Raw genomic sequence first — 144,179 nt, 5'->3', positions numbered from 1 at the left:
ATAGCTGGAAGGAGTACTGTACCGCGCAAACAGGCGAAAGGCTGCTTCTTCCCGGACGACAGGCTGGAGGATGACACTCCCGTACATTCTGCAATAAGGAGGGGAGCGGACCGTCCACTGTGCGAGTTAGCCTGTGCAGCGGATGATCCATGAAGCCCTTCACCATTGCGGAACTCAGAGAGGTGGTTCATGACTTCAGTGCTCGCAAAGCTCCTGGATCGGACGCGTTTACGGCAGATATCAGTGCTTAAAGCATTGAGGCAGACGAGCGGCTCTTCCTAGAGATAGCTAACAGGTGCCTCGCTGTGGGGTATTTCCCGAGGCCCTGGAAGCGGGCGGCAGTGGTGACACTTCCCAAACCGGGAAAATCCGACTACCATCATCCAAAGTCTTACTGTCCGATTGGACTTCTGTCAGTCCACGGTAAGACTTTGGAAAAGATGATGGTACGCCGGATAAAGTGGCATGTACTGCCGACGATTAACCCGGGCCAATTCGGCTTTATGCCACAGCGGAGCACTGAAGATGCCCTCTTTGCCTTGATCGAGCACATCAGAGCTGAGGTCAGGGCAAAGAGAGTAGTATTGATGGTGTCTCTAGACATAGAGGGGGCATTCGATAGCGCCTTAACACCAGTTGGCCGCCAGGAAGTGCCCCGGAAATCTGTACAACACCGTGTGCAGCTACCTCAATGACCGTCAGGTCGTTATTCGTTACGCGGGCGCTGAGGGCGTGAGGCCCACGACCAAGGGGTGCGTTCAGGGATCGATTGGGGGGCCCATATTCTGGAACCGATTGATCCGTTGCTGGGTGCCCTCGAGGAAGAGGGCCTACGCGTGCAAGCCTTCGCCGACGACGTAGTGCTCGTCTTCTCGGGCTCCTCTCCGGAGACTATCGCGCGGACCGCTAACTCCGTCCTCCGGCGGGTCTATGACTGGGGCTTGGACAACAAGCTGCGATTTGCTCCACACGTGACCAACGCCATGGTGATTACCAAGAAACTAAAAGTAACGCCTATTCAGATCACCATGGGCGGCGAAAGTATAAAGATGGTCACAGAAACCAAGATCCTGGGTCTTATTATTGACCACAGGTTGTCTTTTATGCTGCACGTCGCTGACGTTTGCCGAAAGGCAACGGCCATTTATGGCCAATTGTCAAGGGCGCTTAAGACAACCTGGGGTCTGAACCCAGAGGTGGTGAGGACCATCTGCATCGCCGCTGTGGAGCCAATCGTACTTTACGCTTCAAGCATCTGGGTCCCAGCCGTAGATCAAGGCGGAGTGCGGAAGTTGCTGGACGCAGTTCAGCGAGGGTTCGCGCGGAAGATCAGCCGGGCCTACAAAACAGCCAGTTTGAGTGCAGCGCTGATCCTGTCAGGTATCTTGCCACTCGACCTGAGGATCCGAGAGGCGGCAGAATTGTACCGATATAAAAGGGGTGAGAACATTGATGGTATGGCAGACAGGAAGGCTGAACAGCGGGTTAGCTTCCTGGATGCTCCCCATCCATCCCTCGCTCCTGAGGTAAGTAAGGTTCTGTAATACATAATATATCTATATTACAGCAGCTCAAAAACAGTTCAATTTCTAATTCCTTACCTGAGATACCTTGTATATTCTGGTGAACAATATTTATGAGCTTTATATTATGATTATCTATAGCAGTAACATTAATATTTGGTGAATGTAATTAATTGAAGAAAAATCTTTATTGTTATATTTTTGTACATTAGTACTGTTGCGTAGCAACCCTTCGATGTATATGACGAGAGTTGTCAAACTTCAAGACATTGTTAATTTCAACAGCTCCGTCAGCAATACTCGTAGCTCAGCGGAAAAGTGTTTACTTTAGATGCTGTAGACCCGGGTTCGATACACCTACCAGTGTATGGATTTTTTTGGGTTTGTAAAGTTAAAGGAAATTTCTAGTAAGTTCAGGATCAAATCGAACAGAAAAAAAGGGATGGAAAATGTGTAAGTAGGATAAAAATAGATAAAAGAATTTTCTAGTACAATTTAAATTTAAAGATGGAATGGGAGAATCATTTTGAAAATAGAACGGTTCCGTGGTATATAAGCCGTACTAAGCGTGGCCTACGGCAGTTCTAGTTCTGACTCGAAAGTGTAAAGAAAAAGAAGAAGAAAAGAAGAAGTAGTGAAAAGTGGAAGTGTCCTAAGAAGAAGAAGACAGAAGAGAAGTAGTGTTCGGTGCAGTGTGACGCGTTGAAGGTACCGCCGCCCACAAGAGGAACAGCGGCAGACCGGCGAAGTGCAAGTTCAGAAAAAGTGAACGCAAATAAAGACTCGTTCCTATAACCGGAGTATTATTTGCAATCCCTGACCCACTCTCGTGTCAATTGGTGTGAGAAGTGGGATTGGAAAGTTGCCATTAGTGCCCAGGAACGAGAAGGGAGTGACCACGCGAGCGGGAGCAGATGCAGCGGCAGAGGACGAGTCAGAAATATCCGGCTCTGGACTCAGTGCGACCGTGTCCTTACCGCAGGCTCCTGCCGTAGACATCAGCGCGCTCATGCAGCAGATGGCCGCCATGATGCAAGAGCAAGCACGCCGACAGGAGGAGCAGCTGCGGGCCTTGCAAGAGGAACAAGCGCGCCGACAGGAGGAGCAAGCGCGCCGACAAGAGGAGCAGCTGCGGGGCTTGAAAGAGGAGCAAGCGCGCCAACATGAGGAACAAGCACGCCGACAGGAGGAGCAGCTGCGAGGCCTGCATGAAGGCCTCTCCAAAGACATTTTATCCGTTGTGCAGAAAAACTCCACCCGTATTGACGCTGTGGAAAAAGAGATCGCCCGGATTGATAGTGTGGAAAAGAAGATGGACAAAGTTGAAGAGAACTTTCAACGGAAGATGGGAGAGATGGAAGTTACCATTAATCAGCTCAGTGGGAGGGTCGTGTGTCCTCCAGCCTACACAGGAGTTTCCTGCGGAACCACATCGAGCAGAAATTTAAAAGTACCTCCCTAGGACGGCAAGTCTTCCTGGGCTGCCTTTAAGCTACAATTGGAGACGGTCAGAAGAGCCTGCGGTTGGAGTGACCAAGAAGCGCACTCTGCCTTCACACTAGCGCTCAGTGGCGAAGCACTCTCCGTATTGGAAGCACTCGGCGCTGGGAAGGAGGAAGTGACCTACACAGACCTTATTGACGCGTTGGAGGCACGCTATGGTGATAAACACCTCGAATATGTGTACCGGCCGCAACTTAAGGACCGCAGTCAAAGGGCCAGCAAAACTCTACAGCAGTGGTCCGTGGAAGCCGAGAAACTAGTGCGTAAAGCATATCAGTCGTCGCCAGCTGCAATAGAAGAAATGTTGCTCCAAGTTTTCATCGATGGAATACGGGACGCCTTAGTTAGAGCAGCCGTACGATTGAGTCATCATACCAGCTTGAAGAAAGCGGTGACGCATGCGTTGGAAGTGGAAGCGGTTCGCCACGATTCTCGGGCGTTGAGACTCCGCAGTATTGTACCAGCAGATTCCAGCCGAAGGCAAGCATATAACCCAGTATGCTATGGTTGTGGGGAGCGAGGACACATTAGGAGCACTTGCCCCAGGCGTGAGTGCATAACGCAACGTAGGAAGGATGCGGCGGTCTCAACATCACCGCTGGAGCAGCAGGAAAACTAGAAAAGGCCAGGGCAGTGGGGTGGGCGCTGGCCGGTAGAAGCAAAGCCCCAAGGATCTTCGTTAAGCAGACATGTGACGGAAACACTTTAGTTATATAAGGAATGATAATTGGAAAATCTTGCCGTTTCACTTTGGATACGGGAGCCTCACGTACAGTCGTTAGCCAAAGAAGACTAGAGAGCATCGGAAGACGACATATGCGAGAAAATGTAATCTTAATACTCACAACAGCTACCGGTCAGCGCATACCAGTCCAGGGAGAAAAGGTCGTGGCCATGAAAATCGGAGATACGTTGTACTGGCAAAAAGTGGTAATCGCGGATATCACAGATGACTGCATCATTGGGTTGGATTTTCTTCGAAATCATCAGTGTACCATTGACATGAAACATGGTGTATTGAAGCATGGAGGTGAAGAAATACCAATAAAAGGCGGAACTGTTGAGAAAGTTGTGTACTTAAGAGACACTACTTTAAATCCGAGATCGCAGACCCTAGTCCCGGTAGTCCTGCCAAGGGATGACAGAGGAAGCGATTGCGAATACTCATTGTGACAACACCTGTATTTCATAGTTTGTCATTACCAACCTTTGGCTCAATCGCCTAACTAGCTTCATGAAGTGTTCCGTATGTCAAGTGCAATTCAACGATGGAGTGCAGTGTAGTGTGTGCAAGAAACAATTGGATTTCGGGTGTGCCCAAATCACTGAAGTTGGATGGAGAAAGTTGGGATTAGAAAGACGTGCCGTACATCTTCAGCGTCCTCACCAATTGCAACTCCGGAACCGGTAACATTAGAGTCTCTAATGGATGAGATAAGAGAAATGAAGTCACAACTCGCTGGGCTGCCACAACTAATCAATGAATTCAGCCAAGTTAAAAGCGACTTAACTGACTTGAAATCTTCAATTGAATTCACTGATGCGAGAATACTAGACATTGACACCAGGATCAATCATATTGACGAAAGACTGAATGGAATGGAGCAATCTAAGGTAATGATTTGTACAAAATGATATTGCAACATTTAAGCGTCAGTTGTCTGAATATGACCAGCGGTCCCGGCTGAATAATATAGAAATCAAAGGCGGTCCAACACGTAACACAGAGAATTTATTCAGCATTGTCGAGTCCATTAGTAAAAAGATCGATCATAGCTTTGTAAAAAATCAGATAAATTATCTGTATAGAGTGCCGATATACAATTCGAAGGAGAAACTAATCATAGTAAGCTTTATGAATAGGTACGTAAAGGAGGATTTTCTAGCTGCAGCACGTAAATATAAATCACTGACGGCGGCTGACATTGGATTTACAGGCTGCGATAAAAGAATATATCTGAATGATCACCTTAACGCCCAATCCAAGGCAATGCTAACAAAAGCAAAACAACTGGCGGCGGAAAGGAAGTATTCATATGTTTGGGTGAAATTTGGCAAAATCCATATCAGAAAAAATGATACATCTCCAGTTAAGATTATCTCCTGTGAAGCAGATCTACAGAAATATTTTTTTTCCTAATATCGTCATTAATTATTCGTAATGATATTCAATATAGTGTTAAATACATATCGTGCCAAATGTTGCTATCCCCTGGCTCTGCCGGCTTAGCCGGCACCCGGCCGTCTCGCCATTGTCTTTGTTACCGGTTTGCTATTCATTACATTCGCATTTCGAGCGCACTTTACAAACATATGCCTGCCTTTGTCACACCGCTTGATCTATCCGATGCATCTACTAGCTATTGCCTGCTCTGTTTCACTTGCCCGCTAAGCGACCTTTTATTTGCTAACAGCTCACTGATGCATTTTTTATCGGTTGTCGCAACATTACGTAGATTTTGCGATGTAATTTCGCCAAATGTAACGTATTATCGGATGTCTAGTGATATAACTAATAATTATATATTTGTTTCTTATTGTTATTAATGTCGGTTTTTACTTATATAATGCATTTTTACTTGTTATATTTTTGTTATTTTGTTATAGATACTTCTGTTACACGCTATAATTACAAATTAATGATACGAAATCATTTATAATATACCACCAAAATGTACGTGGTCTTAAGTCAAAAACGACAACATTTTTTAGAAATCTTAGTTACAGCGCATATGACATTATAATGCTTACTGAAACGTGGCTAGTGGATGGTATAATGAACTCTGAACTATTTGATGAACGTTACATCGTATGGCGGCGCGACCGTGATTTTAATTTGACTAATCAATCTAAGGGGGGTGGGGTGCTTATAGCTATACGTAAGGACATAGCTACTATTGCTCAACCTCAATTTAATTCTTCAGCTGAAGACCTTTGGATTACGATCTCGTTAAAACAAGGCAAGACTGTAGTTAAAGTACATTTGTGTGTTATATATTTATGCAAACAGAATTTAGGTTACTCATTCTCTGATCAATTACGGAACTTTTTTACGAAACTCGATGATCTCGTATTACAATATCCTTTGGACAAGTTTTTATTAATAGGCGACTTTAACATGAGCTCAATATTGTGGTCTTCTGACGACCGCCTACCATTCATGCTACCATCCAACTGTAATAGCGGTTCTGATGAACAGTTTTTATTAGAAGAAATGAGCTTTCATGAACTTTGCCAATATAATGGAATTCGTAACAATTTTGACAGGATTCTTGACTTAGTTTTATCGAATGATAATGTCAAAGTTTTGGCTTGTAATGATCCACTGGTACCTATAGACCCACATCATAAAGCATTGTTAATAATGGTTAGTTATATCGATATTGTTTCCCTTAAGCCGCAATCGTTCTCAAAATTTTTATATAATATAGGAAATTATGCAATTATAAATAATAATATTCACGAAATAAACTGGCAATATGAATTTAACTCGCGTAGCTTATCGGAAGCTGTTAACTTTTTCTATTCAACACTGAACCATCTAAAAAAGAATTACATACCTTACAAAACTATCACAAGTGGAACATTTCCGAAATGGTATTCGTCATCGTTAAAGAAAGTACTAAAAGAGAAATATAAAGCTTTGCGTAAATATTAAACTTATAACAATGCGTCAGATGAGCTTTGCTATACTACGTTAAGAGATAGGGCTAAATTACTAGAAAGAAAATCCTATTACGAGTACATAGAAAGAGTAGAAAAATCACTGGTTAAAAATCCTAAAACGTTCTGGTCTTTTATAAAATCACGTAAAAATTCGAATAGTATACCTAACAATATTAAATATCTTGATAATATATATAACACCGGAGATGACATATGTGAGGCTTTTTCTAATTATTTTTATTCGACATTTCTTTCTACTAGTCCTCCCAGCGGATCTTTACAAGCTAACACTTTTCAGTCCGTGTTTAACTTTAATGCTTTATTTACTCAAAATGTAACTAGATGGCGCCACAGGCCATTTAAAATCGCGCTAACGTTGTTTTTTGTAATATTCCTATAGGTTAAGCTTCCTGATGTCACCTTGAGTGTTCTTACTAGTGTCAAATATAAGTGTATAAGTTAGTGTGAGTGTTTAATTAAACAAATGGTCTTCGAGCTCGGATAACTGTGAGTAAAGTGCTAAAAGTATTGTGATTGTTAAAAGAACATAGAAAATTTCAGTGTTAAAAAGACTTAGCCGATTTCGTGAGTAAAAAGAACTTAGAATATTTCGTGTCAAAAATAACTTAGAAAATTTCGTTTTAGAAAAGACTTAGAAAATTTGCGAGTAAAAAAGACTTAGAAAAATTTCATCAACTTTTAACTTAGTTTCTGGAAGTGATTTTGGACTTGTATTATTTTTCAAAACTGAACTTTTACTTTTATGGTGATAAAAACTGTAACAATTCATTAGTAGTTCTGAATATCATTAATTTTGCTTTCTATCTGCAATCATTTTGTGAACTTTATATACCATGGCGGATAAAAAGACCAAACTAAATATCACACAGATGATTCAGAACTCAACTAAAATTGAAAAATTACTCACAAATTCAAAAAAATGCGCTACTGATAAACGAACAAGAGGTTTTTTGGATTCACGGATGGAGATTTTACAAGATTATTGGTCTAGTTATTCCAAGTCTTTTGAGACTCTTTCTGTATCGATAGATGCTGAAACGTTACAAACAGACTACAATCTTGTCTTAGAGGAAAACTTTGAACGCACTGAAGAATATTACCTGGAGCTAATGACATGGCTTAAAGATAAATTGTATGAGCTAAAAGAGGAGAAATATGAAGGTTTAAACTCTGAGACTTCGTTGGAAGTTTCAAAGATGAGACCAAAACTTCCACCAATCTCCATACCACAATTTTCTGGCGATTACAGTCAGTGGATGAGTTTTAGAGATTTGTTTCGCTCTCTAATACATAATGATGATCGTTTGACTAAAATTGAGAAACATCATTATCTGAAGTCAAGTTTATCTGGAGAAGCTGAACAACTACTAAAAAATTACTCACTAACGGAAGCTAACTATGATGACGCCTGGAAAAAATTAAATGAGAGATATGAAAATAAGAGAATGATAGTCAACAATATCCTCAGTCGTTTCTTAAGTCAAAAGGCATTAACAACTGAATCTGCAAAGGGTATAAAAGATCTTCTAGACACCTCTAGCCAATGTCTCACTTCCTTAACAAATTTGAAGGTCGATTCCTGGAATTCTATAGTCGTGCACATCCTTGTCTCAAAGTTGGACATTGAATCTCACAAACTTTGGGAACAATCATTAGAAAATTCCACAAGCATTCCTACCTATGAGGACCTTATAAGTTTTCTAGAGAAACGTTTCCGAACTATGGAAATGGTCAACATTTCACAACCTCCACAACGACATACTCCAAAAACTGTTCAACAATCACCGAGAGCAACAACTGCCAAAAGTTTTGCTACTGAAGTTGAAAACACTTGTACTTTTTGCTCACAGAACCACTATATTTGCCACTGCAAAGGTTTTGCCTCACTCCCCGTTCCTGAACGTCAAGATTTTGTTAAGAAAAACAACATATGCTTTAACTGCCTCGTGAAAGGTCACTCAGTATTCAACTGTAGACAAAGCACAGTCTGCAAAAAGTGTGGTCGTCGTCATCATACGTTAATTCACTTCACCTCTCCTAAGGATGACAACGCTGGTGATACTGCTAAAGAGAGAGATAGCCCAAAAGGAAATAGCACTGCTGGACCCAAGACTTCTTGCAACGTCAGTGTGAACCTGAAAGCTGAAACAAATGATGATCTGGTTATTTTAGCTACTGCTGTAGTTTATGTAGATTCAAAGAACAGTGGTACTTACGCATTGAGAGCTCTTGTTGATCAGGGTTCACAGGGTTCTTTCATTTCCGAAGGAGCTGCGCAGTTGTTAAAGCTTAATCGTATTCCAGTTAATGGCAAAATCTCTGGAATATCTAATTCATCGGTGGTAACTACAAAGTCCATGGTCTCACTTACAGTCCACTCCACAAAAGATAATGCATCCACTTTCAAAGTCAATGCATATGTTTTAAGAAAACTCACATCATTGTTGCCTTCACGAGAATTTCCACAAGATACCTGGCCTTTATCTATGCAGTTGGATCTGGCTGATCCAAACTTTCACAAGCCAGGGTCTATTGATATCTTGCTCGGTGCTGACGTGCATGCTTACATACTTCTGGAAGGCTTACACAAGTCAAATTCTCTTATTGCACTCAACTCTCGCCTTGGTTGGTTAATATCAGGCAGAGTTTCACAAACTGATTCAGTAGCGTATGAACCCAATATGGTCGTTATGCAAACGAAGGTTGAGACAGATCAGTTACTCAGACGATTCTGGGAGATAGAAGAGAATTTACCACACAAGAAACCAATGACCGATTTAGAAATACGATGTGAAGAACACTTAAAAAACTCTCACACTCGCAATGACGTCGGTCGTTACATAGTACTCTTACCATTCAAAGAAGATCCACCCACAAACCTTGGTGATGCTAAACCTCTTGCTATCAGCCGCTTACAACAGATGGAGAAACGTTTTACACGCAAGCCTGAATTCAAGGAAGAATATCACACATTTTTGAAGCAGTATGAATCACAAGGTCATATGATGATGGTACCTGAAAAGGAAACAGAAACACAGAAAGTATATTACTTACCTCATCACGCTGTTCTTAGGTCGACGAGTCTAAGCACGAAGCTACGTGTAGTTTTCGACGGAAGTGCTGCACCTGAAAAAGGAAAATCATTAAACGATGAACTTCTAATTGGTTGTTCTCTTCAACAAGATATTAGAGATTTAATAACTAGATGGAGACAACACAAAATTTGCTTAGTTGCAGATATTCGTCAGATGTATCGTCGGATTCTCGTAAATAATGATGACGTTGACTACCAGAGAATCGTATGGCGAGAATCTCCAACACAACCTATAAAAGAATATAGACTATTTACCGTTACGTATGGTACATCTTGTTCTCCATTTTTAGCCATTCGTACACTTCATCAACTGGCTGAAGATGAAAAGAATGATTTCCCCACTGAAGCTGAAATCCTGAAAAACGACGTATACATGGATGATTTGATGACGGGCGCATCCACAGTAGGAGACGTTGTGAAGTTACAAAAGGGCCTGACGGAGCTGTTGGCTCGTGGCGGATTCCCTTTACATAAGTGGTCATCAAACAGTAAAGTGGTGCTATCACAAATCCCAAATGTTGACAAAGACTCTGAAAGTGCCATAAATATTAAAGTTGAAGATACGATCAAAACATTAGGTATTACTTGGAACTCTGACGCAGATAATTTTGAACTTAATGTAAATTTAAATTATTGTTCTACTAATTCAATTACCAAAAGATATGTATTGTCCACAATTGCAAAATCTTTCGATCCACTAGGTTGGCTAACACCTGCAATTATCATACTTAAAATATTCATGCAAAAGCTGTGGTTAGCTGGCTTAGACTGGGATGAAGAATTACCTACTGATCTTAAAGTAGAATGGAATACTTACCTCGATCGTTTCACGCATACTGAAAACATTCAGTTCCCACGATGGTTTGGAGTTTCAGATGACACCACTAAGCGGGAGCTGCATGGATTTAGCGATGCTTCGTGTACTGCTTATGCTGCAGTAGTGTACCTTAGAGTTTTAGGGAATGAGGGTGAAGTAAAAGTTTACCTTGTTATTGCAAAATCTAAAGTTGCCCCAGTAAAACAAATTTCTGTTCCACGTCTTGAACTCTGTGGTGCAGTGCTATTGGCAAAATTGATCCAACATGTTAAAACTATTTTAAATATACCCGACGATGATGTATTCACCTGGACGGACTCTACCATCGTTTTGGCATGGCTGCGTAAGACACCAAACACATGGACTACATTTGTTGCGAATCGTACATCAGAAATTTTGACTCTCACTAATAGTAATCAATGGCACCATGTTTGTTCTGCGAACAATCCCGCTGATTTAGCATCGCGTGGAACCTTCCCAAATGATCTGCAGCAGTCAAATCTATGGTGGAGTGGTCCTCAATTTTTACATGACACGGATGGATTTGAACTTTCCCCCGTTGATATTCCCTCGACAGATTTAGAAATGAAAGCTACTACCAAAATATTGTGTAATGTTAATTTTATCGAAAAGGATGATGCAATTTCTTATCTAAAACGATTCTCAACACTGTCAAAATTAATTCGGGTTACTGCCTATTGTTGTCGTTATTTTAATCTACTCAAAGTTAAGATTACTAAGAATCCATTTACTAAAGCTATTTATTTGAGTGCTGATGAACTTGCTAATGCAGAAATTTCAAAGGATATGAAAAATCCTATTATTTTAAGTGGTAATTGTTTTCTATCTAAACTTATCGTTTCAAACGCACATTTGAAATCTCTGCATGGAGGTCACCAATTAACTTTAAATGTCATACGACAAAAATTTTGGATTCTACGAGTAAAGAATTTGGTTAAATCGACAATCCAAAAATGTATACCTTGTTACAAGCAAAAGGCTACTCCCAATGTTCCATTTATGGCAAACTTACCTAAATTTCGTGTTAAACCTAGTCGCCCTTTTCTAACAAGTGGAGTAGACTTTTGTGGACCTTTTACAATGAAACTGTATCCTGGTAGATGCAAAAGAACCTGTAAATCTTATGTTTGTTTATTTGTGTGTACCGTAACAAAAGCCATTCATCTAGAGTTGGTAACGGACCTTACTTCTGCTGCTTTTATTGCTGCATTTCGGCGTTTTACTGCTCGACGTGGTCACTGTAAAGAGATTTGGAGTGATCATGGAACGAACTTTGTAGGCGCGTCCCGTGAACTTGATCTGGCGTTCAAGGATTCACAATCTCTGACGGTTACTGAAGTTTCTGAACTTCTTGCTAATGATCGCACACAATGGAAGTTTATACCACCTCGTGCCCCACATTTTGGAGGTATTTGGGAGTCCGGAGTGAAAAGTATTAAAGGGCATTTAAAACGGGTTATAGGCCAAACTTTTCTCACATACGAGGAGCTAACTACTCTCTTATCTCAAGTTGAGGCTTGTGTCAATTCTCGTCCACTCACACTTATGAATTCCACTCTTGACGAACCTCCTTTGACACCTGGTCACTTTCTCATCGGAGAACCCTTAATCGGTGTTCCTGAGCCGTCTCTTCTCGATGTTAAACTCAGTCCGTTAAATCGATGGCATATAATTCAACGAATGGTGCAAAGCTTATGGAGTCGTTGGCGAAATGAATATCTCACGACCCTGCAACATCGTTACAAATGGAACACTAACCAAACTGATCTCCCTATTGGAACTGTTGTTTTAGTCAAAGATGACATGCTCCCACCAGGAAAATGGCTTTTGGGACGTATTATTCAGAAACACCCAGGAACAGATGGCATAACAAGAGTTGTTACATTAAAATATAAGGATAGTGTTTTTAAGAGACCAATCGCAAAATTGTGCCCTCTGCCTCTGGATGAGCCTGACTCCCTGTAATTTGAGACTGATGTTTTTTCTTAGTTTGTTTTATTTTCTTAAATTTTGTTTTAAGGACTTTAGTCGTCCTTGGCTGGCGGAATGTTTAACTTTAATGCTTTATTTACTCAAAATGTAACTAGATGGCGCCACAGGCCATTTAAAATCGCGCTAACGTTGTTTTTTGTAATATTCCTATAGGTTAAGCTTCCTGATGTCACCTTGAGTGTTCTTACTAGTGTCAAATATAAGTGTATAAGTTAGTGTGAGTGTTTAATTAAACAGTCCGCCTCCTCAGATTTATCTCATATTTCCGAGATTAACATTGATGTTAGTGCTATTAAAAATCTTTTAAAGTAGTTAGATCCTACCAAAGCAGCTGGTCCTGACCATATTAGCCCTATATATTTAATTAATTGTGCCGAAACTCTAGCCATACCTATTGCACTATTATTCAAAAAATCACTTAGTAGTGCCATAATGCCGCCAATTTGGAAATCGGCATTTATCACGCCAGTGCATAAAAAAGGATCTAGGATGGAGGTCAATAATTATCGACCTATCTCGAAATTATGCATTATCGCGAAAATATTTGAAAGAGTGATATATAATCAAGTATATACCGCTCTTAGGAACTCATTTCATTACACCCAGCATGGCTTTCTGCGTGGTCGATCTACTGTGTCCAATTTACTGCTACTAAATGAATTCATCTCGGAATCTATGGACTCGGGGGGCCAAGTAGACGTAATTTATACGGACTACACGAAAGCCTTCGATAAAATTGACCATACAATCCTATTAACAAAGTTGTACAACATAGGAATAAGGGGAGACTTGCACCGATAGTTTTCGTCGTACATTGAGCGAAGGTCACAGGCTGTAGTTATTAGTAATTACACATCCAGTTGGATTCTGGTTCCTAGTGGGGTTCCCCAAGGATCTCTTCTTGGTCCGTTGCTTTTTGCAATTTTTGTCAACGATATAGCGTCCTGTTTCCTTTACTCTCGCTTGCTTTGCTTCGCTGATGACATGAAGATTTTTACATGCATTAAAAGTGCCACCGATGCATTAAAGCTTCAATCTGACTTAGCACGCCTAGACAGTTACTGTCTTATGAACAAACTTGACCTAAATCCAGACAAATGTTTTGTTGTTTCGTTTTCTAGGAAACCAAAACAAATATCTGTAGACTACTACCTGAAGAATCAGTGTTTAAATAAATGTTTAAAAATTAGTGATCTAGGTGTAATACATGATTATAAGCTATCATTTAATGATCACATAGATAACATTGTGTCAAAGGCTTCGAAGTCATTAGGGTTCGTCTTAAGAAGCTCTGCTGAGTTTAAGCATGCCAAAACTTATAAGTTGCTTTACTGTTCTTTTGTCCGCAGTATATTGGAATACGCATCACAAGTCTGGAATCCGCGATATAATATCAATATTGATAGAATTGAAAAAATCCAGGTGAAATTCATTAAATACTTATGTTTCCATTTGCGCATTCCCTATAGTTCTGAAGAGTACCGCAACTTATGCCAGCGCATGCACATACTTCCACTCTCTGCTAGACGGGATATCGCGGACATTACATATTTGTTGCAAATAGCTTCCAATAGGGTGGACTGTCCTGAACTATTAGAAAAACTTAAACTAAATGTACCCAAACCTATTAGACTTAATCCTCTAATAAATATACCGCAAGTGAGAGCAAACTATAGGCAAAATGCATTTTTAGTAAGGGCAGGCAATAAGTTCAATGAAACCTCTAAGTACATAAACATTGATCTATTCAACACAAGTGTGGCAACGGCGAGACGGCTACTGAACAGGGATATTTTTGATTAGGTAGTATTGGATAATGTTATACAAGTTAGTTGATAATTTATAGTAATGGTATAGGAGTTGTAATTGGTATGCATATTATGTTCACATATATTGTGCTAATTGTATTATAGTGTATCTAGTTTATATATAATATTGGCTGTAGGTATGTTGGATTATGGGCTGGTGTATCGCACACATATGTAACTATCCAATTATATACACGTGGGATTCTATAAATGGCTAGCTATGACTATTAAGATTGTTTTGTAATGTTATGAAAGCTGTTGAATCTCCTAATATATAATAAAAAAAAAAGACCTTGTAAATGCGCTATAATAGAAAGAGAGACATCGGACACGACATGGATCCCAGCCAGGACTGTTGTGGGTAACTCCCAGATTGCAATGGTTCCCGTGTTTAATTCTCATGAGGACAAGCAAATCATTAGGAAGGGAACAGTGATCGGAGCTTGTGAGGAGATAGCTTGGTTAAGAAAGTGTGAAGAAGGGAGGAAGACCGAAGCTGCAAACCAGGATGTGAACATACAGAAACTTATGGATGGCTGTAAGGACAATCTTACTAAGCTACAGTTAATAAAAGCGAGAAATTTCCTGCTACGCTACTCCGGGATTTTCTCAAAGAACGACGGGGACATCGGAAGAACTGGTTTGGTGAAACACAAGATCAACACAGGAGACATATTCAAGACGCAATATACACAAGACGTATTCCGTTTGCACGCGAACAAGAAGTGGAAGACATGATTCGGGATATGAAAGAAAATGGTGTGATAGAACCGTCGTCGAGTCCATGGTGTTCTCCAGTGGTTCTGGTGAAGAAGAAGGATGGATCAACTAGATTTTGTGTGGACTACCGGCGTTTGAATGATGTTACTAAGAAGGACAGTTATCCATTGCCAAGAATCGATGACACCTTAGATTCACTTTGTGGCATGACGTGGTTCTCTACTCTGGATTTGAAAAGTGGCTACTGGCAAGTTGATCTGGACCCTAAAGACAAGGAGAAGACGGCTTTTTCAACCGGAAAAGGATTATGGCAGTTCAAAACAATGCCCTTCGGATTATGCAACGCCCCAGCTACTTTCGAAAGGTTGATGGAGTATGTGCTGGCAGGTATGTTGGAAGAAACCTGCCTTGTCTACTTGGATGACATAATCATTATGGGACGAAGTTTTGAAGATCATCTTAAGGAGCTCGAAAAAGTCTTTGCAAAACTGCATGGTGCCAACTTGAAGTTGAGTCCAAAGAAATGTTCCTTCTTTCAACGTCAGGTGAATTACTTGGGGCACGTTATCTCGGAGCAAGGCGTTGCGACGGATCCTGCCAAGATAAGTGCTGTCAAGGACTGGCCGACGCCGACAGAAAAGACACATGTGAGAGCATTTCTAGGACTATGTTCTTATTATCGACGCTTTGTGAAAGGGTTTTCCGATGTTGCTAAGCCCTTACATCGACTGACTGAGGAGAAAAGAGCCTTTTCCTGGGATGAAGACTGCGAACAAGCTTTCTTAGAGTTGAAGAAACGACTATGTGAACTACCTATCCTCGGATACCCTGACACGGAGGGAAGATTTATAGTAGATACTGATGCTAGCAATTCTGGAATTGGTGGAGTGTTATCTCAGAAGAGGGGAGATCAAGAAGTTGTAATTGCATACTTTAGCAAATCTTTATCGAAGCCGGAGAGAAACTACTGTGTAAATCGTAGGGAGTTACTTGCCGTGGTGAAGACATTACAACATTTTAAAAAGTACTTGTTGGGTCGAAAATTCCTCGTAAGGACTGATCATGCCGTCTTGAAGTGGTTACTAGAACTCAAGAATCCGGAAGGACAAGTGGCCAGATGGATTGAGCAACTTCAAGAGTATGACTTTGAAATCGAACATCGAGGAGGAAAAACTCATGGAAACGCAGATGCTTTATCTAGAAGACCTTGTCCGACGGAATGCAAACATTGCATTCGTCAGGAGGAGAAAGAAAATCCAATAATCCGACTGATCAGAACAGATTCGATCGATGGGAACTGGAGCAACGATGCAATGAGGAGAGCTCAGGAAAATGATAAGGATCTTCAACCACTTTTACATTGGCTAGCAAGTGGATCACTTAAACCAAAATGGTCTGAAGTGGCTAGACACAGTACGGCTACCAAGATTCTATGGGCACAATGGAATAGTTTGGTGATGCATGACGGGTTGCTCTGCCGGAAATGGGAAACCCCGCAAGGAAAGGATTGCCATCTGCAACTGATCGTTCCCAGGGAAAAGGTGAACGAGATCCTGAGATGATCACGATGGTTCTTCAGGTGGACATTTGGGAATAAGAAGAACTCTCATAAAAATTAAAGAACGATTTTACTGGTTGCATTGCCGTGATGATGTGGAAGACTGGTGCCGTAAATGCAAGAGTTGTGCAGCTGTCAAAGGACCTCAAACCCGGAGCAGAGGAGCTATGAAGTTGTATAATGTTGGGGCTCCGTGGGAGAGAGTAGCTCTGGATATAGCCGGACCGTTACCAGTCACCAAAGCTGGAAGCCGTTATATAATGGTGGTGATGGATTATTTCACGAAGTGGCCGGAAGCATTTGCTCTACCGAATTTGGAGTTGCACAGTGACCAAGGGCGGAACTTCGAGTCACAAGTATTTCAAGAAGTTTGCAAGATCTTGGGAATTCATAAGACCAGAAAGAACTACGCCATATCATCCACAGTCGGATGGATGGTGGAGAGGTTTAACCAAACATTGGAGCGACATCTGGCAAAAGTAGTGGACAGTCATCAGGATAACTGGGATGAGTACATTCCACTGTTTCTTATGTCGTATAGAAGCGCAATACACGAGACAACAACGGTGACTCCTGCGTACGCCAATTTTGGAAGGGAATTGAAATTGCCAGCTGAACAGAGACTCGAATACTTTTGACAAAGTTGACAGAATCGAGATCGGCCTGTAATTAGTAATATTCTCACGACCACCCTTTTTATAGATTGGGACAATTCTAGATTGTTTCCATTAGTCTGGGAAAATACCAGTATGCAATGATTTGTTGTAGATCATGCAGATTGGTACTGAAAGGGGGACGGCGCATTTATTGATCAGTAACGGAGGTATTGCATCAGGCCCAGCTCCCTTCTTCGTGTCAAGTCTTTTTAATTTCAGGATGACTTCCTCGAGCGTGACATAAACACGGCACAGAAAGTTATTAGATTTAGGTTGAACATAAATATTGACGTTTGGGAGATCTATAGTATCGTATACTGATGCAAAAAAAGTTGCAAACAAATTGCATACACTTGGACCATCAGTAACTACCCTGTCATTATAGACCATTTTAGATGGATATGTGTTTGGTGATTGTCTTAAATTTTTTAGATGAGTCCAAAAATATTTTGGATTATTTGCCAAATTATTTTCAATTGATTCAATATAATTATTATAGCATTCTTTAATTAGGCTATTACTGATAGTTCTTAAGGTTTCGAATTTAAGTTTGTGTAATGGATTGTTGTAAATTTTTGCTTTTATCCTTATCTTATTCTTGAGTTTTAATATCGAAATAAGTTTATTGCTGTACCATATAGGATAATTTTTATCTCTAGCTTTAGCCTTAGGAACGTGTTTTTCAATTATTGAGTTAAGTCTATCATAAAAAATATCAAGCATATCATTTACATTGTCACAGCAAGCAAAGATGGTGTATTTTCTAGATCTTTAAAAATAGCGTCATAGTTGGCCTTATAAAAGTTATATTTTTCAACATGCTTATCTTTAATGTTGCCTACCACATCTGATTTGAGGCTTATTGATAACGGTGGATGATGATCGTCAACTATACTGATGGGGTTGGCAACATTGTTAACATTTATTTGGATAGTATTTGACAGGACCAGATCGAGTACTCCTTCGTTGGTGTTGAGTATGGAATTCAATTGCTTGAGCTCGTGTTCTTCAATGAAGTCTACAATGATAGAATCCAGACTGCAACAACACGATGGATATAAGTAGTTTAACTCGGGCAGTTTTGAAAATGTTAGACTACCCATATTAAAGTCTCCTACAACAAGAACCTGTTCGTTTTTGTAGATTGCTTTGGAAGTGTTTGTCAAGAAATCATTAAGTGTATCTCTTTTGATCGGTGGCGGTAGATAAACAGCGCAGATAGCCAAATGGCTTGGTTTATTTTTTATCAGCAAGTCTACTGTCACCCACAGATCTTTGCAGCTGCTCTCCCATTGCGGTATTCGACTAGATTTAAATTGATTTTTAACCGCAAATAGGACTCCTCCTCCATTTTTTGTTTTGTTTATATTTGTTTGTTTCCTATCTCTACGATATACTATGTAGCGACTATCAATGAACTCTGCATCAAATACACCGTTATTGAGCCATGTCTCAGTGAATATGAGGACATCGAAATCATTAGATAAGATTAATATCTTATCTAATGATGTAGTAAAATACGGGATGTAAAACTTAATAGTTTTACATCCCGTATTTTACTCTTTATCCCTCTTACGTTCTGATAGTATATATTAAGATTGGCGAACTTTAAGCGAATTAAAATAAGAGATTAGACGAAACAAATATTATTAAGATGTTAATTGTTCTAACTGTTCAATATTCCTCGCAACAATAAGTTCAGCCATGTCCGATTTCCTCAGAAACCCACGTCCATTCTTTACCCATACATACTTATATTTTAACCTCTTAGCTGTTATCCTAGCAAAAGCGTGTATTTTCTTTAGTTCCGGGGTCAAGTGATCTACAACGTAGATTGGCTTCTTGTCGCCTCTTATTCCGACATGACTTGTGTTGAGTTTATCGTCCTTATTTTTTTTATTAAATTTAATATTTCCGGCTAAAAAATTATCACGAATGCGTGGACTTGAGAATTTCATAATAACAGAGCGTGGGCGCGCATTTCCTGGATTTAGTTTTGCTATCCTGGTGCACTTATGGATATCTGCGTCTTCAATCGTACTGCCAGTAACTTATCAGATTTGAACATTGTATGCAGTCAAATATGGACAAAACCCGTCGGAACCTGAACTTACAGACGAAAATTTGAATTCAGAAGATGAAGTAGACATTGAAGAAGAGTTAGTACCAGAAGAAAACATTAATCAACAAAGTAATAAAGTATATCACCGACGGAAAACTCCAAGTATCATACGCTATCGACATAACGATATGGCAAATCAAATGTTAGACTACAAACGTGAAATGGTTACTTTGTATATTCCATTTCGTAATGAAGAAAGGTACATTTTAGCTGAAATGCAATTCAACCAAATTTATGAAGAAAACGAACAAGTGATTTTAGCTCGTCGTGAAGAGTTCGAAGCAAATTTAGATATTGACAAAATTATTGAAGCATACAGAAAATTATGTTACCCTGATGAAAATGAGGAAGACCTTGAAATTTTGCCGCTTATACAACATAATGCAAATCCATTTATTGAATTTTACAACAATCCAGATTCAGGTACTGTTTTGATTTAGAGTATAGCATTAATATGTAAAATACTAACATAATGATTTTTGTTTCAGGATTCAATGAAGATCTTTTTGTGGCGAGCATGCATTTACTTGGACCCATTGCTCGGAAGAAAAATTTGATAGATAATACGGTGTTTTATGAGCTAATGCAACGAGCAAACACTCGTCAAATATCTTTGCTCAATCATACGATTGATCATCTGCATACGCCCAATCGTCCACCAATGCAAGTATTTTTAACTGGGCCTGCCGGTAGTGGGAAAAGTTATACCGTTTTAATGGTCGAAGAAATTTACAATCGTTTTACAGATAACTGTGGAACTCTTAATGCATATATTGTTGCAGCATCAACTGGTAAATCTGCAGTTGCAATCGATGGAACTACAATTCACACACCTTTGAGTATTTCTACTGTAGGACTCATCGCACTAAGCTGTGAAAAAGCTAATTTGTATCGATCACTTTTTCGGTATGTAAAAATTATTATCATAGATGAGTGTAGTATGATTGGCGCACAAATGCTTATCAAAATAGACGAGAGGTTAAAACAAATCACATGCAATCACGACGTGCCATACGGGGGCTTAGATATTCTAATGATTGGTGACTTGCGACAACTTCCACCTGTACGCGCGGGATCCATGTCGTGTCCGATGTCTCTCTTTCTATTATAGCGCATTTACAAGGTCTTCCTCTGTCATCCCTTGGCAGGACTACCGGGACTAGGGTCTGCGATCTCGGATTTAAAGTAGTGTCTCTTAAGTACACAACTTTCTCAACAGTTCCGCCTTTTATTGGTATTTCTTCACCTCCATGCTTCAATACACCATGTTTCATGTCAATGGTACACTGATGATTTCGAAGAAAATCCAACCCAATGATGCAGTCATCTGTGATATCCGCGATTACCACTTTTTGCCAGTACAACGTATCCCCGATTTTCATGGCCACGATCTTCTCTCCCTGGACTGGTATGCGCTGGCCGGTAGCTCTTGTGAGTGTTAAGTTTACATTTTCTCGCATATGCCGTCTTCCGATGCGCTCTAGTCTTCTTTGGCTAACGACTGTACGTGAGGCTCTCGTATCAAAACTGAAACGGTAAGATTTTCCATTTATCATTCCTTCTATAACTAAAGTGTTTCCGTCACATGTCTGCTTAACGAAGATCCTTGGGGCTTTGCTTCTACCGGCCAGCGCCCACCCCACTGCCCTGGCCTTTTCTAGTTTTCCTGCTGCTCCAGCGGGTATGTTGAGACCGCCGCATCCTTCCTACGTTGCGTTATGCACTCACGCCTGGGGCAAGTGCTCCTAATGTGTCCTCGCTCCCCACAACCATAGCATACTGGGTTATATGCTTGCCTTCGGCTGGAATCTGCTGGTACAATACTGCGGAGTCTCAACGCCCGAGAATCGTGGCGAACCGCTTCCACTTCCAACGCATGCGTCACCGCTTTCTTCAAGCTGGTATGATGACTCAATCGTACGGCTGCTCTAACTTCGGCGTCCCGTATTCCATCGATGAAAACTTGGAGCAACATTTCTTCTATTGCAGCTGGCGACGACTGATATGCTTTACGCACTAGTTTCTCGGCTTCCACGGACCACTACTGTAGAGTTTTGCTGGCCCTTTGACTGCGGTCCTTAAGTTGCGCCCTTACACATGTTCGAGGTGTATATCACCATAGCGTGCCTGCAACGCGTCAATAAGGTCTGTGTAGGTCACTTCCTCCTTCCCAGCGCCGAGTGCTTCCAATACGGAGAGTGCTTCGTCACGGAGCGCTAGTGTGAGGGCAGAGTGCGCTTCTTGGTCACTCCAACCGCAGGCTCTTCTGACCGTCTCCAATTGTAGCTTAAAGGCAGCCCAAGAAGACTTGCCATCGTAGGGAGGTACTTTTAAATTTCTGCTCGATGTGGTTCCGCAGGAAACTCCTGTGTTGGCTGAAGGACACACGACCCTCCCGCTGAGCTGATTAATGGTAACTTCCATCACTCCCATCTTCCGTTGAAAGTTCTCTTCAACTTTGTCCATCTTCTTTTCCACACTGTCAATCAGGGCGATCTCTTTTTCCACAGCGTCAATACGGGTGGAGTTTTTCTGCACAACGGATAAAATGTCTTTGGAGAGGCCTTCATGCAGGCCTCGCAGCTGCTCCTCTTGTCGGCGCGCTTGCTCCTCCTGTCAGCGCGCTTGCTCCTCCTGTCAGCGCGCTTGCTCCTCCTGTCGGCGCGCTTGTTCCTCTTGCAAGCCCCGCAGCTGCTCCTCCTGTCGGCGCGCTTGCTCTTAAATCATGGCGGCCATCTGCGGCATGAGCGCGCTGATATCTACGGCAGGAGCCTGCGGTAAGGACACGGTCGCACTGAGTCCAGAGCCGGATGTTTCTGACTCATCCTCTGCCGCTGCATCTGCTCCCGCTCGCGTGGTCACTCCCTTCTCGTTCCTGGGCACTAATGGCAACTTTCCATTCCCACTTCTCACACCAATTGACACGAGAGTGGGTCAGGGATTGGAAATAATACTCCGGTTATAGGAACGAGTCTTTATTTGCGTTCACTTTTTTTGAACTTGCACTTCGCCGGTATGCCGCTGTTCCTCTTGTGGGCGGCGGTATCTTCAACGCGTCACACCGCACCGAACACTTAGTCTCTTCTATCTTCTTCTTCTTGGAACACTTCCACTTTTCACTACTTCTTCTTTTCTTCTTCTTGTTCTTTACACTTTCGAGTCAGAACTAGAACTGCCGTAGGCCACGCTTAGTACGGCTTATATACCCCCGGATCCGTTCTATTTTCAAAATGAATCTCCCATTCCATCTTTAAATTTAAATTGTACTAGAAAATTCTTATAACTATTTTTATCCTATTACACATTTTCCATTCCTTTTTTTCTGTTCGATTTGATCCTGAACTTACTAGAAATTCCCTTTAACTTTACAAAACCCAAAAAAATCCATACACTGGTAGGTGTATCGAACCCGGGTCTACAGCGTCTAAAGTAATCACTTTTCCGCTGAGCTACGAGTATTGCTGACGGAGCTGTTGAAATTAACAGTGTCTTGAAGTTTGACAACTCTCGTCATATACTTCGAAGGGTTGCTGCGCAACAATATCATATCATGTATTTTTCGTCTATCTATCAGTGAGCTTTATATAAAAAAGGCTCTCAAAATTTAATAGAATGTACAGAGAGAGTAGTAAATGTAACAAATGAAGAAGAGCAAAGAGAGATTGTTATTAAATATCATGAGGGCAAAACTGTTCATCGGGGTAAACGAGAAACATTCACAAAGCTTAGAAGACTATTGGTGGTGTAACATGAAAGATTTGATTTCTGCCATAATAAATGCATGCGAGCAGTGTAGGAAAATGAAATATGATAGAAAACCCATTAAGCCCCCAATACAACTCACTCAAACACAGTGTATGCCATTTGAAGAAGTTTTTATGGATCTTTTGTATATAGAAAATAATTATTATTTAACTATAGTGGACGCGTTTAGTAAGATAGCACAAGCATTTAATGTACCCAATAGAAGTACGCCGGAAATTGTTAAAGCATTAATTAAGTACTTTAGTATCTATGGAGTCCCAAAAAAGATAAATAGCGACCCCGGCACTGAATTCAATAATAATCTAATAGAAGAATTACTGACTTGTACAAAATTGAAATGCATGTAGGGACACCAAAAAACCCCAATTCAATGGGTATTGTTGAACGTTTTCATTCGACAGTTCTTGAAATTTATAGGTTAGCAAAATATGAAAAAAGCGACCAAGATGCAGCATCAGTAAGACAATCAGTATAACAACACTATTCATAGCGTAACGAATTTCACACCTTTTGAAATAGTATTTGGACATACAGAATCAGGAAATGCGTTTGATATAGATAAAGATAAAATTAATTAAAGAAATTAGTTCAGGATCATAGGAAAAAACTCAAGGTATTATATGAGTATGTAAGCGAAAAGATTATAGAGAATAAAAGTAAAGTGGTAGAGAAAAAAGGCGGTGAAAAGCCTCCAGAGATACAGGAAGGAAACGAAGTTTTCATGAAAACAACTAGGAATCGAAAAGGCAAGGAAATGCCACGGTACGAAAAAGCCAAAGTTATAGGGAAAATTAATTGGAATATTGTACCGGTAAAATTAGGGAAAAGGAATACAAAAGTAGCAATAAAAAACGTAAAACGCCCTCCACAGGTGGTGGCAAGCAATCTTGACGCTCCTGGTGCTAGTGGAATCAGCAAGCAGCGTAAACCTGCACGATATGAATCAGAATCCGGGAATAGCGCCGTTACAGATAAGTACAGCAGTGATTCAGAATAGCCAGTGGACTATTTTTAAGACGTTAGATTTAGAAACTTTAGCTAAATACTTAGAAACTAACATTAACCAGTATTTTAGATTAAAAGATATGATTTACTCGCAAAATGAGTATCATAATGAACTTGTAGGATTAGCTTCACAGATTGAATCTTTTATGCAACTTACAAAAGATAGATTTAAACAATTTATGCCCAGTAAAAGGCTAAAAAGAGGCTTAATAAACCCGTTAGGTTCTATTAATAAATTAATTTTCAGGCAATTTAGACAATGATGATGCTATTAGATATAATTCCGAGATTACTCATCTCAAGGACAGAGAACATTAAGTAGAAAGAAAACTGTCACTTATGCAAAAGGCTTTTGATAAGCTTGTTAATGTATCAGATGATTTTAATCATAACTTACTTCGACTGAATATTAAAACTTCGCAGCTGCGAACATTGCAGTATAATCAGTCAACAATACATAATATAGTTAGTCAAATGAATACTCTTTATCAAATCTTCAATAACTTTCGAACTATCTATAATGTAATACAAGAGATAGAAACAGCAATAGCCTTAAGTAAAACACATATACTTCACCAATCTATAATCAATTCTACAGAATTATTTAATATATTATTAGAAATAGAAAAATATCATAGATTAGTGTATACTGTAGGTAAAGACAACCTAATGAAATTAGAAAGTACTATAGTTCTTAAATCGTATTCTGATAATAATAAGTTAGTTTTTGTGTTGGAAGTTCCCCTGTTAGACACGATCACACATAATTATTACAAAATTATCCCGATACCTATATATAATCCTATTTCTTTAAAAACATCTGTTATAATTCCCAAGTATCCTTACCTCATAGTGAATGGATTGAAATACAGACCCGTGTCAACTCCATGCCAGCAAATAGAGAATCATCGAGTACTTTGTGAGGAAGATAACATCGTGCAATACGCTGTCACTACGTGCATAGAACAAATAATGCTTCTTAAAAACTATTCTTCATGCCATAAGAATGTTGTACAAATAGAGGACCTTAGAAGTCACCTAGTAGCAAATAGAATATGGTTACTTTTCACAAAGAAAAACGTAATTCATACTGAGACCTGCCAGGAAAGGAAGCCAAGAAATACAACCTAAAAGGAACATTTTTGGTAATTCCCAATGGAAGCTGTGAAACACAAATCGGCGACAAGATTATCAGTAAAGTAGCTGAAACAAGGACACCCGAGGTGAAATTGCTGCTAAATCCTGTAACGATGCCAGAGCTGCAACAAATAGAAGACAGCCAGGTCAACCTTCGCGGTGTAGACCTTAACGATATCAAAGATATTCTCAATAGCGCAAAATACAATAGTGAAAGTGGTGATAAAAATAAAATTTCAGTGACCCAGTTTATAAGTGTATGGACAATAAGTATCATGGTAATAATGTTTGTGTTTTTAATAGCCTTTGTAATTGCTAAATTAAAGTTGTTTAAGAATATCCTTCAGATACGTCGAAATCATCTGGAACCAAAAGATTCGTCTAGCTGATTTCTCTCGTAAGGGGGGAGGAGTTAAGGGTGCTCACCCTATAGATTTATGCTTTGTCAGCCAAAGTAGAGCATAGCAATCAGTCGTAGGTACATTTACTTTACACGTGTAGAACCTTCTGGAAACAATATTGCTGATGTACCAAATTACTTTCCCACAGAAATATGACTCTCTTTGTTAGAATAAGCTATATAATGTAAGTTTCCGTAAAATTTATTATTCTGTGTTTAGTCTTAGCTCTGTAAACATTGTAAATCGGGTTTATTGAATAAAGTTATTTTTTTATAAAGTAACAATTCAGTTATTCCTTGACTCACTCAGCTCTGAAAAATAATAATAATAAATAATAATAAAACTTTTATTTGGAACAATTTAACAAAGATAATACAAACAAGTAAAAACGATGATAGCTGCAAAAGTATAAACTGCAGCGCAGCTAACAACGCCCTTCTCCGAATACAATAAGGAATAATGTTCCATGCACAAAGAACTAAATAGTAAACAGAGTACGGTTATTAATAAAAAATAGTACAGGACATGTTATTTGAAATATATACATCATTATTATTATATTATGTGTTTAGTTTTGGGTGAAGTGTGTGGTTGAGTGTTAGAGATACGTATATAGTAAGTGAAGTTTGTTACATTTGTGCTGTGTGTGGTTTTCTTAGGTTAAAAATTATTATCATAGATGAGTGTAGTATGATTGGCGCACAAATGCTTATCAAAATAGATGAGAGGTTAAAAAAAATCACAGGCAATCACGACGTGCCATACGGGGGCTTAGACATTCTAATGATTGGTGACTTGCGACAACTTCCACCTGTACGCGCTACCGCAATCTACAAGCAACCAAAACAAAGTATTGCAGGGCCTATGCTCTGGCGACAACTATAATACTCTCATCCGTTACATGAAGTAATGCGTCAAGAAGATCGAGTGTTTTCGTCTATTTTAACAAAAAATGGTAGTGGATCACAGTTAAGTTTAGAGCAAAAAAATATTATCGAATCAAGAATGTTCACTGAAGACGAAGCTAAACAAATGTGTCCATCAGGAATTCGATTATTTTTTCAAGTTAAGAAAGTTGAAAATTACAACAATTCGATCCTATCGACGTATGATACAAAATACGAGTCAATTGCTGAGGACATAATCATGAATTGTGATGACCCGGTACTTGCTCAAAAATATTTAGATGCATTTGCAAAAAAAGCACCCGTTGATGCCGGTGGGCTGCCACATAAAATAGTTTTTGTTAATGATTTACCGTACGTCATAATAAAAATGTTGACGTTTCAGACGGAATCGCTAACGGTAATGTAGGGAAATTGATACATCTTGAATTTGACGATACTAAATTAATTAGAGTGTGGTTACTGTTTCCGGACAAGAATGTGGGGATAAAAATCCGACAAAAATTTGCTCATCGCATCGAGGAATTAAATATTAATATATTGCCAATCAAGTCATTATCAACTTCATCACCAATCAACGGTCGTCAACGTAATACTGTAATAAAACGAAAACATTTTCCATTATCAGCTTTCAATGCATCAACGATTCATAAAGCGCAAGGAGGAACGTACAGTAAAGTTGTTTATCATTACGAAAAAAGTCATGCTCAAGAATTAGTTTATGTAGCCCTTAGCCGCGTCACTGGTTTAAAGGGTCTTTACATCGTGTCAGAAGATAGCAACAAAAAAATTTATCACACTGGCTGTCGGGTTACTAAACAAACACAAGACTTGAGAATAGAATTAGAGCGACTTTCGTTGAATCCACTGATTACTATCACCGATGAAATCTGTAATTTCATTATGAGTCGACGGGGTTTTTCGATGATATTATTCAATGTCCAAAGCTTACGAACTCATTCGAAAGATATTTATGCAAGTCTGACAAAATCAATCAATATTCTTGTTTTATGTGAAACTAATTTGAAAAATAATGAGCAAATAAATATTCCCAATTTTTATTGTGTGAGTAGGCAGAAACATAGTACTTCTCGCTGTGGTGGAGTAGCTATACTAAAAAACAATGATAATTCATTGAAGGTTCATTCAGTAATGCAAACATACATCAATAACATAACGTAAGTCAAGCAACTGCTTCCGAATCTGCTGTGGGAGATTTTTGTGCAGCTATTTGTCAACTTGATGAAAACAGAAAACTCGCGATTTCGTCAATATATAATAAAGTAAATCAAAAAATAAATGATGTAATGGATTTTCTAGGTTTTCATGTAGCTCCCATTTGCTACGTCATCAGCTCAAATCTTCCGTTCTCGAGATATATATTAATAAATGCCTGTTATTTTGTCTGGCGATTTTAATACAGATTTCAAAAAAGAAGAATCTGCTCCACTCATTGAATACTTGAGAGAAGTATTTAATCTTGAAATGAGAAATGTACCCACCACGAGATATGGTACAACGATCGATGCGGTTTTTACTAGATACATTGAAAAAATCGAATGTAAATCACTGTTCACGTATTTTAGTAACCATTAAATATTGGTTACATTTATAAACTGTGAAACTCACAATGAAGATGGAATCGATAATAGAATGATTGAAAATAATTGAAAAACGGATCAAAATTACTCAACGATAATAAAATATTGTTTTCAGTTTTTTGATATGTGTCTATAATCTAAATAATTGTTAAGAATTATGTAAGTCGTACTCTATAAGATACAGAGTTCAATAAAAATATTAGTTAGAGACAGTCTAATTTTATTATTTCCCATTATCATTCCAATTTTCCAAGTATAAAATTAAGATTGATAAAGCGACTTTTATACCCTTAATGGAATATTATTCGAAAAATTTTTAGTTAAATGTCTATAGTGTGAAAAAAAGTTTCACTTTTACCGTGGTTTAATAAAACCACACAAAAGTTTTTTTTTTATAAGAGAGGGGCAAACGGGCAAGAGGCTGACGGGATGGGGAGAGGTGAGGCAACCGCCCATGGACATCCGCAACAACAGGTGTGTCAAGAAATGCGTTGCCGGCCTTTAAGGTGGGAGTATGCTTTTTTCTTGAAGGTCCCTAAGTCGTATCTGTTCGGGAAGACCGCTGCCGGTAGTTGATTCCACAAAGTGGCTTCCAGGCAGGCAAGAAATTTCGAACAAAACGCGCGGTTGTGGAATGCCAGACGTCTACGTGATGCGGATGGTACTATGCACGTAATGTCCGGTGGTGGAATTCGGCCGCTGGAATCAACCCAAACAGCTCCTCTGAGCACTCCTCGTGATAAATGCGGTAGAATATGCAGAGAGAACCCACATCTCTACGCAATGCTAGAGAATCAAGCCGATCGGAGATGACTTGATCGTCGATGATTCAAGCCGCTCTTCGTTGTATGTGGTCAAATAGAAGAAGCTGGTACTGGGGAGCACCCGCCCAGAGGTGAGAACAGTACTCCATGTGAGGAATTTGCGCCTTATAGAGTTGCAGGCGGTAGCTTTTTGTGAAGTACTGTCTCGCCTTACTGAGTACACCAAGCTTTTTTGAGTCCATTTTGGCCTTCTCTTCTAAGTGACCACGGAACTGGACGTCGCTCGATATATCGACGCCAAGTATGCCAATACAGGCTGTGGCAGTTAGAGGAGTGATCTCGAATCGAGGGGATACGACATTATTAACCCCAGTTTGACGGTTGCTGGAGCCCATACGCTAGCGGCGTACAGTATTACTGGTTCCACGGCAGCTACATATATAATTCGAATTATTTCTGGGTGAAGGCCCCAAGTGCTTTTAGCTGCCCCGGATAGCTGGTTGTATATGCCTATCGCCTTCCTGCAGACATTCGAAACATGAGTATTAAAGGTAAGTTTGCTATCTATTGTGACACCTAGAATTTTTAATTCGTTGATCTATCTTCTTAATATCGGTCCCGCCCATGTTCAGGCGTGGGGTGTCGTATTTAAGTTTTCTTGTAATGGTCATAGCAAAGATCTTATGCGGGGCGATTTTAAGCTTGTTTTCTACATCCCACGCCCAAACAAGCTTGAAAGCGCTGTTGGCTTGCTTTTCGATGTCTAATGCTGTTTTTCCGTCAAATACCAACAGCACGTCATCTGCAAATGCCTGAAAGTGGACTCCACTTTTTTCAAGGCATTTGAGTAGGGGGTCTAACAGGAGGTTCCACAATAGTGGACCGCTAATAGACCCTTAAACGCAGCCCTTATTTGTCACCTTACCGAACTCTTCTCCTGCATATCGGACATTTACCTTTCTGCTGGTGAGGTAACTATCTATAATTCTTCTCAAGTTCAAGGGGCATTTTTCCTCAGACAGTCGGACTCTTATAGCTGGCCACCAGGCGCTATCGAAGGCTCCCTCTATGTCTAGTGTTATGTTATTTCTTTTGGTTTAACTTGATGTTGATATATTGCATCAAGTCATAGAGGGAGTCTTCGGTGCTTCTTTGTGGCATGAATCCGTACTGGTGAGTACTCATTTTTGCCAATAAGTGGAACTTAAGGCGGCGTACCAGTATCTTCTCTTAAATCTTGCCCAGCATTGGCAATAAACCGATAGGCTGATAAGCCTTTGGATCGCAGTAGTTTACTTTCCTTGCTTTCCTAAGCACGATAACAGCGGCTTCTTTCCAAGCTTCAGGGAAGTAACACTGCTCTAGGCATTTATTTATGATGTGCAAGAATAGTACTGGGTCATTTTCTATTGCCCGGCAGCATATGTCTGCAGTAAGGCCACCAGCTCCTGGGCTTTCTTGGGGTTGAACGAATTTATAGACCGTTTTAGTTCATTCATTGTGAACGGTTGATCATTAAAGCTATCCTGTCCTTCCATGTTTACAGTGTTTGCCTGCTTACGGACCTGACGATGATGTGAGTTGTCACTTTCTTCTAGGTCTTTAGGGTGGAAGGTTCGTGCCAATAGTTCGACAGAACCTTTTGCGTGGAGTGTTTCTCCATCCCTTTCCAGTGGCAGGTCTTCCTCTCTGCGCGTGGTTCTCCCGATAACTCTGTAGAACCCTTCGCAGACACCCTCCCTCTCCTGTTTCTCACAAAACAATTTCCAACTATCAATCTGAGATTGGGTTGCAAGTGATTCATATTCTTGTTTGAATTTGAGAGATTCGGCAACGACCTTTGTTCTTCGAACTGAGGCTGCACATCTGATTCTTCTTTTCCTGGTAGCGACTTCCCTTTTCAACTGTGCCTCCGTCCACCACGGCAGAGCGAGTGTTGTTTTTTGTTTTATTTTAGGTATTGTGTGTGAACATGTTTGAATTATAATATCTGTGTAACTATTTATCATTTTTTCTAATTGGTTGGTGTTGTTGATTTGGTCTATTTTATCTAGAGTTATGTTATCAGCTTTTAATTGGCCCAGTTTCGTATGAAAATGGGCCCAATTCGCTTTTTTGTGTTATAAATTCATGTGGTTCTAATTATCTGTGCCTCTTGCGGATTTTGTAAATGTATGTGGAATGCAATGGAACGTTGTGGTCGGAGCTTGTGAGGCCTTCGACAACCTTCCAATCGTCTACCAGGTCCAGAATGTTTGTAGAGCACGCCGTAATATCTATGTAACTACAAATTCAAATTCATTTTTGGGGTTTGATTTCTCGCTTAATTCTCTTTAAGTGGTTTAAGAAGGGGTGGAGTGGCTGGTCAGGCTCAAAGTATAGGGAGGCGAGTGTTATCTCCCGTGTGCTGGTTTTTATCCCCACCACGACGATGTTGTTTGTGGTGAGGTTAGGGTACTGTATTATTTTCAAGTCTGCATTAAGGACGACTATGGCAGACTTGACTGTACCCATTCCTACGTTAGCACATTGGAAGACGCGAATACCTTTTTGACTGCGCATATTTTTTACTCCACCCACATAGGGTTCCTGTAGGAGTTCAAGTAGTAACTAGCATTTGTTGCTAGTTTCTTTCTTTGAAGATTAGCTTGTAAAACTAAGTATCGGGTTTGATTGCCTGGGGTGCCTTTAGCAGTAAGCTACAGTGGATCGGGCCAGTTCGTCCCACTTCTTCCTTATTGGACATTCAGTACTGAAGGCATTGTGTTGTGCATGACCAAGGTTTGCTTTTGTGCAGTTCCGGCAGTTAGATGGCACTCCTGCCAACCAGTCCGCACACGCTATCCGTAGATGCGGACCACCACAATTTTTGAAGTAGTTAGTACTCATGCTAGCAGTAAGCATAATGAAGTAGTGTTTATACCTTTACCTAGATTATTTAAAAGTGATGAATGGCACAAATTTTATATTTACTGTGTTGATGATAGGTATGACGTCTTAATTGGTTGATTTATTGACTCAACTTCACGCAAATATCGATATGAAAAATAAAAAATTATTTACAAAGGGCACTTGCATACCGATTATTTATAATCCGCCAATACGTGAAATTTATGTGTTACCTCCACGTAGCGAATTAAGGGTCAAACTTCCAGTAAATTTGTTACATGGTGCCCATATTAAACTTCACAGAATTTACTGAAGGTGTTAGAATGCCAACAGCTTTAGTAAACTGTATACATGGTTACGCGACAACTGTTATTCAAAATTCCAGATCCGAGCAAATGGAATTAACAGTGACTTCTTCTTTTAAAGTCGAACAGTACTCAGGAACGAATTTAGAATTTGATAGGGTAAATTTAAATTTTACTGATAAGTTTAATTATAACATAGATCAACTGTTAACAGATAATCTCTCAAAGTTAAGAGTAGATCATATGAATGAGGAGGAAAAGCAATCAGTAATTAATATTTGCAAAGAATTTAAAGATATTTTTTATTGTGAGGACGTACCTCTTTCTTTTACTAATGAGGTAAAGCACAAAATTAGGACTAACAATTAAGATCCAATACATATTAAAGCCCATAGGCTACCGCCTACACAAACAGCAGAAATTAACGTGAACCAAGTAGAGAAAATGCTCAAAGATAACGTGATTCAAAAGTCTTTTTCACCTTGGAGTGCACCGGTTCATCTGGTACCCAAGAAAGAAGATAATTCAGGCATAAAGAAATGGAGGATGGTCATAGACTACAGGCGCCTTAATGAAATAAACTATTGACGATAAATACCCTCTTCCTTATCTTATCTTTTTGATAAGTTAGGCAAGAGTACATATTTCACAACTTTAGATTTAGCGAGTGGATACCATCAAATAGAGGTGGAAAATGAGGATAAAGGGTAATACCAATACAGGATTTAGCACCCCTTTTGGTCTCTACGTTCTAAGGGGATTACAAGGTATCCATTGCCTCATATACCTTGATGACGTAATAATCTTTGCTTAAAGTATTCAAGAGCATAACGAAAAACTTAGGGCTGTATTTGAAAGATTTCGCGAATAACGGGCAAGAGGCTCATGGGATGGGGAGAGGTTAGGCAACCGCCCATGGACATCCGCAACAACAGGTGTGTCAAGAAATGCGTTGCCGGCCTTTAAGGTGGGAGTATGCTTTTTTCTTGAAGGTCCCTAAAACGTATCTGTTCGGGAAGACCGCTGCCGGTAGTTGATTCCACAAAGTGGCTGTGCGAGGCAAGAAATTTCGAAGAAAACGCGTGCTTGTGGAATGCCAGACGTCTACGTGATGCGGATGGTACTTTGCACGTAATGTCCGATGGTGGAATTCGGCCGCTGGAATCAACCCGAACAGCTCCTCTGAGCACTCCCCGTGATAAATGCGGTAGAAGATGCACTTAAAAGTGCAACGAGATAAATCTTATTTTTTACGTAAGGAAGTGTTATATTTAGGGCACTTTGCTTTTGTTGCCCTGTACTTTCCCCGGGGCGTAAAAAGAATAGGGGAGTCCCAGGCCAATGGGTGTCGTAAGAGGCGACTAAGGGCTTTTTAGAAGTGGGAGAGTCACGCTGCCGTCTTATGACGTCAGCATAATCGGGCCAGACTCGTCCGGGTTAATTACCACACTCGCACAGAATACCGGCGTGAAGTAGCGGCCTAGTGCCGCTATGTTTCGCATAGGTTAGTGTCGAGGACCGGAGGCCATCCCTTAACCCCACCCCCTCCCCCCAACAAAATATGAGACCGGTCCATAAAGAGATATTACCCCAGGAGGGTACCGGCTCTACCAGAGCCGGAGAATCCCTCCCCGAGCACTCTCGCTCGGGCTGCCCTTCGTATTCTGGGGTGGGCACAGAACCGCGCATGACCGAGGACAAACGAGGCAGAAACACCACGGCACCCCGCTCCACGCTCAACGTGGACTTTTGCAATATCAGGGGAATTCACTCCAATTTAAACGCCGTCCACCACCACCTTAAGACGGCGCAGCCGGCCTTGTGTTTCCTTACGGAGACGCAGATATCTCGACCTAGCGATACGTCATATTTAACGTACCCCGGGTACAAAATTGAGCACAATTTTTTGCCTCATGCCGGGGTATGTGTGTACGTTAGGGAGGATATCTGCTGTCGCCGTCTCGGCAATTTTGAGGGTAGGGACCTGTCTACTCTCTGGCTCCGCGTAGATTTAGAGGACCGCGTCCGTATCTATGCATGTGTCTACAGGTCCCATAGTGGTAACGCAGAAACCGATCATCTCATGGGCTGCGTTCAAGCGGCAATTGACGACGTGCTTGCACAGATCCCCTCCGCTGAAATCGTAGTCTTGGGTGATTTCAACGGGCACAATGCCGAATGGCTTGGATCACGTACCACAGACTACGCAGGGCGATCTGTGCATAATTTTGCATTGGCGTATGGTCTGTCCCAATTGGTTGAGTCGCCAACGCGGCTCCCGGATGTGGATTGCCACATGCCGTCCTTATTAGAACTTCTGCCGACTACACATCCCGATGGTTACCAGGTCCTTGTCGACGCCCCTGTCGGAACGTCGGACCATTGCCTGGTCAGGAGTGTAGTGCTTATCCGACGCCAACGTCGCAGACCACCAGCGACCCGCCGCGTTTGGCACTACAAGTCAGCAGATTGGGATAGGATGCGTTCCTTTTTTGCATCCTACCCTTGGGGCAAGGTTTGTTTCCCTTCGGATGATACTAGTGCCTGCGCCGTTGCAGTAGCCGATGTGGTGCTGCAGGGCATGGATATTTTTATACCAAGCTCTGTAGTACCGATCGGTGGCAGATCACAGCCCTGGTTCGATGCGTCAGTTAAAGCAGCATCTGACTGCAGAAAACAGGCGTATCGAACTTGGGTTGCGGCGCTGGGCACAAAGGATCCGAACTGCAAAGTTCTTAAGAGGAAATATAACCGTGCCTCCAGATTTTTTAAGCGGCAAATCGCCCGAGCGAAGTCTAAGCACGTCGTCAAAATCGGCGAGCAGCTTTCCAGTTACCCGACCGGAATACGCAAGTTCTGGTCGTTGTCGAAAGCTGCTCTTGGTAACTTCAACCAGCCGTCCATGCCGCCGTTGCACATGAGGAATGACACCCTGGCCCATACGGCAAAAGAGAAAGCCGAGCTCCTGTGCGCTCTTTTCACCTCCAACTCGACACTTGACGACAACGGAAAAACACCGCCGACCATCCCGCGGTGTCAGAGCTCTATGCCTGAAGTACAGTTCAGACAGAAAACTGTTAGGCGAGCTCTGTTTTCGTTGGATGTCAGGAAGTCGAGCGGGCCGGATGGCATTTCTCCAATCGTGCTTAGAACGTGTGCCCCTGAGTTGACGCCGGTGCTAACGCGTTTATTCCAGCACTCTTATTCCAAAGGCGTAATCCCTGACTCATGGAAGTCAGCCCTTGTCCATCCGATCCAAAAAAAAGGAGACAGTTCGGATCCGGCGAACTACAGGCCTATTGCTATCACCTCCCTGCTCTCTAAAATCATGGAGAGCATAATTAGCCGCCAGCTTTTAGTATACCTAGAGGGTCACCAGTTGATCAACGACCGACAGTACGGCTTTCGCCATGGACGGTCGGCAGGTGATCTTCTGGTATACCTAACACATAGATGGGCGGCGGCTATTGAAAGCAAGGGGGAAGGCCTGGCAGTTAGCCTGGATATAGCGGAGGCCTTTGATCGTGTATGGCACAAGGCGCTCCTCTCCAAACTTCCATCACTTCGGCTTCCCGAGAGCTTGTGCAAGTGGACCTCCAGCTTCCTCACTAGGCGTAGCATACAGGTCGTTGTCGACGGATATTGCTCGAACCTGAAGCCCGTGAATGCTGGAGTGCCCCAAGGCTGTGTGCTATCTCCTACGCTGTTTCTTCTGCATATCAATGATATGTTGGACACCTCCAACATACATTGCTATGCGGACGACAGCACTGGTGATGCCGTATACATGGGCCATGCAGGTCTCTCTCGGGAAATCGTCGACCAGTGCCGGGAGAAACTTGTGTCTTCTATCGAGTCCTCTCTCGAGAAGATCGCGGAATGGGGTTAATTGAACCTTGTCCAATTTAACCCCCAGAAGACTCAAGTTTGCGCGTTTACCACTAAACCCCATTTGTCGTATCACCGCTCTTCGAGAACACTTCTCTTAAAACCGCGCCTAGTATCGGAATACTGGGTCTCGAAATCTCGAGCGATTGCCAATTCCGTGGCCATCTGGAGGGCAAAGCCAAATTGGCTTCAAAGAAGCTGGGCGTCATCAATAGAGCAAGGCAATCCTTCAAGCCAGCCCACATTCTAGCGCTCTACAAAGCGCAGGTCCGGCCAAACATGGAGTATTGCTGTCATCTCTGGTCTGGCGCACCCCAGTATCTGCTCGATCCATTTGACCGCGTGCAACGTAGAGCAGCTCGAATCGTCGGGGACTCAGTGCTCTGTGAACGGCTGGATCTCTTGGCGTTGCGTAGAGACGTCGCATCATTGTGTGTCTTCTACCGCATTTATCACGGGGAGTGTTCCGAAGAGCTGTTTAACCTGATTCCTGCCGCCGAATTCCACCTTCGCACGACACGGCACAAGTTAGGATTTCATCCCCACCATCTGGATGTGTGGCGGTCCTCCACAGTGCGGTTTTCAATGAGCTTTCTCCCTTGTACTACAAAGCTATGGAATGAGCTTCCTTGTGCGGTGTTTCCGGGACAATACGACTTGGGTACCTTAAAAAAAAGCGCGTACACCTTCCTTAAAGGCCGGCCACGCTCTTGTGATTCCTCTGGTGTTGCAAGAGAATATGGGCGGCGGTGATCACTTAACACCAGGTGACCCGTCCGCTCGTTTGTCCTCTTATTCAATAAAAAAAAAAAAAAGGGCACACGATAACTAGCGAGGGCTTAAAACCTAATAATGATAAGATAGAAGCCGTACTAAAATATCCTATACCGAAAACCACAACGGAAATCAAAACTTTTCTTGGTCTTATAGGATATTATAGGAAATTTATTAAAGACTTTGCGAAAATTACAAGGCCGCTTACAGTCTGTTTGAAAAAAGGTAAAAGTATTGTTTGAAGTGCTGATTATATAGAAAGCTTTGAAACTTGTTAAAAACTTCTCACAAATGCCCCATTATTACAATTCCCAGATTTCAATAAGCCTTTTATTTTGACCACCGATGCATCAAACTATGCAATCGGGGCAGTACTTTCACAAGGCACTATAGGCTCAGACAAACCTGTGGCATATGCTAGCCGAACTTTGAGTGATACAGAGTCTAGGTATAGCACCATAGAGAAGGAACTTTTAGCAGTCATCTGGGCAGTAAAGCATTTCAGACCGTATTTGTGGGGTAAAAAGTTCCACATTTATACAGACCATAGGCCCTTAGCCTGGCTTTATTCACTTAACGAACCAAATAGTAAACTCACTAGGCGGCGCCTTAGACTTGAGGAATATGATTTTGAAATTAATTATAAAAAAGGGTCACAGAACTCAAATGCAGATGCTTTATCTCGTGTAAAAATAAACAGCTTAAGAGCGGATAGTAATAATATCGTAGTTTAAATGGTAGACAAATTAGGGAAATAAAGGTTAATATGTTAGATAATGACAGCGAATCAATGCAAGTTAATATAGATGATAAAGAAACTACTAGAATTTCAGAAGATAAAAATAAAAGTGAAGTAACAATTTGCTTATCAGAATCGGATTCAGATAGAATGAGTATAGATAGAAAAGAAATTCCTGTCATAGACATATCGGAATCAGATGACGGAGCTACTACTGCTCACTCAATAACGAATAGGGAACATGAAGGCATACCAATTTTAAATGAAGCCATTGATACCAAACGTAGACAAATACTTATCTAAATTTGGTATAAAAATGACATCAGTGTAAAAGACATTTCTAATAATAGCCAAAAAATAATTGAGGTTCACATGCCTGCTATTAATAATGAACATTTAGTTAAACAGTTTTTAAAAGAGTATATAGACTTTAAACAAAAGTATTTCATTTATGTCGAAGAGGAAATATTTAGGAAAATCTTTAATAAAGTAGTAACAGCTTTATATAAAAAAGGCTCTCAAAATTTAATAGAATGTACAGAGAGAGTAGTAAATGTAACAAATGAAGAAGAGCAAAGAGAGATTGTTATTAAATATCATGAGGGCAAAACTGTTCATCGGGGTATACGAGAAACATTCACAAAGCTTAGAAGACTATTGGTGGTCTAACATGAAAGTTATGATTTCTGCCATAATAAATGCATGCGAGCAGTGTAGGAAAATGAAATATGATAGAAAACCCATTAAGCCCCCAATACAACTCACTCAAACACAGTGTATGCCATTTGAAGAAGTTTTTATGGATCTTTTGTATATAGAAAATAATTATTATTTAACTATAGTGGACGCGTTTAGTAAGATAGCACAAGCATTTAATGTACCCAATAGAAGTACGCCGGAAATTGTTAAAGCATTAATTAATCATTCCATCGCCAACTAAGGTCGTGTGTGGACGTACAAATAAATTCGCTAAATTTTTTAAAGTTTTGCATAGAAAAAGTAATTCTATTTTAGATCAGTTAAAGTGCAAAATTGAGTGCAGTGATATCAGTGACTTTCCACTCTTCGTGCTATTCAATACGTTATTTGTGTTTGCCGTCTCGTTCCCGCATCGCATCGTGCTGTAGTCGAGACTCGTAACGAGTCGTGACTCGTGCCTTCATCCCTTTCCCGCTTGCTAAAACGACAATTATCTGTCCCTGTTGCAATTATAAGAAATGGCTTTACAACGCACACCACCCGGTCAACTAGGCAGCAACGCTGTAAAGAGTGCTTCGGATTTGGACATACCTACCTCAGCTATTATGGATACTTTCGTAAATATACGGAAGCGTAAACAGCCGGAGAATTGTAATTGCTCGGTAATAGACAGTAAAATTGATGAGCATCTCGCAAAATGGTCTTCCAAAATGGATAGAATTATTATCGAAAGAATAACACAATCAATTCAATCTGTTCTGACATCAGAGCTCTCCCAAATAACTAACAGTTTAGCGGAAATCAACACAGCCATTACAGGGCTACGTTCTGATTACACAACTTTACAGAACTCGATGAAGGATGTAAAGGACCGAATACTGGAAATGGACAAAAGCCTAACCTTTTCGGATGCACGCCAAGACTCTTTCGATACCCGCTTAAAATCCTTGGAAAGCCACACCTCAAATATTAACAGCTTTCCTGACCAGTTATCAGTGCTAGAGAATAAATTAGCAGCTTTCGAACAGCAGGCAAGAGAGTCTCATATTGAGATTTCAAATGTTCCTGAGAGGCGGGGGGAAAACTTAATGTCTATCATGACAGCGTTGGGATTAGCGGTGAATTTTCAAATTCAACCAACTAATATTATATCACTTCATCGTGTCCCGCATGCTGTTTCGAAAGACAATCGACCTAAAAATATTGTAGCAAAATTTACATCTAGAATACTTCGAGATAACATGATAGCAGCTTGTCGTGCTAAAAAAGGCATTACTTCGGAACACCTCTCAATAACTGGCTCCTCACATAAGATATTTGTAAACGAACATCTAACATTAAATAATAAATAGTTATTTCGCGAGTGCCGTGAACGTGCAAAACTCCACCAATTCAAGTACGTATGGATTAAACACGGTACTATATTGGCACGCAAATCCGACACGTCACCGTAGTAAGCAGGACATCACAAAAATCAAATAAAATAAAATACCCTACTGTGCTGTGCCCGTTTGTAGTGTACCGTTTTAGCGTGAAATTTACCTACCATTTTAGTTTATTTTATGTAGTTAAAACTTGCATCCTAATGTGTACCTTGAATGTTTATGTTTATGTTTAGAATTTTTTTGAAGTAGTCTTGCTTAACCTTTGTTACTTTTTAAGATTATTATTGTCCCTTGATTTTCAAAAGTTTAATATCAACCTAATAATAAAATATTACTTAGTCAATGTAATTATGCTTATTAAATATTATTTAGTGTGTTTATCTTTATATAATTTTATCCATATTAATTTTTATCTAGCAATGATTATAAACTCAATATTGTGTGAGTACGTAATACTAACATTTGCCAGGTCAACATGTGTAACAAGAATTTATTACTACTTATCATACGTCATATATATCAGATACGTTCTAGTACCGTTAAACCGATATACCGTTAAAGTAAAATCTAAAATTACTATAATCAAAGGTGGATAAACTGTTGTCTATATATTACCAAAACAGTCGTGGCCTTAGGACTAAATTACACACCTTGTATATGAATATTCTTTTACATGACTATGACGTTATTATTCTTACAGAGACATGGCTTCATCCCGATATCTTAGATATTGAATATATTGACGACAGATATAACGTATATCGTAGTGATAGGGACCGGGCTGCGACCGGGTTGCGAGACGGCGGTGGCGTGCTAGTGGCGGTGCGCCGGACACTCTCCGCTGCGCCGTACGTGCCTCCCGGGCCAGCCGCGTGGCCGTTCGGTTGCAATGCCGCCCCGTCACCGGTATCTGCTATTGTTGACCACATCATGCTCGAATTGCGCACAGATATGGGTCGTTACATTATTTCTAATGCTTACATTCCTCCTAACCAAGGTAAAGAGGTTTACTTCTCTTATTTTAATTACTTACAGGATATTTTACAACACACTGAAAATTACACTTATTATCTATTTGGTGACTTTAACCTTCCTACGATTAAATGGATTAATAATGGAAATAATTGTCTGGAGCCTGTATGCCGCAGCTCATGTCAATCAAGTAATGCCTTAATTAACTTCATGTCTATTATGAATATCGTACAATATAATAATTTACAAAATAAAAATGATAGAATATTGGACTTATATTTATCAAACGACAGCGAGGGCGTAGTATCAAATGCTTCTATGGCACTAGTCCAAGCAGATACACACCATCCTCCATTTTATGTTACTGTGCCATTTTCCAGATTACACAATATACCTCATAAGCCTAAGGCAAATTATTGTTTTAAAAATGCAGACTACTCAATTATTAATAATAAAATTTTTAAAACAGATTGGGATTGCCTAGTGTTGAATAACTCAGCCGAAGTCTTTGTTGATATATTTTATGAAACTATCTATGGATTTATTCGAGATCATATTCCAACCAAAATTATGAGTAATAAAAAATACCCCAGTTGGTTCAATTCTTCTTTGATACACATCTTTAAAAATAAACACAAAGCCTGGATCAAATGGAAAAAGTACGGTAACAGGATAGATTACGAAGAGTTTTCTATGTACCGTAGGCGTTTCAAAAAGGTGTCACACCAGCGTTATACTGAGTACATGAATCTCATAGAGGACAGTATAAAAGATAACGTCAAAAATTTCTGGAAATATGTATCTAGTTTTAAAAACAAAAAGGCATAAAAAGGCATAAAAGGCATTTATTTTCTCAAAATTGATTCCTTTAGAATTCTTTTTGATGTCATTTCTTATACTACTAGATACTACTACCGCTTCGGAAACAAATGGCGCTCTGAGAGAGAAGAAGCGGCGCAAGAAACTCTCCCAGCATTCTTTTTTTTTTGCGCTCTTTTCAATAAAAATATACAATATTGTACAGTTGCTATAAAATAATCACAATCTAGTCCCAGGCTGTCCGATCATTTAGATATTCAGCAGTGGAGTAATAGGATTTACGACAGAGCCATTTTTTTATAAAACATTTAAATTTATTTATAGACAATGCCTGAACAGTGGCTGGGACTTTATTGTAGAAGTGTATACATTTACCCTTAAAGCTATTATGTATCTTATGAAGCCTACTAGAATTAGTTACAAGCAATCCCTTATTTCTAGTGTTATAATAATGAAAATCACTATTAAGAGCAAAAAGGTGACGATTTTTGTGAACATATATTATAACAGTAATGACATCCCAAACTATGTTTGTTATAAAGATAAAATAGCTAACAATCCATTTGAATCCTGTAACTTATTTTCCAATTTCTTTTATTCAGTTTTTGAACCTTCTGAAATTACAAATGATGTTAAATTTAAAAATTGTGACGAATTAAACAATGATCTTGTACTGAGTGACATAACTATCTCAACAGATCATGTCATAAGAGGATTAAAGTCCTTAGATATTAATAAAGGGTCAGGGTTAGATAATATTCCATCAATTTTTTTGAAAAATACTGCTCAATCCATTTTTAAACCTATACACCTAATATTTAATAAATGTTTACAAGAAGGTTTTTTCCCATCAGTGTGGAAGTTAGCTCGTATAACACCAGTCCACAAAAGTGGATCTAAGAAAAATGTTGAAAATTATCGACCCATATCTATCTTACCTACTCTGTCGCAGCTTTTTGAAAAATTAGTACATGCGGCTATTTATCCCAGTTTGCATAATATCATAGGTGCTTATCAGCATGGCTTTGTTCAAAGACGCTCTACTGTTACAAATATGTTAGTGTATACTACAGAGCTTTTTGAAAATATTGACAACAACACTCAAACTGACAGTGTATACACTGACTTCCGAAAGGCTTTCGATAGAGTGGATCATAAACTGTTACTAGAAAAGCTTTCATCTTATGGCATTTGTGGAAATCTTTGGCATTGGTTTAAATCTTACATAACCAATCGCTTTCAAAGGGTTGTCATTAACGGATATGAGTCGGACACAGTTCTGAAAAGCTCCGGAGTTCCACAAGGTTCAATTCTTGGTCCCCTTCTTTTCATTTTATTTATAAATGACATCAGCGCATGTTTTCAATTTAGTAACTTTCTTCTGTATGCTGATAATCTTAAGATATATCACTCCATTAGCAACTTAGATGATAGTCATCAACTACAAAAAGACTTGGACCGTTTGAGTGTTTACTGTGACTAAAATAAGTTGGATCTTAACTTAAACAAATGTAACTATATATCCTTCACACGTAAAAAAACATTATTAACTCTACTTACTCTCTTTGTGGAACTTCTCTTGTTAAGGTCGATAATGTCCATGATTTGGGACTTAGTCTAGACAGTAAATTAATTCTTGATACACATATTGATAGGATAGATAATAAAGCGAACAAAATGTATGGTTTTATTATGCGAACTATGCGTAATTTTAAGAAACCCTCAACGTTGTTACTTTTATACAAAACGCTTGTACGATCACAACTTGAATATGCTGTTTCTATTTGGAACCCACTTTACAGTAAATACATATAGTATCTTGAATCAATACAAAAAAGATTTTTACGCAGTATGCATTACAGATGTGCAAGAGCCAATATTTCGTATGATCAATTGCTTGAAAAATACAATATTCTAGATTTAAAAGCCAGACGTGAACAACTTGAAGTAATGCTTCTATACGACATATGCCATAATAAATATGATTGCATTGATCTAACACGCAAGCTGTATTACTGAGTTCCTGTACGTCATCTCTCTAGGGCTACACGGGCTCATCAACTTTTTGCCTTAAAAAAGTGTCGTACAAATGCTGGCATGCGCTCTCCGATTCATAGGATGGTCTCATCTTATAACCAAAACTTCCTTGACATTGACATACTAGAAACAAGAGTGGGTACCTTTAAGAAACTGATATTTAACAAGTTGCATAAATTAATTTCGTAATCTTTGTGACTAATATTGTTATATAATGTGGATAAGTTTTAATATATATATTTGTATGATTCTATGTATGTGTATGTATTTTAAAACCTTTGGGATAAGGTGAGTTAAGTGAATTTGTTTCTCCAACACAAATAAGTAATCTGTGGATAACGTAGTTGATTATACATGTATTTATGTTGTAAGAATTGTAATTATTAAGTAAGATGTCATGTATAGTTGTTTGTTGTTCCCAATAAATAAAATAAAATAAGTACTTTAGTATCTATGGAGTCCCAAAAAAGATAAATAGCGACCCCGGCACTGAATTCAATAATAATCTAATTAAAGAATTACTGAACTTGTACAAACTTGAAATGCATGTAGGGACACCAAAAAACCCCAATTCAATGGGTATTGTTGAACGTTTTCATTCGACAGTTCTTGAAATTTATAGGTTAGCAAAATATGAAAAAAGCGACCAAAATGCAGCATCAGTAAGACATATGCTATTATGGCATACAACAACACTATTCATAGCGTAACGAATTTCACACCTTTTGAAATAGTATTTGGACATACAGAATCAGGAAAAGCGTTTGATATAGATAGAGATAAAATTTATTACAGAAATAAGTTCAGGATCATAGGAAAAAACTCAAGGTATTATATGAGTATGTAAGCGAAAAGATTATAGAGAATAAAAGTAAAGTGGTAGAGAAAAAAGGCGGTGAAAAGCCTCCAGAGATACAGGAAGGAAACGAAGTTTTCATGAAAACAACTAGGAATCGAAAAGGCAAGGAAATGCCACGGTACGAAAAAGCCAAAGTTATGGGGAAAATTTATAGGAATATTGTACCGGTAAAATTAGGGAAAAGGAATACAAAAGTAGCAATAAAAAACGTAAAACGCCCTCCACAGGTGGTGGCTAGCAGTCTTGACGTTCCTGGTGCTAGTGGAATCAGCAAGCAGCGTAAACCTGCACGATATGAATCAGAATCCGGGAATAGCGCCGTTACGGATAAGTACAGCAGTGATTCAGAATAGCCAGTGGACTATTTTTAAGACGTTAGATTTAGAAACTTTAGCTAAATACTTAGAAACTAACATTAACCAGTATTTTAGATTAAAAGATATGATTTACTCGCAAAATGAGTATCATAATGAACTTGTAGGATTAGCTTCACAGATTGAATCTTTTATGCAACTTACAAAAGATAGATTTAAACAATTTATGCCCAGTAAAAGGCTAAAAAGAGGCTTAATAAACCCGTTAGGTTCTATTAATAAATTAATTTTCAGGCAATTTAGACAATGATGATGCTATTAGATATAATTCCGAGATTACTCATCTCAAGGACAGAGAACATTAAGTAGAAAGAAAACTGTCACTTATGCAAAAGGCTTTTGATAAGCTTGTTAATGTATCAGATGATTTTAATCATAACTAACTTCGACTGAATATTAAAACTTCGCAGCTACGAACATTACAGTATAATCAGTCAACAATACATAATATAGTTAGTCAAATGAATACTCTTTATCAAATCTTCAATAACTTTCGAACTATCTATAACGTAATACAAGAGATAGAAACAGCAATAGCCTTTAGTAAAACACATATACTTCACCAATCTATAATCAATTCTACAGAATTATTTAATATATTATTAGAAATAGAAAAATATCATAGATTAGTGTATACTGTAGGTAAAGACAACCTAATGAAATTAGAAAGTACTATAGTTCTTAAATCGTATTCTGATAATAATAAGTTAGTTTTTGTGTTGGAAGTTCCCCTGTTAGACACGATCACACATAATTATTACAAAATTATCCCGATACCTATATATAATCCTATTTCTTTAAAAACATCTGTTATAATTCCCAAGTATCCTTACCTCATAGTGAATGGATTGAAATACAGACCCGTGTCAACTCCATGCCAGCAAATAGAGAATCATCGAGTACTTTGTGAGGAAGATAACATCGTGCAATACGCTGTCACTACGTGCATAGAACAAATAATGCTTCTTAAAAACTATTCTTCATGCCATAAGAATGTTGTACAAATAGAGGACCTTAGAAGTCACCTAGTAGCAAATAGAATATGGTTACTTTTCACAAAGAAAAACGTAATTCATACTGAGACCTGCCAGGAAAGGAAGCCAAGAAATACAACCTAAAAGGAACATTTTTGGTAATTCCCAATGGAAGCTGTGAAACACAAATCGGCGTCAAGATTATCAGTAAAGTAGCTGAAACAAGGACACCCGAGGTGAAATTGCTGCTAAATCCTGTAACGATGCCAGAGCTGCAACAAATAGAAGACAGCCAGGTCAACCTTCGCGGTGTAGACCTTAACGATATCAAAGATATTCTCAATAGTGCAATATACAATAGTGAAAGTGGTGATAAAAATAAAATTTCAGTGACCCAGTTTATAAGTGTATGGACAATAAGTATCATGGTAATAATGTTTGTGTTTTTAATAGCCTTTGTAATTGCTAAATTAAAGTTGTTTAAGAATATCCTTCAGATACGTCGAAATCATCTGGAACCAAAAGATTCGTCTAGCTGATTTCTCTCGTAAGGGGGGAGGAGTTAAGGGTGCTCACCCTATAGATTTATGCTTTGTCAGCCAAAGTAGAGCATAGCAATCAGTCGTAGGTACATTTACTTTACACGTGTAGAACCTTCTGGAAACAATATTGCTGATGTACCAAATTACTTTCCCACAGAAATATGACTCTCTTTGTTAGAATAAGCTATATAATGTAAGTTTCCGTAAAATTTATTATTCTGTGTTTAGTCTTAGCTCTGTAAACATTGTAAATCGGGTTTATTGAATAAAGTTATTTTTTTATAAAGTAACAATTCAGTTATTCCTTGACTCACTCAGCTCTGAAAAATAATAATAATAAATAATAATAAAACTTTTATTTGGAACAATTTAACAAAGATAATACAAACAAGTAAAAACGATGATAGCTGCAAAAGTATAAACTGCAGCGCAGCTAACAACGCCCTTCTCCGAATACAATAAGGAATAATGTTCCATGCACAAAGAACTAAATAGTAAACAGAGTACGGTTATTAATAAAAAATAGTACAGGACATGTTATTTGAAATATATACATCATTATTATTATATTATGTGTTTAGTTTTGGGTGAAGAGTGTGGGTGAGTGTTAGAGATACGTATATAGTAAGTGAAGTTTGTTACATTTGTGCTGTGTGTGATTTTCTTAGGTGTGAGAGGGAGTGATGAATATTTTACACATCTACAAGTTTCTCTGTATCTTCATAATCTAATGTTTTTAACAAGGAGTCAAGTTTCGCTTTACATTTCCTCTTGGTCAGTGGTAAGCTAATTTGTATCGATCACTTTTTCGGTATGTAAAAATTATTATCATAGATGAGTGTAGTATGATTGGCGCACAAATGCTTATCAAAATAGACGAGAGGTTAAAAAAAATCACAGGCAATCACGACGTGCCATACGGGGGCTTAGACATTCTAATGATTGGTGACTTGCGACAACTTCCACCAGTACGCGCTACCGCAATCTACAAGCAACCAAAACAAAGTATTGCAGGGCCTATGCTCTGGCGACAACTACAATACTCTCATCCGTTACATGAAGTAATGCGTCAAGGAGATCGAGTGTTTTCGTCTATTTTAACAAAAAATGGTAGTGGATCACAGTTAAGTTTAGAGGAAAAAAATATTATCGAATAAAGAATGTTCACTGAAGACGAAGCTAAACAAATGTGTCCATCAGGAATTCGATTATTTTTTCAAGTTAAGAAAGTTGAAAATTACAACAATTCGATCCTATCGACGTATGATACAAAATACGAGTCAATTGCTGAGGACATAATCATGAATTGTGATGACCCGGTACTTGCTCAAAAATATTTAGATGCATTTGCAAAAAAAGCACCCGTTGATGCCGGTGGGCTGCCACATAAAATAATTTTTGTTAATGATTTACCGTACGTCATAATAAAAATGTTGACGTTTCAGACGGAATCGCTAACGGTAATGTAGGGAAATTGATACATCTTGAATTTGACGATACTAAATTAATTAGAGTGTGGTTACTGTTTCCGGACAAGAATGTGGGGATAAAAATCCGACAAAAATTTGCTCATCGCATCGAGGAATTAAATATTAATATATTGCCAATCAAGTCATTATCAACTTCATCACCAATCAACGGTCGTCAAGGTAATACTGTAATAAAACGAAAACATTTTCCATTATCAGCTTTCAATGCATCAACGATTCATAAAGCGCAAGGAGGAACGTACAGTAAAGTTGTTTATCATTACGAAAAAAGTCATGCTCAAGAATTAGTTTATGTAGCCCTTAGCCGCGTCACTGGTTTAAACGGTCTTTACATCGTGTCAGAAGATAGCAACAGAAAAAATTATCACACTGGTTGTCGGGTTACTAAACAAACACAAGACTTGAGAATAGAATTAGAGCGACTTTCGTTGAATCCACTAATTACTATCACCGATGAAATCTTGAATTTCATTATGAGTCGACGGGGTTTTTCGATGATATTATTCAATGTCCACAGCTTACAAACTCATTCGAAAGATATTTATGCAAGTCTGACAAAATCAATCAATATTCTTGTTTTATGTGAAACTAATTTGAAAAATAATGAGCAAATAAATATTCCCAATTTTTATTGTGTGAGTAGGCAGAAACATAGTACTTCTCGCTGTGGTGGAGTAGCTATACTAAAAACAATGATAATTCATTGAGGGTTCATTCAGTAATGCAAACATACATCAATAACATAACGTAAGTCAAGCAACTGCTTCCGAATCTGCTGTGGGAGATTTTTGTGCAGCTATTTGTCAACTTGATGAAAACAGAAAACTCGTGATTGCGTCAATATATTATAAAGTAAATCAAAAAATAGATGATGTAATGGATTTTCTAGGTTTTCATGTAGCTCCCATTTGCTACGTCATCAGCTCAAATCTTCCGTTCTCGAGATATATTTTAATAAATGCCTGTTATTTTGTCTGGCGATTTTAATACAGATTTCAAGAAAGAAGAATCTGCTCCACTCATTGAATACTTGAGAGAAGTATTTAATCTTGAAATGAGAAATGTACCCACCACGAGATATGGTACAACGATCGATGCGGTTTTTACTAAATACATTGAAAAAATCGAATGTAAATCACTGTTCACGTATTTTAGTAACCATAAAGTATTGGTTACATTTATAAACTATGAAACTCATAATGAAGATTGAATAAATAATAGAATGGTTGAAAATAATTGAAAAACGGATCAAAATTACTCAACAATAGTAAAATATTGTTTTCAGTTTTTTGATATGTGTCTATAATCTAAATAATTGTTAAGAATTATGTAAGTCGTACTCTATAAGATACAGAGTTCAATAAAAATATTAGTTAGAGACAGTCTAATTTTATTATTTCCCATTATCATTCCAATTTTCCATGTATAAAATTAAGATTGATAAAGCTATTTTTATACCCTTGATGGAATATTATTCGAAAAATTTTTAGTTAAATGTCTATAGTGTGAAAAAAAGTTTCACTTTTACCGTGGTTTCATAAAACCACACAACAGATTTTTTTTTATAAGAGAGGGCTCACGGGATGTTGAGAGGTGAGGCAACCGCTCATGGACATCCGCAACAACAGGTGTGTCAAGAAATGCGTTGCCGGCCTTTAAGGTGGGATTATGCTTTTTTCTTGAAGGTCCCTAAGTCGTATCTGTTCGGGAAGACCGCTGCCGGTAGTTGATTCCACAAAGTGGCTTGCAGGCAGGCAAGAAATTTCGAACAAAACGCGCGGTTGTGGAATGCCAGATGTCTACGTGATGCGGATGGTACTATGCACGTAATGTCCGAAATGGTGGAATTCGGCCGCTGGAATCAACCCGAACAGCTCCTCTGAGCACTCCTCGTGATAAATGCGGTAGAAGATGCAGAGAGAACCCACATCTCTACGCAATGCTAGAGAATCAAGCCAATCGGAGATGACTTGATCGTCGATGATTCAAGCCGCTCTTCGTTGTATGTGGTCAAATAGAAGAAGCTGGTACTGGGGAGCACCCGCCCAGAGGTGAGAACAGTACTCCATGTGAGGAATTTGCGCCTTATAGAGTTGCAGGCGGTAGCTTTTTGTGAAGTACTGTCTCGCCTTACTGAGTACACCAAGCTTTTTTGAGGCCATTTTGGCCTTCTCTTCCAAGTGACCACGGAACTGAGCTGCCCCGGATAGCTGGTTGTATATGCCTATCGCCTTCCTGCAGACATTCGAAACATGAGTATTAAAGGTAAGTTTGCTATCTATTGTGACACCTAGAATTTTTAATACGTTGATCTATCTTCTTAATATCGGTCCCGCCCATGTTCAGGCGTGGGGTGTCGTATTTAAGTTTTCTTGTAATGGTCTTATGCGGGGCGAATTTAAGCTTGTTTTCTACACCCCACGCCCAAACAAGCTTGAAAGCGCTGTTGGCTTGCTTTTCGATGTCTAATGCTGTTTTTCCGTCAAATACCAACAGCACGTCATCTGCAAATGCCTGAAAGTGGACTCCACTTTTTTCAAGGCATTTGAGTAGGGGGTCTAACAGGAGGTTCCACAATAGTGGACCGCTAATAGACCCTTAAACACAGCCCTTATTTGTCACCTTACCGAACTCTTCTCCTGCATATCGGACATTTACCTTTCTGTTGGTGAGGTAACTATCTATAATTCTTCTCAAGTTCAAGGGGCAGTTTTCCTCAGCCAGTCGGACTCTTATAGCTGGCCACCAGGCGCTATCGAAGGCTCCCTCTATGTCTAGTGTTATTAATTTCTTTTGGTTTAACTTGATGTTGATATATTGCATCAAGTCAAAGAGGGAGTCTTCGGTGCTTCTTTGTGGCATAAATCCGTAATGGTGAGTACTCATTTTTGCCAATAAGTGGAACTTAAGGCGGCGTACCAGTATCTTCTCTTAAATTTTGCCCAGCATTGGCAGTAGACCGATAGGCTGATAAGCCTTTGGATCGCAGTAGTTTACTTTTCTTGCTTTCCTAAGCACGATAACAGCGGCTTCTTTCTAAGCTTCAGGGAAGTAACACTGCTCTAGGCATTTATTTATGATGTGCAAGAATAGTACTGGGTCATTTTCTATTGCCCGGCAGCATATGTCTGCAGTAAGGCCACCAGCTCCTGGGCCTTCTTGGGGTTGAACGAATTTATAGACCGTTTTAGTTCATTCATTGTGAACGGTTGATCATTAAAGCTATCCTGTCCTTCCATGTTTACAGTGTTTGCCTGCTTACGGACCTGACGATGATGGGAGTTGTCACTTTCTTCTAGGTCTTTAGGGTGGAAGGTACGTGCCAATATTTCGACAGAACCTTTTGCGTCGAGTGTTTCTCCATCCCTTTCCAGTGGCAGGTCTTCCTCTCTGCGCGTGGTTCTCCCGATAACTCTGTAGATCCCTTCCCAGACACCCTCCCTCTCCTGTTTCTCACAAAACAATTTCCAACTATCAATCTGAGATTGGGTTGCAAGCGATTCATATTCTTGTTTGAATTTGAGAGATTCGGCAACGATCTTTTTTCTTCGAACTGAGGCTGCACATCTGATTCTTCTTTTCCTGGTAGCGACTTCCCTTTTCAACTGTGCCTCCGTCCACCACGGCAGAGCGAGTGTTGTTTTTTGTTTTATTTTAGGTATTGTGTGTGAACATGTTTGAATTATAATATTTGTGTAACTATTTATCATTTTTTCTAATTGGTTGGTGTTGTTGATTTGGTCTATTTTATCTAGAGTTATGTTATCAGTTTTTAATTGGCCCAGTTTCGTATGAAAATGGGCCCAATTCGCTTTTTTTGTGTTATAAATTCTTGTGATTCTAATTATCTGTGCCTCTTGCGGATTTTGTAAATGTATGTGGAATGCAATGGAACGTTGTGGTCGGAGCTTGTGAGGCCTTCGATTACCTTCCAATCGTCTACCAGGTCCAGAATGTTTGTAGAGCACGCCGTAATATCTATGTAACTACAGAATCGATTACCTCCTCTAATTGTATCGTAAGTCGGTATTTTCCCTTTATTCATTATATTAAGATCAAGTTCCGTGAGCACTCCCAATATTTCTTCACCTCTATTGTCAGTCGAATGGTTTCCCCACCATAGGCTTTTAGCGTTGACATCTCCTCCGACTAACCATTTTTGGGGTTTGATTTCTCGCTTAATTCTCTTTAAGTGGTTTAAGAAGGGGTGGAGTGGCTGGTCAGACTCAAAGTATAGGGAGGCGAGTGTTATCTCCCGTGTGCTGGTTTTTATCCCCACCACGACGATGTTGTTTGTGGTGAGGTTAGGGTACTGTATTATTTTCAAGTCTGCATTAAGGACGACTATGGCAGACTTGACTGTACCCATTCCTACGTTAGCACATTGGAAGACGCGAATGCCTTTTTGACTGCGCATATTTTTTACTCCACCCACATAGGTTCCTGTAGGAGTTCAAGTAGTAACTCATTTGTTGCTAGTTTCTTTCTTTGAAGATTAGCTTGTAAAATTAAGTATCGGGTTTGATTGCCTGGAGTGCCTTTAGCAGTAAGCTACAGTATTTGCCATTAGGATGCCTTTAAGGATCAGAAGCGGGTCCTTATTGCGTATTTCTTCAACTCCTAGATTATTCCCTTTATTTTCCAATCTGTCCCTTACTTTCTTTATTTCCTCTATAGTTTTAAATCCTAGAATAATCTTTCTGTCGTTAGCTTTTCTTACTCTTTCAACCCGCTGACCCAACCCTCTTTGGCATCTACTGCTTGTTTTAATCTTTCGAGGACCTGGTCGCCGGTATCTCCCTCATCCTTAGAGGACGTCACGACTGAGTGAAGCGTATTTCTGGCCGAATGATTTTTTGCAATACCAGCTGCAGCCACGCTTGCATAGGAGGTTAATACTTCTTGTCTTTCGCTACGTTCTTTTACAATTTCGGTCAGCTTTTCAATTTGGTTTCTATTTTCCCTCGTTTCTTGCAGTATATGCTTACTATGCACCTCTAGTATTTCAATGGTGGATACCTCGTCTCGCTGTAGAGTATCCTGCGATTCCAATTTGCCTTCAAGCTCTATCACCATAAGGAATAACTTTTCAATGGCATCCGTTAATTCAGCCTTGATCTCGCATTTTAGGTTCCGACTATTGCTTAAGTGCAATTTAGCATTTGTTAAGTAGGCTTTGGCCTCAATTGTTTTGTTTTTATATTGTGGTTTTGGCTGTCTTTTGGTTTCAGCAGTTGTCGCAGCGGGTGAGGTTACTTCAATTGATTCCCTTGTTTTCACCGGGGTACGGATCATTTTGAATATGTGTCGTTGGAGGTAGTCGTCTAAATATCGCGTCTTCCAATGTGCTAACGTCGGAATGGGTACAGTCAAGTCTGCGATAGTCGTCCTAAATGCAGACTTGAAAATAATACAGTACCCTAACCTCACCACAAACAACATCGTCGTGGTGGGGATAAAAACCAGCACACGGGAGATAACACTCGCCTCCCTATACTTTGAGCCTGACCAGCCACTCCACCCCTTCTTAAACCACTTAAAGAGAATTAAGCGAGAAATCAAACCCCAAAAATGGTTAGTCGGAGGAGATGTCAACGCTAAAAGCCTATGGTGGGGAAACCATTCGACTGACAATAGAGGTGAAGAAATATTGGGAGTGCTCACGGAACTTGATCTTAATATAATGAATAAAGGGAAAATACCGACTTACGATACAATTAGAGGAGGTAATCGATTCTGTAGTTACATAGATATTACGGCGTGCTCTACAAACATTCTGGACCTGGTAGACGATTGGAAGGTTGTCGAAGGCCTCACAAGCTCCGACTACAACGTTCCATTGCATTCCACATACATTTACAAAATCCGCAAGAGGCACAGATAATTAGAATCACAAGAATTTATAACACAAAAAAGCGAATTGGGCCCATTTTCATACGAAACTGGGCCAATTAAAAACTGATAACATAACTCTAGATAAAATAGACCAAATCAACAACACCAACCAATTAGAAAAAATGATAAATAGTTACACAGATATTATAATTCAAACATGTTCACACACAATACCTAAAATAAAACAAAAAACAACACTCGCTCTGCCGTGGTGGACGGAGGCACAGTTGAAAAGGGAAGTCGCTACCAGGAAAAGAAGAATCAGATGTGCAGCCTCAGTTCGAAGAAAAAAGATCGTTGCCGAATCTCTCAAATTCAAACAAGAATATGAATCGCTTGCAACCCAATCTCAGATTGATAGTTGGAAATTGTTTTGTGAGAAACAGGAGAGGGAGGGTGTCTGGGAAGGGATCTACAGAGTTATCGGGAGAACCACGCGCAGAGAGGAAGACCTGCCACTGGAAAGGGATGGAGAAACACTCGACGCAAAAGGTTCTGTCGAAATATTGGCACGTACCTTCCACCCTAAAGACCTAGAAGAAAGTGACAACTCCCATCATCGTCAGGTCCGTAAGCAGGCAAACACTGTAAACATGGAAGGACAGGATAGCTTTAATGATCAACCGTTCACAATGAATGAACTAAAACGGTCTATAAATTCGTTCAACCCCAAGAAGGCCCAGGAGCTGGTGGCCTTACTGCAGACATATGCTGCCGGGCAATAGAAAACGACCCAGTACTATTCTTGCACATCATAAATAAATGCCTAGAGCAGTGTTACTTCCCTGAAGCTTGGAAAGAAGCCGCTGTTATCGTGCTTAGGAAAGCAAGGAAAGTAAACTACTGCGATCCAAAGGCTTATCAGCCTATCGGTCTACTGCCAATGCTGGGCAAGATTTAAGAGAAGATACTGGTACGCCGCCTTAAGTTCCACTTATTGGCAAAATAGTACTCACCAGTACGGATTCATGCCACAAAGAAGCACCGAAGACTCCCTCTATGACTTGATGCAATATATCAACATCAAGTTAAACCAAAAGAAATTAATAACACTAGACATAGAGGGAGCCTTCGATAGCGCCTGGTGGCCAGCTATAAGAGTCCGACTGTCTGAGGAAAAATGCCCCTTGAACTTGAGAAGAATTATAGATAGTTACCTCACCAGCAGAAAGGTAAATGTCCGATATGCAGGAGAAGAGTTCGGTAAGGTGACAAATAAGGGCTGCGTTTAAGGGTCTATTAGCGGTCCACTATTGTGGAACCTCCTGTTAGACCCCCTACTCAAATGCCTTGACAAAAGTGGAGTCCACTGTCAGGCATTTGCAGATGACGTGCTGTTGGTATTTGACGGAAAAACAGCATTAGACATCGAAAAGAAAGCCAACAGCGCTTTCAAGCTTGTTTGGGCGTGGGGTGTAGAAAACAAGCTTAAATTCGCCCCGCATAAGACCATTACAAGAAAACTTAAATACGACACCCCACGCCTGAACATGGGCGGTACCGATATTTAGAAGATAGATCAACGTATTAAAAATTCTAGGTGTCAAAATAGATAGCAAACTTACCTTTAATACTCATGTTTCGAATGTCTGCAGGAAGGCGATAGGCATATACAACCAGCTATCCGGGGCAGCTAAAAACACTTGGGGCCTTCACCCAGAAATAATTCGAATTATATATGTAGCTACCGTGGAACCAGTAATACTGTACGCCGCTAGCGTATCGGCTCCAGCAACCGTCAAACTGGGGTTAATAATGTCGTATCCCCTCGATTCGAGATCACTCCTCTAACTGCCACAGCCTGTATTGGCATACTTGGCGTCGATATATCGAGCGACGTCCAGTTCCGTGGTCACTTGGAAGAGAAGGCCAAAATGGCCTCAAAAAAGCTTGGTGTACTCAGTAAGGCGAGACAGTACTTCACAAAAAGCTACCGCCTGCAACTCTATAAGGCGCAAATTCCTCACATGGAGTACTGTTCTCACCTCTGGGCGGGTGCTCCCCAGTACCAGCTTCTTCTATTTGACCACATACAACGAAGAGCGGCTTGAATCATCGACGATCAAGTCATCTCCGATTGGCTTGATTCTCTAGCATTGCGTAGAGATGTGGGTTCTCTCTGCATCTTCTACCGCATTTATCACGAGGAGTGCTCAGAGGAGCTGTTCGGGTTGATTCCAGCGGCCGAATTCCACCATTTCGGACATTACGTGCATAGTACCATCCGCATCACGTAGACGTCTGGCATTCCACAACCGCGCGTTTTGTTCGAAATTTCTTGACTGCATGCAAGCCACTTTGTGGAATCAACTACCGGCAGCGGTCTTCCCGAACAGATACGACTTAGGGACCTTCAAGAAAAAAGCATACTCCCACCTTAAAGGCCGGCAACGCATTTCTTGACACACCTGTTGTTGCGGATGTCCATGGGCGGTTGCCTCATCTCTCCCCATCCCGTGAGCCCTCTCTTATAAAAAAAAATCTGTTGTGTGGTTTTATGAAACCACGGTAAAAGTGAAACTTTTTTTCACACTATAGACATTTAACTAAAAATTTTTCGAATAATATTCCATTAAGGGTATAAAAATAGCTTTATCAATCTTAATTTTATACTTGGAAAATTGGAATGATAATGGGAAATAATAAAATTAGACTGTCTCTAACTAATATTTTTATTGAACTCTGTATCTTATAGAGTACGACTTACATAATTCTTAACAATTATTTAGATTATAGACACATATCAAAAAACTGAAAACAATATTTTACTATTGTTGAGTAATTTTGATCCGTTTTTCAATTATTTTCAACCATTCTATTATTTATTCAATCTTCATTATGAGTTTCATAGTTTATAAATGTAACCAATACTTTATGGTTACTAAAATACGTGAACAGTGATTTACATTCGATTTTTTCAATGTATTTAGTAAAAACCGCATCGATCGTTGTACCATATCTCGTGGTGGGTACATTTCTCATTTCAAGATTAAATACTTCTCTCAAGTATTCAATGAGTGGAGCAGATTCTTCTTTCTTGAAATCTGTATTAAAATCGCCAGACAAAATAACAGGCATTTATTAAAATATATCTCGAGAACGGAAGATTTGAGCTGATGACGTAGCAAATGGGAGCTACATGAAAACCTAGAAAATCCATTACATCATCTATTTTTTGATTTACTTTATAATATATTGACGCAATCACGAGTTTTCTGTTTTCATCAAGTTGACAAATAGCTGCACAAAAATCTCCCACAGCAGATTCGGAAGCAGTTGCTTGACTTACGTTATGTTATTGATGTATGTTTGCATTACTGAATGAACCCTCAATGAATTATCATTGTTTTTAGTATAGCTACTCCACCACAGCGAGAAGTACTATGTTTCTGCCTACTCACACAATAAAAATTGGGAATATTTATTTGCTCATTATTTTTCAAATTAGTTTCACATAAAACAAGAATATTGATTGATTTTGTCAGACTTGCATAAATATCTTTCGAATGAGTTTGTAAGCTTTGGACATTGAATAATATCATCGAAAAACCCCGTCGACTCATAATGAAATTCAAGATTTCATCGGTGATAGTAATTAGTGGATTCAACGAAAGTCGCTCTAATTCTATTCTCAAGTCTTGTGTTTGTTTAGTAACCCGACAACCAGTGTGATAATTTTTTCTGTTGCTATCTTCTGACACGATGTAAAGACCGTTTAAACCAGTGACGCGGCTAAGGGCTACATAAACTAATTCTTGAGCATGACTTTTTTCGTAATGATAAACAACTTTACTGTACGTTCCTCCTTGCGCTTTATGAATCGTTGATGCATTGAAAGCTGATAATGGAAAATGTTTTCGTTTTATTACAGTATTACCTTGACGACCGTTGATTGGTGATGAAGTTGATAATGACTTGATTGGCAATATATTAATATTTAATTCCTCGATGCGATGAGCAAATTTTTGTCGGATTTTTATCCCCACATTCTTGTCCGGAAACAGTAACCACACTCTAATTAATTTAGTATCGTCAAATTCAAGATGTATCAATTTCCCTACATTACCGTTAGCGATTCCGTCTGAAACGTCAACATTTTTATTATGACGTACGGTAAATCATTAACAAAAATTATTTTATGTGGCAGCCCACCGGCATCAACGGGTGCTTTTTTTGCAAATGCATCTAAATATTTTTGAGCAAGTACCGGGTCATCACAATTCATGATTATGTCCTCAGCAATTGACTCGTATTTTGTATCATACGTCGATAGGATCGAATTGTTGTAATTTTCAACTTTCTTAACTTGAAAAAATAATCGAATTCCTGATGGACACATTTGTTTAGCTTCGTCTTCAGTGAACATTCTTTATTCGATAATATTTTTTTCCTCTAAACTTAACTGTGATCCACTACCATTTTTTGTTAAAATAGACGAAAACACTCGATCTCCTTGACGCATTACTTCATGTAACGGATGAGAGTATTGTAGTTGTCGCCAGAGCATAGGCCCTGCAATACTTTGTTTTGGTTGCTTGTAGATTGCGGTAGCGCGTACTGGTGGAAGTTGTCGCAAGTCACCAATCATTAGAATGTCTAAGCCCCCGTATGGCACGTCGTGATTGCCTGTGATTTTTTTTAACCTCTCGTCTATTTTGATAAGCATTTGTGCGCCAATCATACTACACTCATCTATGATAATAATTTTTACATACCGAAAAAGTGATCGATACAAATTAGCTTACCACTGACCAAGAGGAAATGTAAAGCGAAACTTGACTCCTGGTTAAAAACATTAGATTATGAAGATACAGAGAAACTTGTAGATGTGTAAAATATTCATCACTCCCTCTCACACCTAAGAAAATCACACACAGCACAAATGTAACAAACTTCACTTACTATATACGTATCTCTAACACTCACCCACACTCTTCACCCAAAACTAAACACATAATATAATAATAATGATGTATATATTTCAAATAACATGTCCTGTACTATTTTTTATTAATAACCGTACCCTGTTTACTATTTAGTTCTTTGTGCATGGAACATTATTCCTTATTGTATTCGGAGAAGGGCGTTGTTAGCTGCGCTGCAGTTTATACTTTTGCAGCTATCATCGTTTTTACTTGTTTGTATTATCTTTGTTAAATTGTTCCAAATAAAAGTTTTATTATTATTTATTATTATTATTTTTCAGAGCTGAGTGAGTCAAGGAATAACTGAATGGTTACTTTATAAAAAATAACTTTATTCAATAAACCCGATTTACAATGTTTACAGAGCTAAGACTAAACACAGAATAATAAATTTTACGGAAACTTACATTATATAGCTTATTCTAACAAAGAGAGTCATATTTCTGTGGGAAAGTAATTTGGTACATCAGCAATATTGTTTCCAGAAGGTTCTACACGTGTAAAGTAAATGTACCTACGACTGATTGCTATGCTCTACTTTGGCTGACAAAGCATAAATCTATAGGGTGAGCACCCTTAACTCCTCCCCCCTTAAGAGAGAAATCAGCTAGAGACGAATCTTTTGGTTCCAGATGATTTCGACGTATCTGAAGGATATTCTTAAACAACTTTAATTTAACTTAAATTTAATTACAAAGGCTATTAAAAACACAAACATTATTACTATGATACTTATTGTCCATACACTTATAACCTGGGTCACTGAAATTTTATTTTTATCACCACTTTCACTATTGTATTTTGCGCTATTGAGAATATCTTTGATATCGTTAAGGTCTACACCGCGAAGGTTGACCTGGCTGTCTTCTATTTGTTGCAGCTCTGGCATCGTTACAGGATTTAGCAGCAATTTCACCTCGGGTGTCCTTGTTTCAGCTACTTTACTGATAATCTTGTCGCCGATTTGTGTTTCACAGCTTCCATTGGGAATTACCAAAAATGTTCCTTTTAGGTTGTATTTCTTGGCTTCCTTTCCTGGCAGGTCTCAGTATGAATTACGTTTTTCTTTGTGAAAAGTAACCATATTCTATTTGCTACTAGGTGACTTCTAAGGTCCTCTATTTGTACAACATTCTTATGGCATGAAGAATAGTTTTTAAGAAGCATTATTTGTTCTATGCACGTAGTGACAGCGTATTGCACGATGTTATCTTCCTCACAAAGTACTCGATGATTCTCTATTTGCTGGCATGGAGTTGACACGGGAGCATCATCATTGTCTAAATTGCCTGAAATTAATTTAATAATAGAACCTAACGGGTTTATTAAGCCTCTTTTTAGCCTTTTACTGGGCATAAATTGTTTAAATCTATCTTTTGTAAGTTGCATAAAAGATTCAATCTGTGAAGCTAATCCTACAAGTTCATTATGATACTCATTTTGCGAGTAAATCATATCTTTTAATCTAAAATACTGGTTAATGTTAGTTTCTAAGTATTTAGCTAAAGTTTCTAAATCTAACGTCTTAAAAATAGTCCACTGGCTATTCTGAATCACTGCTGTACTTATCCGTAACGGCGCTATTCCCGGATTCTGATTCATATCGTGCAGGTTTACGCTGCTTGCTGATTCCACTAGCAACAGGAGCGTCAAGACTGCTTGGCACCACCTGTGGAGGGCGTTTTACGTTTTTTATTGCTACTTTTGTATTCGTTTTCCCTAATTTTACCGGTACAATATTCCTATTAATTTTCTCTATAACTTTGGCTTTTTCGTACCGTGGCATTTCCTTGCCTTTTCGATTCCTAGTTGTTTTCATGAAAACTTCGTTTCCTTCCTGTATCTCTGGAGGCTTTTCACCGCCTTTTTTCTCTACCACTTTACTTTTATTCTCTATAATCTTTTCGCTTACATACTCATATAATACCTTGAGTTTTTTCCTATGATCCTGAACTTATTTCTGTAATAAATTTTATCTCTATCTATATCAAACGCTTTTCCTGATTCTGTATGTCCAAATACTATTTCAAAAGGTGTGAAATTCGTTACGCTATGAATAGTGTTGTTGTATGCCATAATAGCATATGTCTTACTGATGCTGCATTTTGGTCGCTTTTTTCATATTTTGCTAACCTATAAATTTCAAGAACTGTCGAATGAAAACGTTCAACAATACCCATTGAATTGGGGTTTTTTGGTGTCCCTACATGCATTTCAATTTTGTACAAGTTCAGTAATTCTTTAATTAGATTATTATTGAATTCAGTGCCGGGGTCGCTATTTATCTTTTTTGGGACTCCATAGATACTAAAGTACTTAATTAATGCTTTAACAATTTCCGGCGTACTTCTATTGGGTACATTAAATGCTTGTGCTATCTTACTAAACGCGTCCACTATAGTTAAATAATAATTAATTTCTATATACAAAAGATCCATAAAAACTTCTTCAAATGGCATACACTGTGTTTGAGTGAGTTGTATTGGGGGCTTAATGGGTTTTCTATCATATTTCATTTTCCTACACTGCTCGCATGCATTTATTATGGCAGAAATCATAACTTTCATGTTAGACCACCAATAGTGTCTTCTAAGCTTTGTGAATGTTTCTCGTATACCCCGATGAACAGTTTTGCCCTCATGATATTTAATAACAATCTCTCTTTGCTCTTTTCATTTGTTACATTTACTACTCTCTCTGTACATTCTATTAAATTTTGAGAGCCTTTTTTATATAAAGCTGTTACTACTTTATTAAATATTTTCCTAAATATTTCCTCTTCGACATAAATGAAATACTTTTGTTTAAAGTCTATATACTCTTTTAAAAACTGTTTAACTAAATGTTCATTATTAATAGCAGGCATGTGAACCTCAAATATTTTTTGGCTATTATTAGATGTCTTTTACACTGATGTCATTTTTATACCAAATGTAGATAAGTATTTGTCTACGTTTGGTGTCAATGGCTTCATTTAAAATTGGTATGCCTTCATGTTCCCTATTCGTTATTGAGTGAGCAGTAGCTCCGTCATCTGATTCCGATATGTCTATGACAGGAATCTCTTTTCTATCTAAACTCATTCTATCTGAATCCGATTCTGATAAGCAAATTGTTACTTCACTTTTATTTTTATCTTCTAAAATCCTAGTAGTTTCTTTATCATCTATATTAACTTGCATTGATTCGCTGTCATTATCTAACATATTAACCTTTATTTCCCTAATTTGTCTACCATTTAAACTACGATATTATTACTATCCGCTCTTAAGCTGTTTATTTTTACACGAGATAAAGCATCTGCATTTGAGTTTTGTGACCCTTTTTTATAATTAATTTCAAAATCATATTCCTCAAGTCTAAGGCGCCGTCTAGTGAGTTTACTATTTGGTTTGTTAAGTGAATAAAGCCAGGCTAAGGGCCTATGGTCTGTATAAATGTGGAACTTTTTACCCCACAAATACGGTCTGAAATGCTTTACTGCCCAGATGACTGCTAAAAGTTCCTTCTCTATGGTGCTATACCTAGACTCTGTATCACTCAAAGTTCGGCTAGCATATGCCACAGGTTTGTCTGAGCCTGTTGTGCCTTGTGAAAGTACTGCCCCGATTGCATAGTTTGATGCATCAGTGGTCAAAATAAAAGGCTTATTGGAATCTGGGAATTGTAATAATGGGGCATTTGTGAGAAGTTTTTTACAAGTTTCAAAGCTTTCTATATAATCAGCATTTAAAACAATACTTTTACCTTTTTTCAAACAGACTGTAAGCGGCCTTGTAATTTTCGCAAAGTCTTTAATAAATTTCCTATAATATCCTATAAGACCAAGAAAACTTTTGATTTCCGTTGTGGTTTTCGGTATAGGATATTTTAGTACGGCTTCTATCTTATCATTATTAGGTTTTAAGCCCTCGCTAGTTATCGTGTGCCCTAAATATAACACTTCCTTACGTAAAAAATTAGATTTGTCTAGTTGCACTTTTAAGTTGGTTTCGCGAAATCTTTCAAATACAGCTCTAAGTTTTTCGTTATGCTCTTGAATACTTTTAGCAAAGATTATTACGTCATCAAGGTATACGAGGCAATGGATAACTTGTAATCCCCTTAGAACGTTGTCCATTGCTCGCTGGAATGTAGCCGGTGCCGTTTTTAGGCCAAATGGCATTCTATTAAATTCGTAGTGACCAAAAGGGGTGCTAAATCCTGTCTTGGCTTTATCCTCATTTTCCACCTCTATTTGATGGTATCCACTCGCTAAATCTAAAGTTGTGAAATATGTACTCTTGCCTAGTTTATCAAAAAGATCATTGATATTCAGAAGAGGGCATTTATCGTCAATAGTTATTTCATTAAGGCGTCTGTAGTCTATGACCATCCTCTATATCTTTATGCCTGAATTATCTACTTTCTTGGGTACCAGATGAACCGGTGCACTCCAAGGTGAAAAAGACTTTTGAATCACGTTATCTTTGAGCATTTTCTCTACTTGGTTCACGTTAATTTCTGCTGTTTATGTAGGCGGTAAGCTATGGGCTTTAATATGTATTGGATCTTAATTGTTAGTCCTAATTTTGTGCTTTACCTCATTAGTAAAAGAAAGAGGTACGTCCTCACAATAAAAAATATCTTTAAATTCTTTGCAAATATTAATTACTGATTGCTTTTCCTCCTCATTCATATGATCTACTCTTAACTTTGAGAGATTATCTGTTAACAGTTGATCTATGTTATAATTAAACTTATCAGTAAAATTTAAATTTACCCATCAAATTCTAAATTCGTTCCTGATTACTATTCGACTTTAAAAGAAGAAGTCACTGTTAATTCCATTTGCTCGGATCTGGAATTTTGAATAACAGTTGTCGCGTAACCATGTATACAGTTTACTAAAGCTATTGGCATTCTAACACCTTCAGTAAATTCTGTGAAGTTTAATATGCCCTCACCATGTAACAAATTTACTGGAAGTTTGACCCTTAATTCGCTACGTGGAGGTAACACATAAATTTCACGTATTGGCAGACTATAAATAATCGGTATGCAAGTGCCCTTTGTAAATAATTTTTTATGTTTCATATCGATATTTGCGTGAAGTTTAGTCAATAAATCACTACCAATTAAGCCGTTATACCTATCATCAACACAGTAAATATAAAATTTGTGCCATTCATCACTTTTAAATAATCTAGGTAAAGGTTTAAACACTACTTCATTATGCTTACTGCTAGCATGAGTACTAACTACTTCAACTTTGGGCTTATAAACGAGCGTTGACTACCGGTATCAATCATTAAGATAGCATTAATTTCTGGTATACGTATATGCGGGAGATTTAATATATTACAATTTAATTTTATCCGTTCTCGTGTGTAGGGGCCCTTATGTAAAAATTTCCTACTTGTTCATTATCATTAAAAGTACTTGGTAACACATTATTTTCATTATGATTATAATCAGTATAGTTCACACGTCTCGAACTAGCTGTTCTCATGGTTACATCGGTATTGCAACCTGATCCTGACAACCGTCGCCGGCATTGGCTGTACGTGTTGCGAGCCGCGACGAGCGTTGTCAGCATTTTGCCGGTGTGGGAACTGCGGCCTCGTTTGTTCCAATGTATTATAATTATTATAGGATGGATTATTTTGATTCAAAGGATTATTCTGGTTCCTATTATTGTTTCTTAATTGTAATGAATTATGCGGAGAAAAGTTATTACGGGGCCTATTCCCTTTTTCTGTTTGAAATGCATAATGTGGTGAATTATTACGATGAGAGGTGAAATTATTAATAGACCGTTGCAATTTCGCCGAGTTATTGTATGTACTTGTCGATGCTTGTTGATTAAAATTATATTGGTGGATGTTTCGCCGTTGAAAGTTTTGATTAATTTGAGTGGACCTTGTTTGTTTTTGATCATAAACTTCTTGAAAATATTGTTCCTCTAGAGCAGCTTTTAATGCGTCTTCTAATGTTGAGACATTTTTCAATCGCACTAACCTTACTAAATATTTCGGCAAATTAAACAAGAAAATTTTCATAGAAAGATCCGTGTATACATTTTGTTTAGATAACCTAACAGCTGCATCATCGACAGTTTCATAAATTTTGGCTATTAAAATACTCTTTACTTGTTGAATTCGGTTACAAAAATCTAAATAACTTTCGTCCCTATTTATTTTCAAACTTTCTAACTCAAGGACAAGGCCATCCTCCGTCCTTGGATCCCCAAAATGATCCTGTAATATTTGTTTTAATTCAACCCAAGTCTGTATTGATTCTCTTTCACCAATTAAGTTAGCTGCTTCCCCGCCTAATCTACTAGTAATTGCATTAAAAATATATTCATTTTGTACTTGAGTTCCTCTATATAAACTAATACTGTATTCCGTTTTGCGGATGAACAACGATAAGAGTCTTGTCTCTCCACTGAATACTTGAATTATTTTCAAAATTTCCGAAGGTACAGCTACGATTCCTTCCATTTTTATTTATTAAATAAAATTCAAATACAAAATAACTAACTAACGTGAGATTTTAATCACTTTACTAACTAAATTGTTTATGCAACGTGCTAGACGGGCTTTTTCTAATCCCTTTTATTACACGAAACACATATAAAGATCACCAGGAAAATATAACAGGAAATTTTACAGGATAGTGAAAAGATTTACTCACATAACCCGCTTCTCCGCTCTCCTTCTGTGATAAGTGATTCTGGTCAGCTTGCTCCGCGCCGTGTCTTCTCTTGACAAATTTATTTTTGGTTCGTTGACCCGTTTAATCGTTAAAACGAAGCCTTCTTTGTTGCCCGAAAATTTTTATTCGCGATGGCACAGAGGACCCAAACGACAAGGTCACCCGGCTGCGCCAGTCAAGGAATAACTGAATGGTTACTTTATAAAAAAATAACTTTATTCAATAAACCGGATTTACAATGTTTACAGAGCTAAGACTAAACACAGAATAATAAATTTTACGGAAACTTACATTATATAGCTTATTCTAACAAAGAGATTTATATTTCTGTGGGAAAGCAATTTGGTACATCAGAAATAATTTCTGTGGGAAAGTAATTTGGTACATCAGCAATATTGTTTCCAGAAGGTTCTACACGTGTAAAGTAAAGGTACCTACGACTTGTTCCTATGCTCTACTTTGGCTGACAAAGCATAAATCTATAGGGTGAGCACCCTTAACTAGTGCGATGAGTCCTACAGTAGAAATACTCAATGGTGTGTGATGTAGTTCCATCGATTGCAACTGCAGCTTTACCAGTTGATGCTGCAACAATATATGCATTAAGAGTTCCACAGTTATCTGTAAAACGGTTGTAAATTTCTTTGACCATTAAAACGGTATAACTTTTCCCACTACCGGCAGGCCCAGTTGAAAATACTTGCATTGGTGGACGATTGGGCGTATGCAGATGATCAATCATATGATTGAGCAAAGATATTTGACGAGTGTTTGCTCGTTGCATTAGCTCATAAAACACCGTATTATCTATCAAATTTTTCTTCCGAGCAATGGGTCCAAGTAAATGCATGCTCGCCACAAAAAGACCTTCATTGAATCCTGAAACAAAAATCATTATGTTAGTATTTTACATATTAATGCTATACTCTAAATCAAAACAGTACCTGAGTCTGGATTGTTGTAAAATTCAATAAATGGATTTGCATCATGTTGTATAAGCGGCAAAATTTCAAGGTCTTCCTCATTTTCATCAGGGTAACATAATTTTCTGTATGCTTCAATAATTTTGTCAATATCTAAATTTGCTTCGAACTCTTCACGACGAGCTAAAATCACTTGTTCGTTTTCTTCATAAATTTGATTGAATCGCATTTCAGCCAAAATGTCCCTTTCTTCATTACGAAATGGAATATACAACGTAACCATTTCACGTTTGTAGTCTAACATTTGGTTTGCCATATCGTTATGTCGATAGCGTATGATTCTTGGAGTTTTCCGTGGGTGATATACTTTATTACTTTGTTGATTAATGTTTTCTTCTGGTACTAACTCTTCTTCAATGTCTACTTCATCTTCTGAATTCAAATTTTCGTTTGTAAGTTCAGGTTCCGACGGGTTTTATCCATATTTGACTGCATACAATGTTCAAATCGGAAAAGTTACTGGCAATACGATTGAAGACGCAGATATCCATAAGTGCACCAGGATAGCAAAACTAAATCCAGGAAATGCGCGCCCACGCTCTGTTATTGTGAAATTCTCAAGTCCACGCATTCGTGATAATTTTTTAGCCGGAAATATTAAATTTAATAAAAAAAATAAGGACGATAAACTCAACACAAGTCATGTCGGAATAAGAGGCGACAAGAAGCCAATCTACGTTGTAGATCACTTGACCCCGGAGCTAAAGAAAATACACGCTTTTGCCAGGATAACAGCTAAGAGGTTAAAATATAAGTATGTATGGGTAAAGAATGGACGTGTGTTTCTGAGGAAATCGGACATGGCTGAACTTATTGTTGCGAGGAATATTGAACAGTTAGAACAATTAACATCTTAATAATATTTGTTTCGTCTAATCTCTTATTTTAATTCGCTTAAAGTTCGCCAATCTAAATATATACTATCAGAACGTAAGAGGGATAAAGAGTAAAATACGGGTTGTAAAACTTAATATCTTATCTAATGATTTCGATATCCTCATATTCACTGAGACATAGCTCAATGACGGTGTATTTGATCCAGAGTTCATTGATAGTCGCTAAATAGTATATCGTAGAGATAGGAAACAAACAAATATAAACAAAACAAAAAATGGAGGAGGAGTCCTATTTGCGGTTAAAAATCAATTTAAATCTAGTCGAATACCGCAATGGGAGAGCAACTGCGAAGATCTGTGGGTGACAGTAGACTTGCTGATAAAAAATAAACCAAGCCATTTGGCTATCTGCGCTGTTTATCTACCGCCACCGATCAAAAGAGATACACTTAATGATTTCTTGACAAACACTTCCAAAGCAATCTACAAAAACGAACAGGTTCTTGTTGTAGGAGACTTTAATATGGGTAGTCTAACATGGTCAAAACTGCCCGAGTTGAACTACTTATATCCATCGTGTTGTTGCAGTCTGGATTCTATCATTGTAGACTTCATTGAAGAACACGAGCTCAAGCAATTTAATTCCATACTCAACACCAACGAAGGAGTACTCGATCTGGTCCTGGCAAATACTATTCAAATAAATGATAACAATATTGCCAACCCCATCAGTATAGTTGACGATCATCATCCACCGTTATCAATAAGCCTCAAATCAGATGTGGTAGGCAACATTAAAGATAAGCATGTTGAAAAATATAACTTTTATAAGGCCAACTATGACGCTATTTTTAAAGATCTAGAAAATATATAGTAAATATTGCTTGCTGTGACAATGTAAATGATATGCTTGATATTTTTTATGATAGACTTAACTCAATAATTGAAAAACACGTTCCTAAGGCTAAAGCTAGAGATAAAAATTATCCTATATGGTACAGCAATAAACTTATTTCGATATTAAAACTCAAGAATAAGATAAGGATAAAAGCACAAATTTACAACAATCCATTACACAAACTTAAATTCGAAACCTTAAGAACTATCAGTAATAGCCTAATTAAATAATGCTATAATAATTATATTGAATCAATTGAAAATAATTTGGCAAATAATCCAAAATATTTTTGGACTCACCTAAAAAATTTAAGACTATCACCAAACACATATCCATCTAAAATGGTCTATAATGACAGGGTAGCTACTGATGGTCCAAGTGTATGCAATTTGTTTGCAACTTTTTTTGCATCAGTATACGATACTATAGATCTCCCAAACGTCAATATTTATGTTCAACCTAAATCTAATAACTTTCTGTGCCGTGTTTATGTCACGCTCGAGGAAGTCATCCTGAAATTAAAAAGACTTGACACGAAGAAGGGAGCTGGGCCTGATGCAATACCTCCGTTACTGATCAATAAATGCGCCGTCCCCCTTTCAGTACCAATCTGCATGATCTACAACAAATCATTGCATACTGGTATTTTCCCAGACTAATGGAAACAATCTAGAATTGTCCCAATCTATAAGAAGGGTGGTCGTGAGAATATTACTAATTACAGGCCGATCTCGATTCTGTCAACTTTGTCAAAAGTATTCGAGTCTCTGTTGCACCCAATATTGTCACGCCATGTTCTTCACGAGCTCTCGGAAGCCCAGCATGGATTCGTCGCTGCCAGATCAACCATGACAAACCTGTCGAATTTTATTAGTTCTGTTGTAGCTTCTGTTGAATCTCGTTGTGGCAAACTCGCAACTTGGTGGCCCGTGCCACATTGGGAATTTAGACCGACAGGATCTAACGATGACGATGTGAACACTTTGAAATAGGCAATAACAATACAATGCACGTACGTACCTTGAACTGCTACTAACACTCGATGATTCTCCACCAGCTACAGGGATTCTCACGTGGTCGATAGGATCTTGGAGATGATGCGCGCGCGCGACGGTTTCGTTTCTAACCGTTTTCGTTAACGGCTGTGTCTCCACACGCGGTACCACGTCGGAGTGCGTTCGCTCTGACATCCGTCAAGAACGTCGTGCATGACAGCTAGTGTTAGCTGCAGGTTGTCATTGCACTAAATTCAAGTGCCAACTATCGTTCATCGGTGGCGCGAAATATAAACGTTATGTGTAACGTGTTACGGTAACGGAACATACCGCCCACCAAAATGCCTATGGTATTTTCTGGTTATTACACAAAATGAATAAATGAGTAACGATAGAAACGATAAAAACGATGCAACGAATAAAAAAAATAATAAAAGCTAGTAAAATATCTTAATACTAAAACTAAACTAGGGTTAAATTAAAACAGAAAGAAATAATTGAGTTTAGTCCTCTATTGGGAGAGGACACAATTTTATCAAAGGCCGTTGTAACTGATCACTGGTGGCAGTTTTTAGAATTGCAATTTGACTTACTCCATCAGCACCAGAGATAAGATTTTTCACACGACCGAGGGACCAGTGCAATGGAGTACGATTTTCATCTTTTATGATAACAATTGATCCGATTTGTAATGGTTTGCAATCCTTGGTCCATTTAGCGCGTTGTGTTAGTGAATTTAGATATTCATGTTTCCATCTGGACCAAAAATTTTGATGAAAAGCCTGTAACAGCTGCCATCGACTCAGACGATTTTTTACTAGTGTGTTTAATTCCGTATCTGATTCTGATGCGTTTAAAAGCGTGGTTGACGCTAACTTTGTTTTACCTAGAAGAAGCCAACCGAAAATCGATTTAAAGGCAGTGGGTTGATTTATGGTTCCTTGTATGTGCTCGTATAGAAACGACTCTGCAAATACATCTGCGGCAAACAAAATGTCGATTGGTCCAGGAATATCGAACCCAGGATCAGCTAAAGGCAATCCTATGATATGTGACCATTCTGTTGTGTTCAGATTTGCGATAGGTTGTTCGCCACATATCTTTGACAACACATGCATGTCTAATTCGAACAGAGTTCTCTCATTGACACCGATACTACACATGACAACTCCTGAGATGGAAGCAGCTGCTTCACCAAGTCCACAAATACAAGTATCCGTCTGTGACCATTTAAGTTTTAAGCGTTCGACGGCCGATACCGTAATAAAATTACTTTGGCTACCGGTATCAAACAACGCACGAAATGATTGCATATTGCCTGATGCATCTCTGACCTGTACGATCGCCGTCGCTAGCAGTACGTTTGTATTCGTTGATGGCCTTGAGACCAATGTTGATACAGTTTCGTTGGGTTTGGCTGACGTATGGCGGTGGAGCAATGTGTGGTGCTTACGCTTACAGATGCGGCAAGAGAAAATGCTACTGCAGTTCTTCAGTTGGTGAGAAGACTTTAAACAGTTAAAGCCTCAGTTTTTATCATTTGCAATTTTCATGCGTTCATCGGTAGATTTTTTTAGAAACTCTGGACATGATGAAATGCTATGCGATTCATTACAAAAGGCGCAGGTAATAAGAGATTTCGCCGTTTTTGAACTATTCATATTTGCTGGACTTTCACCTGCTACGATTAGAGAATGTGTCTTTGGTACGCGATTAGATTGAGCCGCTTGAGATGAAAACTTTGGTAATGTCTCATTTAGTTTACTAGCTTGTTCGGTAAAATGTGTGTCGCGCACCAGAGCCTCGCATTTTGAATGTAAGAATTCTTTAAGCTGTGCATATGCGGGTAGTTCGGTGTTTGAATGTTTTTCCTCAAAATCACGACGCATTGTTGTATCTATTTTCGATAGAATATTATACACTAACACGAAATCCCAATGATTAACCGGTAAATTTATTGATTTTAAAATACACAAATTTTCTTCAAAAAGGTCAAGTGTTTTTCTAAACTCGTGAGCATCTTTAAAGTTGAACTTCATATTTAAAATCTCCCTCCAGCACGTAAAAGCTAATTCTTGCTTACACTTATAACGCGCAACAAGTGCCGTATATGCATCGCTGTAATATTCGCTGCTTAGTGGAAAGGCTCCTACAACCGCATGCATGCATCACCGCTGAGAGAAGAAATCAAATAGTGAAACTTTTCAGTGTCACTAAGAGAGGCGGAATTGTGTATCAATGCGTTAAATGTATCAAAATATTCGGGAAAACGTTTAATATCACCAGTGAAAGTAGGAAGCTGTATTTTCGGTAACCGAATATTCGACACCGACGTACAATGCGATTGAGACGAGCGAGATTCATCTTTAGTTAAACTGCAATAGATAGATATAACTTTGTAATACATTTCGTCAAAACGTTCTTGCATGTCAGAATCATCACTTTCGGCGTCGTCTAAAATTTCCAGAATTGCTAAATTCGCATCTTCAAAATTAGAAGAAATTTTCTTAATTTCTTGATGATACGAAAAGAACATTTCCCGCTGTGATTGATCATTGACAGCCAAAACACCGATCTCTAATGCCTTACACATTCGCTTGTAAGCGATCGTACGTTGCCTACGTAATGATGATAAGTCCTGCGTAGTGTATTCTACATCCTGAGATTTAGATCGCGACTTTTTAAGAATGCTCTGTTTGCGAGTGGAATATTTTCTCAAATAAGACATTTTTGCAAAATATTACACTTATGTAATTTAAATGCAATGACAGAATGACCCTCAATCCGATTTAAAATCACGTAGGTACGTAAACCAGCTCAAACAAAGTAATATTAACTGATGTACAGCAAACCACACAAGTTTTGTACCGACTACTATGAAAGTATACGTGAGTTATGCGTGAACTTGTGGGTTGTACTGTACTGGAAGCAATAAAATCACTAGCAGGTACAATCCTCCACACAAGTTTTTTGCAAATTGTATTAAAATGTATGCTAATTACTAATAAACTTGTGAGGTACACCGTACACAACACGTGAGATTCTAGTACCTACTCGATCCTCAACAGTCAAAATGAATGCAGCGCAATGGGCTTTATTTGTATTAACGTTTAGGTTGATTTGATGGACTAAGAATGCAAGATGAGTAATAAGTGGTTGTAGGTACTAATTGTATTGTTAAAATTTAAAACTTTTATTTTACGTGATTCAATATGCGATAAGATTATGCTGCAATTGAATAGTTGATATAAATTGATCTAAATACCTAAGTGGATAGAATAAAGATTGAATGACTACAAGCCGACTAGGAAATAAACACCGATATTATGTTGAAATGATTGTTTATTTGTTCTTATAGCAATTCAATACTTTGCGTTTTAGTGAATAAAATCCCTGTTCGTTAACGTACAATCTATGTAGGTACAGTGATAGATAGGTTAATTCGGTTACAATTAAAGAACTTAAATCTTGAGAACACAGAATTTGTTACTTTAATAATGTGAGTTATGACGATTCTATTAACCAGAAATTAATACCATACACAAATTGGTCGGTGTAATAGGTGGAATCCCGGGTTTCGGCACCAATTAATGTGGCAAACTCGCAACTTAGTGGCCCGTGCCACATTGGGAATTTAGACCGACAGGATCTAACGATGACGATGTGAACACTTTGAAATAGGCAATAACAATACAATGCACGTACGTACTTTGAACTGCTACTAACACTCGATGATTCTCCACCAGCTACAGGGATTCTCACGTGGTCGATGCGCGCGCGCGACGGTTTCGTTTCTAACCGTTTTCGTTGACGGCTGTGTCTCCACACGCGGTTCCACGTCGGAGTGCGTTGCTCTGACATCCGTCAAGAACGTCGTGCATGACAGCTAGTGTTAGCTGAAGCTTGTCATTGCACTAAATTGAAGTGCCAACTATCGTTCATCGGTGGCGCGAAATATAAACGTTATGTGTAACGTGTTGCGGTAACGGAACACTCGTAGACAAGTCGATGCTATTTATACAGATTTCTCGAAGGCTTTCGACAAAGTTAATTTTAGACTGCTAGTTGCAAAGCTTTCCTCCTTTGGCTTTGGTGGATCAATTTTATCGTGGCTCTCATCATATCTTGTGGAAAGACGTTCATGTGTTGCTTTAAAGGGCTATTGTTCTCAACCATTCAAAGTTACATCGGGTGTTCCCCAGGGATCAATTTTTGGACCAATTTCAATATTTTTATAAACGACATCACCAAATGTGTAATAAATTCAAAATGCCTGATCTTTGCAGACGATCTAAAGCTTGCAAAAGAAATCCTTACTCATGATGACGCTCTATCCTTGCAGGAAGATATCCATAGAATTGCTGACTGGTGTAATTTAAATGGCATGGATCTAAATCCTGCAAAATGTTCCATTATTAGATTCACTCGCACACGCTCTCCAATCGATCACAAATATAAAATTAGCAACTGCCCACTGCAGAAACTTGAAACTATACGTGATCTAGGAATCACACTAGACGCAAAACTACGATTTAATGTTTATGTCGAAAACACCTGCCGATCAGCGCGCAAGATGCTAGGATTCTTGTTGAGAAACGCGAAGCCTTTCAAAAAGCTTAAAACGAAAAAAAAATTGTTTTCTTCACTAGTTAGAAGCAAACTTGAATATGCAACGGTAATTTGGAACCCTGGCTACCAAGTTCACAAGGATCGGATCGAAAGCATTCAAAGGAAATTCACAAAATTTTATTACATTGGAAAAGACAAGTAACTACCATATATCATGCGGCTAAAAACTTTCAAATAAAACTCACTGATAGATAGACGAAAAATACATGATATGATATTGTTGCGTAGCAACCCTTCGAAGTATATGACGAGAGTTGTCAAACTTCAAGACATTGTTAATTTCAACAGCTCCGTCAGCAATACTCGTAGCTCATCGGAAAAGTGTTTACTTTAGACGCTGTAGACCCGGGTTCGATACACCTACCAGTGTATGGATTTTTTTGGGTTTTGTAAAGTTAAAGGAAATTTTTAGTAAGTTCAGAATCAAATCGAACAGAAAGTGTAAGCAGGATAAAAATAGTTAAAAGAATTTTCTAGTACAATTTAAATTTAAAGATGGAATGGGAGAATCATTTTGAAAATAGAACGGATCCGGGGGCATATAAGCCGTACTAAGCGTGGCCTACGCCAGATCAAAAAGTTAAAAATGAAATCGATTTTGCCCTGACCAATTCACTAAAATCTGTCACAAACTTTGAGGTCTTAAGTAAACTAAATTTTCCGTCGGATCATAGACTGTTACTACTAACTTTTATATTAAGTTGTATCAAGAAGAGTAGGAGGTCATACAGAACAAAGCTTCCCATCCCTAAAACAGAAGAAGAAACAAAGAATTACTTAGAACACTGTAAATGTTACATGAAAAAGAAACAAGGGGAATGGGAAAAAGAAATTGATGTACAAACTTATTACAATTTTCTAGTAGAGGCTATATTACAAAGACCTACACCACAAAAAGTGCAGATAAAGAAAAACCGGAACAGAATATTCAGCGAAAAAACAGACAATCTAATTAAAAAAGAACAGAATTGATAAATACAAAAAATAAAAATAAAGAACTTAAAGAAGAATTGAGTAAAATTTACAAAGAAACTAAAAAATCGATAAAAAAGATTACAGTATTCATAGGAAAAATATTATAACAAAAAATTTAGAAAAGCACAGAAGCGTAAAAAGAACTTTCAAAGAATTGTGTCATAAAACATGGATCCCCAAAATTGATAATAAAAGAACCATAGCAAATACTAGAAAAGATATAATGGATCAAGCATCAAATTTTTATAAAGAATTATATCGTAAAACAGAGGAAGAGGAACTGAGGTCTGAAATAACAAAACATACAAATAATAAATGTACACAGACAAATGATATTATAATACAAGAAACAGAAGTATATGACAATATTAAAAACCTAAAAACAAATAAAAGCCCAGGCCCGGACAACGTAAGTAATGAGATACTAAAAATTTATGCACCCATTCTTGTTCCTCATCTGACAAAGTTATTTAATATGATAATTGATACAGAAGTAGTACCGAAACATTGGAATGCATCAGATATCATATTATTATATAAAAAAGGCGATCCTAACAATATAGAGAACTACAGGCCTATTAATTTACTGGCAAACATATATAAAATATTTTCCTCAATAATCTTGAAAAGGATAACACAACAAATTGATAACGAACAACCTGTAGAACAAGCTGGCTTTCGCTCAGGTTTCAGTACAATGGATCATATTCATACCTTAGAACAAGTTTTCGAAAAATATAAAGAGTACAATAGACCACTTTACGCAGCTTTCGTTGATTATAACAAAGCATTCGATAGTATATGTCATGATTAAATTTGGAAAGCACTTAAATCCCTTAATGTACCTCAACAATATCAGAACATAATAAAACACATCTACTCTAATAGTACCAGTAATGATAAATTGGAAACAAGAGGAGAGTCAATAAAAATCGAACGCGGAGTAAAACAAGGAGACCCTCTGTCCCCAAAAATTTTCATTTTGGTACTGGATTATGTATTTCGACAAATTGACTGGGCAAACAAAGGCATAATAGTTAATGGCTATTTCTTAAGTCATCTAAGGTTCGCTGATGACATCGTAGTACTAGCAGAAACTCCAAAAGACCTAGAAAATATGATCAATTCACTAGACAAAGAAAGTTTAAAAATCGGATTAAAAATGAATTTCAATAAAACCAAAGTGATGACCAACAGTTTTCAAATACCCATCACCACTAGCGGCAATGAAATTGAATACGTTGAAAAATATATATATTTAGGCAAACAAATATCATTTGATAAAAATTCCAACGAAGAATAAGTCGAAAGAAGAAGGAATTTTACCTGGAAAAAATTTTGGTCTTTGAAAGAAATTCTAAAGGGAGATTTCAATCTAAAGCTGAAGAAAACTGTAGTTGACACATGCTTATTACCTTGTCTTCTATATGGATGTCAAACATGGACTTTCACGAATAAAGTTAAACAAAAAATTAGAACGACACAGAGAGCAATAGAAAGAAGTATATTGAAAATAAGAAAAATTCAAAAGATAAGAAATGTTCTAATTAGACAAAGAACAAAAATAAAAGATGCACTGACCCACGCATTGAAACTAAAATGGCAATGGGCCGGTCATATACCACGACTCATAGACAACAGATGGACGATAAATACAACGAAATGGAAAGGGCCGGTGGGCATTAGAAAAGTTGGAAGACCGTGTAAGAGGTGGGCTGATGATGTGATTGAATACGCTGGGAAAGACTGGCTAATATTGGGCAAAGACCGAATAGTGTGGAAAAAAATGGAGGAGGCCTTCACCCAAAGAGGGGCCCATACTACTAATTAAACATTTATTATTAAGAAATAGAAAAAAAATACTAACATAAAACTATTCTCTTTTTAAATTCTTATAATATTAGTCTTAAGTTAAGTTTACTAACAATAATTATAAGTTTTATTTAAATTTTTAAATTTAGCTTAACTTAATTATGTTAAATTATTATTATTTCCAATCCCTGACCCACTCCCGTGTCAATTGGTGTGAGAAGTGGGATTGGAAAGATGCCATTAGTGCCCAGGAACGAGAAGGGAGTGACCACGCGAGCGGGAGCAGCAGCAGCGGCAGAGGACGAGTCAGAACATCCGGCTCTGGACTCAGTGCGACCGTGTCACTACCGCAGGCTCCTGCCGTAGACATCAGCGCGCTCATGCACCCGATGGCCGCCATGATGCAAGAGCAAGCGCGCCGACAGGAGGAGCAGCTGCGGGCCTTGCAAGAGGAACAAGCGCGCCGACAGGAGGAGCAAGCGCGCCGACAGGATGAACAAGCGCACCGACAAGAGGAGCAGTTGCGGGGCTTGAAAGAGGAGCAAGCGCGCCAACAGGAGGAACAAGCACGCCGACAGGGGGAGCAGCTGCGAGGCCTGCATGAAGGCTCCAAAGACATTTTATACGTTGTGCAGAAAAACTCCAGCCGTATTGACGCTGTGGAAAAAGAAATCGCCCGGATTGACAGTGTGGAAAAGAAGATGGACAAAGTTGAAGAGAACTTTCAACGGAAGATGGGAGAGATGGAAATTACCATTAATCAGCTCAGTGGGAGGGTCGTGTGTCCTTCAGCCAACACAGGAGTTTCCTGCGGAACCACATCGAGCAGAAATTTAAAAGTACCTCCCTACGACGGCAAGTCTTCTGGCTGCCTTTAAGCTACAATTGGAGACGGTCAGAAGAGCCTGCGGTTGGAGTGACCAAGAAGCGCACTCTGCCCTCACACTAGCGCTCCGTACGATTGAGTCATCATACCAGCTTGAAGAAAGCGGTGGCACATGCGTTGGAAGTGGAAGCGGTTCGCCACGATTCTCGGGCGTTGAGACTCCGCAAAATTGTACCAGCAGATTCCAGCCGAAGGCAAGCATATAACCCAGTATGCTATGGTTGTGGGGAGCGTTGACACATTAGGAGCACTTGCCCCAGGCGTGAGAGCATAACGCAAGGTAGGAAGGATGCGGCGGTCTCAACATCACCGCTGGAGCAGCAGGAAAACTAGAAAAGGCCAGGGCAGTGGGGTGGGCGCTGGCCGGTAGAAGCAAAGCCCCAAGGATCTTCGTTAAGCAGACATGTGACGGAAACACTTTAGTTATAGAAGGAATGATAAATGGAAAGTCTTGCCGTTTCACTTTGGATACGGGAGCCTCACGTACAGTCGTTAGTCAAAGAAGACTAGAGAGCATCGGAAGACGACATATGCGAGAATATGTAAACTTAACACTCACAACAGCTACCGGCCAGCGAATACCAGTCATGTCATGGCAAAAAGTGGTAATCGCGGATATCACAGATGACTGCATCATTGGGTTGGATTTTCTTCGAAATCATCAGTGTACCATTGACATGAAACATGGTGTATTGAAGCATGGAGGTGAAGAAACTCCAATAAAAGGTGGAACTGTTGCGAAAGTATTGTGCTTAAGAGACACTACTTTAAATCCGAGATCGCAGACCCTAGTCCCAGTAGTCCTGCCAAGGGATGACAGAGGAAGACCTTGTAAATGCGCTATAATAGAAAGATAGACATCGGACACGACATGGATCCCAGCCAGGACTGTTGTGGGTAACTCCCAGATTGCGATGGTTCCCGTGTTTAATCCTCATGAGCACAAGCAAATCATTAGGAAGGGAACAGTGATCGGAGCTTGTGAGGAGATAGCTTGGTTAAGAAAGTGTGTTAGGGTTTGTAACCGATTACAGTTTGATATTGTTCATAGATGTCACCCTAAGCCATCAAGGACGCATTATCTAAGTTTATTATAGAACTGTGACCTTACTTATTATGTAACTGGTGAATATACGATTGGTACGCCCCTATTAAGTGTTTTAATTTGTGAGATATTTTTGGGATTTGTACATGGTCCTTCTTGAGTGCCGGAACTGGTGCCTTGCGGTTGATTGTGTCAAGTCCGTTCAGCGCCTGTTTGTGGTGATCGGTACTCTTCGATGTACCGAGGGAGCACCTATTTGGGCCTAAACTTTTAAAAACTGAGGGGAGCACCCCCTTAGTCACCTGTCTGGAGAGGCGTCAGGAGCAGCAATTGCAGAGGGGAGCACCCCCTGCAACACCTGTCACAGCAACCCACGTGCCGTCCAAAGACAAGTAACGTCACTTGTCATATGTCATCTTACGTCAGAAGTTAAGTGTGTGTATGTGTGGGACAACTACCGAAGATTAATCGTGAGTACAAGTTTGAACTTTAATTACTAGGAAGATTTAACTCAGAAAATTCAAGATAGAAGTTATTATTGACTTGTTAAATTCAAAGTGTTTAGGACTTAGAATAATTTGTTAAAAAGTGATCCGACGGGGAACCTATGCCCGATTTTAAAGTGAAAAGAATAGTTTTAAAAGACTTAGAAAAATTTCAACGATTTTGTCTTTAACTTAGAAAAATATTTTAACATTTTTGAGATTTTTGTTGATTCAATTTTTATATTGTTTTCGATTTAAACTAGATTAGTTGTTTTAACTTTTAGTCATGGGTGATAATTATATTAAACTTCAGGATGATATTTTAAGTAAAATTGAAAGAAATTTATGTAACTTTAAAAAATCTCCAAAGGAAAGAATAAGCATAGGTTATCTTGAAACGCGCTTAGAAGCTTTAGAGAAATTGTGGTCTTCTTTCTTCTCAAATCATCAAAAAATTGTTTATGAAATGAAAAAGGATGTGTTGATACAAAATGATTATGTTTTAAATGAAGTGTTCGATAACTGTGAGGAAATGTATCTAGATTATAAGTCATTATTGAAAGATAAATTATTAATATTAAAAAAGTCAAATGTTGTATCCGTTGAGAATAAAACGAATCAGAGCAATGTTAAATTACCTAAGATTGAGATACCTAAATTTACTGGTAAATATTCCGAGTGGCCAAGTTTTAGAGATTTGTTCCTATCGTTGATTCATAATGAGACTACCATTGATGATGTACAAAAATTGCACTATCTTAAGGGTTGTCTCACGGGAGAGGCGGAGCAGTTGGTGAGACACATTTCATGTACTGCGGATAATTATTTAATTTGTTGGGAGCAGTTAGAAAGCCGGTATAATAATAAAAAATTTCAAGCTAACTGTATTCTTAAAAGGTTAACAAATCAAAAAGCTCTGTCGTCTGAGTCATCGAGTGCAATCAGAAATTTGTTAGATACTACTAAAGAATGTTTGAGTGCGTTAAAAAACTTAGGTATCGATGTAAAGTCATGGGATATAATAATTATATTTCTGATAAGTCAAAAGTTAGACTCAGAATCACGTAAACAGTGGGAACAAAAGGCAACCGAGATTTCTGATTTACCAACTATGGCATCATTTGAGGAATTTTTACAAAATCGGTTTAGGTCCTTGGAGTTTTTAGACCCTAAATTAATTAAGCAAGAGAAACCTACGTGTACTCATGTCGCCACTACTAGTTTTAATTGTGTGTTTTGCTCTGAAAATCATAAATTATTTAATTGTAAAAAAAATTCTAAGGAAACGGTTGACTCACGGCGTAATTTTGTCCAAACCCAGCATTTATGATTTAATTGTTTGACACCTAATCATTCAGTATACCAATGCAATCAATCTACAAGGTGTCGAATTTGTAAGAAAAAGCACCACACTTTACTTCATACTAAATCTCCCAAATCAGCAAGCTTAACGCAAGCTGATCAACCTGGTGAAAGAAATACTTCGGTAGTAGGTAACGTTATTCATTCTTCCCAGGCTCAAGGTGAGGGTACTGATCGTCCTATTTTATCTTGTTTTTCAAACACAAACCATCAAGTTTTGTTAGCGACTGCTTTAGTGAAAGCAGTTTCACAAGCTAATACTACACCGGTTGTGTTGAGGTCCTTGATTGATCAAGGGTCTCAAGCCTCTTTCATTACAGAGGCTGCAGTTCAACTGCTTGGTCTCAAAAAGCATTCTGAGACAAATTTTATGTCAGGTTTAGGCGGCGACCAGAGTTTAACTTTGTTATCAAAGTCCTCTGTAGTTTTGAAAATACAGTCACGTCTAGATCCGAGCTTTGTCATTACAATCAAGGCTCATGTTTTGAAAAAACTCACAACATTCTTACCTAGTAAGAAAGTTGATGTTCAAATGCTACCAACTCTTTTGTCCATGCAGTTGGCGGATCCCTCGTTCCACACACCTAGCAAGATTTAGGTGCAGACGTGTATAGCCAAATATTGTTGAAAGGTTTAGTCAGGGGTCCGCCAGGATCTGTAATTGCGCAGCAAACAGCACTTGGTTGGATCCTCTCTGGCAAAATGCACAACGGAGAAACTGTAATTAGGAACGGGACGTGTGACAATGTAGTTAGCATGCATTTGACACACTGTAATGAGAACGAATTATTAAAAAAATCTGGGAGTTGGAATCTGAATCAAGTAAACCTAAGAAGTATTTCACTCAAGAGGAAGAAAATTGTGAAAGGTTATTCAAGGAAAGTACTTCTAGGGATGAAACTGGTAGATTTATTGTCAAACTTCCTTTTAAGTCGGATAATCCGCAATGTAAATTTGGTAACTCAAGAGATATAGCTCTTAAGCGATTTCTTATGTTAGAAAAACGCTTAATCAAAAATCCTGGTCTTAAAATTGAGTACTCTAAGGTAATTAACGAATATCTTGATCTTGGTCATATGGAAGAAGTTTTAGCAGAGGATGTTGATAAACCAGACGCTGTTTACCTACCACATCATGCGGTGATACGTCAAGACAAACTTACATCTAAGGTTCGTGTGGTTTTTGACGCTTCATGCAAGGAATTCAACGGGGTATCATTAAATGATGACTTAATGGTTGGTCCCACACTTCAGCCTGAGTTACGACATTTACTCATGCGATGGCGTTGTTACCCGATTTCACTCGTCGCAGATATTGTCAAAATGTATCGACAAGTGAAGGTGGCGGAGAGCGACGCAGATTATCAACGTATATTATGGCGTGATGACCCAAACGATGTAATAAGACATTTTCGTTTATTAAGAGTCACTTTTGGTACATCATCAGCACCATATTTGGCTGTGCGAACTCTTCAAGAACTGGTCCGTAAGGATGGTAAAGAGTTTCCGTTGGCTTCAAATATAATACTAAAGGAGTTATATATCGACGATTTAATGTCCGGAAGTCATACGGTAGCCGAAGGCATTCAAATATATGAAGAGATGACGGAATTCCTGAATCGTGGTGGATTTCCATTACAAAAGTTTTCTAGCAATAGTCAGGAGTTGCTTGAAGAGATTAAGGCGGAAAACAACGAGTCTAATGAAGCCATGGAAATTAAAATTGATGAAGTAATGAAAATACTAGGACTCACCTGGAATAGAGAAGAGGACAAGTTTCAGTTCACTGTCAAGCTTTCTTCGGTGGAATCACCAATAACCAAACGAAAGGTTATTTCCGACATTGCTCGTCTATTCGATCCATTGGGTTGGATAGCGCCAGTTGTGACCAAGGCTAAAATATTTATCCAACAGCTATGGTTATCTGGCGTTGATTGGGATAGCGAGCTTCCTAAGTCATTGCTTAAAAGCTGGTTGGAGTTCAGGAATGATTTGAAATCTCTTACAACCTTTCGCATTTCTCGATGGATACGATCGAATTTAACTGATCAATGTCGAGAACTACATGGGTTCTGTGATGCATCAAACGCAGCCTATGCAGCTGTTGTTTATGCTCGCATAATTGATAATAGTGGCAACGTGCATGTGAGTTTGATAACTTCAAAAACTCGGGTAGCACCCATAAAGCAGGTCTCAATTCCACGTCTTGAGCTGTGTGGAGCTGTTTTGCTAGCAAGACTTTTAGATGAAGTTGGTCTCATTCTTGATGTTCCTAAACATCAAACTCACGCTTGGACGGATTCTTCTATCGTCTTGGCTTGGCTCAGAAGCCATCCAAGTCGATGGAAGACCTTCATTGCCAATAGAGTTTCCGAAATACATACCTTGTTGGATGGAAATCAGTGGTCCCATGTTATATCAAAAGAAAATCCCGCTGATTGCGCTTCCAGGGGATTATCTGCAACAGAGTTTGTACACAATGACCTCTGGAAACTGGGCCCTGAGTGGTTGTACAGTAGGTACATAGATTGTAGCAAGGGAGAAGAGAGAGACACATCTTTGGAAGAACGCAAACATAAGATTAGTAGTCACACTGTAACTAGTGATAAAGACGAAAATATATTTTCGAGATTTTCATCTCTAAGAAAACTTTCCAGAGTGTTGTCCTTCTGCCGTCGAGTGTTGTACTGGAACAAACCTGAAAATGAAAGGTACATTAGTAACATTTTAACTGCTAAAGAATTACAAGAAACACTTATGATTTGTATTAAGATTTGTCAAAAAGAAAATTTTGAAGAAGATATGGGAAATATAAAGAATAATGAAAAATTAAATAAAACAAGTAAACTTACCTCGTTGAATCCATTTCTGGGACGGGATGGTATTCTTAGAGTAGAGGGACGGTTGCATAATGCTTCTTTGTCCGATGATATGAAGCATCCTATAATTATTCCACACAAATCACATTTTACTTACCTTCTTATACACGATGCTCACGAAAGGACTCTTCATGGTGGTCCACAACTTGTCCTTAACTATTTGAGAAGCAAGTACTGGGTTATTGGAGCTAAAAGTGTTGTAAGACAATTTGTTAAAAAATGTGTGATCTGTATTCGCCATTCAGCCCAGGTTAACCAACAGATGATGGGACAGCTACCCGTCTCCAGAGTAACAGCACATCGACCTTTTCTTAGAAGTGGAGTGGACTATGCCGGTCCAATCAGTATTCGTACCACCAAAGGCCGTGGACATCGCTCAATGAAGGGGTACATATGCCTTTTTATATGTATGGCTACACGTGCCATTCACTTGGAAGTAGTCAGTGACATGACTTCTGAAACCTTTTTGGCAGCCTTTAAGCGCTTTGTTGCTCGAAGAGGTCACGTCGCTGAACTTTGGAGTGATAATGGTACTACCTTTGTTGGCAGTGCACGAGAGCTAAAGAATTTATTCAATTTGGAAAGGTCTACTGTTGCTGAAGATATTCTTGATTTTTTATCCTCTAATGGTACTGCTTGGCACTTTATCCCTCCTCGTGCTCCAAATTTTGGAGGATTGTGGGAAGCTGGCGTAAAGTCTACTAAGTATCACCTTAAACGTATTGTAGGTGACAAGACACTCACATATGAGGAGTTATCTACCGTATTGTCCCAGATTGAGGCTTGTCTTAATTCTCGACCTTTGACTCAGTTGTCCAACAATCCGGAGGATCCTCAGCCTCTAACACCAGCGCATTTTCTGGTGGGAGAACCATTAGTGTCTGTACCTGATGCTAACTATGAAATGTCAACTATAAGTAGCCTAAAAAGGTGGCAGTTAGCTCAGAGAATGGTTCAAGATTTCTGGCGTAGATGGTCTCAGGAGTACTTGACGCAATTGCATCATAGATATAAATGGAACGCTACCATTCCAGAACCAAATATTGGTAGTGTGGTTTTAGTAAAGGAAGATGATTTACCTCCAACTAAGTGGCTTTTTGGTCTAATTGTAGATAAACATCCAGGTTTGGACAATCTTACTCGCGTAGTCACCCTCAAATACAAGGGAAATCTTATTAAACGGCCCGTATCTAAATTGATTATACTGCCTGTTAAGGATTAAATTTTTATTTGTAGTAGATATGTAGATTTTATATATATAAGATTAACTGTATTTAATTTGTAACCACTGCGAATATTTTTCTTCATTTGTATTATTTGTAAGTCACTGATGTTTGCTGTTAAATTTACGATTTAGATTAAGATTCATAGTATTGATAAGTTGCATATAATATGTAAGTATTGTTGTTTTGGCTGGACTACGTCCATGGCGGCCGGTATGTTAGGGTTTGTAACCGATTACAGTTTGATATTGTTCATAGATGTCGCCCTAAGCCATCAAGGACGCATTATATAAGTTTATTATAGAACTGTGACCTTACTTATTATGTAACTGGTGAATATACGATTGGTACGCCCCTATTAAGTGTTTTAATACCTTGGTTAGTGGGATATTTTTGGGATTTGTACAAAGTGTGAAGAAGGGAGGAAGACCGTGGCTGCAAACCAGGATGTGAACATACAGAAACTTCTGGATGGCTGTAAGGACATTCTTACCAAGCTACAGTTAATAAAAGCGAGAAATTTCCTGCTACGCTACTCCGGGATTTTCTCAAAGAATGACGGGGACATCGGAAGAACTGGTTTGGTGAAACACAAGATCGACACAGGAGACACTGTTCCGATACGGCAAAGACCAAGACGTATTCCGTTTGCACGCGAACAAGAAGTGGGAGACATGATTCGGGATATGAAAGAAAATGGTTGCCACTTTGTGGCATGACGTGGTTCTCTACTCTGGATTTGAAAAGTGGCTACTGGCAAGTTGATCTGGACCCTAAAGACAAGGAGAAGACGGCTTTTTCAACCGGAAAAGGTTTATGGTAGGTCAAAACAATGCCCTTCGGATTATGCAACGCCTGGCTACTTTCGAAAGGTTGATGGAGTATGTGCTGGCAGGTATGTTGGGAGAAACCTGCCTTGTCTACTTGGATGACATAATCATTATGGGACCTTTCAACGTCACGTGAATTACTTGGGGCACGTTATCTCAGAGCAAGGCGTTGCGACGGATCCTGCCAAGATAAGTGCTGTCAAGGACTGGCCGACGCCGACAGCAAAGACACATGTGAGAGCATTCCTTGGACTATGCTCTTATTATCGACGCTTTGTGAAAGGGTTTTCCGATGTTGCTAAGCCCTTATATCGACTGACTGAGGAGAAAAGAGCCTTTTCCTGGGATGAAGACTGCGAACAAGCTTTCTTAGAGTTGAAGAAACGACTATGTGAATCACCTATCCTCGGATATCCTGACACGGAGGGAAAATTCATAGTAGATACTGATGCTAGCAAATCTGGAATTGGTGGAGTGTTATTTCAGAAGAGGGGAGATCAAGAAGTTGTAATTGCATACTTTAGCAAATCTTTACCGAAGCCGTAGAAACTACTGTGTAACTCGTAGGGAGTTACTTGCCGTGGTGAAGACATTACAACATTTTAAAAAGTACTTGTTGGGTCGCAAATTCCTCGTAAAGACTGTTCATGCCGGCTTGAAGTGGTTACTAGAATTCAAGAATCCGGAAGGACAAGTGGCCAATTGGATTAATTTATACTAAATTAATTTATGAAATTAAAATTATTTTTAAACCTAAATATAATAATATTAAATTTAAAGAAATTGGTAAATACACCTTTCAACATAAATATATTAATTTATCATAACGATAACAAGGCAAAGTACCCCGAACTCAAATAAATATAAAAGTAATAAAAACTAATTTTAAATAAAATATTAAATTCAAACTAAAACCCCCTAAATACAATAAAACAAATATTATTCTTATAAATAAAATTCTAGAATACTCAGCTAAAAAAATTAATGCAAATCTCCCTCTTCTATACTCGATATTAAACCCTGAAACTAATTCTCTTTCCCCCTCAGCAAAATCAAAAGGTGTTCGATTAGTTTCTGCTATTATAGAAGAAAATATAATTATTCTTAAAGGAAATATTAAAAATATAAATCAAATATTTTGTTGGTATAATTCTAATTTTATTAAATTAAAATCTATAATTAAAAATAAAGAAGATATTATAATTAAAGCTAAACTTACCTCATAGGAAATTGTTTGAGCTAAAGCTCGTAAACCCCCTAAAATAGAATAATTTGAATTTGATGACCAACCAGCAAGTAATAATAAATATACTCTAATTCTTGTACAACTTAAAAAAAATAATACCCCTAAATTAAACATAATTATATTAAAATAATAAGGAATTAATATCCAAAAAAATCTAAAAATAGGAGAAAAATAATAATAATAATAATTTGAAAAATTTAAATAAACTTGCTCTTTTCTAAATAACTTAATACCATCTGAAAAAGGCTGTATAATTCCTAAAAAACCTAATTTATTAGGGCCTTTTCAAATTTGAATATAGCCTAAGATTTTTTGTTTTAATAAAGTTAAAAAAGCTACACCAATTAAAACTCCAATGAATAAAATAATTATTCCAATAATAATATTAATTAAATCTATTATTAAAATTTACTATCTATATAATTTACTATATATTTATGACTTCTAAAACCATTACATTTTTCTGCCAAAATAGTAAATATATTATTAGTAATATTCATATTATATTAAATTATTTTAAATATTTGATCCTTTCGTACTAAAATATTTTATTTTACTAAAGATAACAAACCAACCTGGCTCACACCGGTTTGAACTCAGATCATGTAAGATTTTAATGATCGAACATATCAAAATTTTAAACTTTTGCATTTAAATTTTATCTTAATCCAACATCGAGGTCGCAATCTTTTTTTTTTATTTGAACTAAAAAAAAATTACGCTGTTATCCCTGAGGTAATTTTTTCTTATAATCATAAATTATGGATCATAATTTCATTTATTTATGTTTATTATTTAAAAAAAGTTTTTTTTATTTTTCTATCACCCCAATAAAATATTTTAAAAAATTTTAGTGTTAATTTTTCTTTATTTTAAAAATAATTTTTAAAATATTAAACTCTATAGGGTCTTCTCGTCTTTTAATTTTAATTTAGCTTTTTAACTAAAAAATTAAATTTCATTTTTTAAATAGAGACAGATTATATTTCATCCAATCATTTATACAAGTCTTCAATTAAAAGACTAATGATTATGCTACCTTTGTACAGTCAATATACTGCAGCCCTTTAAATTTATTTCAGTGGGCAGATTAGACTTTAAATTATTCTCAAAAAGACATGTTTTTGTTAAACAGGTGAATATTTTTTTTGCCGAATCCCTTTATTTAAATTTTATAAATTTTTATTTTCTCATTTATAAAATTTTGTACTAATTTTATCATTATACCTAATTTCTTTTTATTAAAAATTATTTTTTTATAAATATTTAAATATAAATTTTAAATTTTAATTTTAATAAAATTATTTATAAAAAATTATCATTTATAAATAAATATAAATTTTAAAAATTTTATTTTTAAAAATAAATCCAACTATAAAAATTTAATTTAAAGCTTATCCCTTAAAATATAAAATATTTACTTTTTTTTTTAATTTTTATTAATAAAAATTAAAATTAATAATATTTTAAATTAAATTTTTTTCTAAAAAAACTAGATATATTTAAAAACGATTAACATTTCATTTCTAATTCATTATTTTAAATAATTTTAAGACACTAATTTAAATAATCAATTAACTCTCTTAAATTCGAGATTATTATTAATATAATTTATTTTTAATAAACTCTGATACCCAAGATACAATAAATTAAATTTACTTTTTATTAAATTTACTTTAATTATTTTTCAAAATTCTTTTACAATACTAATTTTCTATAAAATTAAAATTTTTTTCCATAAAAATTCTTAAACCCTCATTCAGTATTTTACTTTAAAATTTCTTTTTTTATACTAATATTTATTAATTTTCCCCCCTCAAATTAATTATATTATAATTTCTTTTCAATGTAAATGAAATGCTTTATCAAGCTCTAATTTGTCTTTCTAGAAACACTTTCTAGTACCTCTACTTTGTGTGACGGGCAATATGTACATAATTTGATTTTTAATCATTTTATTAAATTAAATAAAATTACATTTAAATCCACCTTCAATAATCTTTTACAAAATTATATTCATTTAATTTTTTATTATTGTAATCCATTATATTCTTAATTATAATCTACATCTTGATCTGAATTAATTTTTATTTTAATTTTTAAATATTATTATTATTATTTAATATTTTTTTAACAAGGATATATAAAATTAAAAATTAAGTAAATTTAATCGTGGACTATCAATTATTAAACAGATTCCTCTAAATGAACTAAAATACCGCCAAATTACTTAAGTTTCAATAATTAATATACTATTTTAGTTTAATTTATTTAATTTTTTAATAATAGGGTATCTAATCCTAAATCCTAAATTTAATTTATTTAAATTAATTGTTTATTTTAACTAACAAAATTTATTTTAATTTTTGTATAACCGCAACTGCTGGCTCAAAATCGGTTATTAATTTTAATATCCCTAAATCTTAATTTCTTAAATTTTTAATTTTAATTACTACCTTATAGCATTATTTTTAAAATAAAGAAAAATTAACACTAAAATTTGTATATAATTTGAATTTAAAATAATTTTTTTAAATGGTAAAAGTTTATTTCTTTATAAGAATCTTTTAAATAGTTTTTTTTTATATATAAAATTTAATATTAATTATCATTATTTTAATATTCTCCTCTTATTTTTTTTTCTAATATTCATATTGAAAATTAAATTCATGATAAAGCGATTAATAATCTTTTAAATAGATAACTATTATTAATAAGATATATATGTTTCTAATTAATTATTATATTTATATATATATATATATATATATATATATATATAATATATTAAATATTTAATATATATATGTATATATATATATATATATGTGTTTATATAATATTTATATTTATTATATATAAATAATTAATTTTTTTAATTTATATAAAATTTAATATTAATTATCATTATTTTAATATTCTCCTCCTATTTTTTTTTCTAATATTCATATTGAAAATTAAATTCATGATAAAGCAATTAATAATCTTTTAAATAGATAACTATTACTAATAAGATATATATGTTTCTAATTAATTATTATATTTATATATATAATATATTAAATATTTAATATAAATATAATTATTTAAATATTTAATATATAATTTATAAGATTAGAAATCAATTTATTAAGATTTATCCCCCTTATTTCTAGTAATAAGAATTTACTCCATAATGAAGCTTCTTTAAAATATTTTTTAACTCAATCTATTGCCTCCATTAATTTTATTTTTATTATTATTAATAAAATAATTTTATTCAAAAATTTTGAATATTTCAGTATTACTAAATTCAACTTTATTAATAAAAATAGGATCAGCCCCCTTTCATTTCTGATTTCCTAATATTATAGAAGGTTTATCTTGAATAAATTGTTTTATTTTAATAACTTGACAAAAAATTTCCCCTTTAATTCTTTTATTTTATTACTATAATTTTAATTTTATTATTATTATCATAATTTTAAATGTTTTAATTGGAGCTTTAATAGGTTTTAATCAAACTTCAATTCGAAAATTATTAGCTTTTTCTTCTATTAATAATTCAGGATGAATAATAGCTTCTTTTTTAATCAGTGAAAACTTATGATTATTTTATTTTTTTATATATTCCTTTTTAAATTTAATTTTAATACTAATATTTTATATATTTAATATTTTTTATATAAATCAAATTATAAATTTTAATATTAATTTTTATATTAAAATATCTTTAATCATTAATTTTTTTTCCTTAGGAGGTTTACCCCCATTCTTAGGATTTTTCCCTAAATGAATTATTATTAATTTTTTATTTAACAATAATTTAACATTAATTGCTTTTATTTTTTTAATATCAAGATTAATTATAATATTTTTTTACATTCGAATTATTTATTTATCAATTATACTAATTAATTTTAAATTAAAGTGATTAAAAGTTAATTTTAAAATTAGTTTTTTTTTTCATTTATTAATTTTATCTCTTTAATTTCTTTATCAAGTTTAATCCTTAATACTTTTTTCTTTTTTTAAGGTTTTAAGTTAAATTAAACTAATAGTCTTCAAAATTATTTATAAAGAAAATCTTTAAGCCTTAGTAATATTTACACCTTAAAATTTGCAATTTTATATCATTTATGAATATAAGGCTTCTTAATAAAAGAGATTATCTCGTTAATAAATTTACAATTTATCGCTTATACCTTAGCCATTTTATTTGCGAAAATGACTTTTTTCCTACAAATCATAAAGATATTGGAACTTTATATTTTATCTTTGGAATTTGAGCTGATATAGTAGGAACTTCATTAAGTTTATTAATTCGAACAGAATTAGGAAATCGTGGATCTTTAATTGGAGACGATCAAATTTATAATACTATTGTTACTGCTCATGCTTTTTTCATAATTTTTTTTATAGTAATACCGATCATAATTGGAGGATTCGGAAATTGATGAATTCCTATAATACTTGGAGCTCCAGATATAGCTTTCCCCCGTATAAATAATATAAGTTTCTGAATACTCCCCCCCTCTCTTTTAATTTTAATTACAAGAAGTGTAACTTTCATCTAATATTGCTCATAGAGGATCATCAGTTGATTTAGCTATTTTTTCCCTTCATTTAGCTGCTGCAACTAATTTCATTACAACCATTATTAATATACGAATTAATAATTTATCATTTGATCAAATACCTTTATTTGTATAAGCCGTAGGAATTACAGCTTTATTACTTTTATTATCTCTTCCTGTTTTAGCTGGAGCTATTACTATATTACTCACTGACCGAAATTTAAATACATCATATTTTGATCCAGCAGGAGGGGGGGATCCAATTCTTTATCAACATTTATTTTGATTTTTTGGACACCCTGAAGTTTATATCCTTATTCTTCCAGGATTTGGAATAATTTCACATATTATTACCCAAGAAAGAGGAAAAAAAGAAACATTTGGATCATTAGGAATAATTTATGCTATAATAGCAATTGGATTATTAGGATTCATTGTATGAGCTCATCATATATTTACAGTAGGAATAGATATTGATACTCGAGCCTATTTTACTTCAGCAACAATAATTATTGCTATCCCTACAGGAATTAAAATTTTTAGTTGATTAGCAACTCTTTATGGAACTTAAATTAATTATAGACCATCTATATTATGAAGATTAGGATTTGTTTTTTTATTTACTATTGGTGGATTAACAGGAGTAATTTTAGCTAACTCATCCATTGATGTTATTCTTCATGATACTTATTATGTTGTAGCTCACTTTCACTATGTACTTTCAATAGGAGCTGTATTTGCAATTTTTGGAGGATTCATTCATTGATACCCTCTTTTCACAGGATTAATTCTTAATCCTTTTTTACTTAAAATTTATTATTATATTTATTGGAGTAAATTTAACATTTTTCCCTCAACATTTTTTAGGATTAGCTGGAATACCTCGTCGTTACTCTGATTATCCTGATTATTATTTATCATGAAATATTATTTCTTCTATTGGATCTTATATTTCATTATTAGGAACTATTTTTATAATTATAATTATTTGAGAATCTATAATTAATCAACGAATTGTAATTTTTTCCTTAAATATGCCTTCTTCTATTGAATGATTCCAAAATTTACCTCCAGCAGAACATTCATATAATGAACTTCCAATTATAAGAAATTTCTAATATCGCAGATTATATGTAATGGATTTAAACCCCATTTATAAAGGTTTTCCTTTTTTTAGAAATGGCAACCTGATCTAATTTTAATTTACAAAATAGAGCTTCTCCTTTAATAGAACAAATAATTTTTTTTCATGACCATACTTTAATTATTTTAATTATAATTACTATTTTAGTTATATATTTAATAATAAATTTATTTTTTAATAAATTTATTAATCGATTTTTAATAGAAGGACAAATAATTGAATTAATTTGAACTATTTTACCAGCAATTACATTAATTTTTATTGCTCTTCCTTCTCTTCGATTATTATACCTAATAGATGATTTAAATAATCCATTAATTACTTTAAAATCAATTGGACATCAATGATACTGAAGTTATGAATATTCAGATTTTAATAATATTGAATTTGATTCTTATATAACTAATGATTATAAATTAAATAAATTTCGCCTTTTAGATGTTGATAACCGAATTATTATTCCAATAAATAATCAAATTCGAATCTTAGTTACAGCTACAGATATTATTCATTCTTGAACTATTCCTTCTTTAGGTGTAAAAGTAGATGCTAATCCTGGACGACTAAATCAAACTAATTTTTTTATTAGTCGTCCAGGAATTTTTTTTGGTCAATGTTCAGAAATTTGTGGGGCAAATCATAGTTTTATACCAATTGTTATTGAAAGTGTAAATATAAATAACTTTATTAACTGAATTAATAATTATTCTTCATTAGATGACTGAAAGCAAGTATTGGTCTCTTAAACCATTTTATAGTAATTTAGCAATTATTTCTAATGAAAGAATTAGTTAAAATATAACATAAATATGTCAAATTTAAATTATTATATATATATAAATAATATTCTTTTATTCCTCATGTTTAATTAAACACTCACACTAACTTATACACTTTTATTTGACACTAGTAAGAACACTCAAGGTGACATCAGGAAGCTTAACCTATAGGAATATTACAAAAAACAACGTTAGCGCGATTTTAAATGGCCTGTGGCGCCATCTAGTTACATTTTGAGTAAATAAAGCATTAAAGTTAAACATTCCGCCGGCCAAGGACGACTAAAGTCCTTAAAACAAAATTTAAGAAAATAAAACAAACTAAGAAAAAACATCAGTCTCAAATTACAGGGAGTCAGGCTCATCCAGAGGCAGAGGGCACAATTTTGCGATTGGTCTCTTAAAAACACTATCCTTATATTTTAATGTAACATTTCTTGTTATGCCATCTGTTCCTGGGTGTTTCTGAATAATACGTCCCAAAAGCCATTTTCCTGGTGGGAGCATGTCATCTTTGACTAAAACAACAGTTCCAATAGGGAGATCAGTTTGGTTAGTGTTCCATTTGTAACGATGTTGCAGGGTCGTGAGATATTCATTTCGCCAACGACTCCATAAGCTTTGCACCATTCGTTGAATTATATGCCATCGATTTAACGGACTGAGTTTAACATCGAGAAGAGACGGCTCAGGAACACCGATTAAGGGTTCTCCGATGAGAAAGTGACCAGGTGTCAAAGGAGGTTCGTCAAGAGTGGAATTCATAAGTGTGAGTGGACGAGAATTGACACAAGCCTCAACTTGAGATAAGAGAGTAGTTAGCTCCTCGTATGTGAGAAAAGTTTGGCCTATAACCCGTTTTAAATGCCCTTTAATACTTTTCACTCCGGACTCCCAAATACCTCCAAAATGTGGGGCACGAGGTGGTATAAACTTCCATTGTGTGCGATCATTAGCAAGAAGTTCAGAAACTTCAGTAACCGTCAGAGATTGTGAATCCTTGAACGCCAGATCAAGTTCACGGGACGCGCCTACAAAGTTCGTTCCATGATCACTCCAAATCTCTTTACAGTGACCACGTCGAGCAGTAAAACGCCGAAATGCAGCAATAAAAGCAGCAGAAGTAAGGTCCGTTACCAACTCTAGATGAATGGCTTTTGTTACGGTACACACAAATAAACAAACATAAGATTTACAGGTTCTTTTGCATCTACCAGGATACAGTTTCATTGTAAAAGGTCTACAAAAGTCTACTCCACTTGTTAGAAAAGGGCGACTAGGTTTAACACGAAATTTAGGTAAGTTTGCCATAAATGGAACATTGGGAGTAGCCTTTTGCTTGTAACAAGGTATACATTTTTGGATTGTCGATTTAACCAAATTCTTTACTCGTAGAATCCAAAATTTTTGTCGTATGACATTTAAAGTTAATTGGTGACCTCCATGCAGAGATTTCAAATGTGCGTTTGAAACGATAAGTTTAGATAGAAAACAATTACCACTTAAAATAATAGGATTTTTCATATCCTTTGAAATTTCTGCATTAGCAAGTTCATCAGCACTCAAATAAATAGCTTTAGTAAATGGATTCTTAGTAATCTTAACTTTGAGTAGATTAAAATAACGACAACAATAGGCAGTAACCCGAATTAATTTTGACAGCGTTGATGAGAATCGTTTTAGATAAGAAATTGCATCATCCTTTTCGATAAAATTAACATTACACAATATTTTGGTAGTAGCTTTCATTTCTAAATCTGTCGAGGGAATATCAACGGGGGAAAGTTCAAATCCATCCGTGTCATGTAAAAATTGAGGACCACTCCACCATAGATTTGACTGCTGCAGATCATTTGGGAAGGTTCCACGCGATGCTAAATCAGCGGGATTGTTCGCAGAACAAACATGGTGCCATTGATTACTATTAGTGAGAGTCAAAATTTCTGATGTACGATTCGCAACAAATGTAGTCCATGTGTTTGGTGTCTTACGCAGCCATGCCAAAACGATGGTAGAGTCCGTCCAGGTGAATACATCATCGTCGGGTATATTTAAAATAGTTTTAACATGTTGGATCAATTTTGCCAATAGCACTGCACCACAGAGTTCAAGACGTGGAACAGAAATTTGTTTTACTGGGGCAACTTTAGATTTTGCAATAACAAGGTAAACTTTTACTTCACCCTCATTCCCTAAAACTCTAAGGTACACTACTGCAGCATAAGCAGTACACGAAGCATCGCTAAATCCATGCAGCTCCCGCTTAGTGGTGTCATCTGAAACTCCAAACCATCGTGGGAACTGAATGTTTTCAGTATGCGTGAAACGATCGAGGTAAGTATTCCATTCTACTTTAAGATCAGTAGGTAATTCTTCATCCCAGTCTAAGCCAGCTAACCACAGCTTTTGCATGAATATTTTAAGTATGATAATTGCAGGTGTTAGCCAACCTAGTGGATCGAAAGATTTTGCAATTGTGGACAATACATATCTTTTGGTAATTGAATTAGTAGAACAATAATTTAAATTTACATTAAGTTCAAAATTATCTGCGTCAGAGTTCCAAGTAATACCTAATGTTTTGATCGTATCTTCAACTTTAATATTTATGGCACTTTCAGAGTCTTTGTCAACATTTGGGATTTGTGATAGCACCACTTTACTGTTTGATGACCACTTATGTAAAGGGAATCCGCCACGAGCCAACAGCTCCGTCAGGCCCTTTTGTAACTTCACAACGTCTCCTACTGTGGATGCGCCCGTCATCAAATCATCCATGTATACGTCGTTTTTCAGGATTTCAGCTTCAGTGGGGAAATCATTCTTTTCATCTTCAGCCAGTTGATGAAGTGTACGAATGGCTAAAAATGGAGCACAAGATGTACCATACGTAACGGTAAGTAGTCTATATTCTTTTATAGGTTGTGTTGGAGATTCTCGCCATACGATTCTCTGGTAGTCAACGTCATCATTATTTACGAGAATCCGACGATACATCTGACGAATATCTGCAACTAAGCAAATTTTGTGTTGTCTCCATCTAGTTATTAAATCTCTAATATCTTGTTGAAGAGAACAACCAATTAGAAGTTCATCGTTTAATGATTTTCCTTTTTCAGGTGCAGCACTTCCGTCGAAAACTACACGTAGCTTCGTGCTTAGACTCGTCGACCTAAGAACAGCGTGATGAGGTAAGTAATATACTTTCTGTGTTTCTGTTTCCTTTTCAGGTACCATCATCATATGACCTTGTGATTCATACTGCTTCAAAAATGTGTGATATTCTTCCTTGAATTCAGGCTTGCGTGTAAAACGTTTCTCCATCTGTTGTAAGCGGCTGATAGCAAGAGGTTTAGCATCACCAAGGTTTGTGGGTGGATCTTCTTTGAATGGTAAGCGTACTATGTAACGACCGACGTCATTGCGAGTGTGAGTGTTTTTTAAGTGTTCTTCACATCGTATTTCTAAATCGGTCATTGGTTTCTTGTGTGGTAAATTCTCTTCTATCTCCCAGAATCGTCTGAGTAACTGATCTGTCTCAACCTTCGTTTGCATAACGACCATATTGGGTTCATACGCTACTGAATCAGTTTGTGAAACTCTGCCTGATATTAACCAACCAAGGCGAGAGTTGAGTGCAATAAGAGAATTTGACTTGTGTAAGCCTTCCAGAAGTATGTAAGCATGCACGTCAGCACCGAGCAAGATATCAATAGACCCTGGCTTGTGAAAGTTTGGATCAGCCAGATCCAACTGCATAGATAAAGGCCAGGTATCTTGTGGAAATTCTCGTGAAGACAACAATGATGTGAGTTTTCTTAAAACATATGCATTGACTTTGAAAGTGGATGCATTATCTTTTGTGGAGTGGACTGTAAGTGAGACCATGGACTTTGTAGTTACCACCGATGAATTAGATATTCCAGAGATTTTGCCATTAACTGGAATACGATTAAGCTTTAACAACTGCGCAGCTCCTTCGGAAATGAAAGAACCCTGTGAACCCTGATCAACAAGAGCTCTCAATGCGTAAGTACCACTGTTCTTTGAATCTACATAAACTACAGCAGTAGCTAAAATAACCAGATCATCATTTGTTTCAGCTTTCAGGTTCACACTGACGTTGCAAGAAGTCTTGGGTCCAGCAGTGCCATTTCCTTTTGGGCTATCTCTCTCTTTAGCAGTATCACCAGCGTTGTCATCCTTAGGAGAGGTGAAGTGAATTAACGTATGATGACGACGACCACACTTTTTGCAGACTGTGCTTTGTCTACAGTTGAATACTGAGTGACCTTTCACGAGGCAGTTAAAGCATATGTTGTTTTTCTTAACAAAATCTTGACGTTCAGGAACGGGGAGTGAGGCAAAACCTTTGCAGTGGCAAATATAGTGGTTCTGTGAGCAAAAAGTACAAGTGTTTTCAACTTCAGTAGCAAAACTTTTGGCAGTTGTTGCTCTCGGTGATTGTTGAACAGTTTTTGGAGTATGTCGTTGTGGAGGTTGTGAAATGTTGACCATTTCCATAGTTCGGAAACGTTTCTCTAGAAAACTTATAAGGTCCTCATAGGTAGGAATGCTTGTGGAATTTTCTAATGATTGTTCCCAAAGTTTGTGAGATTCAATGTCCAACTTTGAGACAAGGATGTGCACGACTATAGAATTCCAGGAATCGACCTTCAAATTTGTTAAGGAAGTGAGACATTGGCTAGAGGTGTCTAGAAGATCTTTTATACCCTTTGCAGATTCAGTTGTTAATGCCTTTTGACTTAAGAAACGACTGAGGATATTGTTGACTATCATTCTCTTATTTTCATATCTCTCATTTAATTTTTTCCAGGCGTCATCATAGTTAGCTTCCGTTAGTGAGTAATTTTTTAGTAGTTGTTCAGCTTCTCCAGATAAACTTGACTTCAGATAATGATGTTTCTCAATTTTAGTCAAACGATCATCATTATGTATTAGAGAGCGAAACAAATCTCTAAAACTCATCCACTGACTGTAATCGCCAGAAAATTGTGGTATGGAGATTGGTGGAAGTTTTGGTCTCATCTTTGAAACTTCCAACGAAGTCTCAGAGTTTAAACCTTCATATTTCTCCTCTTTTAGCTCATACAATTTATCTTTAAGCCATGTCATTAGCTCCAGGTAATATTCTTCAGTGCGTTCAAAGTTTTCCTCTAAGACAAGATTGTAGTCTGTTTGTAACGTTTCAGCATCTATCGATACAGAAAGAGTCTCAAAAGACTTGGAATAACTAGACCAATAATCTTGTAAAATCTCCATCCGTGAATCCAAAAAACCTCTTGTTCGTTTATCAGTAGCGCATTTTTTTGAATTTGTGAGTAATTTTTCAATTTTAGTTGAGTTCTGAATCATCTGTGTGATATTTAGTTTGATCTTTTTATCCGCCATGGTATATAAAGTTCACAAAATGATTGCAGATAGAAAGCAAAATTAATGATATTCAGAACTACTAATGAATTGTTAAAGTTTTTATCACCATAAAAGTAAAAGTTCAGTTTTGAAAAATAATACAAGTCCAAAATCACTTCCAGAAACTAAGTTAAAAGTTGATGAAATTTTTCTAAGTCTTTTTTTACTCGCAAATTTTCTAAGTCTTTTCTAAAACGAAATTTTCTAAGTTATTTTTGACACGAAATATTCTAAGTTCTTTTTACTCACGAAATCGGCTAAGTCTTTTTAACACTGAAATTTTCTATGTTCTTTTAACAATCACAATACTTTTAGCACTTTACTCACAGTTATCCGAGCTCGAAGACCATTTGTTTAATTAAACACTCACACTAACTTATACACTTTTATTTGACACTAGTAAGAACACTCAAGGTGACACACACACGTGATGTCATCTCACGCGCGCCCGAAGGGCGCGTGGGGGATGATGATCGAGGCGATAGCCTCCTGCATCAGGTATCAGCGCTGGACATGACTATGTCCAGGTCATTGGGGTGGGGTTCTTACGTCCCCCATGACGTTTTTCCTTCCGTTTTTCTTTTTTACATCCTTCATTTGGCTTTTTGGTTGGAGCCCCCGCTTGTCCCGAGCGATCGAGCCCCGTGGGAAGAATACACGGGGCGATCAGCTGGTCGGCGAGGATTTTCGGCTTCAAGACTTCCGGGACTAAGTGTTCCAGTTGGAATGTTTTTATGAAGGAGCCCAACATTCCAAATACCTCGTCACTTATGTCCTCACTTCGCAATGGTGGTTTTTCCATTATGCGGGTACTCTTCTTTTTTCCTTTGGCTTTGGCCTCTCGAGGCAGGGCTTGATTTTTCGAGGCCATGGGTTTGGGTTCGTCTGCCGCCACGTCGTCTGGTCGTGGGGTTGGTTCTGGATCGCTTCTTTCTGGGCGCAACAACTCTTCTTGGTTGTTGCGGGTATCTACACAAAACTCACTGCGGGTAGTTTCATATTCCTCATCTTTTTCCTCGACTTGTGAGGAAAGGGGCGGCGTGGGGGAGGCAACAGGCTTTCTGGAGCCGGTGCGCGTAACCGTGCTTGCGCGTCTGTTGCGAGCCTCTTCTTTGTAGACCCGGCAGCTTGTGTTGCTTGCCGGGTGGGGTCCACCGCAGTTTACACAGGTGGCGGGTTCCGTCAGTGGACGGCTGCAGTCTTTGGCTGGATGCGGTCCGCCACAACGTACGCAAGCTTGCTGCCGATGGCAGCCGTGCGACGAGTGTCGGAAGCCCTGGCAGCGGTGGCACTGTGCTGGCCCTTTCTTCGAGCGCCACGGTTCTACCTTGATGCCCGCCATGTTGAGTAATTCAGTTATCTCATATATGGCGGGGGTGATTCCAGGAGATCTCTTCAGGATTATAAAATATATGCATCCTGGCCGGCCTCTTCTTGCTTGCACTCGCCGGCAGTACTCGGGACTGTACCCCCGTGAGCGCAAAGCATCTTCAATTTCTGCTGGTTCAGTGTCGACCGGTAGGCCCCGAATCGCAAACTTAAGTCTGCGATCTGCCGGCAACGAATAACTGAACCAGGGGAGCTTCGTGGTTTCTTCTTGACTTGAGAGGTACTGTTGTACCACTCTGTACTCTGCTTCGTCCGCTGGCAGGAAGCGGACCCCTTTGCCGAAAGGGCGGGCATTTGGGGGCTGACCCAACTTCTCGCGCAGGATCTTGAAGTGTTGGATCCAGTTGGGCATTTCTTCAACCACCAGCGGCGGCATTCTTCCCTTGCGGGTGGTGTCGGCGGCCGTGGGGCCGGTGGTGGCCGTGGGGGCAGTCTGCGTCTCCGTTTGGCGGCCGGGAGTCGATACAACTGCGGCGAAACTCGCAGTTGGGGATGCATTTTGTGGTGGCATCTCAGGTGAGCTTGCCCGTATACTGGTGTGCTCACCTATTGATGGGTGCTGGCTGCAGGTCGATGGAGGTGCACTGTAGGTCTGCATCTCCTTGATCGTGAGATCCTCTTGACTTGAGAGGTACTGATGTACCACTCTGTATTCTTCTTCGTCCACTGGCAGGAAGCGGATCCCTCTGCGGTATGGACGGGCGTTTGCGCTCCGACCCAACTTCTCGCGCAGGTTCTTCATATGTGGGATCCATACGGGCATTTCTTCAACCGTCAGCGTCGGCATTTTTCCCTTTGGGGTGGTGGCGGCGGCCGTGGGGCCGGTGGTGGCCGTGGGGGCAGTCTGCGTCTCCGTTTGGCGGCCGGGAGACAATGCAACTGCGGCGAAGCTCGCAGTTGGGGATGTGTTCTGTGGCGGCATCACAGGTGTGCTCGCCCGTATACGGGTGTGCTCATCTGTTGATGAGCGCTGGCTGCAAGTCGATGGAGGTGCGCTGTAGGTCTGCATCTCCTCGAGGATGCTCTCCACACTAATATAATGATAGTTTGGAGAGAGCTTCTTTTCAACCGCGTGGCAGGCGGTCGTGACCAGACGCGCGTATTCCACCTTAACACCCTCGACCTCGATCCCCAGACCAAAGTGCGCAACTGCGAAGTTGAGCATGCTCTGGCTACACAACATAATGTTGTGTGCTAGGGATTCGGTCTTGGGCTTCAGGGGAGCGCACTGGATGGTCTCGACTGCCGTATCGTCGCGGGTCTGCTGTGGCGTCTTGCTGGGCGCAGCGCGTGTTTTAGACGCGGCGGGCGCTCGCGGCGGTTCTGCACTGATGTGCGGCGCGGAAGCGATAGGCGTCGTGTCCATCGGCGATTGTGGTCGCACGACGGACGGCTTCGTTTTCTTGGACTTCTTCTTCGAAGACATAGCGTCGGGCTCCAACGTCGGAGGAGCTGGGACCGTACTTCACTGCTCAAGGCTAGCAGCACATCCCTCCCTGCAGTTGTGCCGTTCTCCGGGGGATCCCGCTGGTGGGAAGCCGGGTAGTAGGTACTGAGCCTGGAGGGCAGCTACGTAGCCGGAGATCGGAGCTGGTGACGGCGTCCTCGCACCACGGATGATAGCGCGGCGCTTTCTGAGGATAGCTTTAAAAATAAAGCGACTCAGAGAGCTAGGTTGACAACGAGCACGAGTGAATATGGCAGTACGGTTGCCAATCCACAAGGTGACATCAGGAAGCTTAACCTATAGGAATATTACAAAAAACAACGTTAGCGCGATTTTAAATGGCCTGTGGCGCCATCTAGTTACATTTTGAGTAAATAAAGCATTAAAGTTAAACACCTCAAATAATACCTATTAACTGAATATTCCAATTATTCTTTTTTATTATTGTTTTTATTTTATTTAATATTATAAATTATTATATTTACTTTAATTTTTATAAAATTAAAAAAATAAATTTAAAAAAATTAAATTACTTAAATTGAAAATGATAAATAATTTATTTTCTATTTTTGATCCTTCAACTAATTTATTTAATTTATCATTTAATTGAATTAGAACTTTTTTAGGATTACTATTTATACCCTTATCATTTTGATTAATTCCTAATCGACATTTTATTATGTGAAAATTTATTATTATTAAATTAAATAATGAATTTAAAGTTTTAATTAATCAAAATAATAATAATAAAGGATCTACTTTTATTTTTATTTCATTATTTTCATATATCTTATTTAATAATTTTTTAGGTTTATTCCCTTATATTTTTACAAGTACAAGACATTTATCCATAACCTTATCTATTTCTCTTTCTCTATGAATTTCATTCATATTATTTGGATGAATTAATAATTCTCAACATATATTTATTCATATAATTCCCCAAGGAACCCCAACTATATTAATACCATTTATAGTACTAATTGAAACTATTAGAAATATTATTCGACCAGGAACATTAGCTATTCGATTAACAGCTAATATAATTGCTGGTCATTTATTAATTACTTTACTAAGTAATACAAGTAATATTTTAAATTCTTATTTATTATTTTTATTAATTTTAATTCAAATTATTCTTTTAACTTTAGAAAGAGCAGTAGCAGTAATTCAATCTTATGTAATTTCTATTTTAAGAACATTATATTCTAGAGAAACTAATTAATGTCAAATAATTTACATAATCATCCTTACCATTTAGTTGATTATAGTCCTTGACCTTTAACAGGAGCTATCGGAACTATAACTTTAGTCACAGGACTAGTAAAATGATTTCATAATTTTAATTTTAATTTAATTTTACTAGGATATTTTATTATTATCTTAACTATATTTCAATGATGACGTGACATTTCACGAGAAGGAACATTTCAAGGTAAACATACTATTTTAGTATCCAAAGGTTTACGATGAGGTATAATTTTATTTATTATTTCTGAAATTTTTTTTTTTCATTTCTTTTTTTTGAGCATTTTTCCATAGTAGTTTATCTCCTAATGTAGAAATTGGAATTTCATGACCCCCTACAAGAATTATTCCATTTAATCCATTTCTAATTCCTTTATTAAACACTATTATTCTAATTACTTCAGGATTAACAGTAACCTGAGCTCACCATGCTATTATAAATAATAATTTTAATCAAACAACCCAAGGATTATTTTTTACTATTATTTTAGGTATTTATTTTTCTTTACTTCAAGCTTATGAATATTTTGAAGCCCCTTTCTCTATCTCAGATAGAATTTATGGATCAACATTTTTTATAGCAACAGGATTCCATGGACTTCAAGTTATTATTGGTTTCATTTAATTAATTAATTAATTAATTAATTAATTAATTAATTAATAAATAAATAAGGAGTTAATAACTCTATCTTTTAAGTCGAAATTAAATGCAAAATTGCTTCTTATTTTAAGATAAAATGAAATTTCATTATCATTTAAATGCAAATTAAATGTTTTAATTAAACTATAATCCTATATTAATAGCTTCAGTTTAGTATTTTTTGATTTCATTCATGATATAAACCTAATAGTAATACAATAATAAAAAATATAGAAGTTTTGAATCAGATAATTAAATTAGTTAAATTAAATGTTTTAATAATAGGGAAAATTAAAGCAATTTCAACATCAAAAATAAGAAAAATAACTGTAATTAAAAAAAAATGTAATGAAAATGGAATTCGAGGGAGAGATTTAGGATCAAATCCACATTCAAATGGAGAACATTTTTCTCGATCTATGATTGATTTTTTAGAAATTATTATTGAAATTATTATAAGAATATTAGAAATAATAAAGAAAATCATTGAAATTAAAAGAATAATAAGTATTATTTATATTAAATATATTAAACTTTTTGATTGGAAATCAAATATACTATTTATATTATATAAATAATTAATTTCCTCATCAATAAATAGTAATATATAAGAATAATCAAATAACATCAACAAAGTGTCAATATCATGCTGCTGCTTCGAATCCAAAATGTTGATTTCTAGAAAAATGAAAATTTAAATGTCGAATTAAGCAAATAGAAAGAAAAATAGTTTAGTTAAATAAAAAAGAGGTATATCACTGTTAATGATAAAATTGAATTCTATTCCAATTAAAGAAATATTCCTAATAAGCTGCTAACTTAAATTCAGTGGATGATTCCCATTAATATTTCTATTTATTTAGTTTAAAAAAACTTTACATTTTCATTGTAATATTATTTTTTTTTTTTATAAATATCTAAAGATTTTATAATCACCTCAATATCTTCAATATTATACTCTTTTTAAGCTATTTAAATAAATTATTATAACAATTACTAAAAATAATATTCAAATAACAAATCTATACAAATAAATCTTATAATTATTTACTTGTATAAGATTAAAAATAATTGAATAATTTTTTAAAATATTATATAAACCTTGACCTCTATAAATTTCTCTTCACCCTAAATCAATATTTTTTATTAATTTAAAACCAATATTTAAATAATTAAAAACTAAACCATAAGTTAATAAATTTATATAATTATAAAATTATAATATTAATCTTAAAAAATTATTTAAATTATAAAATAATTTTAATTTATTTATAGAATATAAATTCGTACTTCTAATTAATCATCCTAGGAATATTCCAATTCCTCTGACATAAATTACTATTAATTTTATTCTTAGGGGTAAATAAATTATATAAGGATAATTAAATATTAATCATCTTAAACCTCTACCAGAAACTACTCTTATAATTATTAATAAAAATATTCTTTTTAATATTATATAATCTTCTTCATATAAATTATAAATACTTCTTAAATTAAACTCATTAATTATTAAATATATAATTAAACGTATTCTATAAAATATTGTTAAACCAGTAGAAAAATAATATAAATAAAAAATTATTAAATTTAAATTTCTTATTCTAACCATTTCTAAAATTAAATCTTTTGAATAAAATCCAGCTAAAAATGGAATTCCACATAAAGATAAACTTGAAACATTCATACACAATGACGTATAAGGAATGTAAAATGAAATACCCCCTATTATTCGAATATCTTGATTATCATTTATTATATGAATAATTATTCCTGCACATATAAATAATAAAGCTTTAAATATAGCATGAGTTAATAAATGAAAAAAAGCTAATTCTTTAAATCCTATTAATAAAATTCTCATTATTAAACCTAATTGTCTTAAAGTTGATAAAGCAATATTTTTTTTTAAATCAAATTCATAATTAGCTGAAATCCCAGCTATAAATATAGTTAAACTAGAAATTAATAAAATAAAATTTGTAAATTCTAATGTTATTAATAATCTATTAAATCGAATTAATAAATAAACCCCTGCAGTAACTAAAGTTGAAGAATGAACTAAAGCTGAAACAGGAGTAGGAGCTGCTGTAAGCAGCAGGTAATCAAGCTCTAAAAGGAATTTGTGCTCTTTTTGTTATTGCCCCCAAAATAATTATTACACTGATAATCTTTATAGAAAAATCATTATTTATTAATTCTAAATAAAAAAATTATTTCATCTCCCATAATTTAATATTCAAGCAATTACTATTAATAATATAACATCCCCAACCCGATTAGATAGAACTGTTAATATCCCAGCATTATAAGACTTAATATTTTGATAATAAATTACTAAACAATAGGAAACTAAACCTAATCCATCTCACCCAAGAAAAATTCTAATAATATTAGGACTGATAATTAATAAATATATTGATAAAATAAATAATAAAACTAAAATTAAAAATCGTATTAAATTTAATTCAGACTTTATATAACTTTTTCTGTAATAAATTACAGAAGCTGAAATTAAACTAACAAATATTATAAATAATGTAGATATTCAATCTAATAAAATTGTAAAAACGATATTTATAGAATTAAAAGAAATTAATTCCCACTCTAAAAAATATGTTATATTAATTATAATTAAATAAATTGTTAATATTATATTTAATATTATAAATATATTTAAAAAAAATCTTAAAAAATAAATATTTTTATTAAAAATAACTTAAAGTGAATATACACATTTTTGATACCACAAATCTTTTTTTTTAATTATTTAAATAAAATCAAACTATTAAATAATCAATTTTTATAATTAAAATATTTAAAGGTAATCAATGTAAGAATAATAATAAATATTCACGAGAAGAACTTAAATAAAATCTATATAAACCTAAATTATATTCACCATGTTGAGAATAAGAATATAAATAAAGTCTATAACCAGCTCTAAGGAAAGAAATTATTATTAATATAAATATTCTTATTCAAGATCATCTAATTAAACTATTAATTAATTCAACTTCCCCTCAGAAATTTATTGAAGGAGGAGCTGCTATATTAGAAATTATTAATAAAAATCACCATAATCTTAATGGAGGTATAAGATTTATTATTCCTTTATTAATAAATAATCTTCGTCTCATAAAACGTTCATAATTTATATTAGATAAACAAAATATTCCAGATGAACATAACCCATGACCAATTATTAATAAATAAGACCCCATAAAACCCCAATAATTTATAGTTATTATACCCCCATTACTAATTAATTAATTAATTACTAATCCCATATGAGCAACTGATGAATAAGCAATTAAAGATTTTATATCAACTTGACAAAAACATTTTAATCTAATATAAACTCCACCTAATAATCTAATTACAATTCAAATAAAACCAATTTTTTTATTAATTTCTTGAAATATAATTAAAACTCGTAATAACCCATAACCCCCTAATTTTAATATAATTCCAGCTAGAATTATAGACCCTGAAATTGGAGCCTCAACATGAGCTTTAGGTAATCATAAATGAACAAAATATATAGGTATTTTAACTAAAAAAGCTATAATTATTACTAAATATTATATAATATAATCATATCTTAAAAATTTATATATATATATATATCTATATATATATAATTATTGTAATTATATTATTAAAAATATAAAAAATCCCTAAAAATAAAGGTAAAGAAACAAATCAAGTGTAAAATAATAAATATAAACCAGCTTGAATTCGTTCTGGTTGATACCCCCAACCTAAAATTAAAATTAAAGTAGGAATTAATCTTCTTTCAAAAAATAAAGTAAATATGAATATATTTATAGAACTAAAAGTTGAATATAATAATAATAATAATAATATAATATCAAATAAAAATAATTTATAATAATAATTTCCTTTATATAAATTTTCTCTTGCTATAATTATTAAAATTCTAACTCAAATACTTAATATAATTAAACCAAAAGAAATTATATCACACCCTAATATATAACTTAAATTTGAATAAAATATTACATTTATAGATAAATTTATAAATAAAAATATTATTAAAAATAATATTATTTGAGCCAATCAAAATATTTTTTTTAAAAAACATAAAGGTATCATTAATAATAAAAATATAAAAAATTTTATCATAATAAATTATAACTTTGAAAATAATCATTTCTATGAGTTCGAATTATTGAAACTAAAATTGATAACCCTAAAGCCCCCTCACATACTGTAAATACTAAAAATACTATTAATATAAATATATTATAATTTATTATAATTATATAAATTAATATTATTAAATAAATTCTTAATACAATAAATTCTAATCTAAGTAAAACAATTAATAAATGTTTATGCTTTCCAACAAAAATTATATTTCCAACAAAAAATATTAATATAAATAAAAATTTTATCATTAGTTTTTATAGTTTATTCAAAACATTGGTCTTGTAAATCAAAAATAATATTTTATTTAAAAACTTCAAAGAAAAGATTTATACCTTATCAATAATCTCCAAAATTATTATTTTTATTAAACTATTCCTTGATATTCTAAAAATATTCATTATTTTATTAATAATTTTAATCTCAAGTATAATAACTTTTATTAAACATCCTTTATCCATAGGAATTATAATCTTAACTCAAACTTTATTATTATGTTTAATTTCAGGAATAATAATTAGAACTTATTGATTTTCTTATATTCTATTTTTAATTTTCTTAGGAGGACTCTTAGTTTTATTTATTTATATTTCAAGAATTGCATCAAATGAATTAATCAATTTTTCTTTAAATTTTAAAATATTTCTATTTATTTTAATTATTTTTTTAATTTTTAATTGATTTTTTTATAAATCTTACTACTCATCAAATTTATTTATTAATTATGAAATAAATAATTTATTAAATATATTTTTAATAATTGAAGAAAATAACTTAAATTTAACTAAATTGTATAATAATCAAACATATTTTTTAACTATAATATTAATTATTTATATATTTATTACATTAATTGCTGTTATTAAAATTACAAATATTTTTTTTTGCCCTTTACGATCATTTAACTAATGATAAATAATTTTAAACCTTTACGAAAAACTCATCCTTTAATTAAAATTTTAAATGGAGCATTAATTGATTTACCAAGACCATCAAATATTTCCTCATTATGAAATTTTGGATCTTTATTAGGATTATGCTTAATTAGCCAAATTATTACAGGATTATTCTTATCAATATATTATTGCGCTAATATTGAATTAGCATTTTACAGAGTAAATTACATTTGTCGAAATGTTAATTATGGTTGATTAATCCGAACTCTTCACGCTAATGGTGCATCATTTTTTTTTATTTGTATTTACATTCATATTGGACGAGGCATTTATTATGAATCTTTTAATTTATTATACACATGAATAATTGGAATTATTATTTTATTTTATTGATAATAACAGCATTTATAGGGTATGTTCTACCTTGAGGACAAATATCTTTTTGGGGGGCTACAGTAATTACTAATTTATTATCAGCTATTCCTTATTTAGGAACAAATTTAGTTAATTGAATTTGAGGAGGATTTGCAGTAGATAACCCAACTTTAACTCGTTTTTATTCATTTCATTTCTTACTCCCATTTATTATATTAATAATAACAATAATTCATTTACTATTTCTTCATCAAACAGGATCTAATAATCCTTTAGGAATTAATAGAAACTTAGATAAAATCCCATTCCATCCATTCTTTATATTTTATTAGTTATTGTATTTTATTAGTTAGTACGTGTGTGACTGTATACGTGCCTACCGAAACATTAGTTAAATTTTATTGTTAAAAAAAAATGACGAGTCTTTGCAGTAGCTGTAAAGTAATAATAAATGAGTTATTAGCTTACATTCAGTGTAAACGGTGCCTTATGGATGAAGTTGGTCTTATTCAATTTTGTTTATCGGGTTTCAAGGAATCCGATATCGAAAGTGCAAAGTTAGTTCTCCTTGAGGCTACCAAACAGAGGATAACCAGGAAAAGAGAGGGGGATCAAAAGAAGACGCTGAAAGAGATCGTGAGAATCCTTAAGGAAACAGATCCTGAAGATCTGCCCATCTTTGTGGCGAAGGACTTACACCGACTTCCCCCTGTGACATTTGATCACGTTGATGCCACAGCGTTACTAAAGGATCTGTTGATTTTGAAACAAGACGTGAACACAATTAAAACCAACTACGTGACGTCATCTGATTTGGACGAGTTTAAAACCCAATTTCAATTGAATAATCTAAACGAAAACCAGAAGTTGAGGGTAGACGAAAAATTATCTACGAGGCCGCCGCCGGAGATATCGAAACCGGTCGGAGTTACAACGCCCGCTGCCCCCGCCCCTCCGTCAAGCCGCTACCCCGCCCCGCTGTCACTGCCGCCACCGCCACATCATAGCGCTCGCGAAGGCCGTGTCCGCCAAAACTCCACGGCCGCCGCCTCTGCTACGCTACACAAGGGTGGTAAACAAAAGGATAAAAGGCAAGTTACTCTTATTACTAGTAGCCCCAACTCCGAAAGCCTTACGAGCTTTTTTGACACAGAAGGCGGTTTCAAGACCGTTATTAACAAGAAAAGACACAGGAAAAATAAACCTAAGAACAAGACACTTACTATATCGCAGGGATCTATAAAAAGAGTTGGGACAGCAGTTTTAGCATCGAGCAATATTAAGGTGGCGCCACGACTGTCATACATCTACGCGTCCAGGTTCGATTCCCAAACCACCGACAATAATATTACTGATTTTCTACTAGAAAACAACGTTGAGCCTGTAAGGGTTGAAAAGTTGATTCAATTCAAAAAGTCTGACTTCTCATCGTTCAAAATCACAGTTAATAAGTCGGAAGAAAATACCTTATTGTCAGCTGATATTTGGCCAGTAGGTATAGAGTTCAGGCTATTCCAATTCAGACCTAAACGCTATTACCGCTCGATCGTTTGTTCCGCTAATCAGCCCTCTACACTGATAGGCGTTGAGAATACAGCCGTAAACAAAAATGACTAGTGTAAAAATGATCTCATTCAATTGCCGATCGGTCAAACGTTCCTGCCAGCATATTCGTGATCTATGTAGTGAATATCAGGTTATCGCGATACAGGAGCACTGGCTCCTACCTGATGATCTTGACTTCCTGAATACTATTGATGAGAAGTTTGGAGCGTATGGTGTGTCCGCGGTAGATACGACGAGTGGTGTTCTCAAGGGTCGACCCTACGGAGGCGTCGCCATACTATGGAGAAACGATATTTTCCCTACAGTCAACCATATCGACTGTGGTAACCCACGTGTGGCAGCAGTCCGCTTAGAACTCGCGCGTCGCAGTATCATAGTGGTCTCAGTGTACATGCCCACAGAGGCCGCGGACAACCTACCTATGTTTACCGAATGCTTAGGAGTAATTAGTGCAGTGATCGCGTCACATGATGACGTAGAAAGTGTCATATGTCTCGGGGATTTTAATGGTGATGTGTCACATAAAAATAGCTTATTTGGTCGTGAATTAGTTGCCTATTGCGAGGAGGAAGACTGGACTTGTGCGGATGTGAGTACACTAGGTGTTACGTCAGGTACATACACGTACCTCAGCGACGCGCATGGCACGACTAGCTGGATCGACCATGTCGTAGTAACGAATGCTGCCCTGCGCGCGCTCAGGGGCGTGCGTGTACTCAATAATGTATATTGGTCGGATCATTTTCCTTTAGCTGTTGAATTCGATTTTGAAGTAATTGTACCAAAAAGTGTTATTTTAAATAAAACACTTGTTAATAAAATTCAATGGGGATATAGGACCTCAGACCAGCAGTGTAATTATACCGAATTATGTAGTCAATATCTAGATAACTATAAATATAATAACTTACCGTGTTGTGGTACTTGTTGTAACATGCGTGATCACCACCAGTATATAGATTCGTTATATGCTAGCATGATTGAATGTATGACTAGGGCTGCCACTGACACCTACACAGGAGGAACAAAAACCAGGAAAAAGACAGTGGTGGGCTGGAATCGACATGTGAGGGAGTCCCATGCCAGGGCCAGACAGTCATTTCTGATTTGGAATCGGCATGGACGTCCTTCTCATGGAGATATTTATGAAGAAATGGCTAATTCTAGAAAATCATTTAAGCAAAAATTAAAATGGTGCCAATCCAATCAGGACAAAATTAAAATGGACATAATTGCAACCTTTAGACGAAATAATGACTTTGGAAAATTTTGGAAGGAAACGAATAAATTAAAGCCTAAATGTAGTACTCCTGTGTCGGTGGGTGGTTTACACCACCATAAAGATATAGCAAACTTATTTGTAAATACATTCCGTGTAGACTGCCCCTTAATCGGCGCATGCCCTACCGCTGAGTCACACCCCGGTGGCGACGCGGGCGCGGGCGACTCGTGCACGCTACACGTGTCAGTTGACGAGGTGGCGCGGTGCGTGAGTGACATGCAGCGTGGCAAGTCCCCGGGCCACGACCACCTCAGTGTGGAGCATGTGCTATACGGTGGCCCGAGGCTCTTTGAGATAATGGCTACATTATACAATTCATGTATCGATCATAGCTATCTCCCTGTAAATATGATGAAAACGAATGTAATACCGATCGTTAAAAACAGAGCTGGTGACGTCTCCGACCCTAAAAACTACCGCCCTATTTCTCTCACAACAATATTTTCAAAAAATTTTGAGAGATTGTTAATATCCCACTTAAATTGCAATATCAAATTACACTGCGGTCGGTTTGGTTTTCGTAGCGGTTTATCAACAGACTTACCCATTTTTGCCTTAAAAAGTACTGTTAACTATTATCTCACTAGGGAAACATCCGTATATGGATGTTTCCTGGATCTGAGCAAAGCATTCGATACTATTAATTACAATATTTTGTGGAATAAACTGCGAGCTACCAAAGTACCTAGCAGGATAGTGGATTTGTTACAGTTTTGGTATACAAACCAAATTAACCAAATAAAATGGCAAAATGATTTTTCCGATACCTATCGGTTAAATTGCGGCGTTAGGCAGGGTGGTCTGACGTCACCGATTCTATTTAACATCTATGTAAATGAACTGATCGGGGAACTGAGCAGTGCTAGGGCAGGCTGCCAGATTGGAGGCGTCAGCGTTAACAATCTGAGCTACGCTGATGACATGGCTCTGCTCAGTCCCTCGGTCTGCGGCTTGCGTAGCCTTATTGTCATTTGTGAAAAATATGCGGAAAAACATGGATTATTGTATAATGTGTCTAAAACTAAAGTTATGATATTTAAATTCAAAAAAGGTCCAGAAAATGTACTGCCTATAAAACTATGTGGCTCAGAACTGCAATATGTGACTAAATTTAAATATCTAGGACATGTACTAAGTGAGACGATGAAAGATAATGAGGACCTAGAGAGACAGAGAAGGTCACTGGCAGCAAAAAGCAATATGCTGGCTAGGCGTTTCGCCCGCTGTTCCCGACAAGTAAAGGTCACCCTGTTCAAAGCCTACTGCCAGGCACTCTACACCTCTCAGCTCTGGTACAATTACACCAAAGCCACCTTTGACGCTCTCAGAGTGCAATATAACAATGCGTTTCGGTCTCTACTGGGGTTGCCATGGAGGTGTAGCGCGTCGGGTATGTTTGCGATGCACAGGGTTGACGATTTTTATGCTGTAATGCGTAGGGCTAGAGCGGGATTTCTGACGAGATTATATAATAATCGTAAAAATTGTATATTGAAAACGGTAAAACATTACCACCGAAACATACCAAAATTTTTTCTTATATAATAACGTTATTTTTAATATTTTTAATTTTCCATTTGTAATTTATACTTTTTAATTCTAATTTATATAAAATTTCTTTTACTAATTAATGTTATCTAATTAAGTAATGTTGTATACCTTTTTTAATGCAAAATTGGCTATGGATGATATAATCTGTCCGAAATAAAATATTTTTATTTTATTTTTATTTATTTATTTATTTATTTTATTTTATTTTTAAAGATTTAATTGGGTTTATTATTTTAATTTTTATTTTAACTTTATTAACACTTACTAATCCTTAGGTACTTATTGGGGGACCCAGATAATTTTATCCCTGCTAATTCTTTAGTTACACCTATTCATATTCAACCTGAATGATATTTTTTATTTGCTTACGCAATTTTACGATCTATCCCTAATAAATTAGGAGGAGTAATTGCCTTAATTATATCAATTCTTATTCTAATTATTTTACCATTTTCATTTAATAAAAATATTCAAAGTATTCAATTTTATCCAATTAATCAAATTTTTTTTTGATTATTAATTTCAATTATTATTCTTCTAACCTGAATTGGAGCCCGACCAGTAGAAATTCCTTTCATTATTACTGGACAAATTTTAACTATTATATATTTCTCTTATTATATTATTAATCCTATTATTAGTAAATTATGAGATAATTTAATTTTTAATTAATTAATGAGCTTGATAAAGCATTTGTTTAGAAAACTTAAGAAAGAATTTAAATACATTAAATGACAAGTGGCCAATTGGATTGAGCAACTTCAAGAGTATGACTTTGAAATCGAACATCGAGGAGGAAAAACTCATGGAAACGCCTAGAGATGCTTTATCTAGAAGACCTTATCCGACGGAATGCAAACATTGCATTCGTCAGGAGGAGCAAGAAAATCCAATAATCCGACTGATCAGAACAGATTCGATCGATGGGAACTGGAGCAACGATGCAATGAGGAGAGCTCAGGAAAATGATAAGGATCTTCAACCACTTTTACATTGGCTAGCAAGTGTATCACTTAAACCAAAATGGTCTGAAGTGGCTAGACACAGTACGGCTACCAAGAGTCTCTGGGCATGGAATAGTTTGGTGATGCATGACGGGTTGCTCTGCCGGAAATGGGAAACCCCGCAAGGAAAGGATTGCCATCTGCAACTGGTCGTTCCCAGGGAGAAGGTGAACGAGATCCTGAGAGCTTATCACGATGGTTCTTCAGGTGGACATTTGGGAATAAGAAGAACTCTCATAAAAATTAAAGAACGATTTTACTGGTTGCATTGCCGTGATGATGTGGAAGACTGGTGTCGTAAATGCAAGAGTTGTGGAGCTGTCAAAGGACCTCAAACCCGGAGCAGAGGAGCTATGAAGTTGTATAATGTTGGGGCTCCGTGGGAGAGAGTAGCTCTGGATATAGCCGGACCATTTCCAGTCACCAAAGCTGGAAGCCGTTACATAATGGTGGTGATGGATTATTTCACGAAGTGGCCGGAAGCATTTGCTCTACCGAATCAAGAAGCAGTTACCGTTGCGACGAAGCTGGTGAATGAAATTTTCTGCAGATTCGGTGTGCCTTTGGAGTTGCACAGTGACCAAGGGCGGAACTTCGAGTCACAAGTATTTGAAGAAGTTTGCAAGATCTTGGGAATCCATAAGACCAGAACTATAACTATAAAATTTAAAATTTTATTTTTTTTGACACAAATAAATTCATTAATTATAAACTGAAAATAACCAATGGTAACCTATACCTACCATTTAGAGTTAAGCGACAGCTGGCTACTTTAGTAGCTTATAGTCTTAGTCAACAAACTACTTCCTCTGTAGTATTATTTAATAAACATGCCTCTATTGGGCAAAATTGTAAAATAATCGACAGACAAGCCTCTATTTTGGAATGTATTAGTACTAATGTACAAAAATATAACAATGAAGATTTTTCTTCAATTAATTTAAATTAAATTATTTGACAAGGGAGGACAACTCTTGCAATATCATACAAAATAGGCAACATTCAACAATTAATAAATGTTACTGCTATAGATAATATAAAGCTCATAAATATTGTTCACCAGAATATACAAGGTATCTCAAGTAAGGAATTAGAAATTGAACTGTTTTTGAGCTGCTGTAATAAAGATATATTATGTATTACAGAACATTGGCGTAAGAGTCATCAGCTCCAGTTTAGTTTTAGAGAACATGAGAACAAGAAGTCAGTTCGTTTTGTAGAAGTAGGGCAATACATGGAGGTTCCCTAATTATTATTAATAATAAATTAAAATGTAAAAATAGAAGAGATATTGTTAATCTCTCTATAGAAACAACTAATTGAGATAGCTTGTATAGAACTAGAGCAATTTATTACTGTAAGTGTATACTGCCCCCCCACTGCATCATATGAACAATTCCAACATATAATGGAGGAGGTGCTATCAAAATTTAGCAAAACTAGCAAGTCAATTATAGTGTGTGGAGATTTTAATATAAACTTGCTTTAACGTTCGGCCAATTGTACTAGCCTTAAAAATTTATTTCAAAGTTTTAATTTGTTCAATGTATTTTGGGAACCTACTAGAATCACTTCTACAACAGCAACCTGTTTAGATAATATTTTTACAGATGTTACTATTACTAGTAAACTCATAATTAATAATCTTCAGTCCGACCATAGTGGGCAACTTATAAAAGTAAATACAAGATTGGACAATGTCAGACCAAAAAAGGTGACTTACTATACCAGTTACGGGTAGCCGTCTTGAGAGGTTTAGAAATAATTTGGTAAATACGATACCATTTTTACACTGTGGCGAAACTGCTAATTTTACTATAACTTAGTCTTCAATTCCTTCTGTGAGGAATTTGACAGGATTTTTACTCCAGTAACGGTGACAGTAAACAACAAACATAGTTTTAATGATTGGGCAACAATGGGTAACCACAAAAGTCGTAAACGCTTATATGACCTTTATTATGAGAAACATTACAATAATAGTGAATAATTCAAAATATATGTAAAAAAATACTCCAAGCTCCTTAAAGTAGTTTGTCATGAAGCGAAAACACGTTTCATTGCAGATAAAATTAAAAACAGTAATAATAAAGTAAAAGCGACTTGGAGTGTAATTAACAATGAAACTGGTAGATCGAATTGCCGTAACACCTCTATCTGTTTAAATATTAATAATCGCGTTATAAATTCGGAAATAGAAATTGCAAATGAATTTGATAAATACTTCTCCGAAATCCCGATTGTCACGAGTCAGAGAGATTGTCTTCGCCAAAAGCAGCATATGATATGCTTAAATTACACGTACCAGTATCTTCCACTGTTTTGAAATTTTAATATGTTACAGGTAGCGATATAATAAAAATCTTCAAATAAATTAAACTTAAAAATACAAAAGACCTATGGGGCCATTCGACTAATATTGTAAAATACATACTTGACATTATAGCATCTGAATTAGCAATAATATTTAATGAATGCATAGATGAGGGTGTGTTCCCTGACCTCATGAAATACAGCAAAGTTATACCTTTGTTTAAATCGGCCAGTTCTTTTGACCCTGCTAATTTCAGACCTATTTCAGTGCTGCCTGTTTTTAGTAAAATTTTTGAAAAACTTTTGCTTCAAAAGCTACAAATGCATTTATGTAAATTAATGAACAAAAATCAGTTTGGTTTCACTAGGGCCTTATCAACAATTAATGTGGGTACTAGACTCACTGAGCACATCTTTGACGCCTGGGAAGAGTCACAGGATGCATTGGGCATTTTTTGTGATTTGTCAAAAGCATTTGACTGCGTCTACCATGAAACTTTACTCCTAAAACTAAAGCATTATGGAGTGAAAAATAGAGCCCTAAATCTGTTAAAATCATATTTAAGCGATAGAGTTCAGATAGTCGATGTAAATGGCAAACGGTCTTCGGGTAAACCTGTGGGAATAGGTGTTCCACAGGGTTCTATTCTCGGTCCTTTCTTGTTTCTTATATATATTAACGATCTACCGTTTGTGGTAGATGATAGTCATGAGATTGTATTGTTTGCTAATGATACTTCACTTATTTTTAAAGTGAAGCGACGTGCGGATATTGATGACGAGGTAAGCAATGCACTCTCAAAGATAGTGCGTTGGTTTGAGACGAATAATCTGCACTTAAACTAAATGTAGCTAACTAAATTAAGCTATAAGGGTAAATGTATACACTTCTACAATAAAGTCCCAGCCACTGTTCAGGCATTATCTATGAATGAATTTAAATGTTTTATAAAAAAATGGCTCTGTCGTAAATCCTATTACTCCACTGCTGAATATCTAAATGATCGGACAGCCTGTGACTAGATTGTGATTATTTTATAGCGATAGAAATGACTGTACAATATTGTATATTTTTATTGAAAAGAGCGCAAAAAAGAAGAATGCTGGGAGAGTTTCTTGCGCCGCTTCTTCTCTCTCAGAGCGCCATTTGTTTCCGAAGCGGTAGTAGTATCTAGTAGTATAAGAAATGACATCAAAAAGCGTTCTAAAGGAATCAATTTTGAGAAAATAAATGCCTTTTATGCCTTTTTATGCCTTTTATATCATCCACAGTCGGACGGTATGGTGGAGAGGTTTAACCAAACATTGGAGCGACATCTGGCAAAAGTAGTGGACAGTCATCAGGATAACTGGGATGAGTACATTCCACTGTTTCTTATGTCGTATAGAAGCGCAATACACGAAACAACAACGGTGACTCCTGCGTACGCCAATTTTGGAAGGGAATTGAAATTGCCAGCTGATTTACTCTCAGGCTGTCCACCGGATACTCCGAAAAGTATAACAGAATATGTGGATGCGTTACGGAAAAAGATGGTTGACATCTACGAGGAAATTAGAACAACTGGGCTTAAGGCAAATGAACGGATGAAGACCCGCTACGATCGAAGAGCTAATATTCCTAGTTTTGAAGAGGGAACCCTGATTTGGTTACACAATCCTGTAAGGCGAAAGGGGAAGTCTCCGAAACTCCAACCAAATTGGGAGGGACTATACAAAGTAATCACAAGGATAAATGATGTGACTCTCAGGATCCAGCGTACCCCTCGAAGTCCCCCGAAAATCGTACATGTCAATCGGGTGGCTAAGTACTACGGAAGCAACGATGATCGGGACGATCATGTCTTGGGAGGGGGCGGTGTTGCGTAGCAACCCTTCGAAGTATATGACGAGAGTTGTCAAACTTCAAGACATTGTTAATTTCAACAGCTCCGTCAGCAATACTTGTAGCTCAGCGGAAAAGTTTTTACTTTAGACGCTGTAGACCCGGGTTCGATACACCTACCAGTGTATGGATTTTTTTGGGTTTTGTAAAGTTAAAGGAAATTTCTAGTAAGTTCGGGATCAAATCGAACAGAAAAAAGGGATGGAAAATGTGTAAGCAGGATAAAATAGTTAAAAGAATTTTCTAGTACAATTTAAATTTAAAGATGGAATGGGAGAATAATTTTGAAAATAGAACGGATCCGGGGGTATATAAGCCGTACTAAGCGTGGCCTACGGCAGTTCTATTTCTGACTCGAAAGTGTAAAGAAGAAGAAGAAAAGAAGAAGTAGTGACAAGTGGAAGTGTTCCAAGAAGAAGAAGATAGAAGAGACTTAGTGTTCGGTGCGGTGTGACGCGTTGAAGGTACCGCCGCCCACAAGAGGAACAGCGGCAGACCGGCGAAGTGCAAGTTCAGTAAAAGTGAACGCAAATAAAGACTCGTTCCTATAAGCGGAGTATTATTTCCAATCCCTGACCCACTCCCGTGTCAATATTTTTATTTAAGCTCCTCAACGGCATCACAAATAACACTGATCTTTTGAGTCAAATATGCATCAAGGTTCCCCCACGTACTCCACGGCATCCTATTTCACTTTTTACGTACCCAACCCACAGGACCAATCTCGGTCATCATTCCCTAATACCCCGATTAAGTAGACTATATAATGAATTTATTAGTAGAGACAAGTCCATTGATCTGTTCAGCGATAATATAACAAAATTTAAAGATAAATTAATTAAGACACTCGATTCGTAGATATTAAAATTGTGAATATTTTTTCATTATTATTGTATTTTTATTTTTTATATACCTTTCATTGTATAAACTTAACATTAACATTACTTTATTTAGCCTTTACTTATTAATATATTATATAAATACTTATATAAATTTTAACTTTTTGTACGACTTGTATTTGTGTACATGCTGCAACTGCCTATAAATATAATTATGTCTATCCCTAGCACCTAAGACTTGTTTAATGTTAATGTATCACATGTAATTCTGTTGGTAGTTCATAACTAAATAAATAAATAAATAAATACGAAGCAACAAACTGATTCAACGAAATATCTTCTAATTCTGCAGGTCGATTTTCGTATTTTGCGAAACAATTTTCTTTCCAAATATTGGTATCTTTATCAGAAAGTCTTTCTAATTCTTTCTCTGTTTTTCGAATACGATGACGCTCCTGAGGCCACATCGTAGGTATGAATTCAACCTTAAGCGTTGATTTAGACATTGGTTCCCTAAGAAGAAACCATGCTGCTTCTTGGCTGGACATTTCTATTGTATTTAAATATTAACACTCATATGTCTTGTCATTTCAACTTAATCTAAATTTGGATTTTCTTCCAAAAGGTTCAGTAGTTCCTTCTCCACAACGTATGCAGCACAGGAATACTCATCTGTAATGTATTGGATATGCATGTTCGACTTCAAATGGTGAAATATAAATGGATTAAAAAAGATTTCGTTAGGATGCCGTTTAACGAAAACCATTGGCCTTGAAATTCCACCAGATAGAATTTTATGATAGTTCTCATCTGATGAAATGTTATTTTTACTATAAAAATCATCAATATCATCGTAGTTATTGTTTTCGAGATTTTGGTGTATTGTTTTATATCTTTTCTTATACTCATCATAAATATATCTTTCATCATCAGTAGATTTAGCCAAAGGCTTGAGTAGCATCGTTGACCTACTAGGCATGAAAGGGGCGTTGACTCTGCATTTTCGTTGATTCCGATCATTTTTATAACATGTAAAAGTGTGATGGTGTGTGACGAGATTAATATTTCCTGGCGCTTCTGTGCTCGATACTGAAATTAAATCATCAATAAGCTGAATAGTAGAATTCATGTCTGCTCCAAACGAATCTTTAGGCGCCTCATTCAGCCAAAGTAAAATATGAGCATGAGGACTTCCTCTGTGTTGAAATTCAATCCTCTTGAAATAATGTTGAACATAATGCTTACCGAATGGGCTAATGGTTTTATGTTGGAGAATTTTCATCATGACATTGAGGAGTTTATTAAAATAAATGTGCGCCATGTTGCAGCATCTTCATTTATTAATTCTGCCTTGATTTTATAATGCAGCTGATCAATTTCTAAATCAGTTATCTCCGTGCCATATTTCAATTTATGCAATGTTTTCAAAAGCCATTTTCATGATATTTCATTGGCACTCATCGTCAAAAATTCTGTTGGCTTACCAAGTTGCCGGATCATTGCTAAGAGTTTGTATCCCTGATCCATGTTAAGCCTAAAATTTTCAAAATATCATCCGTTTTTATCTCCAAACTATCGTTTTCTTCTTCTTTCTCTTCCTGAATTTTCCTTAACAGTTCATTACTGGACCACTTCCGAAGTTTAAAGCCTCCGCAATCAAGCATTTTGTTCATACTCTGATAGATTTCTATGCCTTTAGCAACGGACTCACATCCAGTCATGAGATCGTCGATGTAGAAATCTTGGAGCACTCGCTCTGACACTAGAGGGAACTCACAACCTTCATCATGCGCTAACTGTTGCAAAGCCTTTACTGCTAAGTAAGGCGCTGATGATGTACCAAAGGTTGCTTTATATCTGTGTCTGTCACTCTCAATCTGTACTCAATTACTCATGTCACTTGACCTACGATCATTGTACAATTCACATCCTTTTTGAATTACATTAATTTATCAATTATCTGGGCATTTAATTTACACCATTCTATACGCTAAAGATAGAAAATGGTGGCCCACTAGGGGAACAAAGAAGAATTCGCGAAATAATAACAATTAATACTGAAATACGACAAGACACCGGTTAGCACGGCGACCTAACGATCTTCAACATCACATCAGATCATTCCTATGGATGGAGCCTTGCAGTGGATATTTCTAAAATCACGGGCTGTATTGGAAAGTAGAAAAACCAAGAAGATTCGAGCAGTGAATCAGCTAAAGTTCCACATCGAGCAGTTACGAGTTCGTCCGCTAAGATAAGTGTCCTTCCTTAACTAATTCCTAAAAAACCTAATCACTAACAAAATAATATTCAAAATCATTAGTCATTTGTGTAAATTAAGTGTTTTTAGACAAGTTTTACAGCGTTTTATGCACGTAAATTTGTTATTTAGTGCAAAATTGCATCATCTTTTTTACCTACCCACATGTATAAAAAAGTGAACAAAGGAATTAACTTTTAGCTATTTATCGCAATATTATCTAAATTAATACATAAATCATTCAATTGTATGTTCACTATTCCGTAAAATAGGTCATTGGATACTTCCAAATTATTTTATTAGATTAAGCAATAAAAGATCACTCAATTGATATAAAGTTAAATTATTTTACGAAGTAACGTTGCTTTCGTATTTTAGGTTTTCTTGTTTCGTATTGTTTATACATACAATATTTAGCGTATTTGCCGAATATTCCAGGTTAATATTTATCATCACCGTGCGCCGTTTGCAAGAACATACTTATCCCGTTGGATTACATTGGCCGGCCGCGTCTCCTGCACCTGCCGGGAGCGAACTGTTGATCCTAATCACCCCCACGAATTAGGGTTGAAACTCCCTCAAATTCAAATAGCCAAATTTGATGGCGCATATTTCCGTTGGTTGGAGTTTCGGGATACTTTTGAAAATCTGATACATAAGAATTATCGCATATCAGACATCCATAAATTCCATTACCTAGTATCTTATTTGCAAGACGACGCGGCCAGGATTATTTCAAATTTGGAGGTTATATATACCAACAATTATGCTGAAGCGTGGAAGATGATTTGCAATAGATACGACAACAAAAGAATATTGATTAATCATTATTTAATATTAAACAGCTTCCACGGGAATCAGTGCGATTACTACGATTTTTGGTTGACCACGTGACCAAAAATTTGCGCGCCTTAACAAGCCTAGGACAACCCACTGACAAATGGGATGTACTAATAATATTTATGTTATCATCTCAGTTAGATATCAATACGTTGTTAAAATGGGAGGAATATCGCAACAATTTGGAAGGCGACGTACCTACCCTCGAACAATTTTATAAATTTATGATAGACCGTGCTGATGTGCTCGAGTCATTGAATCGTAATAATCGGTCTGACGTTACTAGCATGTCAAAGGTGACCAGTGCCCCTGTGCGTTCTATAGCTAATAATAATTATATTCAAAGGCAAGGTCAAAATCAAAACAGTGTCGTAAAATCGTTTGCGAGCACCAGCAATAATTATAGAAAGAAACCAAATACTACATTTATGTGTATTATTTGCAATGAGCGTCATAGGATATATGATTGTCCAACGTTTAAAGCGAAGGGGGTTGACGAGCGAATGATGGAGGTGACGAAGCATAAATTGTGTGTTAATTGTTTGAGACAAGGTAACCCCGAAAGCGAGTGTCGTATGGGGCCATGCCGTGAACGCGGCTGCACCGAGCGTCACAATAGTCTGCTCCATCGCCCATCATCCTCCTCAAGCCACCTCGCTCTCATTGATGAACAAGATGAAAATGAAATTATCGTTAACTATTCTAATCACAATACAAATCAGGTGTTATTATCTACTGCTATCATTGATGTATCGAATCCAGTTGATCATCAAAAGGTCAAAGTTCGTGCTCTTTTAGATTGCGGTAGCCAATCTTCATTTATATCTGAGTCCCTAAAGACCAGACTGTCATTAAAGTCTCGCCACATGGACACACTAAAGGTCATTCGTATAGGCAACACTTCTTCAATGAATGTAATTGAAAGTTGTGATATTCAATTGAAAGCAACAAATAGTAATTTCAGGGCAATGTTATTGTGTTTTGTGTTAAATGAGCTCACCGGTCGTTTACCAAAGACGCCGGTTGACATCAAGTCAATTAAATTACCTACTGAAACGTCCGGGCAACTAGAGCGGCTTTTTTCTTTAGACAGTCAAACGTCCAGGCAACCAGAGTGGCCCAGTCGACTTGCGTATTTATTTTGTGTTATAATCTGTAGTATGAGTGAATTAGCTTGTCAAATACGATTTTTAAGACTCTATGGTAAGTAATTGTAATAGGCTTATCTTTAAATATCAAGTATCCGAGCAAAAATTAAAAGAAATAATTAATTGAAAATCGGTTTGCGGGGGGAATTGTCATTTGTTTATTTTTGTAGTGTCAAGTGTTTTGTTATTGTTTTGTTTATCATGTAAGTGTAATATTTTAATTACGTATTATATTTGTTTTATATATGAAATTAATCCTCATGATATCTAGTTTCCGATTTTATCTACAAATTTCATATAAAATTCTTCTTACGACATTAAATCGACAAGTAATAACAGTATGATCGATACTACTTTATCGATTTGGTTTAAATATCAAATTTTTATTGTAATCCAATTAATTAACAGTAAATCATTGCTTGTAATAGGGACAAAATATCATAAATATAATGTTTATAATATTCAACAATCTGGATGTATTGAGACAACCAAGTATTTCACGTTTTACTTGTGCATTCCGCAGATAAATTGTAGGTATATACTAAGAATGGGTGCTTTATTTTAGTTTAATGCAACAATCCCGTAAGTCGAAGTAATGACATATTAATATCAAAAAATAGGTTATATAGTCTATTTCAATAATAATTAAGTTTTATTAATGTGTGCGCTAATATTTTACATAAAAACTTAATATAATGTTATCACATTTCTACCTATAATCTCGAGCTTTAACCTTTTATTTATATATAACTTGGGTTCAAAAACATAATTTATGATTTTACACGTTGATTTTCTATACTTTTAACTACGTGAATGTATTTTTTATATAGCCATAGGTGGAGTCGTTATGTAATTATATCGCTTTTAATAATGATGAATCTCGCGCTCGCCGTCGGATAATCTTAATCGCGTCATCGGACGTTTCGCTACCTGCCAGCTGTCATTAATCGGACGTTGCAATAGTTTTATCAGAAAATATTCAGTTGGCTGACCCCATGTTTTATCAGCCAGCTCCCATAGATGTACTAATAGGTGCTGATCTCTTCTGATATATTCTACGAAACGAACAACGTTCTCTAGGACCAAACAATCCTAAGTTAAGGAGTTCACAGTTAGGTTAGATAATCTGTGACCCTATAAATTCAGCAGTATTTAGCACCAGGATACACTGTAATCACGCCATTGTCTCTTCATCGCAAAATGAAAATATAGAACAGTTAGTTTCTAAATTTTGGAAGTTAGAAGAAGTTCCGAAAAAGTTAATCATAAGTGAAGATGAAAGCGAGTGAGAAAGGCACTTTCTCGCTAATACCATAAGAGATGAAGGAGGTAGGTTTTGTGTCAAATTACCTTTGAAAGAATCAGTAGATTGTTAAGGTGATAGCTACAATCTTGCGAAAAAACGATTCATTAATTTAGAAAAACGGTTCAAGCGTAATCCAAACCTTAAATCTGAATACACAGAATTCATAAGAGAATATGCAGAATTAGGGCATCTCTCTCATCATGCGGTCATACGTCAAGAGAGCGAGTCTACCAGTTTCAATTTAACTAAGGATGCATTCACAATGACACTTCGGCGTTTTGTAGCGCGCAGAGGCAGACCAACGGAAATATTTTGTGATAACGGAACTAACTTCGTAGCAGCCGCATGGGAGTTAGGATCACTTATCAAGCAAAATCAAATCCCTCTATTTGATTTTGCAAGTCAAAATTCTATTCAGTTTAAGTTTATTCTGGCTTACTCTCCTCATTTTGTTGGTATAAGTTGGTATATGGAAGATGGGAATTCCACATAAAGCGCGTCGTTGACACTAGACTTTTGAGGAACTTAATACTTTGTTTACACAAGTGGAGGCGATTTTGAACAGCCGTCCCTTGTGCCCCCTATCATCTTCTCCTAATGACCTCCTTTCCCTTTCCCCAGGACACTTCCTGATCGAAAGACCGTTAACTGCTCCACCGTCGCAACATCTGGGTGACTCTAAGGAAAATAAACTTCAACGCTATGAACGCTTAGAAAAAATGCAGCAACACTTCTGGCAAAGGTGGCAGCGTGAATATCTGTCTGAGATGCAGCAGAGAACAAAATGGAAAAGCAGTACATCAAAGCTGGACATAGGAGATATGGTACTCTTGGCAGATGATAATGCTCCTCCACTCTCTTGGAAGCTCGGGAGAGTACTACGCCTCATCACGGGAGCTGATGGAACAGCGAGAGTGGCAGACATCACCACTAATAAAAGCTGTGTTCGCCGATCTCTAGTAAGGCTGTGCAAACTGCCTACATCCGAGGAACTTCAAGGTTGAAAGTGATCTTTCAACGGCCGGGAGGATGTTCAGACTTAACGCCTGCACAAATATTACGCCAAAGCGAAAATTTTTCATACATCTGTCATGTAATCTGTCACTCTCAATCTGTACTCAATTACTCATGTCACTTGACCTACGATCATTGTACAATTCACATTTTTGTATTACATTAATTTATCAATTATCTCGGCATTTAATTTACACCATTCTATACGCTAAATATAGAACATGTATTGTGTAAATGCTATATTTATGTATAATGATATATTTTAATGTTAGATATGTTGTATACTTACTTATATATTGTTTAGGCCAAATATGCCTAAAGGGTTTTTATAAATAGTGAAACAGTCACCGCATTAATTAATTAATTTATTAATAAATTAAATATTGTGGGTGCACAAAGAGTTGCACTAATTCTTTCTCTTTCCTACCTGCACCCTATCCCTTCCACTTTCGGAGTAGCGCGAGCCCAGCTGATCGATGCGTTCCGCGAGGAGTAATTACTAAGTTAGTATTGATCAAGTATTGAACTTGTCAACGCCGTGATAACTCATTAATTCGTCTCCTTACGTGTAATCTCGTGATCAAGTGTCTTGTGATCCCTTGTTTTATCATTATCGAATTCGGGAAGAAAGAGTGGCCACTCAAAGAAAACGCCTACAAAATAAAGAGAGAAATTCGCGACCCGGCACGTGGTGGAAGAATCGCTGCTGCTCTGGTAAGTCCTCCTGTCTTATTTCCTTACACCGGCTTCCTAATTAAAATTTTCATCTAGATCCAGCGCATACATATTTTTTGGTCACTTCGGCCAGGGATATCTAACTTAATTAAATTTGTTAATTCTGTTAGTCGGCCGCCATATTAAATTGTTAATACTTAATACGTTGGCTGTTTCACTGTTACTTACTTAACATCAGTAGATATCTATTTAACGATGGCCACTTCTAAATCACAAGAACAAATATTTTAACGTAATTTACGTAGGTTAGAAATTAAAATAAAGGCCTACTTTACACGTATGCAGGATATGATACGATAGTATTGCGAAGTTGGATACTGCCGATAAAATAGACACATTTTTGTCTAAGGCTAGTACGATCGACATTATTCGGTCGGACTTTGTACGTACATTAGACGAACGTAATGAGTTGTTAGCTTCAGAAGTAAACGCTGGTGAGCCAAATTATGCAGCCATGCTCGCTTTTGAAGACCTATACCTGTTAGATTCAAATACTCGCAGTTGTCATTGCGTCCCAATACGCACAATACCTGTGAAACCAAAATGGCGTTTCACAAGTCAAGCCCAAAATTACCGAGGCTTGAATTAATGTATTTTAATGGCGAATTAGAAAATTTGCCTATATTTTATGAAACATTCAAATCTAGTATTCACGAAAGTATAGAACTAACTGATAGTGAGAAAATTCAATATTTAATGGGAACTATTTGTCAGGGTTTTATGCCAACGGCTGAAAACTATTCTGTTCTCTGGCAGACATTAATTATTAAATATAACGACAAACGCGTACAGGCTGCATCGTATTTCGATAAGCTGTTAAACTTACCTTCCGTTAACGAAGATTGTTCTAATAGTCTAGATAACTTCATAGATAAATATTCATCTCTAATTAGTTCGTTAAAACAATTAAATTTAGATAGTTTGGAAGATTTTATTTTTATTCATTTAGGTTCAAAAAAGGTTGGCTTAAATATTTTGAAATCATTTGAAATGCATCATGGTAGTTCAGTTAAACTTCCGTCATGTTCGCAATTTATAGACTTTATTCGTAATCAGTCACATATTTTACAACGAGCTAATAATATTGTAGGTACGAGGCAGTCTAGTAACAAGTCGGTAAAGAATAGTACGTCCGTTTCAACTTCTCGTCCCAATAGTAATAATTATAATAAATAAAATAAAATTAATAAGACTTTTGTTATTAAAGATCGAAACAAATGCTATTGCTGTGGTAATACAGAACATTTTCAGTTGCGGTTTTGTAAGAAATTTAATGCATTATCGCCCACGGAGCGTTTCAATTTTATTAAATTAAATAAAGGCTGTGTCAATTGTCTAAGTAAAGAACACACAGTTCGTCACTGTACTTCTAAATCGACGTGTACGCAATGTTCGCCGAGTCATCATTCACTTCTTCATTTTATGTCTGATTTAAATCGCGAACCTCACTCGAAAATACTGAGTGAACGGGTAACAAATGCCAGCTTTGCCACTAATGTTAGTTCATCGCAAGCTGCGCAAGCGACGGCCGCATCGCCACAATCTATTTCTTTGTGTGCCATTAATCCGAGCGTCGACGTACCGCGCGCACTATCGCCTGGTCATACTATTCTACTCGGTACCGCGCAATGTAACGTTAGAGCCAGTCCACACGGCGCGTTGCGTCAGCGTTGCGTCGACGCAGCGCTACCACTGCGTTGTTTTACATACAAATAACCAAGGTGTTCACACGGCGCGCTGCGTCGTCGCAACGCACACATGACGGACAGCAGCCCCCGAGACGAAGCGGGAGGGGGTGTACTCGTGCGACGTCGGAGCGTCAGCGCTCAGTTGCTTGTGCGTTGACAGAGAGGATACACGGAAGCTCATTTCGTTTTACGTTTACGTTTTTGTATTTAGTTTTATTTGCAGGGTAATTAGTTTTATTTGCAGGGTAAAATGAATACCATTGAAGAAATTGACATAGATTACTTGATTACATTGATACAGGAAAGGGAAATTATATGGGACAAGTCAAACGTAGATTTTATAAATAAAAATTTAAAAACAAAAGCCTGGGAAGACATATCAAAAGTTTTATTTCCTGATTACGAGAATTTCACAGCTGAACGAAAAAATAAAGTTGGTGAGTTCACAGTACAGATATTTATTTTTTTTTTTATTTAAGAGGGCTTTCAAGATTTTCTTGCACCGCCAATTCCGCGATCAGTACAAAATTAATATCTCGACACTCTAAAATTTTAAAACTTAGGGAATTTAGATTAGCGTGAGTACTATTTTATTACTTAGCTCAAAACTAACCTAGACTACGCTGAGTAGGTATAAAATATTATTTTTTTACTGATCGCGGAATTGGCGGTGCAAGAAAATCTTGAAAACCCTCATAATACAATTATACCTTATTTAGCTGCCAAGGCAGAGTTCCTCTAGTCATAAAATAGGTCGCATATTGCTGTCTTATGACATTCGGTGCTGTCTGTTCTTCATGTACGGGTTGTATTGGGAGAAATTCATCAACACTTATAGCAAATTTATCTCTTTGTCTAAAACCATCTCGATCAGCGACAAAATTGTGTAATACACAACATGCTTTTATAATGTCAGTAGCGAAGTCATAGGACACGTCTATCGGTCTGTGAAAAATGCGCCATTTGTTAGCCATAATCCCAAAAGCGCATTCGACATATCTTCTGGCTCTGCTTAGACGGTAATTGAAAACCTTTTGTTGTAAGTCGAGATTTTGACCGCCATATGGACGCATAATATGTTTGCTCAGTCCAAAAGCTTCGTCACCCACAAATACATACGGGGTTGGTATATTGCTACCAGAGAGTGGCTGGGGTTGAGGTAGTGGTAAGTTGTTGTTAATCATTAGCTCGTACAGTTTAGAATTTTGTAATATGGTTGAATCGCATTCTTTTCCGTATGCACCGATGTCGACAAATACGAATTTGTAATTTGAATCCACAATAGCTAGCAACACAATCGAAAAAAAGGCTTTATAATTAAAAAAAAGTGAGCCACTATTTGCAGGATTACACACGCGGATATGTTTGCCGTCGATGGCACCAACACATTGAGGAAAATTTGCCTTTACATCAAAACCCCTCGCTATTGTTTGGAAACTTTCAGTTGTCAGTTCAGGGATGTTGTCTCGAAGAAGATTGGTCCATATAGCACGACAAACTCTTTGTATTATATATGCAATAGTAGATTTTCCCCGTTTGAATTTGAAATGTAAATCAGTTATTGAATTTCCACTTCCTAGGTATCTGAAAAGAAAATAATTATTATAATATGCATTTATGAGATAGATAGATACCCGAAAAAAAATACTGACATATTCAGACATCGATAGCAAATAACTTTCTCTATGTAACCAATTAATTCTAGAATCGCGAAAAAAATAGCAGCTGTTGCATACATTTTGATTCAGTAGGTATTGCTTTTTGTATGTAACAGCTGTTATATTTTCACGATTCCAGAGTCGGTCACATAGTGTTTGTTAACGATATCTGAATATGTCATTAAATTTTATCGAGAAATTCACTATGTATAAATTATTAAATCATGTTTACTATTGGTTTTGCAGGTAATGATTTAATAAAAAAATGGAGAAGTGTAAAAGATAATTACTTCAGATATTCAAAAAAATTAAAAGAAGCATCAAAATCGGGCTCGGGCGCTACGAAACTGAAGAAGTATCATTTATACAATCAACTCCTTTTTTTGAGAAAAGTGGAACAAAATGCCACCGAATCTAGCTTAGACTCGCCTAGAGAAATCAACAATGAATCTACGTCTACAAATGATGACATTACCACAGACAACACTCCGCGCTATGTTCCAGTCGCGCGCAAAAGGGCAATGCAAATGGATGAGTTTGAAAGAGAAGGACTAAAACTTCTCAAGGAGCCGGAAAATCGCCATATGTCCTTTTTCAGAGCTATATTGCCATCTATTCAAGAATTTTCCGACCGAGAAACTCTCCGTTTCCAAAGTAAAGTTATACAAATTATAGATGAAATGCGGTATGGACAAACATCATCATATGTGAGTGGCCCATCAACGTCTCACCAACCACCATATGGGTATCAAACAGCAAATTTTCAAAGTACATACATTTCTGATTTTAATAATTCAATTACATCTCCAGAAACAGCTCAAGCAAGTGAAGAAACTGAATACGATTTTTCTAATTTGTAATTACTGGATGATATCTCTCTTAAATAATGTCTAAATTTAAAATTATGACAATTGCTGATTATTTGTGAGTTGATTACTCTCTTAAATAATGTCTAAATTTAAAATTATGACAATTGCTGATTATTTGTGAGTTGATTACTAATTAAACAAACCAAAAAAACTGTTATATTTTTATTACTTAAATATATTTATATAGTTACCTTAAAGTGATTCCCAGCATTTCTACTGGTTCCACTGGATTCCTCATATTAGTATAGTTTTTTCGTATGTGTGGTTCTAAGGACTTCAATAAACATTCGAAGCTGGATACACTCATTCTAAAAAAATTATAAAACTTCTTTTCGTCTAATAGCAACTCCCGATATTCTAAAAAAAAAAACTGTCCATCACGATTTCTTAATGAAATGAAAGGACTGATCCAGTACCGTCTTGTGATCTTGCGTCGATTTCGGCGGTGACGTAGTAATAGGAGCAATGCTAGACGTCTTTTCCGATCCATGATTTGCTATAGACTGACTGCGAATTTTTTTCAAAATACTTGCCGCAACTGTGCGTCGCCGCTGCGCCGACGGAACGTTGACTGCGTCATAGTAACGCTGCAGCGCCCGTGTGGCCGGCTATGCGTCAAAATATTTGCGTTGCGACGACGCAACGCAACGCAACGCGCCGTGTGGACACGCTCTTATTGATTGCGCGGGAAATAAAAACACCGATCGGATTTTAGTGGACAGCGCGTCGCAAAGGGATTTAATTACGCTTAATTGTTGTAAGAAATTAAATTTACAACTATTGCCCTCCCCCAGAAAATATGTGTACGGAGTAGGTGACTTAACGAAACCTATTGAAGGATATACTAATATTACTAATATTACGTTCACGTTTGGACGATTCCATTTCTTTTACTATTAAGCCTTTAGTGACTCATTGTTTTTTTTTTTTTTTGAGAGGAGGAAATACGGTCACGTAATTAAGCCCCGGACACCCCATACCGACTAAAACCTCCTCTGTGCTGTTTGCAGCCCTGGCTTTCACATCGAAGTAGGACGTGGGCCGTGGAGGCCGCAAAGGCTACGCAACAACAGTCGCGGGGCGTCTCCTAAGGAGACGCGAACCACAGACCGGCTGTGTACTTGTGGGAAGGAGAGAGAATGAAAATGAAGATGAAATGAAGATGAAAGATGAAAAGGTGATAAGAACACACTCGCCGGCGAGTGTGGTGATGTTTTGTGTAATGTATGTATGTGTTTATGATTGTATGTGTGTGTGTGTTTGTATGTATGTACGTAGTGTAAATGTTTGTGTGCATGTATGTTTGTGTTTGTGTCTGTTTGTGGAGTGTGTTTGTGATTGTGTAAGTGGTGTATGTCAGTCCGTCAGTCAGTCCGTGTGTGAGTGAGTGTAGTGAAGCGATTACAGGACGAGGACTAACGTCTCGTCGGGTATCAAAACAATGTGTGGTGTATCTAGGGTGCGGGCCGCTGGCCATCGTCAGAGCGACGAGTGCCAGTGGTTTGCGGTGGTTGACCGCGCCTACGCCTGCGAAGGCGGTGTGTGCGTGTCTGTGTCGGTGTTTGTGTGGGTGTCGCGTTTGCGATGGTGATGTCGTCATCCGGGTCTACCGTTACGTGTCTGGGACGTCTTATTGGGTTGAGACTATGGTGAAGGGTGGTGTACCCGCATGCCTTCCTAACCAAGATGTTGGGATGGTTAGGCGCCTTGTCAAAGAAGCGTCGCGAGATCTCTTTAAAGTGTTGAGCTATCGTCGGAAGCTCTAGGTCGCGGTGAAGATCAACGTTTCGGATGAACCACGGGGCTCCGGTTGCCATGCGCGTGAATTTATTTTGAACTACTTGCAAACGACGTAAGTAGCTCGGTCGGGTGTGCGCGAAAACGACGCTTGCGTATGACAGTATGGGCCGTACGATGGTTATGTACAGCGTCACTTTGTGTTTGAACGGAATTTTGCTTCGCCCACAAGTGGATAAAGGCGACTGAGGACAAATCGGGCTCTATTGCATACCGTATCAATATGTTTCTTGAAATTCATATTGCTGTTGAACGTGACTCCTAAGTATTTGTAATCCTTCACCCACGGTATGGGTGTTTCATACAATTTAATGACGTCAGTCGGTCGTTTTTTAGCGCGGATGCTATTCGCGTTACCGAAGAGTACCGCTGCACTCTTGGTGGGGTTCACTTCAATCCGCCATTTTCTGAACCAGTTGCCTAGTTCATCGACGGCGGCTTGAAGCACTTTAATGTTCCTGCTCAAGGTTGAGCGGTTCAATAGAGCGGAGCCAAAGTAGAGTGCCGTATCGTCAGCGTACTGAGCGAGCTGGACACTTGGAAACTTGGGAATGTCGCTCGTGAAGAGCGAGAAAAGAGTGGGAGAGAGGACTGAACCCTGTGGCACGCCAGACCTGATGGGTCTGGGTGAGGATAGGGTGCCCTCTACTCGATATCGGAAGGAGCGATCAGTAAGGTAGGCTCGTATGATGCGCACGAGCCTGTCTGGCACTCCCAATTGATACAGCTTGAATACTAAGCCGTTGTGCCATACCTTGTCGAATGCCTTCGCGACATCGAAAAACACGGCTGCCGTGGTAGCGTGAAGTTGACGCCGTACGAGAATGTACTCGGTGAGTCGGTGAGCCTGCTGGGGACACGAGTGAGCGGTTCTGAATCCGAACTGTATGTCGGGTATCAGGTTGAGCTCCACGATGTAATGATTAAGACGCGCGAGAATTAATCTTTCGTAAAGTTTCCCGATCGAGTTAATTAAGCTAATAGGCCTATAGCTACTCGGATTAGCTTTAGGTTAATTGGGTTTTGGGATACCGATAACAATGGAATCCTTCCATTGTTCGGGGAACGCGCTGTTAGACAATAGAATATTAAAAATGGTAACCAATAAATTAATAAGAGTCGAGGGTAGGATTTTAAGAACCCTATTGTTAATAGTGTCGGGCCCCGGGGCCTTCTTGGAGTTAAGCTCCTTAATGATTAGCTTCACCTCTTCGTAAGAGGTGGGTTTTATTACATCGCCTGAAGGGCTCAGAGCGGAGCGACGTTCAACTTCACGATCAACTTCGTCAACGTGTGTCGGGTCGGCTGCTGCATTTGGAGAGCACTGACTCTCGAGACTATCGGCGAGGCATTCAGCCTTCTCATCGTCATCGAGCGCCGGCTGCAGTCCCGGTCTGTCCAAAGGAGGCATGACAGTGGGCGGCTCCTGTTTGAACGCGCGAGGCAGCTTCCAGAAAGCCACATGTGATGGCTTAAGGTTGCCGAGCAAGCGGTCCCAACGTTCGCCGCGGAGTTCCGCCATACGTTCCCGTACCTCCCGCTGTAGGTAGCGGAGGTGGCGCCTATTCTCGACCGACGGGTACCTATCGTAAAGTCTTAAAGTCTAGTGGCTCTGTGCTTCTGTGTGAGTAAGTTCCTGACCCCTGGAGGCAGGTTTAGGCGATGCGGTTGCATCGTCGGAACCTGCCTGGAGCAGGCCTTGATCCTATTCTGTATATGTGACGTCACATGAGAGATAGCACTGTGAGCCGTGTCGACCGAGTCGATGACGTCCGGTATAAGGTCAAGGTCGTCGGACTTGATAGACTCGAAATCCTATTCCAGCCGTTGCCAGTCGATCACTGTTTTCGTCGGTGGTTGAAAGTTAACCGGTGGGCCTATATTTAGGACGACGGGCCGGTGGTCTGACTCTAATTCGTGAAAAACCTCGATTGAATTTACATTGAGCGTTACGTTCTTAAGTAACGCAACGTCTAGAATGTCGGGTCGGTGCGCGACGTTATCCGGATAATGTGTTGGTTCGTCGGGTGCTATAACTGAAAAGTTCAGCGTGTCTGTCAGCGAATCTAATAAGATTCCGTTTCTATTTGTGGCTCTACTGTTCCAGCTGGAGTTTTTGGCGTTAAGATCGCCGCCCACTATGACTGTGGCCCCGTGGCCGAGTAATGCTTCTATATCTGTGTATAATACTTGTTTGTTGGGCGGAAGGTAAGCTGAAATAACAGTGATAGGCTGGTGATTCGCCATACTGACCCGGATGGCAGAGGCCTCGATGTTAGTGAGGATCGGAGGATCTATATTGAAAGGAGAGAAGGTTAGCACTCCCCTTGACAAGGATGGAACACATTAAATGGTTAAGGCACAACTTGACCATATTTTTTGGTAAATGTATACACTTCTACAATAAAGTCCCAGCCACTGTTCAGGCATTGTCTATAAATAAATTTAAATGTTTTATAAAAAAATGGCTCTGTCGTAAATCCTATTACTCCACTGCTGAATATCTAAATGATCGGACAGCCTGGGACTAGATTGTGATTATTTTATAGCAACTGTACAATATTGTATATTTTTATTGAAAAGAGCGCAAAAAAAAAGAATGCTGGGAGAGTTTCTTGCGCCGCTTCTTCTCTCTCAGAGCGCCATTTGTTTCCGAAGCGGTAGTAGTATCTAGTAGTATAAGAAATGACATCAAAAAGAATTCTAAAGGAATCAATTTTGAGAAAATAAATGCCTTTTATGCCTTTTATAGGTATACAGTGTAGAGACCTTTTAAAATAAATGAGGGTGCCGCCCATACGGGTGGTGCGATCATTCCTGACTAAGTTATAATTAGCGATACGCGGATCGCGTATACGTGGTTTTAGAAATGTCTCTTGCACTAAGAATAGGTCTAATTGATGTTCGTGAGCGAACACCTTCACCAAGTCTAGTTGAGGCTTAAGGCCTTGGGCGTTAAAATACGCTATACGGAGCGTATGTGGTTTAATCCGTCCGCTTACGTAATTAGGCATCGCGAATGTTTTTATACTTTCGCCCTATATCGGTGAGGGCACGGAATATTTTGCCGTTGTCTGCCATAACTTGCAGGAGCGACGGCGGGTCGTCCCGGACAGCCTCGAGCCTGCTGGCCAGGGCTATGATTTCATCTATGTCGAACAGCTCTGACAGTTCGAACATGAAGGCAAAGGTGCTGCCGCCTTGGTTACCTGTTGCCGCGGACGCGGGCGCCGGTGGCCTCGGTCGCGGGACCGACGCCGCCGGGCGGGACGCTAGCGGTGGCCGGAGGGGCGCGGGGGCCGCGAGAGTGGCCTCTGTGGCAGCGTTGGCAGCCGGAGGAGACCTCGCCCAGGCGTTTACCTTCGGAGGCGGCGCAGGTTTGAAGGTCGGAGTGAACTCCACCTTCTCTGCTCTGCCTTGCGGCTGGCAGCGCCCTGGGTGACGCTTGTGTTACGGTGCCTTGGGACACCCGCGATAGCTCGCGGGGTGCCCCTTCTCCCCGCACAAGACGCAGGCCGGGGGCTCCGCGCATTGCGCTGGTCGAGGGCACTCCGGCGTGCCGTGTTTGCCGAGGCACTTCACACACCTCGGGGTGTGTTCGCAGTTGCGTGCCGAGTGCCCGTATAACTGGCATCTGTGACACTGACCAGGCCCCCCGCGGTTGCGAGGAGCTTCGGCCCGGATGCCCTGAAGGGAGCAAACCAATTTTATGTTAAAAATTTCCTTTCCCTCTTGCGTGAGGTCGAGGACGACGAGAACCATGTTAAATGGTTGTTTGTTGGTGGTTCCGCGCATACGGTGCACCTCGTGTGCAGGGCAACCCTGCTCTTTGAGGTCCGACAGAATGTCGGCCTCGTCTAACTCTCTTGGGAAGTTCCTAATAACGACCCTCAGACGCTTCTCCTCAGGTAGGGCGTACGTGTGGAAACCCACACTCAGCTCTCTAAGAAGGGATGTCAAGGCGCGGTGGTCCGCTACCTCTTTGGTCTCTAATTTGATGAGAGATTGGTACGCCCTCGCCTGGAAGGAGAGCGTCTTCGGGATCCTATTTTTGATAACCAACCAGCGGCCTCGGTCTCCTATAAAAATAGGAACCGGGCGCTTGGTCGGAAGCGGTACGCGGGCTTTAGCGGGCGCGGGCGCGGGAGTGGAGCCAGTCGTGGCGGCGGCTTTCTTGGCGGGTGTGCCATCAAGAGAAGGCGATTCGCGACCGCGCTTCTTCTTGCGACTGACGGTGATGAAGCCGTCAGCATCTGACGCGACACTCTCCGCTCTCGACGGTAGAGCGGTTTCAGCTGGGCCGGTGAAGCACTGGAAGCCTGAGGGGCTTCCGTGCGGTCAGGACTGACTGCGGGGACCTTAGGGGTCGCCTGCGCGTCAAAGTACGCCTGAAGGACAGGCGGACGGGCTGATCGGGTGATCACTTTCCTTGGTTTGACCGAAGCTACGGAGCTTGCGTCGGAGTCATTACCTAGTTCCATTTCGGATTCCCGTCGGAACCCGAAACGTCAGACGATGAGTTATATTTGTTGGATTTCGCTTTGATAGCGGCATCCTCTGTCTCGTTGATTGTTACGTTCATTAGCGGAGCGATCTTCTCCGAAAATAACCTATCTAAGAGAGCGCTGAAGAAGCCCTCGTCGGAAACCATTGGTGAAGCCATGGTTGTCATATTTATTAACTAGGTTGGGCGGGCAACAACCCCCGCTGCCCGGGTCAGGCAGAGGGGGAATATAATAATTAAGTGGACAACTATAGTTAAGTTGTACACTTGCACATTAATAAATAATATTAATAATAATAAAATATGCAAAAATTAAAAGAAATTAATAATAATAATTAAGCCTAAGACTAAGCTTTGCTGGATGTAGACTGGCCGGGCCGGAACCCCGATGCACGCTGTGCAGGCCCCCGCGGAGAAGACACACACGGCACGAACTGCAACTCACAAACACACACGATTAGCGTGCAGAATCGCGAAACACAGCACAGGTGCTAACTAAGACGATCGTAAAACCGGGTAACTAACACAGATAATAACTAAGCTACGTTCCGCGAAGGAACGTAACATGTGCGAGACTCAAAGAGTCCCGAACAATAGCATGCGATAACAATAGCTAGCCCAGGTGGCCTGAGCAGATAGTGCGATAACGCAGGTAATAAAAATATTCGAAGGAGGACAGATAACGCGGCACGTGTGCTCGCGTTGCCTGCCTGAATCGAACTGACTCATCGTGTTACCGGCGAGTTACCGTCCGCTACAATTGATTGCGAACGTCTAGATTATTTAAAAGGCATTCAATTAGCCGATTGTTCTTATTCAGAACCTAGTGATATCGACTTATTAGTTGGGTCCGATTTCTTCGCTCGTATAATACGACCAAATATTATTGCCCGTGGTATGAACGAACCCGTGGCTATCGAAACCTTATTTGGGTTTATTATTTACGGTCAGGCTCCGGTCTTATACCTCGAGACTGATATTCACACTTAATGCACATTAGATTACAATAATTCTTTTGAAAAATCCGTTGGTCGTTTTTTCGAATTGGAGGACGTACCTAAACCGAATATACTTTCGTCGGAAGAACAAGAATGTGAGAATTTTTATTCCGAGATCACCGCGCGTGATTATTGCGGTCGCTACATTGTTGCATTGCCATTCAAGGATGACCCGAGTAAATAAGGGAACTCGTTACAGGCAGCTACGCGTCGGTATTTATCTTTAGAGCGTAAATTATTATCGAACGTAGATATTCATTCAGAATATCATAGAGTATTTAGTGAATATTTAGAAAAGAGCTATTTAGCACCCATCACAAATAATAATTCGTTTAATTCTCATTATGTCATACCACATCACGTTGTCTTGCGACCTGATAAAAGTACCACAAAATTACGTGTGGTACTCGATGCAAGTATGAAGACATTATAAGGGTTGTCACTCAATGATATGTTGCATGTTGGACCAAATCTTCAAAATGATTTGTTTAAAATTATATTGAATTTTAGACTGTTTCCAATAGCGATCAGTGCTGACATTAAGCAAATGTTTTAAGGATTTTAGTTAAAAACGAAGATAGACCATATCAAATGGTTTTATACCGAGAAAACAACAATCAGCCGCTTCGCTTATTTCAAGTTACGAGGGTACCATTCGGCTTATGTTGTAGCCCGTACCTCGCAATACGAACGGTTCGTCAGTTGATAACCGACGAAGGCTCGCTTTTTCCGGCCGCGGCTCCTGTTGCTGAGCGTGATTTATTTATGGATGACCTCGCCACCTCTTGCGGAACCTCTCGCGAAGGCATCGAGTTATCTCAACAATTAATTGAGTTGTTCCATGCTGGCGGGTTCAATTTAGTTAAATTTTCTAGTAATTCGGTTGAAGTCATGAAAAGCATACCATCCTCCGCTCGGGTCACGTCTGATGTCGAGTTCAGCCCTGACGATTCGCTAAAAATATTAGGCCTACGGTGGCTACCGTCTGAAGATGTTTTTGCGTTCACAGTAAATATTCGTGAATGTGAATGCACGAAACGTAATATTTTATCCAATATTGCCCCAATAATGGGATTGGTGGCCCCAGTCACTCTACTGGGAAAATTAATTATTCAATCATTGTGGAGCGAATACATTGATTGGGATGAAAAGCCACCACAAAAAATAGTTTCTTTGTGGCGCCAAATTGAGTTGGAATTACATATTTTCGACATCGTTAAAATTCCGCGTTTTGTAGGATACGACCCACAGTGCGTTGTTAGTGTCTAAGGCTTCGCGGACGCTTCCGAGAAAGCATATGGTGGAGTCATTTATCTTCATATTTATTTTCCAAATGAAAATAAATTCTTAACTAATTTAATTTGTGCTAAATCTAGAGTAGCTCCTATACGTACCGTTTCATAGGCTAGATTAGAACTTTGCGGTAATTTAATTTTAACTAAATTAATGCGTTCAGTTGTCGAGACATATTCGCAGCGTATAAAAATTAATAATATTTATGCATTCACGGATAGCATGGATCAATGCACCAGCATCTCGTTGGCAAACGTTTGTGGCGAATAGGGTTGCTAAAATTCAAACCCTGTTGTTGCCTCGTAACTTCTATTTTATATCAGGTAAAGAAAATCCTGCCGACTGTTTGTCGCGTGGCCTCACTCCAGCATAACTGGTTGCTCATCCACTGTGGTACCATGGTCCGCGCTTTGCCGATCTGCCCATGTCTATTAACGAATATAATCAGACTACTGATACTAAGAGAAAAATTTAAAGAAATAAACATTTTGACTGTAGCTTCTCAATACATTTTCGATAATGTTTTGTATGTTCATAAGCACATTGAGGAATTTTCTAGAAACTGTGACATTCATAATGTTAACACGAGGAACAAACATAAACTTGTTATGCCTACTACTCGTTTGGGTCGAGTTAGTAAGTCTTTTGTTGGGTGATGTATATGCTTCTACAATGTGATCCCAGAAAATGTACAAAACAAATGTGTTACGAAATTTAAAAGAATTGTTAAAAAACGTTTGTGTGGGAAAGGTTATTATAGCATAAACGATTTTCTTAATGACACCACGGACTGGGAATAAAGCGAACACCCTCAGGCTCTATAATTATAAATGTTTATTGTACGATATTACATTGTAATCCATATTTTATATTTAAAAAAAAAGCCCTCTGAGTTTCTTGCGCCCATTCTTCTCAGGTCTGAGGCAGTCTCTTTTGAATGGGTGGTAGATTTTGACGTTCAATAAGTGATTTTAAATCCTATTTTGAATAAAAATATTTGAATTTGAATTTGATGTCCCTGAAAGAAAGCCTACTGTTTTAGTTTCAGTAGATAAGGTTGAGCTTCCTCTTATACTTTCTCTTGCATTAAGAGTTTCGTCTTGGAATAAATTAATTAGAATTGTAGTTTATATATTACGGTTTTTGAAGAAATTACCCAAAACCTTTCAAGTTAATTCAATTAGTCAATTAGTCAACTTAGATAACGCGGAATTAACAATTATAAAGGAATTGCAACGTTATTACTTTAATGATGAATTCAGTAAAATACAGTGTAATAAAACATTGTCACCTGCCTTTCAAAAATTTAAAGCGTTTGTGGATAATGGTATTTTCCGCGTCGGCGGACGATTGAGTAAGATCGATTTGCCCCACGATAGTCAACATCCTATATTACTTCCCCCACGTGATCATATTGTAAATTTAATAATAGATCATTATCACCAAAAATATTTGCATACTGGACCTCAATTATTAAGGTCAATATTACGTCAAAAGTATTGGATATTGTCTGCTGCAGCCAGAGTACAGGAAGCTAAGGCATTCTTTCACACCGGAGTCGACTATGCGGGTCCCTTACGCGTTATTATTCCTTATCGTAAGCGTGGTGTTCGTAGTCAGAAGGCCTACATTTGCCTTTTTGTGTGCCTCGTCACTAAAGCGGTGCATATAGAATTGTCGAGCGACTTAAGTATAGAATCATTTTTTAAATTCTTTTAAACGTTTTATAGCACGACGTGGTCCCATTAAATTCGTTTATAGTGATTGCGGTACTAACTTTATTGGCGCCAAGTCATACTTGGACGAAATATATAAATTAACGTCATCACAAGAATATAATAATAAGCTAACATCAGAGCTTTCAGGCAATTCGATTGAGTGGAAACTTAATCCACCTGCATCTCCACACTTTGGTGGTATATGGGAAGGTAATATTCGGAGTGTAAAAATGCATTTGCAAAAGGTAGTTGGTCTTCTGTAGAACTTTAGAAGAAATGAATACCCTCTTAACGCAGATCGAGGCGGTGCTGAATACCAGGCCTCTGTCTGTCCTTAGTTCAGACCCTTCTGAGCCGTTGGCATTAACCCCGGCTCATTTTCTAACTTTAACGCCCTTAAAGTCGTTTCCTTCTGAATCGATTCCTAGAGATGTGAATATTATCGACAGGAAGCGTATGATTGACAGTCTATTGCTGTCATTCTGGAGACGATGGAAGTTAGAGTACCTAAATTCATTGCAGTGTCGTAATAAATGGTTGAGCAATACGTCACAAATTAAGGAAGGTACCATTATACTGTTGTACTCAGATAATAGTCCACCTTTAGATTGGCCTCTGGGTGTAATTGAAAAGATATTTCCCGGTTAAGACGGGGTTGTGAGGGTTGTCGATGTACGTACTAAGTCCGGTGTATATCGCCAACCGGTAGTCAAATTATATCCACTTCCATCTCAATAATTACATACAGTCCACTTAGTATTAACATAAAATAATAGTAGCTTAAAATAAAAATATAATAATTAGATTATTATAATAAATAAGTTAGTAGTTATAAGTATCATTGTTGTATAATTAACTTTAATTACTTTTTAACTTAATTAGGTTGGTTGAAAGAACTGGGTTCCATCAAACTGGGGGGCATGTTTAGGCTAAACATGCCTAAAGGGTTTTTATAAACAGTGAAAAGGTCACCGCATTAATTATTTAAGTTATTAATAAATTCAATATTGTGGGTGCACAAAGAGTTGCACTAATTCTTTCTCTTTCCTACCTGCACCCTATTCCTTCCACTTTCGGAGTAGCGCGAGCGCAGCTGATCGATGCATTCCGCGAGGAGTAATTACTTAGTTAGTGATAACTCATTAATTCGTCTCCTTACGTGTAATCTCGTGATCAAGTGTCTTGTGATCCCTTGTTTTATCATTATCGAATTCGGGAAGAAAGAGTGGCCACTCAAAGAAAACGCCTACAAAATAAAGAGAGAAATTCGCGACCCGGCAGGTGGTGGAAGAATCGCTGCTGCTCTGCTAAGTCCTCCTGTCTTATTTCCTTACACGAGCTTCCTAATCAAAATTTTCACCTAGATCCAGCGCATACATATATTATATTGGTTGTGTGTATGAGGTGGCCACAAGTCTATACACTACACAGTCAGCTGCTGCAAACTATAGGCGCCGCCACATTGGTCTTAGCTGCACTGACAAGCGCCTTTCACTTTATACCTACTCGGCGGCCGACCATCACGCGACATGCGCTACACAGACCAAAAAGTTTGAGACGATGTAATAAAAGTTTCACTTTAAAAAAAAAACATCTGGGGACTATCCAACGTGGATTCGCCCAGACGCAGTCAAAGGCGTATATAACTGTATCGCAAAATGCCGCTCTTATACTTGCAGGAATTTTGCCGCTCGACCTACGAGTTCGAGAAACCGCGTCCCTGTATCAATCCAAAAGAGAGGAAACCTTGACTGCATTAGCAGAAAGAAATGTGGAAAAGATGTCCTCCCCGTGTCGGAATACACACCCGACATCCTGCGGAAGACGCGGATATCGAACTCACAATTTTGGCAAATCAAGACCAGTTGGACGCATACGGCAAAACTGAAATTCAAATCTTTACCGACGGGAGCAAAATTGAAGGTAGAGTTGGCGCTGCTTTATCCATCTGGAACAATGGTATTGAGCGGAAGTCAATTAAGTTGGCACTTTCTCAATACTGCACAGTATACCAGGCCGAACTCTTGGGCATATGTAGAGCCACGAAGGAAGTACTTAAATACAAGGATCTATCGTTTGGAATATACAGTGACTCTATGGCTGCCCTCCAAACACATCAACACAACATCCACTGGCAGTCGAAGCAAGGGATAACATTCGAACCGTATCTCTCCATAACAAAGTAGTTTCTCTGTTCTGGATCAAAGCACACGCAGGACTAGAGGGAAACGAAAGTGCGGATTGTTTGGCAAAAGAGGCCGCCTTAAATTTGAAGCGCAAGCTAGACTATGAGCAGTGTCCAATTTCATGTATCAAGAGAAACATCCGAATGAAAACCCTTGAAACATGGAATGAACGGTACGTAACTTGTGAAACCGCGGCCGTCACTAAATTGTTTTTCTCCGATGCAAGTAAAGCTTACAGTATTGTAAGAAAAATCCAGATGTCCAATATAATAACGCAAGTTATGACGGGACACGGTGGTTTTTCTGAATATTTATTTCGTTTTAAATGTAAAGAAAGCCCTGCTTGCATATGCGATCCAACAAAGGAGGAGACAGTCCAACACGTCTTATTCCACTGTCCTGTTCACTGCAAAGCAAGGTATGACATTGAGCAAGAACTGAACATAAACTTTTTTTTTTATGGAATAGGAGGACAAACGAGCGTACGGGTCACCTGGTGTTAAGTGATCACCGCCGCCCACACTCTCCTGCAACACCAAAGAAATCACAAGAGCGTTGCCGGCCTTTAAGGAAGGTGTACGCGCTTTTTTTGAAGGTACCCATGTCGTATCGTCCCGGAAACACCGCACAAGGAAGCTCATTCCACAGCTTCGTGGTACGAGGAAGAAAGCTCCTTGAAAACCGCACTGTGGAGGACCGCCACACATCCAGATGGTGGGAATGATATCGTAACTTGTGGCGTGTCGTGCGAAGGTGAAATTCGGCGGCAGGAATCAGGTTGAACAGCCCTTCGGAACACTCCCCGTGATAAATGCGGTAGAAGACACACAATGAAGCGACATCTCTACGCAACGCCAAGTGATCCAGTCGTTCACAGAGTACTGGGTCCCCGACAATTCGAGCTGCTCTGCGTTGCACGCGGTCAAATGTATTGAGCTGATACTGGGGTGCGCCAGACCAGAGATGACAGCAATACTCCATGTGAGGCCGGACCTGCGCTTTGTAGAGCGCTAGAATGTGGGCCAGCTTGAAGTATTGCCGTGCTCTATTAATGACGCCCAGTTTCTTTGAAGCCAGTTTGGCTTTGCCCTCCAGGTGGCCACGGAATTGGCAATTGCTCGAGATTTCGAGATCCAGTATTCCGATACTAGGCGAGGCTTTAAGGGAAGTTTTCTCGAAGAGCGGTGATACGGGAAATGGGGTTTTTATAGTGGTAAA

At 37.4% G+C, this 144,179-nt stretch overlaps 1 protein-coding gene, 1 non-coding gene and 2 pseudogenes across 2 annotated transcripts; 2 read left to right on the top strand and 2 right to left on the bottom strand.

Annotated features, from left to right (window-relative positions):
- The first annotated feature begins 50,077 nt into the window (after window positions 1–50,077).
- Window positions 50,078–92,838, top strand: LOC126965599 (cytochrome c oxidase subunit 1-like; annotated as a pseudogene).
- Window positions 92,839–104,348: 11,510 nt separating this feature from the next.
- Window positions 104,349–111,903, bottom strand: LOC126965598 (NADH-ubiquinone oxidoreductase chain 5-like; annotated as a pseudogene).
- A 16,408-nt stretch (window positions 111,904–128,311) lies between these two features.
- LOC126965708 (uncharacterized) lies at window positions 128,312–131,135 on the bottom strand. The gene is made up of 2 exons (XM_050809455.1): window positions 130,657–131,135; window positions 128,312–129,522 (listed from the first exon to the last, which is right to left on the bottom strand). The coding sequence occupies exons 1-2, from the start codon at window positions 130,953–130,955 to the stop codon at window positions 128,643–128,645; spliced, it is 1,179 nt and encodes a 392-aa protein (XP_050665412.1). The 5' UTR covers window positions 130,956–131,135; the 3' UTR covers window positions 128,312–128,642.
- Window positions 131,136–134,554: 3,419 nt separating this feature from the next.
- On the top strand, window positions 134,555–134,644 carry LOC126965825 (U6atac minor spliceosomal RNA). The gene has a single exon (XR_007729614.1). It is a non-coding gene; the product is annotated as a U6atac minor spliceosomal RNA (small nuclear RNA).
- The last annotated feature ends 9,535 nt before the right edge of the window (window positions 134,645–144,179 follow it).

The sequence above is a fragment of the Leptidea sinapis genome, chromosome 8 (genome assembly GCF_905404315.1).
Source record: "Leptidea sinapis chromosome 8, ilLepSina1.1, whole genome shotgun sequence".
NCBI lineage: Eukaryota > Metazoa > Arthropoda > Insecta > Lepidoptera > Pieridae > Leptidea > Leptidea sinapis.
The sequence above is the reverse complement of the archived record's forward strand: the minus strand, read 5'-3'. Positions and strand labels throughout refer to the sequence as shown.

Bases quoted from the DNA above. Each gene is read 5' to 3' on its own strand.
- LOC126965708 (XM_050809455.1), bottom strand. From the start codon at position 130,955: ATGGATCGGAAAAGACGTCTAGCATTGCTCCTATTACTACGTCACCGC. The intron at 129,523-130,656 runs GTAACTATATAA...TTTTCTTTTCAG, and splicing joins ATGCTGGGAATCACTTTAAG to ATACCTAGGAAGTGGAAATT.